The sequence below is a fragment of the Gordionus sp. m RMFG-2023 genome, chromosome 1 (assembly GCF_954871325.1).
Source record: "Gordionus sp. m RMFG-2023 chromosome 1, tfGorSpeb1-WG-v2, whole genome shotgun sequence".
In the NCBI taxonomy this organism is placed as follows: domain Eukaryota; kingdom Metazoa; phylum Nematomorpha; class Gordioida; order Chordodea; family Parachordodidae; genus Gordionus; species Gordionus sp. m RMFG-2023.
In genome coordinates, this window is record NC_088775.1 from 67274800 (window position 1) to 67418978 (window position 144179).

The following is a 144179-nucleotide window of genomic DNA, read 5'->3' on the forward strand; positions in this document are numbered from 1 at the left end:
GGGAATAACGATAACTTATAAAAGATATTGTTAAATATTCCTTAATTAATTGAATTATAAATTATGTCGATTTCTTAATGTGATAAGAGAATAACGATATCTTACTTAATTTAAAAGATATTGTTAAATATTTATTAATTAATTGAATTGGAAATAATATCAATTTCTCAGTTATTTTCTCATTCGAGATTTAACAAGTGTCATTGTAAAGTTTTATTGTAAGTTTATCGGTTTAAAATTTAATTTGCTATTTTTCATTTTTTCAATGATTTTCTCATGGGGTAGACTTAACATGTGTCATTGTGAAAAATTGTGAAGTTTTATTGTAAGTTTGTCGGTTTAAAATTTAATTGGCCATTATATGTCAAGTGAAATAAGAAGCTAATAATAGAAGAAAATAAGATTTTTATATGGCTATTTATTGTGATAATTTTTGTTAAGTCAGACTATTATGTAAAAGAAATAAAAATAAAATATTAAAAATGGTATTTAACGTGTCTCATTTTGAATGTATTTAATTTTTTAAATCCTTATTTGGTGAGGGTATGATATATACAATGTGTGAATGTGTTTATTAATGAGTCTCATTTGGAACTTACTTAATTTTTCGATATGCAGATTTTGTGAGGGTATATTACATATGTGTGAAAGTGTTTAATGATTTATTTTGGTTTTTAAAAATTGAAAAAATTAATAAATTAAAATTGTACTTAAAAATATTTTTTTTTGTAATTATTTAATTTAATATAGAAAATTAAATTTTTTTTTTGAAATTAATTAATTTAGTATAGTAAATTAAAAACAAAAATTTTTTTAAAATTAAATATGTATAATAACGATTTGCCTCTAGCAGATTGTGGATTTTTACTTGCAATTGATTATTATACCAAAGAAACCCAAGAGAGTCGCAAATATTTTGAGAAGGATAAATAAAAAAATAATAACTAGAAAGTATTCAAAATATGTCATGCAAGAGCCAAAATTTTTCAATTCACGACAATACCTTCGATGCCATTCCTTTCAACACCTATTGGCTGAGTGTAATGTATCAGCTTATGTCCTAAATCATCAATATGTCATATTCAGTAGGAGAAAATTAGGCCAATGTGTTCAAACAATTATAACATGGATCTTGGAAATTCAGAATCAAGAAATACAATCATAAGACAATATGATATTGATTTCCAACAAATCATCAAAGAGATGAAGAAAAAAATAAAAATAATGAAACGACTGAATATGCCGAGGAGAAGGGTTAAAATAAAATGTTAACAACATTAGTGAAATGGAAGAAGGGGCCATGCTTCAATGAAAAATAATAACAACCATACCTAGTTTCTTAGGAATACAATGATTTAGATTCTAGATAGTTTAAATAAATATATATTTTTTGATTAATTTGACTGTATATGTCCTTGGCCCTTTAAGGGTAGACATGTTGTAATAATTGAAAAATAATATATATATTTTATAGAATGTCAATAATTTATAGTTTTTTTTAAAAAGAGATATTGTTTTAAAAGTGTAATCACTATTTGACTCTTGAGAAAAATTTAATTACGTTTTAATATTTTTGTAATAATTATTAAATATTTTGTTTGTATTTCTATATAAATTTTGAAATAAAGGAAATAAATTGGAAAAAATAATCTGTGTCAATTTTGATCAAACAACTTAATTAATTCACGCCATTTTTTAAATTTATTCTTAAAGATTCCTATTGGAGTGTGAATAAATTTTAAACAACAAATTTATTTACGCCATTTATTTCTAATTTTTAACTTATTCTCAAAGATTATTAATTAGAGAAAAATGAAAGTGAACAAGTCAAGGTAAAAATTATTATATTGGACATTGTTAATTTAAAGAATTCTCAAAATCTAACTTATAAATTGTTAAATAAAAATGTAAGGCAGTTTTTGTAAACTTATTAAAACCATTTTATAATTTATATATGCTAATCATTTATTTTAGTTTTTATCATAAATTAATGAAGTTCATATTATAAATGAAATTAAATTTATATATGTTTTTTAATTCTATGAAATCATTGCTATTTAAAAATTTATTCTCTTTAACTCTTTTATATGGAAGTTTAATAAATGTTCCTCAATTCATCATTTTATTATATAGATTTAAGATCAAAGATAAAATCATATTTGAGAAGCATTTTACTCTTGATACAATAGAAAATAAATCAGTATGCTCATATTGCAAATTAAAAATGTCTGGTAATCATTTGTCAGATTTAGAAAGACATCTGGAAAGAAATCACAACAATGAATATCTAAATTATTTGAATGAAAAAACAAAATATCAGGAAGTGTTATTTGAAAAAAATCCAAAATTAATATAGAAACTTTTTTTCCAAAAAAAATCTATATATAAAAATTTAACATTTAATGATTTGATGAGTTCTATCATAGAACTTGTTACGATAAATGGTCGTCATCTATCAATTATCGAAGATTAGGATTTCAAAGAATTATAAATCCACTTTATCTGGGCTCAATTTAGTTATTAACAAAGAAAATTTATTCTGAACTATTAATAGAACAGCCCAATCCATTAGAGACAGAAATCAAGAGAGGTAGAAGGAAAACTTTTAAAAATTGATGCATTCTATTATTAAACATGTCAATTCTTGGTGTAAATATTCAATTTATTTCAAAGTCCATTATAATTTTGAGAACTCTTGGAAAGATAAACTTATAATGTTTGGTGTATAATCTTAGCAATTGTTTAAAATAAATATCAGGGCTAACTTTGAAAATGCTAAAATTTATTTCGTAAATATATTTATTTTCGAAAAGCTATTTAATACTTTGATAGATTTAAATTTCAATATTAGCTCTAACTTGTAATTTCAGTTCATTCACTAAAGTGAATAAATATTTAAAATGTATTTACTCACAGAATTGAAATAAATGAGTCAAAGATATTATAGTTAGTTGATATACAAATAACTGATGCAGGATTCTATATTTAAATATATTTCGTAGTTAACATTTTAGAAAAAAAATAAATTAATCTTACAGTTATTTTAATCTTATATCGGCCTACTATTATAAATTATGTTAAAAAAACATTTCCGGATGCTATGAAGATTAAAGTTTAATCATAATAGTGGAATTTTTTATCATTTGAAGTGATTAATTTATTCATAATAAAATCTCGAGTTTAATCAAATCACAACATTGACGATTTGCAGGAAAATAACTCATCATTAATTTTAAATATATAAATAAAAGCGAATTTAGGAATTTTATTGTTGATATTACTGTTAGTGTAAAATATAAAACATATCTAAACTGAAATTTTAAGTTTACAAAACATTTTTTTGCTATTTACTTTAAAAAAACTCAAAAAAGTTTAAAAATAATGATTATGATTATTGTCACTTTTCTACAGTACACTTTCCCTGAAATAATAATTTAACATGTTTACAAAACATATTTTTACCTATTTACTTTAAAAAAACTCAAAAAAGTTTAAAAATAACGATTATGACAATTGTCACTTTTCTACAGTACACTTTAACTGAAATTTTAATTTAACATGTTTACAAAACATATTTTTACCTATTTACTGTAAAAAAAACTTTAAAAAGTTTAAAAATAACGATTATGGCAATTGTCACTTTTCTTCAGTACACTTTTATTGAAATATTAATTTAGCATGTTTACCAAACTTATTTTTACCTTTTTACTTTAAAAAAACTTAAAAAAGTTCAAAAATAACGAGTATAACAATTGTCACTTTTCTATAGTACACTTTAACTGAAATATTAATTTAACATGTTTACAAAACATATTTTTACCTATTTACTTTAAAAAAACTCAAAAAAGTTTAAAAACGATTATGACAATTGTCACTTTTCTAATAATTTAACATGTTTACAAAACCTATTTTTACCTATTTACTTTAAAAAAACTTAAAAAAGTTTAAAAATAACGATTATGACATTTGTCACTTTTCTACAGTACATATTCACTGAAATATTAATTTAACATGTTTACAAAACCTATTATTACCTATTTACTTTAAAAAAACTTAAAAATAACGATTATGACAATTGTCATTTCTACAGTACACTTTCACTAAAATATTAATTTAACATGTTTACAAAACATATTTTTACCTATTTACTTTAAAAAAACTTTAAAAAAGTTTAAAAATAACGATTATGACAATTGTCACTTTTCCATAGTGCATCCTAACTGAAATTTTAGTTTAACATATTTACAAAACGTATTTGTACCTATTTACTTTAAAAAAACTCAAAAAAGTTTTAAAATAACGATTATGACATTTGTCACTTTTACCTAAAAAAGTAACTATCAAAAGATATATAATAGATATAATTACATAAAATATAAATATATTTTAAAAAAATATCAATCAAAACAATATATTTAAAAAAATTTATTAAAAAAATCATATAACACAAAAAATAAAAAAAATTAGCGATCAAAATATATATCAAGAAAAAAAATATCAATCAAAAAACTATATTTAAAAAAATTTATTAAAAAAATCATATAACACAAAAAATAAAAAAAATTAGCGATCAAAATGTATATTAAAAAATATATATATATTAAAAAATATATCAATCAAAAAAATATATTGAAAAAAAAATATATATTTTAAAAAAATAGATATTAAAAAAAATAGATATTAAAAAAAATATATATTAAAAAAATATATATATTAAAAAAAAATATATATTAAAAAAAAATATCAATCAAAAAAATATATTGAAAAAATTTATGTAAAAAGAAAATATAACAAATTAAAATATAATATTAATCTTAAAAAATTATTAATAATAATGAAAAAATTATTAATAATATAATATTACAAAAATTAGACATTGCCTGGTTATTTCATAAATCCTGCCTACCACTACCTCACATTGCCGAAAATATTCCGGCAATGTAAACACGAATATTTCACATTGCCGCTAACATATATAAAAAATAAATTTTTGTTTATTATATAGGGTTATTGTAGCTTTTCGGATAAATTTAATGTATGTCTTGCATTTCTGAAATTATTTCTCTATATTTTATTCTAAATAAAAAAAAAATGCTATCTAAATAAAAGTGCCATTAAACACTAATGAAACTTATATGCAAATTATATATATATATAATATAAGATAAAAAAAATATAATAAACCTCCAGAGGAGTTAATTTCAAGCGTAGTTTTATATTATTTTGGCTACCAGTAACTCTAGAACGGGCAAGGCGTTTGTTTATTCGTCATTATTTTCTTAGCTTAACTTTAATAGATTCATCAAGTTTTGTAGCAATGTGAGGGATTAAGGTTGGGTTAGCCTAGACAGCAAAAATATAAATAAACATTATTATTGAAATAAAACGAAGATTTTTTGGAATAGATATAAAATCATATATAAAATTATTTATAATTAAAATAATGTACTATATATATTTTTTGTGCGTAATACAAAATAATCAGCAGGGATAATAGAGCAATGGCGGATCCGATAAAATGGTAAGCTTTTAAAAAAGTAGGATCCTTAAAAATTGTTATATTAATTTAGTTAAATTTTAAAAATGTACTTTGTATAATTTTCAATTAGACAAAATATTCATCAGAGATAAAATGGCATATTGTGCGGCCCGACAAAAGGATGCTTAAATAATATAAATTGTTTAAATTATAAAATAATATCATACTAAGTAACAGGGGCGGACTGGCGACGCTACGGCCTCGTGGGCATTTTTTTTATAGCGGCCTCATTTTTATGGGGGCTTCGCCCCCATATCCCTAATTTTGTTTAGCCCGGCCTTCGGCCGGGTTCCCTTAAATGGCTTCTGAATTATATGATTTTTATAACTTCTTATTTTTGAAAATAGGTACAAACGATGTACATTTAAAAAAAAAAAAGAATAATGACATGATACTCATATATATTTTATTTCATAAAATTGCACATCTAAAATCATATTTATTGCACATATATTTTATATTAGATATACAACAATAATGCACTATAAAATTAAATCATACATCACATGTTAATTATAAAATAATACATAATACTCAATATATAAAATCAATTAATTTCACATAAAAAATTATTGCAATTATACAATATTGCACAGAAAATAAAATTGCTACCGCCGATCATATTGTAAATAGATATAAATAAGATTTAAATAAAAGAATTAATATAAATTTTTAAGTTAATAAATCTCTCATTAACTTTGAACCTTTGCACAAATAAACAAGAATATCTTTTAGTTCAATCTGCGCTAAAAGTTCCCGTTCAACTGACATCATTAAAAATGCTTCTAATTTTTCTTGTCCTATATTTGGTCTCAGATTATTTTTTATAATTTTTAATTTACTAAATGTTCTCTCACTATTGACTTGCGTAAATGATAAAGTTAAAATGTATTCATATGCTAAAAATAAATTAGTGTAAGCACTTGTATGCATATTGTATCTTTTAATAATTTCGTACACACATATTAAACACTTGTTACATCTATTATCACATTTTGAGTTATTATCATTTTGTAATATTTCATCTTCTTCATATGAATCCTCACTTGTACATACGATATCATTGTCCGTTTCATTTAATTCTTCTACTAAATCTTTGAATACACTGGCAAATCAACACAATTCGTTACGTAATTTAACACTCGATATATTTGCCAATTGTGCCAGTTTTTCTAAGGCCTTTTCAGAAATATCTTTACTATTTATATCCTCAAAATGCCTTGGATGCAAATATTGCACATTTAAAATAAGCTCTTTATTCGCAGAAAACCGTTCCGACAAGCTGTTTATAATTTGATCAATTATAGGACTAAATACTTCGACCCTATGAAGGTCAAGCGATTCTTGAGGACGTTCATCTTGGCCTTCGTCACTATATATTCTCTTCACTCGTCCTATTCGATTTTTTGGCAGAGCAGTTTGTACCCAGATACTCTCTGGGAGCTTTAAATATGAAAGTGTTCCATTTAAATTATAAACCATTTTGTTGCTTTATTTTTAATTGAAGTAATAGTTATAGATGGCACAGAAGACTTGGCATCTTCTATCATTTTCCACGCTGATAAAATATCTAAATTCTTAGCTTGAAGATATAATGACAATGGCCCCATTATTTCAAAAATTTCTAAATATATTATAGAAGTACTTAGAGTCTTAAATTTACATAAATTATCAATCAAAGACTGTGCTTCTGGTGTGGGTTTTGCCTCAAATGATTTATTATCAATTATAAATTGTAAGGCACTTATCGTTATTGGAAGTAGGCTCTCTTTGCCATATATCCATCTAAGGGCTTTTTCATGTGGCCACCACCTTGTCTCTCCTATTTTTTGCAGTCTTCTCAACTTATTTTGGCCAGATGAGTTATTCTGTTTCACCCAAGCATCCATCCTTTTATATGATTCACCAAAGAAAGTTGCTAGTCTGTTCAACAATCCAAATAAATTTTTGCCTTCAACATTATGGCATGAATCACATATACATAGATTTAATATGTGACTATAACACCAAATATACAAACTACTTGGAGCCTCTTGTCTAATAAGAGCTAGCAACCCAACTAATTCACCCCGCATATTTGCCGCACCATCAAATGATTCTCCAATTATATTTCTCATTTGAATTCCATGTTTTAAAAAGCATTCACTCAAGATATCAAAAAATCCTTTTCCAGAAGAGTTTGTAACTTTTGTAAGTGCAAAGAGCCTTTCTGTTATTTTGCCATTATACATGTATCGTAGGCAAATAGTTGCTTGATCATAAACACTAATATCTTGAGTACTATCCATTTGCAAACTAAAACGTTTGTTACCAATCTCCTTTTTTATTAAATTCCTGACCTGATCAAGAATAACATCTATAACTTTGTTAACAGTTGTTTTCGACAACAAGGTTATGAGAGAACCTCTTCCCTTTGATTTTGATTTTTCAGAGAGTTTAAGCTTTTCTTTTCTACGTTTGCTCTTTAAAATAGCCTTCTCTAAATGATCTCTTAATATTTAATTCATTTTTTGATATAATACGAATCATTTCCAGGAAATTCCCATGATTCAAATTTTCATTTTCAAAGTGGTTAAGTGTTTGAGTAACATTTGATCCTCTATAGGGTAAGTTTTGTTTGCCTAAAAACTTTATTATTTCAAATATTTGTTTTATTATGTGGACATTGCTATAAATTTGTCGATTTTTTTCATTTAATATTTTAATACTAATTGAATTATCAAATGACTTATTTTTTGATGATCTGAGGTAGGCCTCGACAGCACTAATATGTACTTTTGTTTCATGTATTTTAATTACTGAATGCATATGACGAAAATTTGTTGAGCCTGTTGTAAAAGTGTTTTCACATACTGCAAATGCCAGGCAGATTGAGCAGTACACAGCTTTGGCTTTATTGCACATTAGTTCTATTGTAATCCATTTTCTAGGTATTTTTTCATTCATTACCATTCGATAATATAATTTATCATATTTACTATTTATTGGTTGTATAGGATGTTGCATTAAGAATGCAAGTTTTTGTGGTATAGTAGCTGTTAATTGCAGCTTAAAATTTTCATGTTTATGCATATCCAATTCTGATAATCCACTTTGTGAAATATCTAAAGGCAGTATTGATGTAGTTGCTTCTGACAAGTGTGAGGATAATAAAGATGGAATTGCTGTAATTGTAGATAATCTATTTTCAGGGTGTGTGAATAATTTATCTGCTGTAATGGTTGGTAATATAGTTATAGGTGGGTGTGGCAATGATTGAACTGATGCAATAATAAAAGAAGATGTTGCAGATAATGTAGTTGTTTCAGGTAGATGTGAATGGGAGGTAGTTGCTGATATTCCTAAAATAATAGATTTTTTAATATGAAGTACTAGTATTATAAATACTTGGTACTGATTTATCAAAGAAAGATAATTTAAGTTGTTTTGGATCAGCACTAGCTGCTTTGAGACAAGCAACATCTTTTTCTCTTAATTTTTCAGCTACACTCTTAAATTTCCTTTTGGCATTTCTATGCATGATAATATAAAAAATTTATTATTATTAATTTATAACTTAAGGCTAAAAAAAATATTACAAGATGTGAACTGGAAATTCAAATAATTTTATAAAAATAAAAAAACATTAATTACTATCTATGGGTTATGAAATATAAATAAGTTGTTTACTTTTGACTTTTTACATACATTTCAAAAAATAGCTAGATAAATATTAAATTAGATTTGATTGCAAATGATTAGTAAATTGTTGCAACCAAATATTAGGTGAGATTTTAACAATCTGTGTTCGTTGAGTTAAGCTTAGTTAGTAATAATATAATAAAATAACAATAAATTAATATTAAAAGAAACTTTAGAAAATCAAATTGATCAAAAATTTATTTATTAAAATTATTATTACCTGGGTTTTATTTGATATCTTTTCTTGAATTAAGAACAATACAATAACAAAAGTTTGCTATATTATTTCTACAATAAATTAATTAAAAATATAATATAATAAATTAATTAAAACTTAATTTACACTCTAATCGTAATCAAGCTCAAAAGGAAGCGATTCACTTCATTCGAAAAAAAACAAGGAAAAGCATGTGATAATGATGTATAGCGTCAAGCGACGATAGTAAATTACATGATAATTCTCAAGGAATGCGATATTAAAAATAAATGATAAGAGAAAATATTATGGACATAATAATATTATTTTTTTTCTAATCGGCCTCTTTTTTTATATTTTCCTCCGATCGGCCTCAAAATCGACATTTTCTCACAGCCTCGTGGGCAAAATGCCCAACGGGTCTTATGGCCAGTCCGCCCCTGCTAGGTAATGTTCATTCTTATTCGTATAAACCGAGATTAATCGGATATAACCTCATTATATACCACATTGGTTGTAGTTCTTGTTTTATCATTTGTTATAATCTTTAATTTATGAGGAGAACAAACTCGAGACATAGCCACATATAGCTGTCCATGTGAAAAAACAGGATGAGGTAAATAGATGAACTTTGTTCAACGTTTGTCCCTGAGCTTTATTAATTGTCATGACAAAAGCAGGTCTCACGGGAAATTGGCGGCGCTTAAAGGAAAATGGCAAGCCAGAACTGTAGGAATTAAACTTATTCTAGGAATGAGAACTTTAGTACTGAGAAAACTACCAGAAACAAATTCCGCCTCAATTATATTTGGTAACAAAGAAGTTATAATCAATTTAGTCCCATTATTCAAACCAGAAGCAGAATTTAAGTTACGCATTAATATTATAGGTACCCCGACTTTGGGTAAAAGTTTGTGAGGTGGTAATCCTGATATACTTCAAGAGTTTAAAAATTCAGTAAGATAAAACGTCGCTTCATCCTCGGTTATCGTTTCATCAGCACTTATGTATGTAATTAAATCCCCCGGAATTTTGTTAATCAATTTAATATTTATAGAATCGACATCTACGTTTTTATATGTCAGGATTGCATTTTGAGCAAATGATGTTCGGTTAAAGGACGTATTGTCTTTGTCTATATCGTAAACAAAAGCAATAAGATCCTCGATATCATTGGAAGCTATACAACAATCTTCAGGAATTTTTATTTTATTCCTGGAGCCATCAAATGTTTCATAGCCTTCACCAACTCTTAAAAGAAATTTTGAGTATTTATTATTAATAAGATAATCATTTGCTTCGTGAAATTGTAGAAGTCTCATATTAATACCTAACCTTAATGGCACTATATGCGACCATAAAGGATCGTTTTAAGGTTGAGTTAACAATGTCGCATCTTCCACCACGTTTAATAACAGGTAAAATCTGTCTAAAATCTCATAATTTTACCACCAAACGGTTTGTCTAATTTCATTATATCCTGAAATGACCTATGTACGGCCTCGAATATATGTTTATGAGTCATTGATATTTCGTCCCATATTATAATTACCGATTGTCTTATCAATTCATCTACTTGGTTTTGGTAAGGAATATTACATGAGGAACTTTCATGAATACTTAAGGGGATGTTGAAACGTGAATGTGCAGTACGGCCATTATGAAGAAGAGTTGTAGCAATGCCAGAAGATGCAACAGCTATTGCAATTTTACCTTGAGCTCTCAAGTTAAATAATATTGTTTTCCAGTACCACCAGGACCATCTATAAAAATTAAATTATGGGATGGAGTGGAGGGCAAGGACATAATTTTGGTATAGATAATATTTTGATCCCGATTAAATAAATTGTAGTTAGCCAAATATTTTTTATACATATCATCAGTATCGTAGGAAATTTCCTTCCGAATAAGGTGACACCTAATATTAGCTGTAGCAGATGGAGATTGAGTGGTTAATAAAGGGATAGGCATTCCCAAAAAATCCTTAAGAGATTTACCATTTTGAATCAAAATTTGATTGATGTGGCATAGCGCGAGATTTTCGTTGATAAGGTTATCCAGCTCTGATAATATTTTCTTGGCAAAATCTTCACAAAGATAAAATTTAAAAAAATTCCATAGACCTAGAGGATCTCTCGGCTCACAATGTAATAAAATAACAGAAAATAACTGGCGCAATTGATATGGCATCTTAAATGAAAGACCTTCCTCTAAACAATGGTTCCATTCCGCATTATATGATAACAGACCACGTCGAATACATGCATCTTTAAAAGTATTACTGAAAATTTCATTAAAAGAGCGTAGATCTTGAAAGCATGTTGGCCCAGCTACATAATTAAGTAATAGTCTTTGTTAAGGGAGCAAGCTATTAAGCCTAGCACTAGAGGAAGATAATGGCGTAATATACGAATAATAAGGAGTTGAATAAATAAATATTAAAAAAAAGAAAGTTGATTGACTTGTGATAAATAAAATAATTAATAAAAGGGATGATTTTGTAAAAAAACAAATATATAAGCGCGAAAAGAAACAAACGATTATTATTTTTTTTTATGTACGATATATATTTTATTGATTTTTTATTCAAGAAAAAATAAAGAAATATTGAAGGAAAAATAAAGAAATATAGAAAAGTAAAAAATATAAATAGTGTTGTTTTGATATTTTAAGAAATATAGAAGTAAAAATATAAATAGGGTTGTTTTGATAAATTAACAGTGCTGACCCCGACGCATTACGGGAAAAAGGTTATCTTAAAATTAGGAAAATAGTAAAAGGTTTAAAAAAAAGGAAACCTGAAATTATAAGAATAAGGAAACATAGTAAAAGGTTTAAAAAAGAAGGAAAACCTGAAATTATAAGAATAAGGAAACATAGTAAAAGGTTTAAAAAAGAAGGAAACCTGAAATTATAAGAATAAGGAAACATAGTAAAAGGTTTAAAAAAGAAGGAAACCTGAAATTATAAGAATAAGGAAACATAGTAAAAGTTTTAAAAAAGAAGGAAAACCGGAAATTATAAGAATAAGGAAACATAGTAAAAGGTTTTAAAAAAGAAGGAAAACCTGAATTTATAATAATAAGGAAACATAGTAAAAGGTTTAAAAAAAAAAGGAAAACTGGATTAATAAATTTTTGTACGGCATACAAGATATATGTATAGTTGCATCTATAGTTTGTTTACGATTCTCATAGTATTTTATTTATTAACGTTGCAAATTGTTAAACTCTTTATATTAAAAGTATTAGTTAACTTTTTGTAGAGAGAAAATGAAATCTTTTAAATTTAAGAAATGTTGGGAATTACAATATAATATTGTGGGAGCACTAGTCATATTAGTGATTTGGATGTGTAGTTTGATTTGGGGTAGAGGAGTCAAAAAGAGTCGTAGCGTGAGAATAAAGGGCCAGACATTAACAATAGAGGGGCATAATGGAGAGGAGGATGTTATGGGAAAGGTAACATGGTTGCCGGTTCAAGAATTAATTAATGGATGGACAGAGAGTGAAGTGGATAAATTAATAAGTAAGCCTGATGGGAGGGAAGTATATAGTGATAAAAGGTTGGGACCTTTTAGGGGACCTAGAGATGATTCTCAGGGGCGTAGAGGGGAAATAAGACACAGTTTTGATTCGAGAGTGAGGGGAAGAATGAATTGTTATAATTGTGGAAGACAAGGACATATGGTCAGAGATTTTAGGGAGGCAAAGTGTTTCGAATGTGGTATATTTGGTCATATAACCCCTTATTGTCCAGGAAAACAAGAGAAATTACGATGCGCGGGTTGCGGAAGATTTGGTCACAATAAGGAAGAATGTAATACGGGAAATTATAATACTCGGGGAGGTTTTCCCCAGAGAGTAATGGGACCAAATACTTCAACTGTGCGAACCATTGAGGATGCCAGAGTTGGGGGAAGAGGAGTATTTCCGGAGGGAGTTGAAGATCAAACCGTGGAATGTTTTCGATGTCGAGAAAGGGGACATGTGGCAAGGGATTGTGCTAATTTGTGACTATATGATGGTAAAAAAAATGATACACGGGGCCAAGAGAGTGGGTTATTGGAAACAAACAAAATGTATTCACTAAGACAAAGAAATATAATTGGGAATGTAAGGATGATATAAGACGAGGTAATACATGATCCTTGTCCTAGAGTAATAATAGACTTCAATGGAGGGTTCCTATGCTATTTGACACGGGAGCAGCTATTTTAGTAATGAGTTATGTGAGATATAGGAGTATTTGGCCCGATAGAATGATAGCAAATGAAGGCTGGAAATAGAGGCAATGACGGAAGGAGGGATAGAGGTTTTGGATTTATGGATTATTAATAGGAGAGTAGAAGCGGTATGGGGGTGAGATTGGATCACCCGAATTGGTCCATGGTATAGTTTTTTTTTTTGGGGGGGGGGAGTATTTGCATGGTGGGGAGTATTCGTTCCGATGGTGAGTGATGATACAGATGGGAGGAGGACATATGAGGACGTGGAAGTATTGCCCGGAATTGAGAACATGTTTAATTGGGAGCGGGAGGGAGTTGGGGAAATGAGGGGAGAAATTAGGGATGGAGGTCGGGGAGTAAGGTTTAGGAATGACGGAATCAGGAGAGATAATCATAGTGGAGAGGTAAGCGGAGAGTGGGGAAGGGAAATGGAAAGGAACAATTTTATAAGAGGGATTGGAGCGAATAAGTTTAAGGGGGAAATAAGGGCGCATAATCCTAAGGGGAAAATAGGGAATAATTATAAGGGGGAAATAGGGAATAATTACAAGGGGGAAGTAGTGGCGAATAATAGTGAAGAGGAGATGGGGGCAGAAATTTGTACAAAGGAAGGGGAAAAAAATAATTGTAAGGGGTGGGTGGGAAGAAATTACGAGGGAGAATTAGCGGTGGGGAGTTATGGGTATGCGAGTAAGGAAAAAGACAGGCAAGGGGAGGGGGAGATCCAGGAGATAACCGATAATGAAGCGAAGAAAGGGAAAGGGAAGTTGCAGGATAATAATGAAAATATAATAAAAAAAGAAATGACAAAGGAGCATCCGAGCCAAAAAACGGCATGTGGGTACTGGGAAGGAGAGTTGGAAGTAATCAGGATGCAGGGGGGAGTAAGAAAATTGGTGGATGATTATCAAGAAATTTTTGACGAAGAGTTGGGCTGTTTAAAAGATTACGAAGCAGATATCAAATTAAAAGAGGGATGTGTACCAAAGTTTTGTGCTTTGAGGCGAGTACCGTTTGAATGGAGGAAGGATGTCGAAATGGAATTGGATAAATGGGTACAGAAAGGCATCATATGTGCTGTGGAATATAGTGAATGGGCAACGCCGTTAGTGCCTGTGAAAAAAGCTAATGGTCAACTACGCCTGTGCGCTGATTTTCGAGTGACTCTAAATCCCTGGGTCGTAGAAGTTAAATATCCCTTACCGAGAATTGAAGAAATTTTAGTGAATTTGAAGGGAAGTATATATTTTTCAAAAGTTGATTTTTCCAACGCGTACTTGCAATTGCGGGTAAAATCAGAAGTAAGAAAGTTGTTAACCATTACTACTCCCAAGGGGTTATTTGCGCTTTGTAGATTACCTTTTGGATTAAGTGTATCCGCTCCGATATTTCACAGGACTATGGCTGCGGTTTTTCAAGGGATGGAAGGCGTATTCTATTATTTGGATGACGTATTGGTAATGGGGAGAACTCCGGAACAGCATGAGCAAAGATTGAAGGAGGTGTTCCGAAGTATTAAAGAAAAGAGTTTGCGGGCAAGTGCCGAAAAAAGCTTGTTAGGAGTGACGGAAGTCGTATATTTGGGGCATAAAATAACGGGAAAAGAGGTTAGACCGTTGGATAAAAATATGACGGGAATTGCGAATATGTTGAGGCCGAATAATAAAATTGAGGTTCAGGCTTTTTTGGGAATGGTAAATTACTACCACCGATTTGTAGAGGGCTCTAATAGCTGCGCCATTATATACTCTGCTAAAGAAGGGTGAAAAATTTGATTGGAAGGAGGAACAAGAGAATGCATTTGCAGAATTGAAAGCTAGAATTGGAAGGGAGCCCATTCTTATGTGCTTTAACAACGAGTTGGAGGTGGTGTTGGCGATAGATGTATCGATTAAAGGAGTAGGTGGCGCGTTATTGCATTATATAGATGGGATGGAAAAACCTTTTGTTTTTCTCGAGAATATTCAGAGCCGCGGAAACAAGGTATTCCGTGATTGAAAAGGAGGCATTGGCTGTTATATTTGTACTGACGAAATGCCGTGAGTACTTGATTGGGCATAGATACGTGATATATATAGACCACAAGCCGTTAATACACCTATTCAAAAAGGATAATAAAGAACTGATGCTGTCGCCCCGGTTACAGAGATGGCTCTTACTGGTGGGAAGTTTTGATGTACAATTGAAATATCGACGGGGAAAGGAAAACTGTTTACCAGATATTCTTTCTAGGTGTGGAGCTGGAGAAGAAGGATATGAAATGGCTCAAGAGGATATAGAGGAAGGAAAGGAGCAAGGACTAATTAGAGCAATGGTCAAAATAGCCAAGGGAGGACCGATAACGTGGGAAGAACTTAAAAGGGCAACTCTAAAGGATCGTGAATTTACTCGAATTAAGGCATGTATAAAGGGGCGAAAACCTTGGAGCGACGGAGATAAAGTTTTTAAATACATTGAAAAGGAATTAGCTATAGTGGATGACTGTGTGGTACGGGGAAGTCGGGGTATAGTACCGTTTAAATTGAGAGATTCGGTCTTGGCAATGATTCATGCAGGGCATCAGGGAGTTGAGAAAATGAAACAATGGGGCCGAGAATATGTATGGTGGCCAGGAATGAACAAAGAGATTGAGGACATAAGCCGAAGCTGTGAAATGTGTAACCTGTGGGCGAGTATGCCTCACAGAGACAAAAAAAGTGTATGGCCCAAGACTACACAACCGTGGGAAACGTATTCACATCGACTTCTTTGACTTTGAGGGGCAATTTAATTGTGGTAGATGCATACTCCAAATGGGTAGAGTACGAGGCAGTAAGAGGGTTAACTACGCAAATTGTAATAAAGACCTTAAAGAATTTATGGGCTCGTTTTGGGGTAGCGAGGACGATCGTGTCCGACGGCGGTCCCGCTTTTGTGAGTAGACAATTTGAAAAATTTTGCACGGAAACCGGGGTAAAACATGTCTTAGCATCTCCTTATCATCCAAGCTCAAGCGGACAAGCGGAAAGAATGGTAGCTCTGGTTAAAAGTTGGTTAAGAAAATCGAAATATGGCGGGGGGGGGAACTGTGGATCGCCGCGGCCTATTATAATAATAGTAAAAAAGGGGAGGAGTTGTCACCGGCGGAAAAATTTTTGGGCCGTAGAACTCGCATTCAATTAGATTTGCTAAAACAAGAGGTACCAGAGATGGATTCGGGGGATAACGCGTGTAAATTCGTGGTGGGGCAAACGGTTTGGGCTGGAATTTTTGGGGGTATCCTAAAATGGGAATCCGGTGTGGTCATATAGAACGTGGGGCACAAATTGCATAGGATAAAGTTCCCAGACGAGAGAGAAGGAATAAGACATGGGGATAAGTTAAAGAGAGGAATGAACCCCGGAAGACTTAGGTCAAGTCAAAAGACTTAGGTCAAGTCAAAAGACTTAGGTCCAGTCAGGAGGGAAAAGGGGGAGTCAGCATGTGTGAAGATAGAAAGTCGTATATAGAAGGAAAATAATAATAATTGAGAGAATAAGTGAGCTATAGAATGGGAGACGTAACAATTTTTGGAGGAATAAAAGAGCCTATAAGCATAATGGGAGACGTAACAATTTTTGGAGGAATAAAAGAGCCTATAGGAATCAGGTGGGAAGGAGGGAGAAATTAATAGAATTGGCAAAGAAAACAAATGTAAATTCTTTCTAATAGCCAAATTTTATCAAATGTAAATTCTTTATAATAGCCAAATTTTATCAAATGTAAATTTTTTTGTTGATAGTCAAAATTTTGTCGAAGGGAACAAATATAATTTATATAGTCCTAATTTTTTTGTCGAAAAGAACAAGTGTTATTTTATTTTGTGTGAAAATTAAAATGTCAAAAGAGTTGGAACGATATGTTGTGTGGGATCATATTATTGGAAAGGAAAATTGGAGATGTTAGAGATGGGAAAAAGACGTAGTCCCAAATTATTTGATGAAAAGATAATTAATTACTCGGCGTGCAAAGATAGGCTTAGGAGGCAGTGGGCCAAAAGAAAAAAAAAGGAGAGGAAATTTTTTTTAGAAGGAAATTGTTTTCATTAAAAGTTATAATTATTTTTGTGTAAATTAAATAAATTTGGTGATTACTTTGACTTATAAAAGAGGAATTCCGTACGAAGTATGTATTTTATAAAGATATAAAGTATAGAATATGTTTAGGTTGGTAATCAAAATGGATTCGAATCGTGCTCTGGGGTGGCATAGGAGATGGATCTGTGGAAACTATGAAGTAATACTCGGGATGCGGCCTCGTAGGACTGAGCGCCGGAGTAGGGGAGGTGGACGGGGAAGCGAACAAAGTATAATAAGACAAGCGATGGCAGAAAGACGATTATCGATGTCAAGAGCGTGGTCATATTCAATATAGCTGCCCCTAGAATTGGAGAAGGACGGAGGGGAATCGAACATGGCAACAAGTTCGCCCAAGGGTGGAGGAAGTACCTACGAGGCAGATAGCGGCTGTTTTGGACAGCGAACGGAGCTAGTGCAAGGGACATGCGATGATTCCCGACCGGTCGCAGAAATTATGGGAACGAGGAGAAATGAAGAAGAGGAGCAGCGTGAACATCGTCCAACAGCTAGCGTGGAATGGCCCATAGTTGATTTAACAGTTGAGGGCACAAACGAGAGGACGGAGGGAAACGGTATTACGAGAGGAGGATATCGCGGCAGCCGAGCGTATAGAAACTAGTCAAGGAGTGATGGGAACCGAAGAATGGAGGGATCTAGTGGCAGTTTTGGACGATGTTGATGAGCTTGGAGGCTGGTTGGATGTCATGGTAGAGGATTCGGAATGGGGCAACCTCTGGGAGGAGGGGACGGATGATCATCTTTGCTGAAGGGGGCGTGTTAAGGGAGTAAGCTATTAAGCCTAGCACTAGAGGAAGATAATGGCGTAATATACGAATAATAAGGAGTTGAATAAATAAATATTAAAAAAAAGAAAGTTGATTGACTTGTGATAAATAAAATAATAAATAAAAAGGATGATTTTGTAAAAAAAAAAATATATAAGCGCGAAAAGAAAAACAAACGATTATTATTTTTTTTTATGTACGATATATATTTTATTGATTTTTTATTGAAGAAAAAATAAAGAAATATTGAAGGAAAAATAAAGAAATATAGAAAAGTTTAAAATATAAATAGTGTTGTTTTGATATTTTAACAATAAAGAAATATAGAAGTAAAAATATAAATAGGGTTGTTTTGATAAATTAACAGTCTTAAATAAAAAAACCTCACCCTCTTTAGGAGAAACTGTGCGTATACGGCCAATAACCTTATTACCACCCCTTTGTCGTTTTATCCACTGTTTAGATAGAGGTTTCCACACATAATATCTTACAAAATCTGCATAAATATATTGTCTGGCATCTGTGTCAAGATCATTAATTTTAAACCATTCGGTTAAATTTGTACCTAGTTAAAATATTATTTAAATCAGTATTTGATTGAAAAAGGATCAAATGTTGATTAGGTAGATGAAGGTCTTAACGATAGACTGCAGGAGAATGTTCCTGCATTTTAAAATCCAGAGTACGCCATAGCGATTTTATGGCGGATATATATCGAGCATCAATGAACTGGGTAGTCATCGACATTATTAATGGAAAGAGATGCAGTAGTTCTGTCATGGCCTTTGTAACAATACTTATAAAGGTATTTTATGGACTGGATAGAAGAACAAATTTCTACATTTATATGTGCATTATATTTTTTGATAAATGTTTATTATAAGGAATAATCCAACGGTTGTTAAATATAAATCCGTTTAATTTTTTTGGAAGGTAACGCCATCATTTCGTCGCCGATATAAAGGAAAACCATACTTATCAATAGAAGAGGTATCCACAAATGATTTAGGATATTTTTTTGAGCATTTTCCATCAATCATGCAGGGACTATTAGGAAATGTTTTCTGGCCCATGTGTATTAAAATTGCTAATAATTTGAAACAGCTTAGGCTCAGTTATTTTGTTAGGAATCTCAGCACAAACTACCTCATCATATGTATCAGCCGTTGGTAGCATATGAGATTTATCTAGTATAAGGCACTTATGACAATGAGGCAAACCTCTTTTCTGGAATTCTATGACATCTATATAAGCGATTACTCTCCAAGAACATGATGATAGAGCAAATCCTTTTTTAGACATTTTAATTTTTGACGAAAAACGCGACAAACTAAATTTGGGCGGTCGCTTGGGGTCTGATGAGGAAATAATTCCCCATTATTTCTTCCCATTTAGGGTTGCAGGTGAAAGTAATGAATAATGATGGCTCACCAAAGCAGCGTACAATAGCCATTGCGTCCTGATAAAGCTGATGCATATGCCTTGGGCCACCGAAAAAAGAAGAAGGAAAAATTATTCTTCTGCCAAGATTGTCAGCAGTATCTCCCTCTAAAATAGCATCATGTATGCCTTGATAGAGTTCGGCTCGTAATTTGGATTGATTATTACGTATATAATTTAATCGAAGCGTTTCCTGTATGGCATAACTGTCAACGATAAATTTGTGAAAAAGACGTTTGGATCTTAAAATAACATTCTCTTCATCCTGCCTGACCATAAAGCGATAGGCATAGTACTCTCTGCAGGTAACATATTTATTAGTTGAGTTTCTATAATGAATGGATGGGTGGTATCCAATATCGCCTCTGGGAAATAGAAGAACAAATTGCAAGGGATCATATGAGGAATGGAGCTCGTTAATACGTCTTAAAGGACCAGATATAGTTTTTAAGATAATATCTCTATGGGCTATATGATCACTGCCATCACCAGGTAATAATACTGCTATTTCAGATGAGGTAGGTTTATTGCGATAACGTATGTCAAAACTTGGAGTAGATTTTAAGTTTAAGGATATGTTAGGAACGCCATTAGCGATCATAGAAGATACTCTCAAAAATTGAGAAGCAAAGGGGTTGTAAGTGTGAACAATATCCTGCAATTCCATTAAAGGACAACGATCTAAAAACGGAACCTGGTTATGTCTGTTTTCTATCTCATTTATACTATCATGTATATATAATTGGGCAAATTTAGGTGTTTCCCCTAATGTTGGTAGGAAAGAACCAATACGATGATGAACCTGTCCATTAATTTGAAAGGTATAATTGCCTGATCGCGAATTGAATAAATTATTATTTATATTCACTCATAGTGAAGTGAATGACAGTTCGGAATTATATGCTCTTATGTTTGTTAAAAAGTGGGATGATGAACAATGATCCCCGTTAAATAAACGTAATAAATTTGGTGGTAATTGGGAAATTTTAAATAAAATTATCTTCCCATTCAAGCAACATGTAGAAAACTGAATATTTCTACATGAGCTTTTTGATAATTTTTCTCCATTCCACATTTTAGCATTGCAGAAGGCGCATATTTCTGTCATGTTTCCGATATCTAATATAGGTGAGGTCATCAAATATATGTCGAAATATGCATGGTAGAGGTGCCATAGGGAATGTGGTAGTGGTTATAGAAATATCAGTTGAAGGTATCTGGGTGAATATAAAATAAACCTATATATATATAACATTAAAAACCTGCAGGGGAGTTAATATCAGGCGTAGGTCCTTATTATCCTGCATACCTGTAATTCTAAAACTGGTAAGGCGTTTGTTGAGATGCCATTTTTTTTACTAACATTTAACATTAAAAAATCCCAATATAGGTTCAAGCCTACAATATCTGGAAAAAATATCCAAGCATCCAAGATCATAATATTTAAAAAGATTTTCTCAAGCCCACCTCAATCCCTAATAATTTTGAAACCAAGCCCAGAGATATTAAATTTATAATTAATGAAGGGGAAATCTCTGATTTACCAATTAGTCTATGGGTTAACTCCGGGGTCCCTATTAAAATTAGGAGTATTCGGCTATATATGCAAAGAAAACATGTGAATTTATAATAAGGGAAACTGGGAAAGCCTGGGAAACCCCTTATTAAAGAATCATGACAAAATCAGGTCTGCCCTAATATTATTATAAGAATTAACAAATCTTACCTCGTATTATTGGATTTATAAAATGCTTTTATAAAAAAATACTATTTAAAAATAAATTAAGACTGTTGGTATTTTATTGAGTAAATGTATAAAATATTAATGATAATATGAATAATTTGTAATATTTTGTAAATAAATATATTTAATGTATTACTTTGATATCCAATAATTGCATGAATATTATATTATATTTTACTAACTTATTGTTTAGAAATTAGGACTTCGATTATTTGGGGATATTTATTTTGCTCATTAAACAGTCATCTCTTTATTTGTTTGGCAATGATAGATTAACCAAAATTTGTTCAGCTATTAAGTGGTTAAGATAGGGCCTGTTTTCTAAAATAAAAGCAAAATATAAAAATAAAAATGCATTGAACCTGCATAGGAGACAATATTAGGAATAACTCTCTAGGAATTGTGGAATTATCTTCAGATATTGGTAAAGCTAAAACAGTTTCTTTGTTTGGCAATGATAGATTAACCAAAATTTGTTCAACTATTAAGAGGTTAAGATAGGGCCTGTTTTATAAAATAAAAGAATATAAATATAATAAATAATAATGCACTGAACCTGCATAGGAGACAATATCAGGAATAACTAAAGCTAAAACAGTTTCTTTGTTTGGCAATAAGAGATTAACCAAAATTTGTTCAGCTATTAAGAGGTTAAGATAGGGCCTGTTTTCTAAAATAAAAGAATATAAATATAAAAAATAATAATGCACTGAACCTGCATAGGAGAAAAGTTTAGGATTATCTCTCTAGGAATTGTGGGATTATCTTCAGATATTGGTAAAGCTAAAACAGTTTCCTTGTTTGGCAATGATTGATTAACCAAAATTTGTTCAGCTATTAAGAGGTTAAGATAGGGCCTGTTTTCTAAAATAAAAGCAAAATATAAATATAAAAATAATAATGCACTGTACTTGCATAGGATACAATATTAGGATTAACTTTCTAGGAATTGTGGGATTATCTTCAGATATTGGTAAAGCTAAAACAGTTTCTTTTGGCAATGATAGATTAACCAAAATTTGTTCAGATATTAAGAGGTTAAGATAGGGCCTGTTTTCTAAAATAAAAGCAAAATATAAATATAAAAATAATAATGCACTGTACTTGCATAGGAGACAATATTACTCTAGGAATTGTGGGATTATCTTCAGATAATAGTTAAAACAGTTTTTTTGTTTGGCAATGATTGGTAGGATCATCTGTTTGTATAAAATAAATAAATAAAATCAACAAATAAAAAAAAAAAATACGTACCGATGACATGATGTAGCGATGACATGACGGCACGATGACGTAGTGAGGATATCGAAAAATTATAATATAGATTAAGATTATTTATTAAGTGGGTTTGAGCTTAACATTCGGCCAAATCATAATATTTTCAAAATATTTTTCAGGATAATGTTTTACACGTATTTATAGATGTATAAACCAAAAATGAATATTTTCCAATTAATATTACTACCAAATTTGATAAATCGAATATTTAGTAAGGGGTTGGTTTGCTCGGCATTCGGTCAAATCATAATATTTTCAAAAATTAATTTAGGATAATGCTTAGCACGTTGTTGTTTATGTATAAATCAAAAATGAAGAATTTTCCATGGATAACGCCAGCAATGCAGTATTTAGTCATTGGCCCGGTTTCAAATCGGTTATCTGTCAAATCACGATATTTTTAAAATATTTTTTGGGATAATGTTTTACACGAATTTATAGATAAATAAACCAAAAATGAACATTTCCCAATTAATATTACTACCAAATTTGGTCAATCGAATATTTAGTAAGTGGTCGGTTTTGAGCTAACATTCGGTCAAATCATAATATTTTCAATATTTTTTAGGAAAATATTTAACACCTAAATATACACGTATAAACCAAAAATGAAGAATTTTCCATGGATAACGCCAGCAAAGCAGTATTTCGGTTTCAAATCGGCTATCGGTCAAATCATGATATTTTTAAAATATTTATTGGGATAATGTTTTAAACGTATTTATAGATATCTAAACCAAAAATGAACATTTTCCAAATAATATTACTATCAAATTTGGTCAATCGAATATTTCGTAAGTAGTCGGTTTTGACCTCGCCATTCGGTCAAATCATAATATTTTCAAAAAATTATTTAGGATAATGATTAACACGTTGTTGTTCACGTATAAACAAACAATGAAAAATTTTCCATGGATAACGCCAGCAATGCAGTATTTAGTCATTGGCCCGGTTTCAAATCGGTTATCTGCCAAATCATAATATTTTTAAAATATTTTCGCGGATAATGATTTACACGTATTTATAGATAAATAAACCCAAAATGATCATTTTCCAAATAATATTACTACCAAATTTGGTCGATCGAATATTTAGTAAGTGGTCGGCTTTGAGCTCGCCATTCGGTCAAATCATAATATTTTCAATATTTTTTAGGAAAATATTTAACACCTAAATATACACGTATAGACCAAAAATGAAGAATTTTCCATGGATAACGCCAGCAATGCAGTATTTCGGTTTCAAATCGGCTATCGGTCAAATCATGATATTTTTAAAATATTTATTGGGATAATGTTTTAAACGTATTTATAGATATCTAAACCAAAAATGAACATTTTCCAAATAATATTACTATCAAATTTGGTCAATCGAATATTTCGTAAGTAGTCGGTTTTGACCTCGCCATTCGGTCAAATCATAATATTTTCAAAAAATTATTTAGGATAATGATTAACACGTTGTTGTTCACGTTTAAACCAACAATGAAAATTTTTCCATGGATAACGCCAGCAATGCAGTATTTAGTCATTGTCCCGGTTTCAAATTGGTTATCTGTCTAATCAAAATATTTTTAAAATATTTTCTCGGATAATGATTTACACGTATTTATAGATAATTAACCCCAAAATGATCATTTTCCAAATAATATTACTACCAAATTTGGTCGATCGAATATTTAGTAAGTGGTCGGCTTTGAGCTCGCCATTCGGTCAAATCATAAAAACTTATTTAAGATATTGCTTAACACGTTGTTGTTTACGTATAAACCGGAAATGAAGAATTTTCCATGGATAACGCCAGCAATGCAGTATTTAGTCATTGTCCCGGTTTCAAATTGGTTATCTGCCAAATCACAATATTTTTAAAATATTTTCTCGGATAATGATTTACATGTATTTATAGATAAATAAACCCAAAATGATCATTTTCCAAATAATATTACTACCAAATTTGATCGATCAAATATTTAGTAAGTGGTCGGTTTTTAGCTCGCCATTCGGTCAAATCATAATATTTTCAAAAATAACACGTTGTTGTTTACGTATAAACCAACAATGAAAATTTTTCCATGGATAACGCCAGCAATGCAGTATTTAGTCATTGTCCCGGTTTCAAATTGGTTATCTGTCAAATCAAAATATTTTTAAAATATTTTCTCGGATAATGATTTACACGTATTTATAGATAATTAACCCCAAAATGATCATTTTCCAAATAATATTACTACCAAATTTGATCGATCAAATATTTAGTAAGTGGTCGGTTTTGAGCTTGCCATTCGGTCAAATCATAATATTTTCAAATAATTATTTAGGATAAAACACGTTGTTGTTTACGTCTAAACCGGAAATGAAGAATTTTCCATGGATAACGCCAGCAATGCAGTATTTAGTCATTGTCCCGGTTTCAAATTGGTTCTGCCAAATCACAATATTTTTAAAATATTTTCTCGGATAATGATTTACATGTATTTATAGATAAATAAACCCAAAATGATAATTTTCCAAATAATATTACTACCAAATTTGATCGATCAAATATTTAGTAAGTGGTCGGTTTTTAGCTCGCCATTCGGTCAAATCATAATATTTTTAAAAACTTATTTAAGATATTGCTTAACACGTTGTTGTTCACGTATAAACAAACAATGAAAAATTTTCCATGGACAACGCCAGCAATGCAGTATTTAGTCATTGTCCCGGTTTTAAATTGGTTATCTGCCAAATCACAATATTTTTAAAATATTTTCTCGGATAATGATTTACATGTATTTATAGATAAATAAACCCAAAATGATCATTTTCCAAATAATATTACTACCAAATTTGATCGATCAAATATTTAGTAAGTGGTCGGTTTCTAGCTCGCCATTCGGTCAAATCATAATATTTTCAAAAATAACACGTTGTTGTTTACGTATAAACCAACAATGAAAATTTTTCCATGGATAACGCCAGCAATGCAGTATTTAGTCATTGTCCCGGTTTCAAATTGGTTATCTGTCAAATCAAAATATTTTTAAAATATTTTTTCGGATAATGATTTACACGTATTTATAGATAATTAACCCCAAAATGATCATTTTCCAAATAATATTACTACCAAATTTGGTCGATCGAATATTTAGTAAGTGGTCGGTTTTGAGCTTGCCATTCGGTCAAATCATAATATTTTCAAATAATTATTTAGGATAAAACACGTTGTTGTTTACGTCTAAACCGGAAATGAAGAATTTTCCATGGATAACGCCAGCAATGCAGTATTTAGTCATTGTCCCGGTTTCAAATTGGTTCTGCCAAATCACAATATTTTTAAAATATTTTCTCGGATAATGATTTACATGTATTTATAGATAAATAAACCCAAAATGATCATTTTCCCAGAGTTGTTAAACGCTATTTTTAAAAGTAGCGCGCTACCGTAATAGCTATTTGTCAAAAAAAGTAGCGCGCTACCGCTTTCGCTATTTGTCAAAAAAAGTAGCGCGCTATTAGCTACTTTTTTTCAAAAGTAGCTTTAGCTACTTTTAAGCTACTTTTATAAAAAAAAATTTAGAAACAAATGAAACAAATTTTTTTTATTTTTTTTTTGCTTATAATGTAAATGTATAATAAATAATATATATAAATCAACATTTATAAATATAAAAATATAGTTAGTTTAGATTATAAAAAAATAAGCAATATAAATAAATATTTATTTTAATTTGTTGCATTTTAATAATAATATTATTTCAATATTATCATCCCCAAGTCTAGAGCGACGATCAGAAAGTATAAGCTTTGCTTTACTAAATAATCTCTCGACACTAGCACTTGAGGGCAAGGGGGTATTAAATTTCATATATAAATTTTTAATAGAAAAATTATCAAAAATATTCATCTCAATATTTTTTGATTGAAAAAAAAGATCAATTGGATTTTCTATTAAATCATCTTTAATTTCAAAAAAATTATTTGAGGATGTCTTCGTGGTAGATACTCGGCAATCTCTGTTTGTTGGAGTAAGATTATTCAGCTTCGCCATTAGCCTATCTTATTTATAATTTGATATAAATTATGATAATCATAATATTACTAAAATATGTGTGTATTTAGTTAATAAAAATTCTATAAATAATGTGAAATATTAAAATACTAAATATTTTATAGATTAAATAATAACCATTCCATTCTGATAAAAATCATAACTTAAAATAAATATTATAAATAAATTTGTGATATAACCTAAATGCCTTCAGGTAGTTAGACCCATTATCAGTAACCATCTTGCAAACTTTATTATGGATCCTAAAAGACTTGTGGATGTCAATAATTTTATTTGCAAGTACGTCATATGTCTGGCATCCTATAATCCTTTTAAGGGCTAAGGCTACAGATCTTCTTTTTAAAGTCCTAGGGTCTAACCAATGGCCTGTGATTCCCAAATAAGCTCTAAAAATATTTAATCAGATCAATTTATAAATATAAATAAGTTTTTACCTTCTGTTATGTGTCCAACTATCTGCCGTGGTACATACATAAGATATATATGATAACTCTACTATTAGAGCATCTTTCATCACTTTGAAGTTGTCGGCTATTTTATTCATAAGTGTCTGGCGACATAAAACTGTTGTGCCAGGAGATAAAGTTTTAATCATCAGAGTAAATGATGGATTATCAACCAAAGACACTGGCTGAACTGTGTCAATAATAAAATCAACAATAACTTTATCAACCAATTTTTGTGAAATATTGCCATGTTTATTATCAGTTAATTTGGTTTGGATAGTATGTCTTTTTGAATGAAGATTCTCCTATACCAAATTTTTTTATATGTTTCTCTATTTCCTTATAGCAATTGGCGTGAACAGTCTAATAAAATAAATAATATTATAATGTAAAAATAACAATTTACCTTTAGGTGTTTCTTCAGGTTATAGCTACTCGATTGATTTGATGATATATTTTTTCTACATTTTAAGCACATGAATTTGAATCCAGATTTTGTTTAATATTTATTTAAAAAAATTTTTCAAATTTAGGGAATGGAAAAACTTTATTAGATCCATTAAGTACATTTTCTTCCATTGAATCTTCCATATCTGAATCACTTTCAAGGATTTGGATATCCATGGACGATGCCATTTTAGATTATTAACACAGATAGAAAATATAAATTAAAAATTGAAAATATATTTAAATTTCAAAATTAAATAATAAATTATAAAAATTATAATTAATTATGATATTATATTTAAATTTTCATGTTTATACTTACATTCATTATATTTTTTAAAAGTAGCGAAGTAGCGCGCTAAAAAATTAAATAATTTAAAAAAAGTAGCGGCTATTAGCTATAGCTACCAAAAAAGATAGCGCGCTAAGTAGCGCGCTACTTTAACAACTCTGCATTTTCCAAATAATATTACTACCAAATTTGGTCGATCGAATATTTAGTAAGTGGTCGGTTTTGAGCTCGCCATTCGGTCAAATCATAATATTTTTAAAAAATTATTTAAGATATTACTTAACACGTTGTTTACGTACAAACCAAAAATGAATAATTTTCCATGGATAAATGCAGTATTTAGTCATTAGCCCGGTTTCAAATCGGTTATCTGCCAAATCACAATATTTTTAAAATATTTTCTCGGATAATGATTTACATGTATTTATAGATAAATAAACCCAAAATGATCATTTTCCAAATAATATTACTACCAAATTTGATCGATCGAATATTTAGTAAGTGGTCGGTTTTGAGCTCGCCATTCGGTCAAATCATAATATTTTTAAAAACTTATTTAAGATATTGCTTAACACGTTGTTGTTTACGTATAAACCGGAAATGAAGAATTTTCCATGGATAACGCCAGCAATGCTGTATTTAGTCATTAGCCCGGTTTCAAATTGGTTATCTGCCAAATCACAATATTTTTAAAATATTTTCTCGGATAATGATTTACATGTATTTATAGATAAATAAACCCAAAATGATCATTTTCCAAATAATATTAATACCAAATTTGGTCGATCGAATATTTAGTAAGTGGTCGGTTTTGAGCTTGCCATTCGGTCAAATCATAATATTTTCAAATAATTATTTAGGATAAAACACGTTGTTGTTCACGTATAAACCAAAAATAAGAATCTTCCATGGATAACGCCAGCAATGCAATATTTAGTCATATACCCGGTTTCAAGTCGGTTATCTGTCAAATCACGATATTTTTAAAATAATTTTTGGGATAATGATTTACACGTATTTATAGATAAATAAACCCAAAATGTTGATTTTCCAAATAATATTACTACCAAATTTGGTCGATCGATTATTTAGTAAGTGGTCGGTTTTGAGCTCGGCATTCGGTCAAATCACAATATTTTCAAATAATTATTTAGGATAAAACACGTTGTTGTTTACGTATAAACCAAAAATGAAGAATTTTCCATGGATAACGCCAGCAATGCTGTATTTAGTCATTAGCCCGGTTTCAAATTGGTTATCTGCCAAATCACAATATTTTTAAAATATTTTCTCGGATAATGATTTACATGTATTTATAGATAAATAAACCCAAAATGATCATTTTCCAAATAATATTAATACCAAATTTGGTCGATCGAATATTTAGTAAGTGGTCGGTTTTGAGCTTGCCATTCGGTCAAATCATAATATTTTCAAATAATTATTTAGGATAAAACACGTTGTTGTTCACGTATAAACCAAAAATAAGAATCTTCCATGGATAACGCCAGCAATGCAATATTTAGTCATATACCCGGTTTCAAGTCGGTTATCTGTCAAATCATGATATTTTTAAAATAATTTTTGGGATAATGATTTACACGTATTTATAGATAAATAAACCCAAAATGTTGATTTTCCAAATAATATTACTACCAAATTTGGTCGATCGATTATTTAGTAAGTGGTCGGTTTTGAGCTCGGCATTCGGTCAAATCACAATATTTTCAAATAATTATTTAGGATAAAACACGTTGTTGTTTACGTATAAACCAAAAATGAAGAATTTTCCATGGATAACGCCAGCAATGCTGTATTTAGTCATTAGCCCGGTTTCAAATTGGTTATCTGCCAAATCACAATATTTTTAAAATATTTTCTCGGATAATGATTTACATGTATTTATAGATAAATAAACCCAAAATGATCATTTTCCAAATAATATTAATACCAAATTTGGTCGATCGAATATTTAGTAAGTGGTCGGTTTTGAGCTTGCCATTCGGTCAAATCATAATATTTTCAAATAATTATTTAGGATAAAACACGTTGTTGTTCACGTATAAACCAAAAATAAGAATCTTCCATGGATAACGCCAGCAATGCAATATTTAGTCATATACCCGGTTTCAAGTCGGTTATCTGTCAAATCATGATATTTTTAAAATAATTTTTGGGATAATGATTTACACGTATTTATAGATAAATAAACCCAAAATGTTGATTTTCCAAATAATATTACTACCAAATTTGGTCGATCGATTAATTAGTAAGTGGTCGGTTTTGAGCTCGGCATTCGGTCAAATCACAATATTTTCAAATAATTATTTAGGATAAAACACGTTGTTGTTTACGTATAAACCAAAAATGAAGAATTTTCCATGGATAACGCCAGCAATGCTGTATTTAGTCATTAGCCCGGTTTCAAATCGGTTATCTGCCAAATCACAATATTTTTAAAATATTTTCTCGGATAATGATTTACATGTATTTATAGATAAATAAACCCAAAATGATCATTTTCCAAATAATATTACTACCAAATTTGGTCGATCGAATATTTAGTAAGTGGTCGGTTTTGAGCTCGTCATTCGGTCAAATCATAATATTTTTAAAAACTTATTTAAGATATTGCTTAACACGTTGTTGTTTACGTATAAACCGGAAATGAAGAATTTTCCATGGATAACGCCAGCAATGCAGTATTTAGTCATTGTCCCGGTTTCAAATTGGTTATCTGCCAAATCACAATATTTTTAAAATATTTTCTCGGATAATGATTTACATGTATTTATAGATAAATAAACCCAAAATGATCATTTTCCAAATAATATTACTACCAAATTTGGTCGATCGAATATTTAGTAAGTGGTCGGTTTTGAGCTCGCCATTCGGTCATATCATAATATTTTTAAAAAATTATTTAAGATATTGCTTAACACGTTGTTGTTTACGTATAAACCAAAAATAAAGAATTTTCCATGGATAACGCCAGCAATGCAGTATTTAGACATTGGCCCAGTTTCAAATCGGTTATCTGTCAAATCACGATATTTTTAAAATACTTTTTGGGATAATGATTTACACATATTTATAGATAAATAAACCAAAAATGATCATTTTCCAAATAATATTAATACCAAATTTGGTCGATCGATTTTTTAGTAAGTGGTCGGTTTTGAGCTCGGCATTCGGTCAAATCACAATATTTTCAAAATATTTTTTAGGATAATGTTTAACACCTTAATATACACGTATAAACCAAAAATGAAGAGAATTTGATCAATAACGCCAGCAATATGTTCCTTACAAATTTTCTACTATTTTTCGATTCTAAACATACTCATTAATTAAATGCCAAAGAAACCTTAAAAATTTTTTTTAGGTTTTTCACATGTATATACACCCAAATATAAACAAAGCGCTATCAAATAATTATTCTAGTTTCCTAAGAATATATTTTCATATTTATGCATTTAGCGCCCTCTTATGGATATATATTTGTTATATTTTGCAATTGAAAAATAAAATTTAAGTTGTAATGTTAATATATTTTTTTCCAATAATATTACGTAAAAATAAAATTATAAATTATTTTATATTTAATCTCAATTTTTTAACATTAAAAAAAATGTTTATGAAAATTATTTTTAAAAAATATTATATAATCAAATTTTGATTGATTATTATTAATTGCTTTTTACCAATGCATTTTAGCAATGCAGTTTATCAATGCATTATTTACTCATACCGTAATTTTATTGTCTGTCTAGTCTACCAATAACAATCTCGATTTGGAGAGTGCAAAAACATGAATTCTAGGTGTATATCAATTAAAACTTTATTCTATATCACAGATGGACATACCAAATATTAAAATGTTGCAACCCATTTAATCTACAGAGACATGCTTATTATCGAGAGAATCTAAGAAAGATTCTACCCTGGATGACCCAAAAAAATTTACCATTCAATTTAAATATGTTAACATGCTCTTTATGGCGACAAAAATTAGCAAACATTCCTTATACTCCAAATGACAATGTAGATATTGATTCTCCCCTTCATATAATTAATCAAGAGGCTATTGATAACATTAATATATCCCTACAATCAAATGGGGAATCTCTCATTAAAAGAAAACGCTTATGTGAAAAGAAATATTCGAAGAAAAAAATATCTAGAGTAAAAAAAATTTTAACGACTATGATGAAAAATTCGATGAAATTGTAGATACCTTAAAAATTAAAAAAATTATATGAAAGATATTTATTATTGGAAATTTTTTACATTAAGTGTCTAATGGGCATATGCCTACTCTGCTCCTCAGTTAATTAGTATATTTAATAGATAATCAAATTTTTTTAGTATAGTGGAAATATCTGGTTATTGATAAGTTAGCAGCAAAATTTTAACCATAATCCGTAATTTTATAAAGCGCCATCTATTTTTTATCCATTTTTGGAGTCAATAGAGTCACCAAGGTTTTGATATTGTATATATATTTAGCAAAGGTTTCTAATAAAAGGCAATAAAAAAAATTCGAAAACAAACTCACTATTTTGCTTAAAAATACAGGTTAAGTAATTTAGGTAAACCGGATGTTAAAAGCCTATAATAGCGCCAATATTTATTATTCTTTGTTAGCCCATTAGAGAATTTCATAACCTACAAAATGATATATTATTTTTTTACTATAAATAGTTTTTAAGATATAAGCATTTTAAAAATTTTACAGATTCCAAAGTGGCTCTTTTTATACCTTTCAGCCCCTATATCTCGAGAACCAGGTGTGCTAGCGAGCTAATATAAACTGCTTTATCACTCTTTTACCTATCTAAATAATTCCAGAAATTTTTAACAATTTTAAAAGGGGTCGGCCGAATCGTGATCGATTTGACGTGGAATGATTGGCCCATTAATAATTTAAGCTGAGTTTTAATTCATATCAACCACTAACTTCATTTTTATTTTAAATTCACGTTGTTAAATTTTCTGTCGAAATTAATATTCAATCAAAAAGTAAATAATAATGATATTATTATTCTTATAATATATTTTAAGAATATTATGTCCATAGTACTTACTTCTTCAGATGAAGATAACCCTTCCTTGACCCCAATTTGATATATTTTAAACCAATAAAGAAAATTAATGGTACCAAGTCTACACTTTGTAAATGTAAATTAGATCCCAACGCAAATATTTCAACCTCAATATCCAGCAGTTCAAACTTTAAAAAGCATAGGTAAAAAGATGAATTAATATATCATTATTTTAAGCATTACTTTAATAATATTATAATATTCTTTCATAAAATTTTGAAAAGCTTAATCAGGGAATTAAAATATAAGTAGGCTGTGCCGATATTAAATATCGGATCGGCACCGATATTTAGCGTTTTCCAAAATATGGATTAGGCCGATACCTGAAAAACCCCCGATCCTTTTACTTTTCTTTCTTTTGTATTTTATGTTATGTATATTTATTTTACGTTATTATAATATTTTCTAAATAATTTTTTTTAAACAATGCGAATGCACAACACTTTCTAAAAATTTTTTTAAAATAGAAAGGAACACCCAAAGTTTTATTTATTTTAAATATTTTTAAATAATAAGGCCAATTTTATTATTTATACTTAAATATGGTATCTGAATTATGAAAATATTTTACAAAAAACAAAGAAAATTTTGCAAAATGCGTTATCTGCGGAAGCATATGAGTCTGCTTTCAGTACGGTAGGGGATATAGATAGTCCATATCGTAGAAGCTTATTGCCAGAAAATCTAGAGGCTCTCATATTTATTAAAAATATCTAATATCTAATATATAATAATTTTATATATTAAATATTACAAATTTATAATTCATACCAACATAAAATGGATATATTATCAAATATATGTTTTTTTAATTATAGTTTTAATTGTAGAAATAAAGAAATTAAATGCATAATTTGAATTTTTGCATAAAAAATATTGATTTCTTAATTACATTTGGTTCAAAGGGGGATGGTGAAAAATCAATATAAATATCGGATCGGTATTAGTATCAGATCGGTTTTGAAGATATCGGATCGGATCGGTGAAAATATGTGGATCGGCACAGCCCTAAATATAAGCAATTAAATTATACAGTATTGGGCTGGGAACCAACATTAAAAACCCAAGATTAACAAAATATTGGTTTTGGTTCAAAGTATTATATTGAGTTTTTTAAACAATATCTTCTATTTCTTGTTTTAGTATTGCTATTGGTTTGACTATAATTGTTAATAAATTTAAAGAATAATTTTAAAACTTTGTTTAAATAATTATATATGGAATAGTGGCGTTGCCAGGTAAAATTTTACAGAGAATTTCATTATAGATTTTATTTATTTTAAAATACTATTAAGAATTAAAAAATAAATAAACCTAATTTTATAATACAATAAAATATATTTTTCTTTTTGTTGATACTTTTTAAGAAAAAACATAAAGTAAAGAGTAACGTTTTGCGTTATCGTTACTCAAAAAAAAGAAACGCGTTACCGTTACTCGTTACTCGTTACCTCAGGAAGAATGTAACGAATGGCGTTACTTTTTTAACGTTACTTCACAGCACTAGTTTTCATCGATTTATCTATAAATATTTTTTTTGAACTTAATTTTTGTTTAAAATTTTATTAAAATCGGAGCAACCCATTGGTTTTTAGTTATTGTTCTGGGCAAAAGATTCCCAACATTTTTAAAATATTTTTATAATTTATTTTCTAAAAATATTAAGACACGCCTTATTTTAAATTTGTTATTTACAAGTTTTTAACCAATCATTAATTAAGTTAAAACCGCTATATAGTAAAGATCTTTTTCATGTTTCTACCCCTGATATCTCTAAAAGTATAACATTATATATTTAGCAAAGGTGTCTAAATAACAAGCAATAAAAAAAATTTGAAAACAAACTCCCATTTTTGCTTAAAAACACAGGTAAAGCAAAATAGGTAAACCGGAAGTTAACGGCTCAAATTGGCGCCAATTTTTATTGTTTTTAATAGCACTTTAGAGATTTTTTTTACCTACAATTTGATATATTATATATTATTTTACTATAAATAGTTTTTGAGATATAAGCATTTTAAAAATTTTACAGATTCCAAAGTGGCTCGTTTTTGCGCCTTTGAGCCCCTATATCTCGGGAACCAGGTGTGCTAGCGAACTAAAATAATAAGCTCTCTCATTTTCTTAACTATTTAAATAATTCCAGAAATTTTTAACAATTTTAAAAGGGGTCGGCCGAATCGTGATCGATTTGACGTGGAATGACCCATAAGTTATTATTAGAAATACAAATCATCCATGATGTGTATTTCTTCTTCAGGTTTAATGTGTGCTTACCTGCTCTATGTCTTATTTCGAGGTCGTAAGCTCCCATCGCAATGTTCCAGTTGAGTTTTCTCTTAAACCTTTGGAAAAAATGTGGATCATAAGCTTGTGATCAGTGATAATTAAGAGTTTAGTTCCGATTAGATACTCCTGGAATAGCAAAAATGATTGCTAACGCCTCGCGTTCGATGTTTGTGTAGTTTCTTTTAGATATTAATAAGGATCCTAAGGAAAACGCTATCAGCGTTTCTTTGCCATCTCCTTTTATATGATAGCCCCCAAACCACGCTTAAATACATCAGCGGCTATACTTATGGGTAAGTCTGGATTGAAAAAGTAGGAGGTTAACTGATTAAAGTTATTAATTTGTAGCATTTTTTATATTCTGTATCTCAAGTCCATTTATCTTTATTGACTATTTTATATAGTGGATGAAATTATTCAAAAATCTTTGGTAGTAGCTAGCCATGCCTAAGAGTTGAAAATTCTTCCGAATTCTTTGATTCGGGCATGTCTATGATTGCTTTGATTTTGTCGTCGTTCGGATGTATGCCATCTTTGTCTATGTCATATCCCAAAAATCGTATTTTCTCTTGCAAGAATAAACTTTTGTCAAAATTAGGTGTTTCCATATTTAATGATCCTTTCAAATACTTTCTTTATATTCTCCATGTGTATCCCATCGTTATCACTGTGATTAATAAATCGTCTATATAGAATATTACATCCATTAGATCTTCAAAAACTTGTTCTATTTTTTGTTGAGATATAGCTGAAGACGTTATAAGTCCGAATGGAAGTCTTGTGAACTTGTAGTATCCCTTGTGCATTGATATTGTAAGTAAATCTCTAGACTCCTTATGAATAGGAATTTGAAAGAACGCTTGTTTAAAATCTATTTTGCTGAAATTCTTGCCTCTCGCTAATTTGGCAATTAAATCGTCAATTCTGGGTATAGGGTATTTAAAATCTTCAAGAGATGGGTTAACAGTGTCTTTGAAATCAGCGCATAGACTTAAACTCCCATTGTTTTTAAACTGGTGTAAGTGGACTCGCCCATTTGACGTTCTTCGCTGGCTTGATGATCTTGTTTTTTAGCCAGGTATCTAATTCTTTAGTTAACATGTCTATTCTAGAGCATGGTATCCTTCTCGATAGTATAATCTTTGGCTTGTATGGCTTTAATAGTAATCTAACTTGAGTCTTCATGACAGGTTTATTAGTTAACTTTGATGATAAATTAGATATCAACTTCGCCAATTCGTCTTTATAATCTACATCTATCATGTCTATGAATGTTTCAAGTATATTTTTAAATTGTTTTAACCAGGATCTTCCTAACAAAGGCATCTTATTACTGTTTAAGATTAATGCATCCAAAATTTGAGAATCCCCTTCGTATTCTACATTCACTCCTGCTGTAACTATCACTTGTATAATCTTGCCATAGTAACCTGATAACTGTATGTTGGACTTCATAATGTTTTTCATGCCTGTTTTCTCAATCATATATTCTGGTAGAATTGTAAATCTCGTACCAATCTACATGTTTTGATGTTGTGACGCTGTTAATTTTGATGTTCACCATGTAATCATCTTTGTAATTTTGTACCCAGTTTTCTAAGTTATTTATGTCTTGTCGTTAGATATGATTCTGCCACCATGTTACAAAGTGACGAACAGCACTATAAAAAATTGATGTATGATAAAAGTTTATTACTGAAAAATATATATAATAAATTTCAAAGTATATATATATATATATATAACAAAAATGATTAGTTAATTTGAATACATTAATATAAAATTATTTACAAAATAAATATAACCAAAACGAAAAAATTCTTTTAGCTCGAAGGTTGTAAAACAAATTTATTAGATTTTTTCTTTATTTAAGAATTTAATTTAAATCAATAGATACGATATGCAATTATTGTTATAACAAATGTTGTTGGTGTTGGAATTAAATTCTTATTAAAGATTTACGTTTAATTTTTATTTTAAGGACTGTGAGAGAAATAATAACCTCAAGGATCTTGTATAAGAGATTTGATATAAGATTAAGATTAAAATCGGGCATAAGATGCACAGGTTTTGATATTTAGTATAATATATTAGGTTGTTGATTAACCAAAATCTTCAGAATGCTAAACGGCATCCATAATAAGAAAAAAAAGACCGCACTCGATCTCAATTAGAGATTGGAATTTTGTTTTAGATAATTAGTAAGATTTAAGATCAAATATGTGTAACATCTAGCAATAGCCGAAAGAAAAATTGAGCGAAAGTTTAAAATTCTAAGAAGAAAATGGTAGAGAAGTCTTTTTTAAATTGTCTTAATGAGGTTACCAATCATAGGCGTAGCCAGGATTTTCCTAGGGGAAGGGGGAATTAACAAATTACTGGGGGCTTCGCCCCCAGACCCCCTTTTGGCAGGCCTCGACCCACTTTTGGCCGGTTTTCGGCCGGGTTACCTTAGTCTATATTAGGCCTATTCAAAAATAATCGAAAAATTACGAATAAGAATAATAAATTATTTGTTTTATCTGAATACGAATAATCATTTATTCGATTCGAATAAAACGAATTATTCGTAATATTTAATAAATTGTTTAATAAATCTAACATTTGTCATAGGAAGAATGGGAGGATCTTATAAAAATTAAATCTATACTTTGCCTTTATATGAAACAACAAATATGGTATGTGGGGTGAATTATCCTACTTATAATTTGGTTATACCTTATTATAATTTAATTCTTGAACATCTAAAAAATGAAAAACCTGGTTTCCATAAATCCTTTAACAATAGTTTCAAAGAAGCAGTGATAAATTGTTGGGCTATTATAATTTAACTGCCGATGATGCAATAATAACCATAATATTAGATCCCAGGCTTAAAGTAGAATATTTTAAATCAATATCTGTTGATTATGATATTGATATATCCAAGTTAATGGACAAATTTAAAGAGATTTACAAAGATATACAGGTATTTAATTTACCCCCATTTAAATATGATTTTATTTTATAAGCTCATAATTATAACTGTCAAACAAATAAGGATAAAATTCAACAAAACAGGCTATACATTGTTTTTAAACAAAATAATATTCAACTGTGTGAAATAGATTTTTATCTGAGTGAACCAAGAGCAAAGAGTGATACTGACCCGTTAATGTGGTGGAAGGCAAATGCATATCGGATCCCCATACTCTCGAAAATGGCAAGGGATTATCTATCTATACAAGGAACATCAACTGCTTGTGAAAGGCTTTTCTCAGATGGAACTAATTTATTGTCAAAAAACCGCATGTCCTATAAGGAAGAAAATATAAGAAAAACTCTTTCCTTAAAAATTGGCTTAAATTATAAATTAAATTAATAATATATATTTTAATTTTGTTTATAACTTGATTATATATTATTTATTATCAGATTATTGATTACATTTTATTATAATTTTTTCTGTTTAAAATCAAATTTGTAATAAAAAAATTTGTCAATATATTTGAATATGATTTATTTTATTAAAAAAATTAATTCATCGAATACAAATAGTAGATTTTATTATTCGTACGAATTCAAATTAGAGAACTGCAAAGTAATTTTTTCGCAACCCGAGCCCGACCCGAGCCCGAATTAAAAAAAAATTTTTGTCCGAGCCCGACCCGAGCCCGAGCACACATTTTTTAGTCCAACCCGACCCGACCCGAGCCCGACCCGAATAAAATTTTGCAATTTAAGTTTTAATATTATAATAACCAAAAAAAAATTTATGTGTATTTATTCAGTTCAGCCACCTTAAATAAAAGTTTATTTGACGGCCATAATCTATTCAAGATATATATTAAGTTGCATTTTATTAAATTTGTAAAAAATATTATAAAATGATTAATATACAAGCGAATTTAAAAATTATAACTATTATATAATACAATAAGCATCATTTATGCGAATATAGATATGATATAAAAGTTAATAAATATATAAAAAATATAATGAACATATTATATTATATTGACCTCATCAATATCATTATCAAAATTATCACAAAGTGAATAATTATGATATATAAATAAAGAGGCGTCCAGTTAATCTGGCTTTAAACGAGTCCTTCTATCCTCAAAGGCCCTACCTGGAAAACGCCCTTTCACTGCTAGCCGACGAAGCAGGGATAGCCAGGAATTTAAGAGCTAAAATACTTAAATTTGGAAACTCATAATGGTTTGTTTTCCACCATTTTAAAATATTATCGTCATCAATACATAATTTCGGATCTAGGTATTTTTTTAGCTCGTCAACTTCGGCGCTAGCATCAGAATACGCATTGTCAGCCTCCCATAGAGAGAAGTCCAAAAACGTATCTACCACCTCTGTAGTTTCTTAAGAAAAAAATATTCATTAATAATGTTAAGATATATATTTATTTTATTATTTTTTAATAAATAATTTTATTAATAATTTAACCATATTTTCATAAATTTGTTACCAGCACATCGACCCTTTTTCATATATGAGTTTAATATAGAAAATAATTTATTGCGGATACCATCAGCAGTATCTACTGAATTTCTAGAAATTGTCGTAGGATTTGGAATGATGCTTTTAACATCAATATTTCCATATATTGAACCAATTTTGGCAAAATATTGGCAACAATCAACAAAGCCTTCCCCATGAATTGTATCAAATGATCTCAAATCACGTCCACAAAACATAGTAAGCACCTTTGTGCACTCTTTTTTCAATTTTGTACAACTTTTGAGTTTTTTCGGATCAGTACCAAAAAGACTATCAATTGTTAATTGTGTCTTTTTACTCTCTGCTGTTGTACTTGTATTTGTATATACACATTTATGTCTTTTAAGTTGATTTGTTCTTAAAATAATTTAATAAGTTCATATACCTGTTGTTATTGAATTATATACATAAATAAATTTGCATATAATAGAAATGACATAATTAAGCTTTTCTTTATTTTCATCATATATAAATGAAAATTTCTTCCATACATCGGATTTTCCATTAAGATTCTTCCTTACTTCATACTTTATTGTCTTAATCTTTTCACCAATTCTTTTTAATTTTGCATCCATTAAGATAATTTTTTTAATATGGCTGTGTTAAAAAAATATTTAAAATGACTTTAATCAATTAGATTGAAATAAACAGAGTTGGGCAGTACTGCTAATACTTGTATCTAAGATACATGATACAAGATCCCTTTATATCTTGTACTCAGTATATTTTGACATTTTTAATAAGATACTAATATCTGTGTCTAAGATCCTTAATTCTGAAAAGAATCTTGTATCTTTTTCATTTTCTTGACAAAAGATACAGATACAGATTCTTTTTAATATTCATGTTTTAAATTTTACATATCACAGTATACATCTTATTTTCTTTGAGAATCTTGTATTAAATTTCCTAATTTTTTTCTGCCATATTTTAAAATATTGACAACCAAAATTATCTGGAAAATTTATAACTAATATTAAGGTAGATAGATATAATACCAAAACGAAATAAGTAAAGATTATATTTTATATATAAATGTAACTTACCAATTTTATATAATATTTTTTAATTTCTAGGATGGGATGATTAACATTTATGGCAGTGAAATTTTAATTATAGAAATAAGTTCCCCTGAATCAAATCCCAATCTTAAATTTTATATGGAAATTTTTTAAAACAAATGTTATAAAAGACAATGTATAGGCTAGATAAATAATAAATAATGAATAAAACTTATCTTTAGTACATAAAATATGTCTTATCTTGTAATTCACGGGAAACACACAATTTAGTGATAAAATAGTTTGGTATCCGGTTGTTAGGTTTATAAAATAATAATTAATAATGACATGACATGTTAATATGATTGACATTTTAATCCTTAAATGTGATAAATATTAAATAATATGATTTTATAATTAATATTATAAATTATACTGACTATTTAAGATATTAATATTATTATTTATTTTCGGGTCGGGTCGGGTCGGGTCGGGCTACGGACAGCCCGTGCAGTTCTCTATATACATTAATATAAAAGCATGGTAATAATTTATTCCAAACAAGTATAAGAAATTTATTTATAAAAAGTAAGTAGTCATATAGTTGATATTCCTCTATTATATAAAATTAGTTACAAAAAACTAGGTAAAATTCTACTTTTACAGACATATTTGATAGTTAGAGAATATATTACAGTTAATATTTTAACAAATTTAACTAATCAATGCTCTTGATAATAAATATAGCAACAATTAGCATTTAATTATATAACGCCATCTATTTATTTAAATAAAAAATTATATTAAAAATTAATCTTCATATTATTCATCCCACAATATCTTTAAAAGATATTTTCTGATGTCCTTATCAATATTTTATAGTTATATATTTCGCTATATTGGTAAAAATTACTTGATTGTCATGTGATAATTGATAAAATAAGATATACTGTAAATCTACGACATATAATATTCCACTGTTTGTATTGTGCTTTAATTTTTTTTATTTAACTTATGATTTAATTTTATCAATAGTTATATAATTATATTTTACTTTTATTAAGATAAATAAATTAAAATTACTCACTTTATAAAAAATTATATTTGATATATTATATTATTTATTCTAAGGATCTATTATTAATAATTAAAATACATTACCTTTTGTCTTAAGACTTATCTTTGGCTTACATTCCATTTATTAAAAAACATTTTTGGTTCACTTTATATATATAAATGCTTTTTTCCAAAAATGTATAAATTATGATGAATAGTTTTATAAAAAATTATCAACTTTTACATTCTTTCTTTCAAATTATTTTTTAAGATATATGCATACATTTTTGAGGGTCAGGGAGTGGGGGGAGGACTAAGGGGGATATTTTTTATTAGCTTAAAATGATAATCACAAAAAGTGATAAATTTCTGAAGTGGGGGGGGGGGGAGTTTCCCCTTGCCTCCCCTCTCTGGCTACGCCTATGTTACCAATATTAGATTTAAGGAAAAAGAAAACTAAGAGTAAAGCCAATTACCTTAGAGCTTGTAGATAAGATGCCCAGAGAGAATAAAGAAATAGTATATTTTTTGAATGATGCTGATAATGAGATAATAAAGATTTTTGAAAAAAAATGATTTTGATTTAGAAAAGAAATAAATTATAAGATTAATCGTTTAGAGCAGTTAATAGAAAAAAAATAAACAATAAATTAATAAGAACCTTGAAAGTAGATATTAGAGAAAACCCATATGAAGATAAAATATCCAACCACATGAAGAAATAGTTCATTTTTTAAATAATGCTGAATCAAGATTTCTCAAAGAAACAGAAAAGTAGTTTTTGATTTTTAATTAATCTATGATGAGTTACAAGAATTTTAAAATTGTATTATGAAATTTTAAGAATTTGAAAAGTTTTAAAAAAGAAGAATTGTAAATATAAATTTTGGTTTTTATTGAATAATAAAAACTTAGATTGTAAAATGTCAGACAATAATAATATGGGTTTTCTTAAAAAGCGAAAGCAATGATAATATGATTTTTATTGAGATTAGATAATTATATAAATTGCGGTTATCTTGGAATAACTTGGGCGCCCAATAGTTCATAAAGATTTATGAAATAAATGGTAATGGCACTAGGAAAAGGAGATTTTTAGTATAAATTTAGAATTAAGAGATTTTTGGGTACAAAGTTATCAAGAGAATTTTTAAATATAAATTTAGCAATAGATATGGTTTACAAAAGATGATGATCACTAGCTAAAGAGCAATTACAGGCTTCAATGAAGATATGGGCATAACTACATTGAGAGTTAAGGAATTGTGGAATTTGATCATAATAAAAATTCATTTTGGCATATTTAGCCTATGTAATTATAAATTTAGTTTGATTTAAGAGGAAGAAAATGATAAAATATTTTGAGATTACGAGAGAAAATATGCTTTAATAGATTATTTTAGGTAGAATTTGATGAGGTGACCAAATAACTAGTCGGTAAGATGAGTGTCTACATGGCCGGGGTGGGTAGAAGACAAATGTCTCCAAAATATATTGGCATTTTGGGGGATAGGTATAAGTTTTTAGGGTTGATATTTTTTTGAGGGGGTATACATTAATTTTTTGGAGGTTTGTATTTATTTCTGGGGGGTAGTTTTTGACTTAAATTACATTCTTTTTAAATTCAATAATTGATATTTTTATGATGTTTTTTTAAAATAATATAATACTTTATTTAAAAACAAATTTTCATAAATTTTTCTTTTACAATAAAAATATATATTAAAAAACAAATAAGCATATATTAAGAATGAATTAAAAAATATATAAGTATAAAAAGGAACTGAGAAAAAAAAATATTTAAAAAAAAGAGTACAAATTACCCTAGAGAAGAGTGAATGCTTAAAAAATTGGACCAGCAGATTTCCAGGGAAATCTGCTGACGAAGGTAAAATCTTTCATAAGGCTCCCTGAGATCTGCCTCATTTTTTTCCTAAGGTTTTAATGAAATTGAGAGCATCACTTCCGAACATGCCTAGGATATTGGTAACGATTGGAATAAACACGGTGTTGGTGAGGCAAGCATATTTGTTTTTTTTAGGATTTCGGCCTTTTCGATGGCAGAAAATGAGAGGTTGGACTTGGCTACTAAATAACACAGGTATAGTCCTAAGCAAGTGGGAGATCATTTCCAGAGAATGATAGATATGCTATCAGGGCGTATGGCGTTTTCGTTTGAGAGGCCCACTGGTTCGAAGGTGGATGGAATATTAACTTTTTTAAGAGCAGCTAGGAGAATATTGTTAATAGATTTATGACGCGGTTGACGTCCATGGGAGAACTTGCAGTGCAAGGGATGGTAAGCTTTCGATTTGATGAAATGGCCGCAGTCGATGCAAATGGAGGGAACCACAGCATTACAGCCAAGGCGGAGGGCAATGGAAATTCGTAGCTGTTCGCCAGTCAAGAGGAGGCCAAGATTGGAACTAGGGATGGCTTCCAGCCATTCGTAGCCTGAGCTTGCATATAATACTAAATTATTGGGATTTTCCTCAAAGGGCCTGTTGGAAATAAGGTAATCAACGGAACGGGAGATCAGAAGAGCATCCCATTCTTTTTGAATGCTGGAAGCGGGACGACAAAGGGTGGGCAGTTGCTGTCCCAAAAGGTGAAGGCCTGCGAAAGGTCAGTATCTAAAGGAGTGGATCCATTATCGATGATAGATTGAGCAGCAAGACGAGATGAGATAAAGGCTGAGAGGGAAAGTTGTAGGGATCAAATACCAATACCACCAGACTTGCTGGGAAGGGTGGCCTGAAGCCAGGATGAATTGGAAAATTTTAGGTTTAATATATTTTTAAGGAGACCCTTAATTTGGGTTTCATGGGAAACGAGCAAGTTGCGGGATTTAATGATCGAAGAGGATCTCAGGGCGTAAAGGATTTTAGGTTTATTGAAGTAGTTTTTTATTAAAAAAAAAGATTGTTGAGCTGGGAGGTAATTAAATAATGTGTTTAATTTGGATACAGAGTTGTTAACGCTCCTTTTTAAAAGTAGCTAGCTCCCGCTCCTACCTTCTCAAAAGGAGCTAGCTCTAGCTCCCGCTACTACATTTTTAAAAGGAGCTAGCTCCCGCTCCAAGTAAGGGAGCGCCACTCCATAACCACTCCTTTGATTTTCATTTTTTTAGAAGGTACGAGAAACAAAATCATATTTTTTATCAAAAGGTTTTATTTATATTAAATGATCTATCAAAATATTTATAATCTTTTATTAGCCTTTAAAAGTAATAAATTTTCTAAATTAGAATCTAAAAAAAATCCATGCTTCTCCCCTATGACCTGTTTTGCAAGACTAAATAAGCGCTCCACAGGAGCACTAGAGGGAAGCTGAGTATTGTATTTTATAAATATATTTTTTATTTCAGGTATAAAAAAAGATGTTGAACAAGTAATGAGAAAATTAAAATAATTATTAAAATATATTTTAAAAAGCATCATATCTAACAACCCTGGCTCAACTATAATGAATTGCCCAAAAATAATTCATTTTAAAAAAAATTATTCCAAAATAAAAAAATCTAGTTATCATTTTGTATTTAAAAGAAAGATTTTTACTTTTAAATGCTTTTTTAGATTGAAGCTGCTCGCTTGAAAATGAAGCACTTTTACTTAACCACAAAAGGCATTTTGCCCTTAAATTTGTTTGATCATTTGGATCAACATCTTTTAGAAGTTTAAAATATTTTTTGTATGATGGAAATAAAAATTCAATTTCTTCTTCTATGATCTCTCCATAATATCTAAAACTATTTTTTATTATATATTTATAAAATGAATATTAATAAGACTTACAAGATTTTCCAATTTTCAATATAACAATGAAAAACTTGATATTTAATATTTAAACTGATTAGATGAAAAACCAATATAAAAGCTCAACAGTTATTAATGGATAAATTTAAATAAAATAAAATTTCATTTTTATTGAATTTTAATTTACAAACATTATTAATAATTTAATTTATACCTTAAATTTAAAGGAGCGGTGGAGCGGCGCTCCTCCACTCCAGCCCTAAAAGGAACTAGCTCACGCTCCCGTTCCTCATTTTTAAAAGGTGTTTTTGAAAAAATGTAGCGGCGCTCCTTAACAACTCTGGGATAAATTGATCGTTAATTTATTCTGAAAATATCAATTAAAAAGAGATATGTCTATTAACAAATAAAAAACTATATATTTTTTCTTTTTAAATTTTAAGTCTTTTTATTAATTTTTTACCATAATATTTTACAAAAATATTAATATTATATTTATTTGTTAATTTTCTAAAAGTATATAGAGGTTAACATATATAATTAATTTTAATAATAAATTTCAGTAAGAATATAATAAATCATTTAAAATTTTAGCAAAATACTTTTAATATTATTATTAAAAATAAGATTTTCGATAGGTAAACAAATTTTTACTATATTCTTTATTTAATAATTAACAAACATCAAAGTTATTGAAGACCCAGCCCAGATTATATTTTCTTATCATTCAATGAATCCCAATGGAGTGACCTACAGCTTTTCAATTGCCGATTGATTATTAGCAAGACTTAGAGATTTAATTGTTTTTTCTAGCCTACATAAACTTGAAAGGAAGTAAATAAAATTTTGATGTGAGATTATAAACGGTAACTTATTATAAGATTCTTTTTAATAATATCACTACGTAGTTTGCGAATATCGCAGCCGAAGGTCAATAAATATTTTAGGGGATGTAGATTACGTAAGGGGGGGGGGCTTGCCTCCATCATATTATCTTTAGACGCTGGTTAGGATAAAGGAGCAGCACAATCGATATAGTCAGACTATTAAAAAACGAAAGAGCAAATTTTGAAAGCCATCGTTATAAACACAGGGTTTAAAGGGTATACCGTCAACATCTACAAGCCATTCGTTTACAAGCAATATATAGAAATAAAGCTCTATTCTTACAAGAGTTGTTAGATACAAGCAAGATAGGCTAGGATAAATCGTTAAGAATTTCAAGCTGATATTAGAATAAACAATAGCTGGAAAAGAGACTAATCGATAGTCGTTATAAGCGGTTGTTAAAAGCTACAAATACAAGATAAATACGCGTATTCAGAATTTAAAAGACATAAAAGAGATGATCAAAACAAGCCATCGGAATAATTGTTAAAGGATAAAGACGAGCATTTAAGAGTAGGAGCCTAAATAGGAAAGGACTAATTATTGTTTGAATAAAGGGTTTGGGCTAATTTAAGAGGGTGTTGTGATAATTATAAATATTTTTTTTATAAAATTTGAATATTTATTGTTTTATTATATATGCAAATTACTATAATAATTTGAAATTATTTTTATTCATAGACGATCAGGAGATATTTATTTTTATATTTGATTATGTAAATCAGAGGATAATCAAAAGATATATAAGATTATTTTTCGCTTAATGAGCAAGAAATTTTAACTTTTTAAATAAATACTATTTCAAATTTATTTTTTTACTTTTTGGATTTATAATTTTAACTCTTCAAATTTTTTATAATTCATATATTATATTTAATTATGTTCTATTTTAGAGCCTCGATCGAGATTTTAACTTAAGGAATGGCTCAATCTTTAAAAAATATACTCTTGCCTCAATCAACGAATTTTTTAGACTGTTAGGATTTAGAACCGATATAACAACACTACAGGCAAGAAACAAAATTTTTAAAAATTAGGAATTCGAAATTTTCAAATAGGAGTTGTTAAGATTAATCAATTTATTTTGAAAGATTAATAACACTGTGTGACAAGAAAAATGGGAGAAAAAAATAAAAACAAGTTTTGGTGCAGAATTTGACGCTGAGTTTGAATCCGTTTTCCAAATTTTCCCTACACGTCAAGTTTTAAAAATATTACCGTATAAAGACAACTTTTCGAAATCTCAAAAATGGTAAAATTTAGGTCTTTATACGGATATATTTTAAAAAGTATCGAATAAAAATCCCTGAAAATTGGTGATAGTGTTAAACTTATATTTCTTTATAAATTTACTAATTTTTATAATTTTTTATAGATTGGGTTTTGAGAAAAATGGTAAAGAATTTTGTTTTGGGGGTCTTAAGTTTTCAATTTAAATTACTATCAAAATTATTAACTTTAGAAGATAAATTTTATATAATTTTGCTTCAAATATGCTCCATGAAAATTCAACCAAAATCTATAAATTAAAAAAGTCGGTACAGATATTTTCGAACTTTTTAATTTGTACACTTTTTTTGAATTTTCTCTGCATAAAGCATTTTTAAAGCAAAATTAAGGTAATATTTATCTTTTTTAGTTGTATTTAGTAATATTTTATGCATTTATGATCAATTTATACCAAAATCAGATGTCTATACCCACTTTTTTAATTTGTACTCTTTTTGAATTGAGCATTTTTGAAGCAAAATTCATTTAAAATGCAATAATTGGTAATTTTTTCATATTTTTTATTAATATTTATCTTTTTTAGATGTATTTAATAATATTTGTTTTTTTTAATCAATTTATATCAAAATATATGATTTTCCAATGGCCTTGAACCCGTTAGTATGGGCAATAAATAATAATGCCAAATAACGAGTAGGAAGAAAGGAGAAGAATTTTTTTTTCGCGCTTAATTTTTCATAAACATTTAATTTCTTTCATTAATTTTTTTTTAAATAAATATATTAATGTAAGCTATATTAAAAAAGATTTTATAAATAAAGGAAAATTTAAAAAATATAGATTGTTTAAAAATTGAGTAAGGATTTTATAAAAAAAAATGTATAATAATAATAAGGAAGGTTTGCTGCAAAAATTAAGATATTTTTTTAGTTGTAGGGATCATTAGAACCGAAGTTATAAACCTTCAAAAAGTGCTAAAAATGACCTTTTTGGCCACTTTAACCTAAAATAAATAAAAAGAGTGCTAGAAAAAAAACTGACAGTGGATTTAGAATATGCATAAAAAACTGTCTTAAAACTTGTTTATTTTATTTTCTTCCAAAAAATCAAGTCGAAATTTGTCACACAGTGTAATAAATTATGATATTTCTTTATCAAGTTCTTCGGTGTGCCTTTGCCAACCATTTTTTATTGATTGATATTTTTAAAAATTAAATCATTAATAACATGTTTATAATAATATTTAATAGTGATCTGCATCGGGCCTAATTTTTCAAGCCCGGCCCGGCCCGAAATTTTTTTAAAAAGATTTGCGGGCCCGAACCCGAATTTTTTTTAAAAAATTTACCGGCCCGACATTTATTTAATTTTTATAATTACTCAAAATAAAAGACATATGTTATATGGCGTTTAGTTTCAATAAATAAAATCAAAATTTTTTATTTTACATAAAAAATTCAATATAAAATTGATAAATTTAGATATATTTAAAAAAAATTCCAAGGTCCGATCCCCGGCTCAAATTTTTTTAAAAAATTAAACCCGGCCCAGCCCGAACCCAATTATTTTAAATAAAATTAGGGAGCTGGGCATAACTTTGTAGATCTCTAATTTAAATATCATGTGGGTGAATATTTACAAATAACATTTATTTAAAAATATATCATTAAAAAAATCCAAAGCTAGTAAGATTAAAAATAGACAAATTTATTATAACTATAGAAAGCATCATACAGTACCGCCTAATGGCTGGCTTTGAAAACGAGAGTAAAATATCGACTAAATTTTAATTAAAATAATTTATTTTAGAAATTCCTTATAATATAAACAATGGCTTGGCTCCGACAATATATCAATGAAAATATTCCTATTTAAAAAATTCTTATTATAACGCAGTATTGCCGAGTGTAAAAGGGACTATCATCTTATGAATTTGATCATGGTAGATAATCGAGCGAGTTTGAGGTTATGTTCAAAGTCAAAATTTTATTTTTAAAAAATTAATTTATTATTAAAATTTACGAAATCGAGTTTAGACGCATGATGTGTAAATGGGAGAATCAATTTTTTTTTGAAATTTGTCAAGATTAATATTTATAGATATTAGAACATTCGATATCAGAATGGATTCCAGATTCATATATCAAAATATGGAAAAAGAATCGTCGTGGTAAATGAAATCTTTTCAAAAATACAACCCAATGAAAACGGAAATAAAAGATTTATAGAATTTTTTTAAATTCATACCTTAATTTATTTAGATATCGATGTTATTAAATTTGAAACATTATTTTTATAATATAAATAAGAATTTAATCTTATTAGTGATAAAAAATTCGATTTTATATACATCATATTTTTGAAAATATATAAAAAAAATTGTAGTCCCCCTCCCCCAATTTTTAAGTGATACACCACTGATTAAGATGATAAGAAAATTGTGAGAAAAATAAATAAAAAATGATTTCGATTACGGAGATTATATATATTGAATTACTGAACAAAAGATATTACATTTTTCATAAGCCTTTTCTAAACAATAATATGTTACCCTTTTCTTTCTAAAAAATATCTCAAGAGGAGTATCAAATGAAAGTTAGTAATACGATTTTTTATTAATATTAAATACTTTAGGTTCTTGGGTCTAGAAGATAAGGGGAGGGGGGGATTAAAAATTTCTTAGAAAATTATCTCAACAAGGACATCAAATGAAAGCTAATTAAAAATTTTGAGTGTATTAATACTAATTAATAGTGTTGTTAAATAGTCGAGTTATTGCGACTTCGACGTTCTGAACTTGAGTCGTGAACTCAAGTCGCGACTCGAGTTATGAACTTGAGTCGTTAACTCATGTCGCAACTCGAATTATGAACTTGAGTCGTTAACTCAAGTCGCGACTCGAGTTATGAATTTGAGTCGTGAACTCAGGTTAACTTTATGAAACTCGATTACTTATATTAGTGTTGTTAATTGTTGGTTGTTTAATACCCAGACCTGGCACTTGGCTCTAAAATCGACTAAATCAGCTATGACATGAACCCCGAGCACAGACACATATATTTTAATATTTCGTATTGAACTTATTAAAGTATATAAATATATGGTTATTAGAGGTATCAATCGATAGATAATTTAAAAAACCTTAAGTATATACTTTAGTCGACTAGAAGACGAATAGTTGGGTCATTTTTTCGACTCATACTCAAACATCGGGTCGTTTTTTACGACTTCAACCCAAAGTTGTAGTCATTTTATTCGATCCGATCTAAAATATTGTTCGTTTTTTAAAGGACTATCTAAGGTTTGGGTTGCTTTTTTCATCTGACCCAATATCCAGATCATTTTTTCGATCAAAAGGCTTTTAGGGTTGACTCCAATAAATATAATAACAACATTTAGTAGATATTAAAATTATATGAATACATTTTAATTTTGTCATTTGCGGAGGTTAATTGCGAGAGAACATTTAGTAAATTAAAAAATAGGATGAGCTAATATAGACCAAAAAAAATTAGAAGCGTTTTTAATTATGTCAGTTGAATGAGAAGTATTAGCGCAGGTTGAACTATTGTTTAATTATTCAATTAAATAATCTACAAATTCGTCAGCGGATTTTGTCAGTGTTTCGAGGGTAGTTCGATCCACTGCTATCCATTGTTTGAATGTTTTATAATCTGTAGAATTCTCGTCAAATAATATATTAAGCCCTCTTTTAATTTTGGGGGAAAATTTATTGTTGAATTTCAATTTTGGTAGATTATTTTATGCTAAATAAAATATTTAAAATTATTTTGTCAATTAATTTTAATTTCGAGATAAAATTTAACTAAAGTTTTAAACAGCTCATTATCCCAGCCACCTCTCAAATTTTTTTTATAAAGATAAAAAAAGTAAGGGCCTATCATTTAGACATAATTTTTAAATTAACAATATTTCATAACTATTCATTAAATTAAAATATAATGATATTAATGTTCAATTTTAGCCATATAAAGAGTGATAACTCCTAAACCCATGTTCATCCCATCTAGGATTTTGTACAAATATAAAGCAGTGAGATATCTATCTACAGAAAAAAAATTTGAAAAAAAAATACCTTTTTATTTCTATGGCCATTTTCGGTTTTACACATCCAGTTTTCGATATTAATAAAATGCCCATCATATTTATTTTTATGTCATTTTAAAGAACTTTTATTAAGCTACAAAATAAAATTTAAATTATTTTTCTAACATAATTATTTCTAGAGATATTTGAAAATAAATGACGTGCATTTTGTCAAAAATGTACCATTTTTCCGCGCTTTAAACGGCCATATCTTAGCTGGTAAACAGTGTTGGAAGGTAAAATTTCATTTTTTTTTAGTTATAGTATATACTACCAGTATACAAAATTTAAGAATAATTGAAGGGGGTCGGGTTGACACCTTGGTTGATTTGATATGGAATTCACCATATATTTACAATATGATCGGTGCCTGATTTCATAAGTGCAGCAATTTTATTTTCTGTGCAATATTGAATAATTTCAATAATTTTATCTGTAATTGATTTTATATATGTTGTATTCCATATCAAATCAACTGAAGATTCAACCCGACCCCCTTCGATTTTTTTTAAAATTTGTATGATGGTAGTATATACACTAGTAAAAATATAAAATTTTAATTCTCAACTCAGCTTACTTCATGAGATATAGCCATCTTTAGAAACGCAGAAATTCCAAAATACACTATATTTAATTTTAAATATCTCAAAAAGTAATTAAGCTAAAGACACGATTTAAATTTTATTAAATAGCTCTTTATTATGATATAAAATTTATTATTGAAAAAAAGTCTATTACCAAAAACCGGAAATAGAAAACCGGAAATGGCTATAAAATAAAAATTGCTCTTTTTTTTCTTTTAATTTTTTTTACAGATAGACATTATACTTCTTAATATTTGTACAAAATCCTAGATTGGGACGAGTACTGGGTCAATAGTTATTACACTTTAAATATAAGTAGTATGGCTTAAATATATTATACCAAATATGGAATAATTATTTTTTTTTAAAGTGGACAATATATGTGAATAATAGCATTAAAACTAAAATCCTAAAAAATCTTATTATTTTGCATTTTTTTAAATGTTAAAAAACTCAAAACATTTACCAAATTGTATTGTATTATTTTAAATATAATGCAAAACGCCTTAATTTGGAGGCATTATAAGGAATAAATAATAAGATTTTGTAACAAGTAATAAAGTAACAACTATGATAATAAAAAGTGAGCTCAATAATCTCTTCACCCCAACCTAAAGATTATATTCGTCCCAAATTTCTTCTTAAATTCGAGATTTTTTGACCTAGCAACTCTGTGAGTGAATGATGTGGTAAATTAGATAAGTTAGCGAACCAGCATAACTTTCCATTTCATCCCTTAAAAGATTATAAACATTACATTGCACAAAGTCTATGCAATCCACCCCAGCCTTGCTGTTGCTTAAGGAAATGCCAAATGTGTCCCGGCACTTTGGAACTTAAAGAAAGACTACATTTATTGTTTGATAATAATGCCATAGATTATATAACATTTAAACAATGGTTGGTAGCTGACCGTACTACACTCGAAACTTTAACAAAGTCCGCCAACGAATTTGTGGAGTATTTGATTGATAAATTAAATATTTTAATTCCTCTTGCACTTATTTTTTCGGAACAATCTTCATTTTTTAAGTCATCAACGAATTTGAAGGATGGGGAATATCTAATAATATCCGATTTTGCAGAGAACTACGCTTTTGTAGTTCAAGATCACGCTCAAGGTTTCCATTGGACTAATAATCAAGCAATACTTTATCCATTTATGATTTATTACCACGAAGGCGATATCATCTAACATATAAGTTACGTGATTATATCAGATTGTCTCAAACACAATACATGTTCATTTCATTTATTTCAAATAAAATTAATTCTATTCTTGAAAGAAAGATTTGATAAGATTTCAATAATATTTTATTTTTCTGATGGAGCTGTTACCAAGTATAAAAACAAAAAAAACTTTGTAAACCTCTACAACCATTATAATGATTTTGGGATCAAGGCAGAATGACATTTTTTTGCAACTGCACATGGCAAAACTCTTTGCGATAGCTTAGGGGGAATTACTAAGAGGTTGGCGGCTAGAGTAAGCCTGCAACGTCCTCATGAAAATCATATAATAACTCCTATTGACTTATATAATTATGTGAGAATCAATATCACGGGAAATGGCCAAGCGAATTCCCGGGACACAAAAATATCATTCATTTATTCCAGTGGATGGAAAAATGAAAGTCAAATTTTATTCTAATTCATTAGATTATTTAATCTATGATATTATTTAATTAATATGTTTATTCGAATTTTTAATTTCCATTAATTAGCTAAATAAAGTTATAAATATTTTTACAATTATTTTCCTTCTAAAATAAAATAGCTAAACTTATGTGCTAAATATGACACAATGTCTACTAGTGATCTGCATAGGGCCTAATTTATCTAACACGGCCAGAAAGATTTATAAAAAAATATATCCGGCCCGATCCCAAACGAATTTACTTTTTATTTGTTTCGTAAATTACTATACATTTAGTATAATATAGGACTACTTATATTTAAAGTGTAACAACTTTTGGCCCAGTACTCGTCCCAATTTAGGATTTTGTACAAATATTAAGAAGTATAATGTTAATCTGTAAAAAAATTTAAAAGAAAAAAAAAGAGCAATTTTTATTTATAGCCATTTCCGGTTTTTGGTAATAGACTTTTTTTCAATAAAATAAATTTTATATCATAATAAAGAGAGTATTAATAAAATTAAAATCATGTCTTTAGCTTAATTACTTTTTGAGATATTTAAAATTAAATAGTGTATTTTGGAATTTCCGCCTTTCTAAAGATGGCCACATCTCATGAAGTAAAGCGATTTGAAAAGTAAAATTTTACATTTTTATTAGTTAGTGTATATACTACCAACATGCAAATTTTTAAAAAAATCGAAGGGGGTCGGGTTGAGAATCGACTTTTTTTGGTTGATTTAATATGGAATACAACATATTGATATTGAGTTTGTATTCTTTTATATTTCTCCTGTACTTTGTTTTGAAGAAATCAATAAATTACTAAAATTCTTAAACAAAGTCAGGACACTTTTTCAGGAGAAAAATAGTCTGGGGTTCATAAATATTATTTTTTTAAATAATATATATTATAATCGATTATGTCTAACCACTATTCTTGAAGATTATAATTTTCCATATTTAAATCAGTAATGAGTTCAGGCAATAATAAATAAGATAATTTCCATACATAACGTTTTTTTCAAACGGTTTCTGGGTAATGTTAGGAATCCTTTATTTCCAAACGAAGGATATTAATTTTTGGAATTTCAATTAAGTTCATGTTAAAATTTCCGTTAAATAGAGTTTAAAATTCCTGAACCCGAATTAAACCCTAATTTGGCAATCTAGCAGATATTTTTCTCTTAATATTGTACAAAAGTTAAAAATAAAATGTTAAGATCTAAACATGCCCATTAAGAGAAATATGATGCTCAAAAATTTTATACGAGTAACCATATTTATTTTTTACCCCCCTCCCATGTGAAACTTATATACACCATATTTAGGTTGAACTAGACTTATTTGATACCAATCCATCATATCAATATTTGGTGCCGATAATAATCCTAACCTACGTAGTAATTGCCATAGAAAGGTGGCGCTTGGTTTGCTAATTATTCAATAGTTCTAATTAGCTATCGATTGATGCCTCTAATAATCATATATTTATATACCTTAATAAGGTCAAGAAAAAACAACTTAAAATATATTGGTTGTGCTTGTGGTTTGTGCTCATTGCTAGTTTAGTCGATTTTTAGACTTAAGCCACGGATCTGGGTTTTACACAATTAACCAATTATAATCAATTGAGTTTCATAAAACTATTTATTGAGTTCACGACTCAAGTTCATAACTCGAGTCGTAAAAATGAGTTGACTAATCGACTCAAAACTCGACTTGAGTTTCAAGTCGATTTTTTTGACTAAAAACTCAACTTGAGTCGTAGTTAAGCCGACTCGGCTGAGTCGTTTAACAACAATTAACCTTTTCGGTTTCAGGTATAGGGGTAATAAAAGCAGTTAAAAGATCTTTTTATTGTCTTACTCATGCCAATATATTATATTAGAAACTCACCCTTCGAGCTCTGAACATTTACAACAGATTCGCTTTTATTTGATCATCTATCAAAATATTTTGTTAGAAAAATAAGCCTTTCCTCCACCCATGGCCTAGATTATAGATAAGATAGTCAAAAAATATTTTTATTTCCTTGCATTTCATATATTAAAATAGTATGTTATAAAAAAATTAACCAAGCCTACCCCCCCCCTCAGTCCTTAATTGGCCAAATCTTAAATAATGAATAAAAAAAAATAAACCAAGCATATAAATGTGAGCATTGAGTATCTAAAATTTTCAAAAATAAATTCTGAGAAAATCAAAATTTTTACTGAGAAATCGTTTCAGATTATTTCTAAAATTATGAAAATTAAATTCTGACCAATTAAGGAAAAGAATCCTGAGCGTTAAGTTTTTATTCTGAGTAAATAATATCGGTTGAAATAATTTATGTAAAATCAAATTTTATTCTCAATTCTAAATTAAATGCTTAGCTAATTTTTATAATAAAAGATTATTGTATCTTAGATATTCTTAATTTTTAATAAATTACTTGTATATATATCTAAGATAAGATGCATTTTGAAAATCTGTACCTGCATCTAGATACTTTTTTCAAGGACGTACCCAACTCTATTTGAGTAGTACTCAAAAAAAATTGAGGTGAGCAGCTTTTACTCAAAAAATCACAGGCGACATCTTTATTAGCACCCCTAAAAAGCCATACAAATCATGTTATTGAAGATGATTTATTAATATTAAAGTTTCCTCATAATATCAAAATTAATTTCAGTAAAATGATAAATATAAAATAAATAATTTCAATGTTTTCTCTTTTATGTGATTTAATTTAATTTAAAGAATTAAAATTTAAAAAAAAGAAACTTAGAATATTAATATATTATAAAATACATGTATTATAAAAAATTTGCATCAAAAAATTATTTTATAAACATAAATACTTAGAAGAATACTAGTTAAAATTTAAAAACAAAAGATTTGTCTATACATCAAACTCCAATAATTGTTTTAGATACATTAAAATGAATGTATGTATAAATTATCATACAATATAAATAATCGTAAAGATGACATTGTAAATTGGTATGGAATCCTAAACCCAATGACTATGGATAGTGATGCAAAATAGCTCCATTTGAGGCAATTTTTTAAAAATGGGTAACTCAATATTTTAGCCAGAAAAATATTGCGTATGCCTGAAGATTTTGTTCATCAAAAATGTTCGAACATTTATCTCAAAATCTCGAGGCGGCAATATTTTTTTTAGGCTAAAATATTGAGTGGCCATTTTTAAAAATCGGCACAACTGGAGAGATTTTGCATCATTAACTGGGTATATATAAATTAAAGAATTTGGCCAAAAGAGCTAATATAAAAAATAGTGTAGATTATAATATAAAATAAAAAAATGTAAATTAAGCCATCCTTTCCATTTTCTTGAGCAAATGACCAGCAACGACTAGTCTCTGAATCTCGGATGTGCCTTCGTAAATTTCCGTAATTCGTGCGTCCCTATAATGCCTTTCCGCTGTCCCATCGCGCACGTAACCTGCACCTCCAAGAACTTGTATGGCTGCGTGTGTTGCGAAAGTTGCAGCCTCGGAAGCCATAAGTTTTGCAGCAGCTGCGTTAAGACTCAGAGCGGAAGCATCACCAGAGTCATAAGTGTGGGCGGCTTTCCAAGTCAGCAAACGTGCCGCGTCTAAACGGCAGTGTGAGTCAGCTAATTTTATCTTTCGTATTTTGGTATAAAATTTTATTTAGTTGACTCTTAACCTTTAATATTTTAATTATTATAACAGAATAATTGAATTTTTTAAAAAATAATAAACTACAAAATGATCTATTTATATTTAAAGAAGGATAAATAATTCGGTTTAAAACCCAAATTGAATACTACCCTGGCCCATTTGGTAAGGTGAGTCATTATTGTCCAATGAATCAAGAAGTTTGAAGTTATTAGGATATACTGATCATTCTAAATCAGGTCACACTCACAATATAAAATTAATAATTAAGAGGATATAATTAAAATTATAATAGTTAATAAGTATTTGTTTATTGCAGTTTGTTTCGCATATTTTTTTACCATTTTCGGGACGTAAAACATTTTAGTTTCTGGAACCGAAACCGGTTCTAACAAGAGTTCAGACTAAGCAAGAAAGTCGATTATAATTAGTTTAATTAATTTTATTTTACAAAATTTTAATTGCTAAAACTTTGTAGAGGTCATAAAATAGGAATGAAATATTTATAAATCCAACTTTATCTTCGTCCTTGAATGCATGCTTCTCACACCTATCATTTTATAAAAAATCATTCATATTTTTTAAATTCTCCATTTTTTTTTATATAATAGTTTATTTTTTTTATAGGTTCTTTTACTTCTTCAGCTATATTTTTAAAATAATTTTTATATTAGTATATATAAATTATTAAATAAATAAAGTTTTAAATTTAAAAAAAATATATTCAATGTATTTTATAATAATAAATAGGTAACAATGAATGAAATTCCTATGGATAGTGAAAATTCATTAGATGAGAGTTCAGAAGAGGAAAATAATCTAATAATATAAAAATGAAAAAGAGTATCATCAATAGTAAGTGAATTTGATATAAATGCAAAAAACAACAAAAATGTCATTCCTAAGGAAGAAATAGGGCGGGATCTTCTAATGCAACCAAAATACATTATAAAAAGGGGGTGTAAGATGTTAGTAAGTCAATTTTTAATAAAAGTTAAATATGAAAGTTTACGGATAAATAATTGTTTCAAATACATTCATAATCAATTAACGATTATATTTGTTGTAAATATAAATTGCAGTAGATCATTTTAAAATCGGCGTTAAAAAACGCGGGGAATAAAATAAAAAATATTATTAGGTTTATAAACTATAAAGTAAGAAAAAAGTGTGCATATTTCGATTTACTAGGCTATTTATATGTCCATATAATACTGAGCTAAAACAAAAATAACGTGAATTAAATCATTTTCTCGAGAATTATATTTGATTTGAAAATCATAAAATATCCCATTGAAAAATCTAAAATAATGAACTTTAATTCAAAAAATTGGAAATAATATTCTAATAAATAATAAAAAAAATTTTACAAGACAAATGTAAACTATTAAGTCAGCCGAAATATGAATAACTAAATACAATAAATCTGCATAGGGGGAATTACAATCCGCCCGAAAATATATTGAGTAGATTTTAAATATTTTTCAAGCAGAATGAGTTGAACGGGCTTATATACTAAAAATTATTGTTTTCTTTCATAATATTGCACATTTTTTATTTTATAAGTTTGAGTAAACCTATATTAAATAAAATAAATAAAGAGCCAACCAATCAAATAATTATAAACATATATAGTGAGATAAATGGTAAAATTTAAAATGTTTTTCAATATAATATAAAAATCATTGTACTGATATATAATATATTCCGATATTCAAAAAAAACCAATCGATACCGATATTTACGTTATTTCATTTAATATATCTCAAATCCATATAATAAAAAATAAATATTTTCTGTGCAAAATACAATTACTAACTCTAAAACTATCGCAAAAAAAATACTTAAATTTTTGTTTCTCATGATATTTGGTGAACTCACATCTTAAATATTTTTCTTGTTACAAATAATATAACAAAAAAAATATACCACCTCTCTAACTATTCTTTATTTAATAATTAGATTTTTTATAAAATATTATAGATAAATTGAACTTTTGTTCCATTTATTCATTTTATTAGGAAATTGTAAGATAAAAAAATATATATATACAATCATAAAGTAACCAAAAAAATAATATTGGATCAGATTAATTTTTTGGAAATATCGGTCTAACACAAATTTATATTAACTATTAAACATCGGCCCCGATGCAGTATTAAATGGCACCCTAATAATTAAGATTTCATTTAGCCCACTAGACTAAACAGGTCATTAATAAAAACCTGTATGGCTTGCAGTTTGGCTATAGGCACCCCAAACGCCTTCCTTTTGAGCGAGTAATCCAAGGCTAAGTCAAGGGCGGCTTGTCCTATGCCTAAAGCCTGGGCAGCTATTCCTATTCGACCTGCATCTAAAGATTTCATGGCGATTTTAAATCCATCCCCGGGTCGGCTCAGTATATTAGATAAGGGTAAAATATAGTCCTCGAATATAACGTTACTCGTTGCCGAGGCTCTTATACCAAGCTTGTCTTCTTTCTTACCTAATATTTAGGGCGGAAGAAATATGTTAGTAGTTTCATTCAGATCAAATATCACTAAAAAAGTCTGACTTAAATTTTTATTATTTTCAAAATAAGAGATCTGATGTGTATGTCCAAGTTGATCATACAGGGTAAATTATTAGCTTAAAAAGGATAAACTAAAGCTAACCGAAGGCTAACCCATTGGGAGTTTGGACGTTACTGTCATCGGTAGATTTTTTATTAGTTTCGAAGAGAAGAGCCGAAATACGTTTACTTTTGGGTATCTCCTTTGTTTTGACGTCTATCGTCAAATCGCGTAAGAAGACTATACCAGCGGTGGCGTTGGGTCCGTTAGTTACCCATGCCTTTTGTTAATTTTTTTATCGGAAGAAGAAATGTCTTGCATGACAGCGATTTTTAAGATGGCATTTCAAAATATAAGTAAATAAAGATCGAACTTTATAATAATTATAAATGAATGATGATAAATGAGTTAGTACTATAGAGAAATGGATGATCGATATATCGGGATAAAACAATGGTCCGGAAACAAGAATTTTAACGGGCCGAGTGGATCTGGTAAGCAGAAAATGATTCCCCTGAAAAAAATCTTTAGAAATTAATTCATGGAAAAAAATCTCAAGTTCCTCGAATGTATATACCCTAAAAAAAAGTGGAAAATAATTCCCCGGAAAAAAATTTCATTTTAATAATTTTTTTTTCTTCAAATAAAAATAACCCCGCCACCAATAAAAAAATAAATGTCATAATTATTACTTTTAAACTTTATTTTGAAGAAAATATATAAAACATCTTTTTTGTATATTATGATTTCAATGAAAATGGGGGAGGGGGGGGGGGGCGTCTGCAGAATTTTTGACAGGGGTTCTCTTTCAAAAGAAGTGTAATGGAAATCTTGATCAAAAAATAATTTTAATCATAATTATTAAAATTTTTATTATTTTAATCTTAAAAAATTCTGAGCAAAAATCTATTTTTAAAGATAGATAAGATCAAATTTTACCTCAAATTCCAAATATTTTTTGTTAAATTCTTTTGTATAACTAAATCTTTTTAAATTTCTATACATAAAAAAACCTTAAGTTGAAATCACAATTTATATTAAAAATTAATCTTTTAAGATTTTTAAAAAATTTCTGAAGATTTTTTTTCAAACTCGATACCAGGCGCGCGTAACCAATGGGTTTTCATAAATACCATTTTAAGCTGAAACTGCATTGGGTGGGTTTTTGGTTTAAAAATACCCGCCCGCCCATATTTTCAAAAAAATATATACCCGCCCGCCCCGCCCATTTGTCTAAAATTCCTTACCCGCTTGCCCGTCCATTAGTCTAAAAATTTTTACCCGCCCGCCCATTATTTATAAAAAATTTTAACCCAAGTCCGCTTATAAAATTTAATTATGGCTATTCTTTCAATTTTTTAAGCATCTAATAAAAATATTTCAGCATTACACCTCTACAAAAAGTTTATAATTTAGGAAATAAATTTAAGCATAAAAAAAATATTCATTTAAATATGGACAATTTATTTGATCAAATAGAATATTTATTAGGGATGTACCGATATTTTTATCGGATCAGAGGGCCGATATTTCACCCATTTTAAAATATCGATTATCGGCCAATATTATAAAATTTTCCGATCCAATATAAAATGGCCTCTTTAACAAAAATAAAATGTAAAATTTTTAAAAATGTTAATCTAAAATCATTTATTTTTATTAGTGCTGTGAAGTAACGTCAAAAAAGTAAACGACGTTACTAACGCCATTTGTTACCTTCTTCTAGAGATAACAAGTAAAGGTAACGCATTTCTTTTTTTGAGTAACGGTAACGCAAATACTTTATATTTTTCCTTAAAAAATATCAACAAAAAGAAAAATAGATTTTATTGTATTATAAAATTGCTTTTATTTATTTTTTAATTATTAATATAAATAATTTAATCCGAGTTTTAATTCGTATCAACCACTGCACTGCCTTCATTTTTATTTTAAATTATCGTTGTTAAATTTTCTGTCGAAAATAATATTCAATCAAAATTCAAAGTAAATGTTAATAATGATATTATTATTCTTATAATTTATTTTAAGAATATTATGTCCATATTACTTACTTCTTCAGATGAAGATGATTTAACCCTCCCCTGGCCCCAATTTGAAATATATTTTAAACCAATAAAGAAAATTGATGGTACTAAGTCTACAATTTGGAAATGTAAATTATATCCCAACACAAATATTTCAACCTTAATGTCCAGCAGTTCAAAACTTAAAAAAGCATTTGAAGGTAAAAAGATAAATTAATATATCATTATTTTAAATATTACTTTAATAATAGAATAATATTTTGAAAAGCTTAATCATGGAATTAAAATATAAGTTAGGGCTATGTCGATATTAAATATCGGATCGGCACCAATATTTAGAATTTTCCGAAAATATCAGATCGGGCCGATACCTGTAAAAACAAATCCGATCTTTTTACTTTTCTTTTTTTTGTTATTTTATATTATATTATGTATATTTATTTTACATTATTATAATATTTTCTAAAAAAATGCTATCTTTTTATTCAATATATAGTTATCAAAAATAAAATAAAATAAAAATATTATATAAAAACCGTGGTGGGACTACAAGTTCCCAAAAATCAAGCGTAATTATATTTTAAAATTATGATTTGTAGGTTTTGTTTTAAGAAATAAAATTCTTTAGGTTCTGATGTAAGGGCTCTTATCTTATCCCCTATATTTTTTAAAAACTTTAAAGTTCCACTTGGCATATGTCCAAGGGAAGAGATAACAATCGGTGTAAAAATATAATTTGTGAATTTGGAATATTTCATTGTTTTTTTTTCTCGGCTATATCAACCGGATTAGAATTTAAATTTTTTGGGAAAGAAGATACGCATGTGAAGTCCCAAATTAAGGATTTCCCTAAAGACCAAGGCACGGAAGTTAAGCCATCAGGTCTTAAGCCATCATCTAACGATAAATTTGTAGGCTCCAGGATGTTTGGTATTCGGGCCCTGGTAAGAGAACGGCTAATAGCTAAATTAATTGCTGCATGCCTTGCATGCCTGCCTTGACTATATATACAATTTAGACCATGTCTCCCTTTGGAGTCAACTAATGTTTTACATTTGATGCATGTATGTGGTTGAACAATGTTACATCCAAGTCGATGGCCTATGGCAACTCTTAATTGTTCATCTGATAAGAGGTTACATAGGTTACGACTTGGTAATGCTTCCAACCATTCATAACCACTAGTACAGTCAGCATTCTGTAATAGTTGAATATACTCCAAAGGGGGGTTTGATGAGATTATTTTAAAAAAATTTTTAATTAAAGGTTCGAAAATAGATTGGTGTGTTAAGATCGTGGGTAAGACAGCTTCAGGTGGAGCCTAAATAAATTTTTTTTAACAATGCAGCACAACATCCTTTAAAATTTATTCTTTTTTAAAATAGATTTATAGTATTTTAAAAGTTTTTTTTATTAAAATAGAAAGGAACACCTAAAGTTTTAATTATTTTAAATCTTTTTAAATAATAACGCCAATTTTATTAATTATACTTTAAATAAAAGAATATTTTTAAATATGGTATCTGAATTGTGGAAAATTTTTACAAATGACAAAGAAAATTTTGTAAAATGCGTTATCTGTGGAATCATCTGAGTTTACCTTCAGTACGGCAGAGGATATAGATACTCCATATCGTAGAATCTTATAGCCAGAACTAGAGGCTCTTGTATCTATTTTAAAAAATCTAATATACTATAATTTTATATATTATGTACAATTTTATAATTCATACCAACATAAAATGGATATATTATCAAATATGTTTTTTAAATTAGTCTTAATTGTAGAAATAAAAAAAAATTAAATGCATAATGATTTTTTGCATAAAAAATATTGATTTCTTAATTACATTTGGTTCAATATAAATATCGGATCGGTATCAGTATCGCATCAGTTTTGGAGCAATATCGGATCGGATCGGTGAAAATATGTGGATCGGCACAGCTCTAAATATAAGCAATTAAATTATACTACAGTATTAGGTTGGAAACCAACATTAAAAACCCAAAATTATCAAAATATTGGTGTTGGTTCAAAGTATTATATTGAGTTTTTATATCTTTTATTTCTTGTTTTAGTATTGCTATTGGTTTGACTATAATTGTTAATAAATTTAAAGAATAAAAAATAATGATTTAAAAAAACTTTTAAATAAATATGAAAGAGTGGCGTAGCCAGGATTTATCCAATAACAAAATTTTACAGAGAATTTCATTATAGATTTTATTTATTAATATATATAACATCCCATTATTTAACGAGCTGTGTTGAGCACTAAGCGCTCGTTTGTCTGATCAAAATTTTGAAATCAATTGTTGCTAAAAATAAATAAAAATTGTTACATAAAGATGTTATCTTATAATATATTATTTTGTATAAATTTATTTATATTATAATTAAATATATGAATATTTTTTTATAAAACGGTCTTATATATTCATTTTTTATAGTTTTATTTTATTATATATTGTCGGAAAAAAATAAATATTATTTTTGTATATTTAATTTTTTTAAGTAACGAGTAACCAGTTACTTTTTTGAAAAGTCAGTAACGCGTGTTCCTTTTTTGAAAAGGTAACGAGTAACTGTAACGCGTTCCTTTTTTCTAACGAGTAACGGTAACGCGTTTCTTTTTTGTAGTAACGTTTACAGCACTAATTTTTATAAATAAAATCGAAATCCATTTATGTATATTTTTTTAATAATAATAATTAATTAATAAACATTCTGACATATTATTATTTTTTGCACATTCTGTTTATAAAAGTGTACGATAATCTCTTCAGAATCTGTTGAAGCTGGTGATATTGACAGTTACCATCGCTGCAGACTGACCTCTGATAAATTAGAAATTTTAGTATTTCTAAAAAGAAATCTTCGATTCATTAATGTTAAATATTATTTATAATATTTATTTCAAATTTCATATAAATTTGTTTATTACTTATTATGTATATATACTTATAACAATAAAAATATTTTATATACTTTTAGAATTGTAATTGAATTGAATATAAACTATAACTGATCATTATAATATATTTAAATGACATAAGTTATGGTATAGTTAAATTATAGATGTTATACTAATAAAAAGTATATTAAAAATTAAAACCATTGATATCTTAACAAAATACAAAATTAGATATGATATCGAATCGGTAATCGGCCGATATAAATTTAATATTGGAAATATCTAATAGGATCGGCCACCAAAAAGTGGTATCGGTACACCCCTAATATTTATGAAATAAATATAAATTGATATTATATGTAATAATAATGCAAAAATAATAATAAATCGACATTATCTGGATTCAAACACGTTCTTCTTTGTTCTAAAAACCTTCCAGCAATGCTAAATCCTCATTCAGATGAAGCACTAGTTGCAGGAATTGCTAATATTTTTCTTGCTAATCTTGATAGCTTTGGCAAATCTCTTGTCGTTTCCACCAAAGTAGGATATCCGTTTAAAGTATATTTACTTCCTCAAGTGAGATCCTGATGTCCCGTATGCAATATATATGTAAAACTCTTTTTTGAAGTGAGTACGAAATGATTAATCTGTCATTCTAAAATAAAATACCGTGCTATTTTTGCAATAGTTTCATGATATTCGGAATAGTAACAGAACAAAATACTATAGTTTTATAAACCAGACCTCGAGTTAATATTAGAAACAGATGCATCTAACCAAGGATTTGGAGCTGTACTCATGCAAAAATATGATAATGTTAAATGAATTTCCAATAGCTTAAACCTCAAGAACTTTACAAGACGCTGAAAAGAATTATTCTACAATAGACAAAGAAGCTCATAACTATTTGTATGGACGAAAATTTAAAATTTGAACAGACCACAAACCTTTAATAAAGATATATGGTAATAACAGATATTTAAGCTCATTAACAAACTAACGATTATTACGTTGGGCTTATAAATTATCTGCATATGATTATAATATATTGTACAAGAATAGCGTTAATAATATAATTGCAGATGCTTTATCGCGAAACCCAATAGAGAAAAATGATGATAGAATAACAAGTAAAAATAAAACAGTGAAATATATAAGAAATCTTACTTATGACACATTAACTCTATCAAGAAAAGAACTTAGAGATGAAACCGCAAAAGATCCAATTTTAAGAAGAGTAAAAATATTAATAAATAGTACAAATATACAAAATCAAGCACCAGAATTACAAGCTTTTAGAACAAGAATAGATGAAATAGAAAATGATGACGGTATTTTATTTTGGAATGGCAGATTAATCATTCCGTACTCACTTCAAAAAAAAGAGTTTTACATATATTGCATAAGGGACATCCTGGTATTACATCAATGAAATCCATTACGAGACATTATATATGGTGGGAACAATTAGATAAAGATGTCGAAAAACTAGTAAAGTGTTCTTCACTTAAAAAAACGATTGGTACAATAAAAAAGGAAATATTGTTATTGATCATTTAATTATGATTTTTCTTTAGTTTGTTTTTGAACAAAAATTTTAAATTTCGTTAACCCTTCATTCTGCCCATTGCTTAAATTTCTTAATCCGCCCGCCTGCCCATTCTCGAAAATTTTTTTGCCCGCCCACTAAGATGGGCGGGCGTGGGCGGGTGGGCCAAAGCCTTGCCCAATGCAGACCTCTACCTCACCCCCCTCCCCTGTCAAATTTTTGCAATATCAATCAGAGTTTATCTTTGCTGCTAGTTGCATTAATAAATTATTTTCCTACAGCTCACTACTTTGTAGAAATTTACAAAAACCAAATTTAGATTTGGTTCAGGTTATTGATTTGGCGGAAAATGTATAAGAATAGTTAAATAAGAATGAATAAAGATGAAGAATTCATAATATTCATCTAGACGTAGAATCGAAAGCGAAATCTTATGATATAACACTAATTAAACCTCGTCTAGCACCTAGGCAATTATTGAGATATAATATAAATGTTGACGCAACTGAAGAATATTATAAAATACCCATTTTAATCGCATTCTTAGATATTTTTATCGCAAATTAAAGTACGGGTTTAAGATAAAAAACAAGTCTTTAGCAATCTTCAAATTTTATTACCTAAAGACCCTTCTTCGTTTTCTGACGCCACTATTGGTAAAATTAAATAATTAGCAAAATTTTATTCCTATAATATTGATGAAATCAATTTAAATTTATGCGCTCAATCGATGTAAGGAAACCTTGGCTCAATTTCCAAATATTTTGAAGTTGTTTTATATTCTTGCATTTGCCTATTACAACATGTACGAATGAAAAGACCTTTCCAACTTGAGAAGGTAAAAATTTATTTACGAAATACTACTTCCGAATCTCGGCTAAATGGGTTAACTCTGTTAAATATCCACATATATTTGGTTCCAACGACAAGCGAAATTCATATGAATTTGCAAATTTCCCACGAAAATTAAAAATCACATTATAATTATAGTATTTAATAAAATTTTTGTATAATATTGTATTTGATAAGAAGTTATAAAAACTTGTTTTTAAATATTTTCTATTCAATATTTTATACACACTACAATTAGTATTTTCAATAAAAAAAAATGTATCCTATTTATATCGTATGAGAATTTAAGCTGAGGCTAGTTTTTAAAGCCAATTTTATAAAAAAAAATGCCACTAAACTTTATATCAATTTTATATTTTAAATTTTTTTTATTAAATATAAATATAATATACCTAAACCTTTATTTTTTCTTTAAATATCCATAAGCGCACATTAGTAAATAAAAGCTAAAAATATTAATAAAATTATTATTGAATTATGAATAATTTAATAGAAGAGCTCAAAGATATGACCCGGCCAAAGTCCACGGAAAAGCTGGCAGAAGGCCAGCTATGAAGGTTTGGAGGGGGGGGGGAGGGGGGGAAGGAAAGTTCCCTCAAAATATTTCTCCTCCTATAGGAAAATCCTGGATACGCCACTCATCAATACAATTTAAAATTTTGCAAACCATTAAGAAAGCGAAGCTTTTATCATAAAACACATTTTCGCGGAACTTTATTAAAGCGAATTGATTTTATAGATAACTTTTTGCCGCCATATTCGCTTGCTATTCAGCAAAGACCATATCGAGAATTTTTTATAGCAGAACTTTTACCGAGATCTCTTTAGAGCTAATACATAACAGCTAAACTTTTATCGCCAATATATAATAGCAAAAATCTTATAGAGAAGGCGAAACCCAAATCACAAAAACCATTTTGCGAACTTTATATAGTGAATTTATTGATGCGAAGTTAATATCAAGGGAAAAGCGCGAAAGCAATACCGCGATAATTAATAGTGACTACTTTCTTAAAATAAATTGAAAAAATTATTTTATTCTTCCATATATTTTTCTGAACAATTTATCTTAAAAACTGGATATCCGTTTTCTGAGTAATTTTGTTTTATAAATGAGCATTAAGAAATAATTCAGGGCATTCGTATTTTTTCTGAGCTTTGAGTTATTTCAAAGTTTAAGGAGAGCTTCAGTTTTAATTCTGAGAGATTAAATAGGTTAATTTTAAAATATGAAAGTACGTATAGCCAACCATTTTTGAAGGCAATTGTAAAATCCTCAATTAAAATCTCCCAATTGAATATTTTAAAAAAACTTCCTGGAAATGATAAATAATTCCATATTTTTTTATTTCTAAAAACTTATAAAAATGAATAAGCTTCTAAAATTCTTTCCAAAAATATCTAAAAGGGGGAAAATGTTTAAGGGCCAACAAAATTTTATTTAACTTAAAACCTCGAAACTTCGAGGTGTGCATTTAAAAAATAAATATCAGATTTCAATTTAATCAAAGTAGAGACCTGACGGTCAGTGCCAAAATATGGCATGATTTTAAAAGGGCCGACCTTAAAAAATGAAAAATCCGAGCCAGACCATTACAATTAAATGTCAACTTATGATAATATTTTGATTAATATCACAGAAACTAGGTATCTAGCAGATAATTTAGGTTAGGGGTATGATATACTTAAGCATTAATTTAATTTATAAAAATTTTTTGCTTAAAATTCACCAAAACTGGGTTAGGAATAAGACCATAAAGTTACACACCATATGATTAGGGTTAATAGATAATATTTTAAAAATTACGTTAAGTTTAGACATTAACTACTTTATAATTTATAATTGGTTAACAATTTATTTTGGGAAATCTTTTTCAATAGTATATTTTCTATGAATTTTTTTAAATATTTTATTTCTGGAATATATATTTATAGGGAATTTTTTTCCTAATTTATTAATTTAAAAAATATATATTTTTTTAAGGATCTATAAAAGGGGGAAATTTTTTCCGGGTTGCGAGAATTTTTTTCCGGGGAATTACTTTTCTGGGATTTTTTTCCGGAGAATTACTTTTTGGGAAATTTTTTTCCTAAAGATATTTTTCCCGGGGTATTATTTCCTTAAATTCGTTGTAATGATGTGGTTGATAAACAAATTTAATTTTTTGTCTGAAATTGGACTTAACAGTTGCGAGATAAGAAATAAATTGCTTTTACACATATAAAAATGTTTATCGGAAAGAAATTAACTTTGCAAATGTTAGAAATCGTGAAAAAAGTTTAAGATTATAATACTTCGTTCTTATAAAATTCACTAATCACCTCAAAGTATAAACCAGAGACCTGCAGGCCCGGCCCTAAGCCCAGGTACCAGGGCTGGGCCGTATTTTAAATTTTTAAAATATACCCGGGCCGTATTTTTTTTAAAAATTTATACAACATGAATTATTATATTCGTCAATTAGATATGGTTATAATTATTATATATAGTTATGATTAATATAATGTTTGGTGAAAGTTAACACTAGCTAACACTCATAAGTTTTCCTGCCATGGAATAAATACGCAAAGGATTAAATACATTATTATATAATATATAATATATGTTATATTTTTTATTAATTAAAATATCATTTTTATTTTTTTTATAAATACATAGTATATTCTCAAAATATTATTTACACAAATTTTTCATAGTATAAATTTGTAATATACTAAATATCTGTTTAGAATATAAAAAAAATAGTGTTGTTAAACGGCTCGTTTTAAGCCGATTTTAAAAACGGCTAACTCAGTGTTTTGTCCAGAAAAATTTTATGCAAGCCTGAAAATTTTGCTCATAGAAGGAGCAAAGGTCTATACATATAGTATCGAAATTTCGAGGCTTAGTCAATATTTTTCTGGTGAAATGAGTTAGCCGTTTTTAAAAATCGGCTCAAAACGAGCCGTTTAACAACATTAGCTAATATACTTGTTTATTAAATGATAATACTCGCCGAAAAATATGATAAGATACAAATAAATTTTTTGTATATACCAGGTCGAATATAATTTTAAAAAATTCAGAGCAGGGCCTAAAAAAAATTTTTTTTTTAAATACAGGCCAGGCCCTCGAAAATTTTTTTTTAAATATCCGGGCCGGGCCTAAAATTTTTAAACCTGGGCAGGGCCGGGCAGAAAATTTTTTAATCTGGGCCGGGCCGTACAAATGGTACCTCTGCAGGTCTCTGGTATAAACTATAAGCATTATTTATTCTGATGATTAGACCGCTCCTAAACGCTAGATATTCCATCCCCAAAAGGTGTTGATCATTTGTTGAATCGATACGAAGAATTCATAAATTAAATTAAAACTCTGCTACAAGTAAATCACATATGTACTATATCATGTGACCATAACTTTAGATAATTTATAAAACTTTTACTATTCTATAAAGCATAAATACTAATAATATACTATTATTAAATTTATAACCTTAGTGCCGTTCAGAAGGTACCCGTTCTTTTCGGTGTTCAATTTAGCTGTAGTGGAAGCGGCGGCTGAATCACTTCCGTTATCTGGTTCACTCAAGCAGAAGCATCCGACGGCTTGGCCCGTGAGCAAAGGCGAACCCGGATAAAGAAAACGGACTTTTAAATCGGCCGCGCCGTGCTTATTCAGCGGTTCTACGAAGAGCGAGTTGTGAACGCTCATTATGACGCCAGTCGAGGCGCATCCTCGACTAATTTCTTCAACAGCCAAGGCATAGGCCCAATAATCGAGGCCAGCGCCACCCTGCTCGGTCGGGAGAGTCATTCCCATTAAACCTAACTGGCCCATCTTTCGAACCTAATAGTGAGAGTAAATTTTAAAAAAAAATACATAATATAAAAAGATAAGGGAGAATATATGGATTTTTTAAAATATTTTATTGAACTTCAAATCGTAAAACTCGAAAAGTGAATATGAGAAATATAAAAATAAATTGATTAAAAAATTTTGTTGCCAAAAGTATTGGCTGGGCGAGAAAGGGTTAGAAGGAAAAATAGAGACACATTTAAAAAATATAACTATTCTAGAGATCTGCAAAAGTAGGCCCGGCCCGTACCCGACCCGAAGCCCGTTCGTCGGGTTCGGACCGAGTCGGGCCTAATATTTTTAAAAAAATTCTGGCTGGGTCGGGTGAGCCTTGGAAATTTTTTTAAATATATCTTAATCAGAGTTGTTAAAGGATCGAATCAAAAGATCGCCGATCCTGGATTCGATCCTAAATTTGTCAATTTTCTTGGATTTAAGATCCTGACCTTAAATTGAGGATATGGATCGAGATCATTTTTTTAAATATTCTATCACGATCCTTTTAAAAATATTTTCTTGCTTAAAAAGCAATAAATAAAATAAAAATTTTGAAAATTAAAATATTATTTTTAAAAAAATATCTATCTACATCATATTTTATCAACCACCCTTCCACGAGATTTTATATTTCAACTATTTACCAAATTTTTTGTACGAACAAGTTATATTTATTTATTATTATCAGAGACCTGCAGGCCCGGCCATAAGCCCAGCCCGGGCCGTATTTTAAATTTTTTTAATATATTAAACATATCCGGGCCGGGCCTAAAAATTTTTTTTTTAAATATATCCGGGCCGGGCCTAAGATTGTTAAACCCGGGCCGGGCCTAAGATTGTTAAACCCGGGCCGGGCCTTAATATTTTTTATAAAAATTTTTACATTATGAGTTAATGGTTATAAGATTATATTATATTATAGTTATGATTAATATAATATTGGGTGATGGTTAACACTACCTAACACCCACAGATCGATCAATTATTAATTTCCTGCAAATTTATTCAAAGTATTAATATATTTTTTTATAATTCATATCTAAATTTTTACAACATATTTTACCAAAACAATCAAATAAAGGAATATCTTAAATAAGCCCCAATATTCAAGTATTAATAATATATTTTTTTATAATTCATATCTAAATTTTTAGAATATTTACCAAAACAATCAAATAAAGGAATGGCACAAAATACTAATGATATAATTAAAATTAAAAATAATATTTATTCTTTTAGAAATACAAATAATAATTTAAAATCTGAAATATGGGCTAAATTTAACATCATCGTAGATGAAAATAAAAAAAACATTGGCTACGTACAATGTAAGAATTGTTCAAGTATATTATCTTATAATTATAAACATGGTACATCACATTTAAAAAGACATAAATGTGATGGTAAATCCATGAAAATTAATAAATTTTTTTTACACCTGAAAAACCAACCTATAAATGTAATATAAAATATTTAAAAGAAAAATTTATAGATCATTCCTTAACACTTTGCGCAAAAGATATTAGACCTTTCGAAATGATAGCTGGGAATGGGTTTCTTGAATTCAGCCAGGCTCTAGTCGATGTTGGGGCAAAGTATGGTAAAATAGACTCATTGATTTCACATCCCACCACTCTATCACGCCACCTTAAAGAAAAATGTAATAAAATAAGAAACATTTTGGTTGATCACCACTCTATCACGTCACCTTAAAGAAAAATGTAATAAAATAAGAAACATTTTGGTTGATACTATTGCCCCAGTAATCAAGAATCGATTTATGGCTGCTTCCACTGATATATGGTGCGATGACCATAAAAAGAACTCGTTTATAACAGTTAACATGCACTATATATCAGATGACTGGAAGTTAGTCAAGAGAAACCTATTTACCGCTAAATTTAAAGAAGTGTCAAAGACAGCAAAGTAGTTAAGGATGAACTATTAAAAAATTTTCATAATTTTAATTTCAACACTAACGATTTTATTAATATAATATTCGCTACAGACCAAGGTAAAAATATTATAAAAGCATTGGAGTTAAATGAACGATTAAATTGTTCTTGTCATATATTAAATACATTAAGAAATTCATTTAACTTCAAATATTTGGAAAGTAATGCCCCATTATAAATCAACAATAGATAATACTAAAATATTAGTGGGGCATTTAAAACAAAGTAATAAATGCCAGCATTTGAAAGCCCTTTATCAAGATATAGAAGTCCGTTGGAACTCTAAATACAATATGCTCAATTCTGTTTATTCTCAAAATGAAGAAATTATAAAAGTTCTTCAAGAACATGAGGGATCGGAAAAGTATTATATTATAGACTTTCCGATCCTTCAGGATCTAGTCAAAATTCTTGAGAATTTTAACAGAGCTATTGTTGAGTTACAGTCGGACTCTTGTACTCTTTTTAAAGTGGTAATATGGTATTATGAACTTCGAAGTTCATAATACCTTTCAAAGCAAAAAAGGAGAAATAAAATTGATTTTACTTAATATAACGCATTATTTAATTGAAAAATTTGTTTTACACAAGTATCATATTATTTCTCTTTTTCTCTGCCCCAAATTCAAGCAATTACGTATGTTGTCAGGGACAGATCGCAAGATGACGGAAAACTATATAAAAGATTATATTAAATTACAAGAGGCTCAGGAAGTAAATGAAATACCATCGACCAGTCAAATTACGACTGTTGTTAAACAAACTGAATCGTTTTATGACAAATGGGGCGATGGTAATTCTGGTAATATGTCAATACCCGATGATGAATATTATAATTACATAAAAAATAGATAAAACATTTAAGGTGGATAATTTGTTAGAGTGGTGGGCGGCTCATCAAAGCGAATTTCCAATTTTAGCAAAATTGGCAAAACGGGTATTGGCAATTCCTGCTTTAAGTACAAGCTGTGAGCGGAATTTTCCCACTACTGGGAGAATTCTTGAAGAAAGAAGAAGTAATCTTCAACCTGAAAAGGTAGATATGCTTCTCTATCTTCATGATAATTTGTGAATTTTTAATATTTTTCTTGAGTATACGGTTTCGTCAATCATGCTGGTTTTTTACTTTATAAGCTGTCAAATATTTATTGCATTATATTTTACCTTGAGTCATGAAAGTTTTTAATCCAACATTTTTCATTATTTTTTTTACAATATTATATAATACAATTATCTTCTTTTGTTAAAAATTTATATAATAAAATAAATTATATTAATATTGTGCATTTAGATTATATTTTCAAAATACTATTTATTATACATGCATTTTTTTAAATAGCGATTTATTTTTATTTTATAAATTAAATAGTAAATTAAATACAATATATCATATTCTCAAAATATTTTCCATTTTTATAAATTAAATATTAGTTTTATTTTTTTTAAATGCAATATAAAATATAGTATATGCTCAAAATATTATTACCATTTTTATGAATATTAGTTTTATTTTTATAAATGCAATATAAAATATAGTATATGCTCAAAATATCCATTTTTATAAATAACAGTTTTATAATTTTTATAAATTCAATATAATATTCTCAAAATATTAGCTTTTTTCATGTATTTTTTAAATAATAAGCGATATTACTCGCTGAAAAATATGGTAAAATACCTCATAGGTTAATTTTTGTATATACCAGGTCGAATATAATTTTAAAAAATTCCGAGCCGGGCCTGAAATTTGTTTTTAAAAAATATCCGGGCCGGGCCTTAAATTTTTAAATCCGGGCCGGGCCGGGCCGTAAAAAAATTTTTTTTTAAATATCCGGGCCGGGCCTAAAAAATTTAAAACCGGGCTGGGCCGTGCAAATGGTGCCTCTGCAGGTCTCTGTTAATTATATTAAAATATAAATAAATTCTAGGTTTTAATAATGTCCTTTATAGATTTAGAAGATACTTCTATTGATGTGACAGCAGATATAAGTGAGAATGAGAATCTTTTACCATTTCATAATCTACGTAAGTATTTTACTTTATGTGAAACGGATGGAAGTAACCATACAATGATCTATGCAAAATGCTCTTTATGCAAAATATCTTCTTCAAAGATTAGCACTTCACACCTAAAGAGGCATTTAGAAGTTATTAATTCTTTTAAAAATACAATTTTTATTATTTTTGAAGATCATAACAATATGCATATAATAAGAATTATTTACAATAATTAATAAAATATTTATTGATGTGTTAATTTTAATTATAATAATCAGGAATTTTAATATTATTATTAATATTAGCCCATTCTTAGCAATGATATGAAAGGGAGACTAGTATTTTTAATGGGAATTGAAATTAATTATCAGTATTTAAAACCCTTCAACCACATATAAATAATATACTAAACTTAATATATTTAACAAAATTTGTGCAACCCTTTATTCATAAGTTTTTAAATGCTAAAAAAGCCCCATTTTATTCATATCATAGGAAAATATTTTCTCAAAATCTTTTGCCCATATTATCTTGGGCAGCTTATAATGATAGGCAATTTTAACTTGAATTTTTAAGATAACCTATATGACCCTTTTAACCACATGTAAATAATATAAATTTGTGTTGAACCATTAATTCATAAGTTCTTAAATACCTAAAAAGCCTCAGTATTATGAATATGATAGGAAAATATTTTCTCACAGCTTTTAATATGATAGAAGAAAATATTGTAAACTTGAATTTTTAAGATAACCTATATGACCCTTTTAACCACTTATAAATAATAATACCTTAATATAATATGTTTAATAAAATTTGTTTGAACCCTTTATTCATTAGTTCTTAAATGCCAAAAAAGCCTCAGTATATTCATATCATAGGAAAATATATTCTCAAAACCTTTTGCCCCTATCATGAGAAGCTTTTAATAATGGTAGAAAATATTGCAAACTTGGATTTTTAAGATAACCTATATGACCTTTTAACCACATATAAATAATATACTTTATCATATATAACAAAATTTGTTTTAAACCCTTTATCAATTTTTTTTGTTTATACAGGTTTTACATTCAGTTTGTACATTGTTTTTTTTACCTTATATTTTTAAAAAATTTCCATCTAAAATTTTAAAAATATGATTTGATTCAGGGGAAGTTATTTGCATCCAACTCTGTTACATAATATATTTTTCTTTTATAAAGAGAAAGCACGGTGAATTCAAAAATGAGATTGCCAAACACAATGAATTCTCTACACAAACAAATAAAACTCTACAAAAGCAAAGTGTTCCTGGTTGCAGATCCAAGCAAACCAAATTAAATTTTTATTATCTTAACATGCCATCAATATCGCAAAAACAGCAGACAAAGTTATAATGGAGTTTTTTATTGACACCTTTCAATCACTTTCATGTTGATGAACTTTCATTCCAGAAAATGATTAAAACATTTTCTCCAACGACAAAAGTTATATGTCGTCAAACTCTGGGCAATAAAATATCTACTGCCTTTACAGATATGACAACAAATCTTATAAGAGATTTGTCTGAAGTCTCCTATGTATGCACCACTGCTGATTGTTGGAGTGGTCATAGAAGGTATATTATATTTATATGAATTTTATAATATTTTATTTTAGGGCTTTTATTGGAGTTACTGTCCATTGGCTGGACCCATTAAACCTCAAGAGAAGATCAGTAGCTTTGGCACTGAGGAGTATAATTGGAAAGCAAACATATGATGTTTTGGCTAAGGAAATTATGGATATCCACAAGACTTATAAAATTCATAATAAGGTGGTGAAGATGGTGACCGATAATGGAACCAACTTTGTAAAAGCATTCAAGAATATTTATATTTAATAAAAAAAATTATTTAAAATAAATTTTTATTTTTTCTAGAGTATTTGGAGAAAATAAGAATATAGGGGATATGGAATTAATAAATTTGGATGGCATATTATCTGTTGATGACTCAAATAATCCTACTATCCTCCAACCAAAACATCGTTGTTGTTTCCATAATCTGAACCTTATTGCAACCAAAGACGCTGAGAAAGCAGAAAATGATTATAAGCGAATATCAAGAACAACATTTCCTAAATGTTTTATATTAATTAACAAACAAAATATGTCTCCCAAAATGGCTGATACTCTATTGCAGAAATTGGGAAGATATCTAATATCTCCCAGCAAGACCAAGAACTCCTATTTTCAGTCAATGAAATTAATGGACAAGATGCTCTCTGAAAAGTTTTCAGAAGTATAAGAAGTTTGTGATCAAATTGGATTTACAATGTTTAGGCAAGAAGAATGTTTCTTTGTCAAAGAATATGCTTCAATAATACAATTATATTTTTATAATAACTAAAATTTAAATATTAAAGGTTATGGAACCCTTGGCTACATCATTAAAGATCTTGAAACGAGAGGATAACATGGAGCAGGGATATCTAACCCCAGTTCTAACCATATTTATAGATAAATTAAAAAAATTTAGCTGCCTGCGATATTGTCAGCCCCTTGTAGAGTGTGTTCTTAGAGGAATTGATAAAAGGTAATAATTTTTTATGCAATTTTTTTATATTAATAGATATCAGATATCTGCAAAATTTATTAAAAAATTGCCATGATCTAGCAAATTTAGTAAAATATTATTAACAGGCCTGGTCTGGTAAAATTTTAATGGGCCATCATAGGCATTAAAAATTATTAAATTTAATCAATATTATACAGATGATTGGTCAGGCCTGACTCTAAAATTTGAAAGGGCTAACTTTTGCAGATACCTGATTTATATGAATGAACACAAATTTAATAATAAATTAATTATCATTTATTAATATAGATTTCCTTCACTATATGATGACAGTAATATATTGGCATCAATAATTCACCCAAAGTTTAAGCTCAATTGGCCTTTTATTAATCTGCCACAAAATTTGTTGCTAAAAGAAAGGTAAATTGCCCATTTAGAAAATATACTGGATCAACCACATGCAGATCCTTCAAATGAATGATGGATGAAATCGATACCTTTTTGGGGAAAAATTCGTCATAAAATGCTTTTTCCATTAATAATTTTTTTTATTCTAATGATGATTCTGTGAATATTTTTATTAATTATATTAATTTTAAAAAAAAAACATTTATTGAATATAAAACACCTTTACCATAAAGCGCTCCTGTGGAGTGCTTGTCTAGTAAAGCTAAACATGTACTTAATGAAAAACGTGGTTGTTTAAATGATGATAATTTAGAAAAAAATTTATTATTAAAGGCTAATTTTAATTATATATAAATATATTCTAATTGTTATACTTATATTACATTATTCAATTACAATAAATTTATACCATATTTAATTAATTTTTATATTAGTTAATTTTGCATCGATCAGAAATTTGAATAAGAAAAGGATCGTGATCGCGATTCTTTTATTTAAAAAAAATCGATCCTGTTTTTTTTCAAAAGATCGTGATGGAGATTCGATCATTTTAAAAGGATCGATTAACATGCTTTATCTTAATTTATCAATTTTATATTGAATTTTTTATGTAAAATAAAAATATTTGATTTTATTCATAGAAACTAGATGCCATATAACATATATCTTTTATTTTGAGTAATTGTAAAAATGAATTTCTATATTTAAATAAATTCGGGCCGGGTCGGGCCGGTAAATTATTTTTAAAAAAATTTCATGTTCGGGCAGGGCTGGCAAAATTTTGTAAAAAAAATTTCAGGCCGGGCCGGGTTTGAAAAATTAGGCCCGATGCAGATCACTAATTCTACAACTTATAAATGAATAAAGAAATTGTTGAAGGCTCTATTTAATATTTTGGTGTTATTTTTAGTTAAACATAAATTACATTTAGCCTTCGCTATTTATTTATTACTAGAAGATAGCCTGTCAAAAATGACGGGAACTGAGTAGTTGTTACCTCTTATTTGAAAATAATATCCAATTATTATTCTTTTAATCCCTCCTCCCCCCCCCCTTCATGCCAGGTTTAATCCATTTAAACTAAGTGTAAATACTATGGTTTGGTAAAATTAAATTTAAAGCTTTTACTTTATACCAATATTATTTGTTAAATATTACTTATCATTTATACCTAATATTTAATATTAAAAAAATTCCCAGGCAAAGTACAAAGCCATAATAATTTTGAAAAATTCTTCCAAGCCCAGTGAATATAATAATTTTGGTAGTTGAGAACTGAAATAAAATGTTTAAATAATCATAATGTTAAAAATACAATCAAAATCAAATTTTCATGGGCCTAGGTTTTTTGATCAGGCCGAGCCCATGTCTGCATAAAAAAATTTTTAGGCCAATGTCTGACTCATAGTTAATAATAAAAAAAATTCTCAAGCATTCTAGCTCATAATATTTTTGATAATTTTCCCCAAGCCCAGAATATAATTTATAAAAATATTTTTCAAACCCAGCCCAACCTATAAAAATTTTATAAAAAAAATTTTCCCAAGCCTGGCCAACCCATAAATTTTCAAAATTTTTTCCCAACCCGGGAGATAGGTAAATCTCTAAAAACCATATCTATTTTTAATTCTATTTTAACCCATCACCCCTACTTCAGACAAAGGCCAACCCATTAAGACTGAGAATGAATACTATTTTTATAAAAATATATTTAAATTAGCTTTTACCTGAGGGCCATATAAATATTCTGTGTTAATATTACACCTATGCCTAATATTAAAAAAATTTACAAGCCAGGTCCACGTACTTGGGAAAATTTTCTCAAAAAAACCATAATAATTTTGATAGTTGAGAACTGAAATAAAATATATAAAAAGTCACAATGCATTTAAAAATACAATCAGAATATGAAAGTTGCATGGGCCTTGGTATTTGATCAGGCCTGGCCATGTCTCCAATAGAAATTTTCAGGCCAATTTCTAACCCATATTTAAAATTAAAAAATTTTCAGGAATCTAAGACTATATTAATTTTAAAAAATGTTTCCCAACCTACTTCCAAGTCCATATTAATTGTGAAAAATATTTCCCAAACCCAGGAAAACCCAGAATAATTTATTTTTTCCTTGGATCCAGAAAAATAGGTGTGATGTAGGGGTTTATAAGAATTATATCTGTCTAATATGTATATATTTTTTTGCCATTTATATTATTGGGAAATTTTTTCAAAATTAGGATCAAATGAAGGGGAAATATCTGATTTACCTATCATTCTACTGGTTAGCTCCTGCCTGGTATTTATATGAAAATCATGAATACATATTAAAGTACTATACTAAAAATATGTTCATTCTAATTTAAATTTTAAACAAACCACCACCCTTCCAAATGATTTATTACTTAGTTACAAAATATAAATTTAAATTTAAGACATTGTTATTAAATTACAATAGAAAAAATAAAAAGATATTCTATGTTAACAAATAATAGGAGGTTTACTTTAATCATAGTCAAATTATATATAAGTTAAACAAAAAAGTTATACATTTAATCAAAAATGTTATAATAAATTATGAAAAATATACATTCTACAATTAAATTATGAAGTTATGAGAAAATAAACAAAACTATGGAATGCATGTAGAAAGGCCAATTTCAGAAAAGATAAGAGAGATGCAAATATTTACTTATGCATAAAAATTACCTAATTAAGAAATATAAAGTTGTATAAAATTCAATGTGGAATGGATCCTTCTTAAGGGTTTTAACATAAAACTCTCATCTGCAAGAATAAATTTTTAGATTATAAAATACAGATGAATAAAAATTTATTTTAAAAGACTTTTTAATTGTACACATAAATTAAAATTACTAAATATATACTTTATTAACATATTTTATAAAAATAATGGAAAATTTTAGAATAACCCTAAATAAATATAAATAATAACACCTCATAAGATAGGAAAATTTCTGATTCATCCCTCATCAAATAAAAGAGAAAATTCTGATTCCCCATATAATGGTTTAAATGTTAAATTATACACAAATTCAAGAATTAAAAAAGTATTTAAATAAATCTCGTACTCTTTGAATCGTATCTATTTGATTTATTTTGTCAGATTAAGAAAAAAAAATATTTTACCAGATTAAGAAAAAAAACATTTGCCGGGATTCGAACCCAAGTCCAATAATAAGCGAAGTTCTTGCTCGATTGGGCCACAGGCACTTTCCAAAATTAACTATTTTTTGAATATATATTATATGAAAAGTGTGACATGAGAGCGTAACTCTATTTTTATGACAAGGCTTTTATATATATTATAGATTATATAGATACTGGTGATTCTAAAAAATTTACCATGTAAGGTGGCTAATTACATTTAGCCCATTTCCTTGTAAAAATATATAATATAAAATATAATAGCGTAATTTAAAAAAAATAATATGAACCGGTGGAGCCTATATTTTCGTCCATTATCAATCGAATGAGATATTGATTTTTTTAGCTAACTATAGTCAAAAATTTAATATTTAAATTATTAAATCAAAATTTAATTTATATATAGAAAAAATATTTGTATTTGTATGAAATTCAAAAGGTTGTTATAAATATTAAATCCTTTTTATTTTTTAATATTTAAAATATAAATACAAAAAGGTATTTGTATTTAAATTTATTATTTTATTAAATATAAATATTAATGTTACTGACTATGCTAAGGATCCACAATAGAACTAGATAGATATAGAGCAGTAAACCATGCTTAAATGCAATATGGGTGAAACGGAGAGGTTCAACAAGTATTATATGCGACAATAATATATCTTATGCTAAAGAGCAAATGATATAATCGGTGATACCATCCACCGTCCTATATGGATCAGAGGTGGGTGCTGGAAAAAAAGAGAAGCAAAGTTTGGTTACTATGGAAATGAGAATGTCCAGGTGGGAGGCTGGTGTGGACCACAAAGATCACATTCGTAATACTATAATATTGAGGAGCTTGAAGGTAGTCTCGATAGGACAAGAATGTATGAACAGACTGAGATGGAACATGTGACGAGAAGACCAGGTGGCTATGTAATAAAAATACCAGATGACTATATTGAAAAAATGATGGAGAATACCTATATTAAAAGAAAAAGGGAACGGTAGCACGTGATAAAAATTTATATATATAATTTGAAAACGAATAAATAAGCAAACCAGTAACCACCAGAAATAGTGAAAATAGCTACTAAGAAAAAAAAATATGGGTCAATTAAAAAAATATATAATTTTATAAAACCCAAAAGAAATAAAAAAGATCCGATATTAATTTCTAAACAAATTTGTTTAAAATAACTGGAACGGAACCTGGACAGTACTGAACCGTTATACATAATGGTACACCCTGCTTGTCATATTTAATGGTAATTCGCCAAATATTAATACTACCCCAAATTTTTGCTTTATATGTTTTTTATTAAATATACATTTTTTTGTCCATTATTTGGCTTTTTTTAAATATTAATATAATGTATTTTATTATTTATTGACCTTACCTTTGCAAAGTAAATAAGATATGGATAACATTTAATGTTAATATCGGATTGGGTTTGTTTTAATTCATAACAGAAAACATGGAATCAGAATTAGAAAACAAGTAAATCGGTGCAGCTCTAATAAATGTTAGGGCTGTGCCGATCCACAAATTTTTCACCGATTAGATGCGATTCAATGGTGCTATTAAACCGATCCATTAGCCAATATTTATATTAATGCTTATTCACGATCTATTTTTGAACTAATGTCATAAAAATATCAATATTTTATAATGTTTTGTTTTTTAGTCTATAAAAGTTAATCCTCTCATTTAAAATAGAGGAAATGTTTATAGCTGAATGTAGTATTGCTAGACATGTGCGCCGACAGCATTTTCGGCGGCGGCGTTTCTTTTTTTAAATGATCGGCGGCGGCGAATCAATTTAGACGCCGCCACAAAAATCGGCGGCGGCGTCAAATATTTTTCTAACTTAAATTTTTTTAATTAAATTTATAAATTCATTGGAAACACTTTTAAAATAAAATTTATACTTTATTATGTTTATAACTATAATTTAATGATCTCATTAAGTTATAATTATCATGAATAAATATTATTTTATTAAGATTTAAAGGACATAATAATAATCTTTTAGAGTTCAGAGTGAGCCCAATAGAAAATGCACGCTCGCTAAGTGTGCTCGTAGCTGGAACGCACAGGACCATTCTAGCTAATATTGAAAGTTTGGGATCCAATGCTCTTATCTTCCAAAAATCTAAGGCATTTTATCACCAAATTATAAGGCGAAAATAATGAATAACACTCTTTTTCTAAACTAGTTAAATAGTCTTGTTGTTCCAGGTTATTGTTTTGAATAGATGAATGTTTCGTAGCCAATGACTTAAGATAATCGAGTTTTGAAGCAACTTCCGTCGTTTCAGATTCGTTTAATTCGTCCGTGTAAGGCCTTAGAGAGGATATCGTGTTGACATAAAAATTCAACCGGAGTAATATTTTTTTCCTTTAAATATTCATTTACTATGTTTATAGATTGAAAACGAGGATCCAAAAGTGCTCCTAACACCTAATTAAAAAAATTAAAAGAAAGACAAATAATATATAAAAAATAATTTATGTATTTTAAAATACTACTTGAAGATCGGTTATTGGAAATCTATGATCAAATTTAGTAAGCATATTTTGTTTAAGGGATGCTATGGGAAGACTATCATATTCTTTTACAATTAAATGATTTTTAATTTCACTACGAAATAATAAGGCTAAATTTATAGTAATAAAAATTCAATAGTTATTTTGAAGGTTTTAAGAAAATTTAAAAGATCATGCACCAAGTCCCAATCGGAGTTAAATAATTTGAGGTACGGTTTCTGCATTCTATTTAATAGAACATTAATAGGATTTTTGTTATTGCCAGTCACACTTTCCAGCATTATTAAAATACTATGCCAACGTGTAGGCACATTTAATTTTAAGGTTTTATGTTTTTTCTCATATGATTTTTGATTTTCACTATCATCATCAAACCACAAACGATCTTCATAAAAAGGATCATTATCATCCAAATCTAAAATATCTGATGTATATGATATCGATTCAAAACATTTTCTATTTTCTTATTTTCAAAATCCGCTGTTTTGAATCTTAAGGCAACTCTAACCGCTCTCATTTTTTAATGAGATTTTCTATTTTATTAACTTTTTTTATTACATCGACTGTCACTAGATTATGTAATCCATGCCCCAAACATAAATGATGGTCGTATTCTCCTAGACGAACACTTTTCTTTACATTGGGTCCTGCATCCGTATGATTTTAAAAATAACCTTTAGAAAATCTTGCATTCCAGTATTATTTATAGAAGAGAATGGCATTAAATCCTTGCAACACATGAGAATATAATTCCTTACCAGAATCCATTTTTTATCTTTTATAGGGTCAATTGTATCTTTTACAATGGGTTTGAAAAATAACTTTAAATTTTGTTTAAATATTTCTTCTTTACATGATAAATCATGTTTGTCAAGTAAATGTTTTATTATATTTGATGTGCTAATATTTTTTGAAAAAGATTTGATTGAGTAACTAATTAAAAAATTTGCAAATATTTTTAAAATAATCAAAAATTTTACTCTGAAAATGAATAATTATTTTCTTCCTCACCATCTTTATCAAGTGTCATTTGCAAGCATATATTACAAAAGATTTTATCTGTAGCAACACTGGTTCTCTTATTGTGTCAGTTTTTAATATTAAGGATCCAGAATGTTTCCATGCAAAAGAAGGCTTTGCTAGGAAGGATCCACTATATTTTGTTACAGGATATTGCAATGCTGCATCCATTATAATTGTTTTAGTCCTGGTATTTTTATATATGTTATAATGGCAACAAAATAAAAATCATTAATTAAAATTTACTATTATGATAAAAAATAAATTTTATATAACGAGTTGTAAATTGTTTGAAGCATCAAAAATTAAAAGAATAAAATATAGAATTACCTTTTCAAATTTAATGCCCTAATCTTATTTTATCTAGCACGTTAGTCACAAACCTGCCCAAAGTGAACGAATATGGATTGTTACCATAAATAATATATAAAATAAATTAAAAATAAAAAATATGTATCACGCCGCCACGCCGCCGAATTTTTACATCGGCGGCGGCGTGTTGAGCGCCGACACTTTTTTTGGCGCGCGGCGTCGGCGTGGTCAAAATCACCGGCGGTGCACATGTCTAAGTATTGTTAAACGGCTCGATTTAGCAGATTTTTAAAAACACCTAAATAAGCCTCGGAATTTGGCCAATAAATATCCAAATGTCATATGTGAGTAAAATCAAAAAACTTTAGTAATCTTTATTAATAATAGTTTATTATCTTTTAAAATAATTCAATCTTTTTAACCTTTACAAATAAATTGAATTATAATTCCTTTTATTAATATATTATTATGTAATTATATATGGTCCCTATCCGATATTTAATATGTAGATATTGAAAATTTCTAAAAAAATTGTCAATCAACTCAACATCGTGTGAAATTCATTTATTGGAAGAGATTGGAGAAGATCTTTGTGAAGAACTAAACTCCCATAATAAAATAAATAACAAATTGCCTGGGTAGAGACAGACATACTTTCCAGTTTTATATATTTTAATAGACCAATGCTAATCAAAATAAATGACTGAGCGATTTTTTCTGGTGTAAAATTAAACCTAAAAATGGATTTTAAAAAATTGCTCAACTTTTAATCTTTTAAATACCATTGACTTAACGTTTACTGTTCAGCTATATAATTCTCCATATCACGCTAATACCGCAAAACTTTTTCTGAGAAAGATATTAAAGCATGTTGATTACCACGAAAACAAAATAACGAATGCAATGTTAACTTATAACTCTAAGGGCACCAAAATAATAAAATTAAACTTAAAATTTATCATTGTTATTACGTTTTGTAAAAAAATTATCTCCGAGGCCCCATTATCTATCGGTGCATGTTTTATGAGATGAGACTAGGGATGTAAATTTCCCGGGAAACTATATTTCGGGGAAATTTGGGGAAAAACGGGAAATAATGGGAAAATAGGGAAATAACGGGAAAAAACGGGAAACTATCTTTTTTATAATACTTTACAGGTCAATATTGATTTTTTTTTATTATAAACATTAATAAATTATTTTCAACTAATTTGCAATTACTTTACATGTTTTATTTGAAATATTATATATAGACTAAATAATATTTAAACAATTAATTTTGAATAGTTAATTATCTTCGTTTGAAGATGACAGATCAGAGCTTGAAATTCTGGAATCCAGCAATTTGTCATTTTCAGAAATTTCCTTTCCCATAAAATGTAGATTGGCTCTTATATAAACTAATTTTTTTATTCTATTTCTAGATTTAGAATGAATATTTCCAAAGGAGGACCATATTCTTTCGGATGCTGCACTTGTTGGTGGTACTGATAAAATTCGTATGGCTAGGGTCGATATGTATTGATTGCAACATAGACCTAATAAAATATTGAATAACACAATTTTAAGATTAGAAAAAGAGTTAAGTTATTGTTTACAGAAATATAAAAGTATTTAACCTTTCCACCAACTCACTGGATCTGTAAATGAAGCGCCTTGCCAAAGACTTGCTATATTAAAAAAATCTTCCCTTGCACGATATTTGGATAGGTTTCCTATTACTCTTGCAATATCTAAATCTAGATATCCAGAAAATCGGTTAATAATATCCAACCCTTTGTAACTTCATTGTCTCTTAAATTAAATCCGCAAAACCTTGGGTCAAATATATGAGCAGCATAATGAATGTCCCGACAACAAAAATTTTTTCGGCTTTTGATAAACTGCTCTATTTCTAAAATCTAGCTCTGCGACAATATATTTGATATTGTTTTATAAGCGTTAAATGTCTCCCTGATATGAATAAACGCTTGAGGGACATCAGATAATTAACATAACTTAAAATTTCATATATTATTTATAAATTTCATTGGTATTTATTTATAATATAAATATACTTTTCAGACTAGCTATTTAATTTTAACAAGTATCTTCTAAAATTTTGCAAATGTAAATATGGAAATTGACATAATTCAAAAACAAAACACAATTATAATTTATGATATGAACCACGAGGAAAAAATGATTTTATAAAATCTAATAAAAATCGTATTTATTTTATCATAAGATCATTTTCAAAATTGGGAAACTGTTAATATTATAAAAATCATGTTGATTTAGGCAAAAAAACCTATTATAAAAATTGGGGATTCTATACCCGGGAAAATTCCCGGGAAATATGGGAAATTTCCCCTGTCTTACATCCCTAGATGAGACTTGATCTTGGGGCCTTTCAAATTTAATTTATTTGAGCCTGGCCCAAACTTTTTATATATAATTCGGCCCGAGCCCGGCCGAATTATTTATTTTAGGAGTGAACTTGACATGCCCAAAATTTTTAATTGAAAAATATAATTAAGCGCAACTATTAAATATAGTAAGTATTTGATTGTTTTATCCTAATCCTCTAGAAAACAAAATATTTCATGGCTCAGAATATTTTAAATATATATTGAGTCAAAAAATATAAAGCCCGAACCCGAGCCTTTAAAAATAATTGTTTTTAGGCCAGAGCCCGACTTTAGGATCATTTTCTGGGCTGCATTTAGTTTGTCTAAAGGTCGATAAATATAAAAATACAAACTAGCCAAATTGCATTCCCATAACGCAATTACTGTAATTCATTTGCAATAAGGCATTCAAAATATGGCGTTCATGGTAATTTATTAGTGATGCTTTCACGGTATTATTTTGGAGATAGTAAATTCGAGATAATATATTTGTGAATAGACATTCGCTATATTTTCGCGACAATGCATTAGGGATAATGCTTTCATGGTAATATTTTCGCGATAATACATTCGCTGTAATGTATTTGCGAATAATGCAGTCGCAATATTGCGTTTCACAATAAAAATTTTGCGATATTGAAATTTAACCATATTGGTTGACACATCCGTGAGCATCACTAACAGGGTTGCCATGTCTCCCCCCATTAGCGGGAGACTCCCGCAATTTTTTAATTTACACGCAGACAACTCACTTTCGCAAAACTACCGCAATTAGAAATCTCCCGCAAAAATCTACCGCAATTTTTTAATTACTCCGCACAATTTTGTTTAGCATTTTAACGTTTTTAATATATAAATAATTGAGACAAATAGATTATTTTTAAATAAATTTTAAATAAAACATGTCTAGTTTGTAAATTTCTTTCTATCCTGTTTTATTTTTATCCAATAATAAATCAATATCATTCATTTCATTCATATTTTATCATTTTCAGTGTGTTTGTGTATATTATAGGGCTTGGCGCTTAATTATCACGTTCAGGTTAAATTAAATAATAAAATAATATTATACTTATTTCAATGATACTGATAATTATTTTATTTATTATAGTTCAATCATATTATTAATAATACAGATGCAACTACAGTAGCGGAAATTGTATACACCTATCGTAGTTCAACATTCAAAAAGCTATCTATCACAATGTGGGTCTAATCTTTTCCCCATAATATTTAACGACTCCGATATATATATGCAAACTTTACTTGTGGTAGAACAAAAATAAGCAAGGCTATCACAAATGTTTTAGGACCTGAATCCAAGAGGTCAATTCTAGACGATTTAAAAGGTCGACATCCATATGCAATTTTAACAGATGCATCTAATAAAGGAAATATTAAAACATTTCCTTTGATCCTTCTCTATTTCAACAAGAATAAGGGCATTTCAATAAAACTGTTAAAAAAATTTTCCTCGGATAGTTAAAAATCCAACGATATAGCTAACCACATAAAATATAATACTTCAGGGTTATCAATGAGTTGCATGTCAGCTAACTACGCTGATAATGCCTATATTAATTTTGGCAAAAACCAAAGTATATTTTCCGAATTGAGGCAGCACAGTAATGACTAAATACCAATTGGTTGCATATGCCATATACTACATAATTCTTGCAAGAAGGCAATGAATGTATTATCTATGGATGTCGAAATAATTGTGATAAAATAAACTAATTTAGTTCATCAACTAAAAGAGTTAATGAATTAAAAGAGTTGGTGGAGTGGTCTGACTTGGAATGGTGTGAGTTGTTGCGACATGCCCCTATCAGGTGGTTATCATTAATACCTCCTATCAATAGAATTTAAAATTTTACGAACTTTTAAAAAAATACTTCTTAAATTTAAGATTATAAAAGCTGTCCTAAAATTTTGGAAAAATTTTTTCGAGGATGAAATGGCAGAAGTATATTTATGAACACATGTAGTAAATCTATTACATGCTATTAATATTCATTTGCAATCAGAATAATCTTTATTAATGAAGATTCACAAAATTATGCTGCAGCTGTGTTCATCTTTACAGTTAAAAATTGATAATTTTTATGGCGCTATTGCTAAAATATTATAATAAAATATTCAAATAATACTCTAATTAATGTATTTTTAAATGAAGCAAATATTTTTATTAAGACAATTTTAGAATATTTGCAATCAAAATTTGATTTTAATTACTTTATTTATAAATATATAAGTATTATGACTTTGGAACAGAAACCATCAATTGATGGTTTTTGTAATTTAATTAATATATTGAAAATACCGATAAACATTGATGTCTTGGAGGATTTTGTATTTCTCCCTATTTTTTTGATTCGCCAGAATACTTATTGTCAAATATGAAACGTTAGAACTAAAATATGAAACTAAATCTTTATTAAATATTTAAATATAAAGTGAAAACATAATCAAAATAAAATTATTAAAAATTATGTTCGCAAAATAATAATTATTATATTACAAGTAAAATATCCTGATTATATATACTTTTCTATACTATTCATTTACATCGTCTTTACTCAATAATAATTCGTTTCGTTTTTCTGTTTAACAGTCGATTTGAATATTACTTCTTTTTTTTCGATTTTATTTCAAAATAAATTTACATATTACAACACTTATAATATGGTCTAAAAGCAGAGGAGAATTGGGTGGAATTTTTCGTAATAACTATAAATCCCCATACTTGGAAAAAATATGTGGGTATGTTTTCTCCTTATCTCATTTTAATGCCTCATCGGAGCGCATTTTTAGCTTGATGAGGACTGCCTGGAGAAAGGAGAGAAATCGGATTGCTCTAACAACATTAGAGGCCGAGCGAATGGTTAAATAAAATTATAATATGTCATGCCAGCAATTTTATAAATATCTCAATAACGATGGTTTACGTTTAGTTCCATTATTTAAATATTAACCCTGTATTGCATGTACTATGTTAGAATAATTTTTTTTTGGCAAACTAGATTTTTTATTTCTCTCGATACTATTGATAATCTCATGGCTCACTTTTTTTAAAAAAAATTCTAAATTTCTTAGAAGATGAACGGTATGTGGATTAAAATACACATTATGCAATTAAGGATACAAATTTCTATTTTTCCACAATAATTTTTATTATACTCTAAACTATAAATATATATAATTTTATATAAATACAACAAATATTAAATGTTTGAACATTTTAATTTTCATGAAAATCTATAAAACAATTATTTGTGGGCGTAAAACATAAATATACACCACATTTTTTGCAAGATACTTTTGTAATAAATATGCATCCTGGCATTTTACATCTACCCTTTTTATCATTATATTTGGGCCAGTGAGCTGTGAGGTCTTTCCTAACCTCTTCATTTGGTAAAGATTGGGCTGGTCCTTTTTTACATTTTTCCCAATAACCAGTTTGAACTGATTTTCGTTTTGGAATATTGTTTGAAGTGATTTGCCATATTTGCAAAGGACTTCCGCCACCGAAATTTTAAAATTGTACAAACTTAATCGATCCTTGCCTGCTATTGATATACTATTATAATCCCGTTTGTATAGCAACCAAAAATTTATAACTAACATGTCGAATACATGAAATAAAATTCGATGGTACCTTTTTCTTGATTTGGTATGAATTCTATATAATGAAAGTAAAGAATCCATAAGATCTACACCTCCCATTGATTTATTATAAACTTTAACAATGTTTGGACATTTTATCATTATTTTATCCTTTTTTTTCTATCATATCTTTCGCAATCGATAAGAGGATGTGCACCTACAAAAGTGCTCAATAAGGTCACAGCACGATTGTCGTGCCACTTTACTGAATTTAACTCAACTCCGTTTATTATTGTTTTTTTTTTGAAACAAAAAATCCTCGCCCTTTTTTTTCCAACTCCTTATCTGTTGGGAAGTTGATATTTGGTAGTCGATTACCTCTGACCGTGGCCGCGCAAAATATCCCTTTTTGAGCGAGTATGACTTGCAAGTTTGGTGAACAAAACCAGTTATCAAAAAATAATTTATAATTAATTTGCTGCGGTATATAAGAAATTAAACGTAGCACAGCATTGCCACTTGCTCCAACATCAGGCAATCCTTCCGCTGGTAGTATTTTCCCAGAGTATACTTCAAAATTATGGAGAAGGCCATCATCTCCGCATAGTAGAAAGACTTTATAGCCCCATTTTTTATCATTTATATGAATGAATGATTTGATTTGTTCCCAGCGATTTAGGGTCATGACATCTGCCACCTTGGCCTGTCTTGTTCTATAAAAAAATAGCCATTTTTAAAAATAGGGTTTAATAAAATGCGAAATTAAAAATATATAATAGATCACGTGGGCCATATTAACATTCGAATCGAAAATATGGATTGTGGCTTCATATACACACCATGCAATTGATTTAAAATTTATTTATAAAATATTTATTATATAATTTGTGGTATGTGGATTGAGATACACAATATGCAATACAGGGTTAAAAAATATAATTAATATTATAACTATTTAATTTTCCATTTTTTTTATATTTTATAAAATCTTATTTATTTATACATTCGCATAAAATAAATATAATTTTTACATTGTAAAATTAAAATCGTTTGTTTTTATAAAAATTTATCTTGTTTGGATAGTTGGTTAATATTAATATATTTTAATATATCAAGAAGATGTTACAAAATAGGTAACGATTTTATTTTGAAAAATAGTTACTTATTTTATTTTGAAAAATAGTTATCGAATTTGTATTTAATAAAGTATTATAAAAAATAACAGGCGGAAAACTAAGTCAATTCAAAATCCCGGCCGAAGGCCCGCAAAAACTTTTTTTAGCAATATATTCCTACCGCAATTTTCATATTTCTCCCGCAAAATACCAAATTTCTCCCGCAATTTGAAAATTTTGACCTGGCAACCCTGATCACTAACTTTTTAAATGAGAGGCTCGTTTAATAAAATAAAGCGAGATCCATATCTTTAAATAAATAATGTAATATATTATTATAATTAACTTCATATTCATAAATTTCAAATAAATTAAATACAAAATGTATTTTTTTTCAAATCATATCCAAAAAAATTTATCCTAATTAACACATGTTTTAGCAAAAAAAAATAGTAATTTTATGATGGTAGAGTATCATCTAATTTTCATCAGAATTTGGAAATCAAGCATTATCAAATTTCCAACTGGATTATAAAGAAAAATGCCGATTAGTTCAGGTTCATTTCTGGCTAATATACTTTTGGTTTCCTTTCAGTTATAGGATTCATAATATATTTATATAATTATTTTTTTCTATAAACCCACCTTGAGCTAATTGAAATCCTTTTAAAAAAATCTTTAATTTAAGGATTTTCTATGTGAAATTGTAAATCTTTGTTGGTAATATCTTATTTAAAAAACCTATTATACTGGATTGTTCTTTTTATTTTAAGTTCCAGGGTTTATGATGGAATAAAATAGGATTGTAGGATGTGTCCTTGGGGTCATTTCATGTCAAATCAATCACTTTTCGGCCGACCCCTTTCGATATCGATAGAAAATTGTAGGCTGGTTATATATGTTCCTATTAGATTATAAACAAAATATTAGCGCATTAGCAACTATATTAGCGGAGATATTCGGGGTTAAAGGTCCAAAAAACGTCTATTTTTGCATTTTACTGATGTTAAATAATTAGTTTTTAATTTAAAACTAAATATGATCAAATATTGAATCTAATATCAATAGCTAAGTTAATAATTGATGATTATGGTGAAAACATCAAAATTAATTTTTGATAAAATATGGGTCATCTTATGGTCAGTTGAAAACTTGAAATTAATATTTAGAAATGTATATGATCTCTGATTTTTAATTTTTTTAAGAAATATTATCCGACTATTTTTTTAATAATTTCTTCGAGCATGGCTGAATATTTATTTAAAAATATATTGCGATTTATATACTTTAGAAAAAATAGATGGCGCTATATATAATAATTTTAATATGTTAAAATTCATTTTTTTTATTGATTAAAAATATTTTAATGTATACATATCATACTAAATCGATTAAAATGTGCATTATATATATTTATTTGTAATTCAGACCATAAATTTTTAAAATCTTCACTTTACATAATTAAGATAGTTTATAAATTAATTAAATCTTACTTCATCTAAAGGAATACAAAGCCTGGCTAGCTTGTGAGATTTCTTCAGGAGATAATATATATGTTCGACTAGTGGGAGTAAAAGGATTGACCAGTGAGAGAATATGAGATTTAGGCAACACTAAAATATCATCTTTCAGGTGAAATTTAAATGAGGCTGAAGGTGTAAAAATCGGATTTTTACTTCTTCATTTGTATCATTTTTATCGATTTTATATCCTAACCACCATTTATCTTCATATACACATGTTATATATCCATTAATATTTTAAAATATAATTTTCTCATTTAAAAACGAAACTTGTTTTATATTATATTTTTTGGAATTAGAATATATTTTGGTTTTTAGTCTATTTAGATCAATGGGAATAACCCCGTGAATTTTTTGGGTACCATGAATGAGCAGTGCAGAATCAAATCTTTTACGAAGGGCTAATTCCTCTTCGATATATTCTTGATTGGATACATATTCAAATTGAATTCCATTAATATTCTCTTTAGCATAATTATATAATTCTAATAGGGTTAGGATTTGATTTTTATTTGGCCTTTGAAGACTAGCTCTAGCAACTAATCTTTTGACAGTTCCTCCGATACCGTCACATGCATTTTTGCCGTGAGCAGTGGCAAAGAAATGCCATTTGGCAGGAATATTAAAATCGTATTTATGAAAGCATATGTTCAGAAAATTTTTGCAATTCTTGTATTGAGACGCGGCTTAATCTGAAAAATATATTATTTTTTCTGGTTTAGAATTAAATTTGGCTATTAAGAATTTAATAAATTTTTTTTGATAAAGGTGGACTGCACTAGTATTATGGCTTAATGATTCGGACAAAATAACAAAATTTATATTTTTTAATTCTTCTCCAGATTTATAATATGCTACAAATGGATGTATAGTGGCCTGCATGTTGTTCCAATGAAATCCCTGAACTTCATCTAGTAAATTGAAGGAATAATTCTCTGAATAATCTTGAATTGTTAAAAATTCCCCATCTTTTAAATTTTCTTTGGAATTCTTCAAAAATAAACTTTGTGTTTAGCTATAAATGAGTGACGCAGTAAAATTTGAACTTTTTCTAATATTCGATGAAATCATCAATGGACTTTATAATAGTTTCAAGATTTGCTCTATCCACCGTGATCCATTGTTTAAACGTGACATATTCTATACGATTTCTCTGAAACAACTGGTATAATTGGCCCTTAAGAGATTCTATACCAGGACATTGATCACATTTGTTAAATAACATTTTGGCTGAGATGGATTATAAATAATTTGCGCCAAAAGATAGTTATAAGAATTTATACAGTAATCTTCTCCAGCTGTAATTTCAGCTATTACATTTGTCATTAATTTCACATTCTGATGAATGGCGCACACAAACAGTGTGTGTGCCACTAGCTCCAACTAAAATACAGTTTTTTGGTCTAAGTTCGGCAAATTTAGAGAATCCAATTGATATATTTGGGTATTCTTCCTTAAACATCTTGAATATTTCTTTAATATAAGTCTTTGGACTGATTCTTTCTCGCCTTTAGCAGATACACAATCTTTTATTCCAGTCATGAGTAGGCTTATTTCATCAGAACTATAATTTTGTTATTTTTATTGCTTAAAAAAATTTTTCAAAATCTTTGAAATTTTCTTTATCACTGGTTATTTTAATAATGTAAGATAATGAGAATTTCATAACATTCTTGGTCTTGATGGGTATGACTTTGTCGGGGGGGGGGGGGGGGGGTAAAGGGTTGGGGGTAGGCCTGGTAATTAATGTGATTTTCGATTTTTCCCTTAATAATTTTCTTGCAATCCTTTAATCCTGCTTTTTTGTTCTTGTGCTAGTCCGATTTTATAATTATTTTTAATTTATATTGAAATATTAAAAAAATTATTAAAATTATTAAAATTTTTTATCCTGCGAATATCTCATGGGAATAAGGTTTACAAAGTTATATAATCAAATTTAATGATATATTATACTTTAAAATATTTTTAATCAATAAAAAAAAATGAATTTTAACATATTAAAACAATTATAAATAGCGCCATCTATTTTTTTAAAGTATAAAAATCGCAATATTTTTTTAAATAAATATCCAGCCATACTAATTGTTAAAGAAATTATTAAAAAAATAGTAAACGGATAATATTTCATAAAAAAATTAAAAATCGGAGATCATATACATTTCGAAATATTAATTTCAAATTTTGAACTGACCATAAGATGACCCATATTTTAAAAAAAATTAATTTTGATGTTTTCGCCATAATTATCATTTATTAACTTAGCTATTGATATTAGATTCAATATATGATCATATTTAGTTTTAAATTAAAAACTAATTATTTAACATCAGTAAAAAGAAAAAAAAGGCGTTTTTTGGACCTTTAACCCCGATTATCTCCGCTAATATAGTTGTTAATGCGCTAAAATTTTCTTTATAATCTAGTGGGAACAAATATAACCAGTCTACAACTTTTTATAGAAATTGAAAAAGGTCGGCCGAAAATCTTGATTTTTTTGCTCATTTCACATGGAATGACCCCTTGGCAAGATATACCCCAAAGTCAAATTAATGGTTATTTTGATCCAAATCTTTATTGTTTTGAAGAATTATATATATCATTATTTTGTTTATATCGTTTAGGAGTAGATTGATTAAGTTGGTTTTATTAAGGCCAGATATAATACAACCATTTGTATGTTACTAACTTTATCAAAGCAAAATATGTGACAATAATTATATGATACATAGGCACCAAATCACAGGGCCGTAGCCACATGGGGAAGGAAAGGGGGGCACAAGGGGTCCAGGCCCTCCTAAAAAAAATTTTGGCCCCCAAGCCGCCTGGCCCCCAGAAAAAATCTTTGGTTTCCAAAAATGGTCCCCATAAATTTTTCCAGCCCCCCAAATTTTAAAAATAATAAATTATTTTTATATTTTAAAATAAATTTTAAATATTTATTCAAAAACATTTCTATTTTGTAAATTTGTTTCTATCCTGTTTTATTTTATCCAATAATAAAGGATCAATCATTCATATTTTAACATTTTCATGTGTGTTTGTGTATGACATTATATATGAGCTTAATCACGTTTCAATTGTACTTATTTCAATGATAATTATTTTATTTATTATGGTTCAATTACAATATTAATATTATAATATATAGGACTGTGCCGATTCACATATTTTTCACCGATCCGATCCGATATTGCTTCAAATCCGATCTGACCCCGATCCGATATTTATACTGATTTTTAATCACCCTCGTTTGCAAATGTAATTAAGAAATAAATATTTTTTAGGCAAAAAATCGAATTATGAATTTAATTTAATTTTTTTATTTCTACAATTAGGACTATAATAAAAAAAATATATATTTAATAATATATCCATTTTATTTTGGTATGAATTATAAAATTGTAATATTTAATATATAAAATTATAATATATTCAATTTTTTTTAATAAATATGAGAGCCTCCAGATTTTTTGGGACTTCTACGATATGAACTATCTATATCTCCTGCCGTACTGAAGGCAGACTCAGATGATTCCGCAGATAACGCATTTTGCAAAATTATCTTTGTCTTTTGTAAAACATTTCCATAATTCAGATACCATATTTTTAAAAATCTTTTATTTAAAGTATAAATAAAAAAATTGGCGTTATTTAAAAAGATTTAAAATAAATAAAACTTTGGGTGTTCCTTTCTATTTTTATAACAAAAACTTTTAAAATACTATAAATCTATTTTAAAAAAGAAATAAAATTTAAAAAAATTATTTAGAAAATATTATAATAATGTAAAATAAAATAACAAAAAAAGTAAAAAGATCAAATCGGATCGGTTTTATGATAGGTATCGGCCCGATCCGATATTTTCGGAAAACGCTAAATATCGGTAACGATCCGATCCGATATTTAATATCGGCACAGCCCTAAATATAACCGGTTATTTAAAACAGCGGTAAATATTTTGGAATTTGGGTAAGCCAACAAATTAACCGTAATAAGGTTACATTTAATCACAGGTGACCGAAAAGTAGGCTTTTACCTTCGACAAAGAATATCAATTGAAATGTGTCGATGCATATCCATACATGGGTCATTAAGCCCCGCCGACCATATCTAAATATAATATTTTAAATTATTTTTTTAATTTCTCCTTTTAATTATATATTTTTATATAGAATATAGAAATAGTATGTCAGTTATAATTTTAATATTCTTTAAATAGTATTTTTCATCGTAGTTTTGTTTTATTTTTATAACTGTGCATTTGCATCAAGTTTTTTAAAAATAAAAGTGATAGTATCTTTACTATCTTAAATCAATATTTGATTTGATGCTATTTCTTAGTATACAGGAGCTACCTTTTGGTGGGATTGGTTCAACAAAAATTATGGATGCTGCAAACGATGAAAACATAATTTATTCTTATGGACTATTTATAATAATGTTTCATACACCATCTCCATAAAGATCCTGGATTAAATAAAATTATGAAATACCCAAATTTGCCCAATATACATCAACCCAGATTCAAAAAATAATATCTATTATGGAAAATGGTGCTTGAAATATCTCAGTATAACAAAAGTAACTCAAGGCTGATGAGGCAAAATATGCATAAGATTTTGAAAACCTGAGCATAATTAGTCGCTATATTTCTGGAGAAATTCAAGAAAATTTAATAGGAATTATTAATTTACACTTTCTACTGAAAGCATCTGATTGCATTTTAAAGCAACTTAATGAGTTAAATATTAATTCAACGAATATAATAAGCCAGGTATATGATGGTGCAAACGTCATTTAATAAAAATCCTTTGATATGCTACAACCACAAGTAGCATCTTGTGGTTCAAAAAATTAGTATAATGTTATCATTTCGAATTTTTTTTAATTTATCTAATATATTGTATAATTTTTAAGACATTTAGGAGTATCCTGTAAATATACTCGTCATATCTTAAGAGACTTTTAGACCAGAGATGGACTGGTCATTTAAAAACATCTTGCATCATTTATGAGAATTTTCAGGCTATTGGCGAAGTATTATTTTACTTTTCTAATAGAACTCTTAATTCAAAGGTTTCCACTCATGATTCAGGCCTCTGGTCTTTTATCTCAATGCGTTAATATAAATTACATTATATTAGTCATTATAATTTGATATAATAACAATAGATCCACCAAATAAGTATCTACAGTCAGTAGGTACTAATCTAGTGGATGCTAAAAATTGTATTGATTCCACTATCAATATATTAAAAAATAAAAGAAACAATAATTCTTATGATTTGATTAGAATTAAGACTGAAAAACTTTTAGCAAAATTTAATCTTCCCCACAAATCATCAAGGGTATGTAAAACGCCTATAAATTTTCAAGATTTTTTAGTCAGACCATATAATTTGATTGTAAAGACTCCAATTGGAGTTCTTTAAAAAGGAATTATTATGAAATTACTGATTACTTTGTGTTGATCGTTTTTTAGATAGATTTACACAAGATGCCTATAATCTTCTATAATGTTTTAATACCCTGATTATTTTTTATCGAATAAAATGGCCCAATTAGAATCATTATTAAACTTAAATATGGAAACGTTACATAATGAAATGAAAATAGCTAAAGGATTATTAGCTGCAGAAGTTAAAGAAATATAATTTTGAAAATATCCTAAATATTATGAATAAAAAAAATATCATGCACTTAAAGAATTGTATAAATGCTACTCAGCAGCCATCATCATTAAAGCACAAATGGCTTCTGTGTGGCCTCTTTCTCCACAATAAAGAGAGTTCTATCGAGCACTAGAGTCAATGTCAACGTAAGCAAAATTAGTATTGATGGCTTAAAATAACATAAAATTTATCCTTTAATTCATTTATGCTAAAATTTAAAAATAAAAATCGTCGTATTATATTATCTTATTATTTTGTATATATTATAGTATTATCTTGTATTGATATTATATTAATATTTTTAATAAAAATAGCAAAAAAATTTTTATAAATGCTTGATTATTTATTTTTTAAAAATAGTGCCCCCTCCTTAAGTAAGCAGCTGGACCCCCTAGCTGAAAATTCCTGGCTATAGCCCTGCCCATGAGGACAGCATGGCCTGTACCCCCATTAAAATATTCACAAGATAGAAATATATTCACCCATTATTATTTTAAACATCAAATTTACCACAAAAAATTTATAGCCCATAAAGAAATCTTTATAAGTTACCATCTGTGATGTGGTATATTTAATCAAAACAATACCATTTTTGAGTATTTTACTGGACTAACTTGCCAAGATATAATGTTTTAATATCAGAATTATTTTCTTTATCAAATCAAAAATAATTTCATTATTTTTTATTCAAACACATATATATATCAAGAGAGCAAATAGTAAATATGCTTAATATAAATCATTATTGATTTTAGAGGATATATTTATATAAACTTCAAAAGAAGATATCTGATAACCCTACTCAATGTGCCATTAATTTGATATGGGATGAAAGCATATAGACTTGTTATGAGTACAACTGAACATTTTTTCATCAAAATTTAAGAGAGCCTTACATAAAAATTATGACTATGTTGTTAATATTGTAATGATGTAGAAGAAAAAAATTATAAATATACATTATATCTTAATATAACATTGGTTTTCTAAACTATTTTCTTTTAATGCTAATATTATAATAAAAAATTGATGAATAAATTTGTAATTTACTTGTTCATGCGGAAACTCGTTCAATTGGTCTAATTTGTCAGCAATTGGAGACAATTCATTTTGCGCAAAATCTCTACACATTTTTTGAATCATAGCATGAGTTTCTGGCAATGATATCATTGAGTGCTGAGTCCTAAGGTGTATTTTTATTTTAAACAGATTCTTCATTTTTTGCAAAATATTCATTTTTTGAATACAGACGCATAAATGCGAAATTATAATAATATCGAATAAATCCTGATTATAAATTTCCAGCCTGAAGCTTAGTTCAGTGTTTAAAACCAATAAAATTAACTCATTAAACATAGATATACATTAAATTAAAATTAGCCCTTCTCCTGCCCTTGAAGCAATTTAATATTTTTAAAGAGGGGGTAAATCTCTGTATATTTTTCGGGATATATAAAGGAAAAAATAATATTGCTTTATATTTTATTTTATTCTTTTGTTTGTAAAAATTAATTAATAATATAGATATATTAGAGTTTTTTTTAGAAAATTATTATTATAATTATTACGCGTATATTTTGTTTTTGATAAAAAATTTCGTAAATCCAAGAAGGTATTATTAGATTGACTTTAGGAAATTATAGTAAAATATATAACTAAATAATTAGGCAAAGGTCTTATATAATAATAAATATATTTGCAGTTCATGGATGGATTGGCCTATTCCATTTTTAATCAGACATGGACGTTTAACATTTATATAATGGTCTTCGGACTATTATGTAACAAGTACATAGGCTTTCCATATTTCTTTTTCACCGAATTGTTCTTAACATCCAATTATATGGAATAGAAAATACCCAACATAGCAATATTTCTTGATGTGATAAGGCGATGCGCTTTTTCACGTCAATAAATCAGCGGTTATAGCAGCAATTTCCTTCACTTGCTTATAAGCTCTAAAGCTTAACAGGTTTATGGCTTTAATCAGGGGTGTCTAACTAGATGCTTGGATGGGAGGGCAACAAATTTAAGAACGGGCAGGCGGGCGGGGGGTTAAGAAATAAATAGGGGCCGGCGGGTTAAATTTTTTTTAAAATCATTTAAGTAAATATTAATAAAAAATTGTTCTTATTAATTTTTTTAAATATTAAAAATTAAAATGTCCTTTATTGGTATTTTTGGGATTATATTTACTTTTAGAATTATTACACTCGAACCGAAAGACGAATTATACTCGAACCAAAGAAAAAATTATACTCGAACCGAAAGAAACAAAATCTTTTATTTTTCAAACACTAAAATCTAACAATGAATCAATAATAAATATATTCAATACATAAAAATCAATATTATTTTCTTTAAATTAATAACAATAGTAATAATGTATATATACCTATAACAGGTATCATAAAAACTTTTTCCTTAAAATTAATTAACTTTTTTGTATATTTAAAACTACTTTGATGGAAACGAAAAGAAAGAGATTTGGTAAAGTTATCAAGATTAGCAAGAAAATATTGGCAATTCCTGCAACTAGTGCTTCTTCTGAACGAGGATTTAGCATTGCTGGAAGGTTTTTAGAACAAAGAAAAACGTGTTTGAATCCAGTAAATGTCGATTCTTATTTATTTTGCATTATAATTACATATATATCAGTTTTATATTTATATTTTTTTCATAAATATTTTATTTGATCAAATAAATTATCCATAATTTAAATTGAATATTTTTTTTATGCTTAATATAGTAATTACCTAAATTATAAAACTTTTTGTAGATATATAATGCTGAATTTTTATTTATTAGATGCATAAAAAATTGAAAGAATGGCCATATTGAATTTTATAATAGCAGGCTGGGGTTAAAAAATTTTATAAATAGGGTGGGAAAAAATTTTAGACTAATGGGAGGGCGGGCGGCTAAAAAATGATTGATGGGCGAGCGGGTATCTTTTTATGAAAACTATGGGCGGGCTGAGCGGGCGGGTTAAATTTTTTTAAAACATTGGGTGGGCAAGCTTTTGGTTCAAAAACTCACCCAATGCAGACTTCTATGCGGAAGTACCTCCATTTAAAAATTAGCAAATTCTTCAAATTTTTAAATTAACAACCTATTTTTTTATAATGGAACCTAATTTTAAATAATTAGATTAGCACTCGTTTAAACAAACACATCAACATTTAAATAGCATTCTTTTAAAAACTTAGGGTTTGTTATATTTAAATAGCATATTCTAGTTTGCATTAAATCATTTTATTGTTAAAATATCCTTCTATGACTTAATCAAAAGCAATATGGTAAAAAATAAAAATATATTATGAAGAAAATTTGTAATCAATTAGATGATATAAACCAGTTAAGGGACATCACTAGCTTTATTAAAATAAGGCTTCCAAAAGGTGCTATTTTTTGTACTAGCTAAAGACACACTAATTCTAAGCATCAAAATAAAATAAAACTTAATTAATAGAATACGTTAAGATTTTAAATTAAATATACATTAATTTCTGTACTACTTTTATTCAGAATAGAAGGCCGGACTCGACCACGTGATTCCGTATTAATATATTAAATAATAAGGGTCTTATTACATTTTAATAAATTTTGGTCGGTATTTAGCAAATTAGATTGGTATTTAAAATATTTCATACATTCACTTGGTAGTAAGCATCATTAACCTATTAATTACACATTTTTGGTACTCCCCTTATAAATTTTAAAAATAATAACAAATAGTTAATGCTGTACTACCAACTATCAAAATATTGTGAATATGTTTTTTTCTTATTCTAACTTGGTGGTTCCATCCTTGGGGGGGGGGGGGGTGATATATAGAAGGCCGGACTCGACCACGTGATTCCGTATTAATATATTAAATAATAAGGGTCTTATTACATTTTAATAAATTTTGGTCGGTATTTAGCAAATTAGATTGGTATTTAAAATATTTCCATACATTCACTTGGTAGTAAGCATCATTAACCTATTAATTACACATTTTTGGTACTCCCCTTATAAATTTTAAAAATAATAACAAATAGTTAATGCTGTACTACCAACTATCAAAATATTGTGAATGTAAAATAATTATTTTTTAGAATATAAATTCAATTAAAAACCCTTACATTTATGTAGGCATTAGTATATTGTTGGCATTAATATAGGTTAAATGATAGAAACTCCAACCTTTTAAACTACATTTAAAATAGCAGAAAGTGATCCATAAATTGTTTTATTTGGAAAATAATGTCCATGATTGTGGGCATTTGATCGAAATGAGCATATCATTCTATTATAATAATTATAATTAAGTATTAATTATTACAGCAATACATTCTGTCCTATTTCATTTAAAAATTTAATAGATGACCCTCCAATAAATTTATCCTACCCCTAGTTACCCCCCTTAAATGCCTACCCCCTATTCCACTTATAAAAAATGATGAAAAATGTTACCTACCCACCTCTCATATAGACGCTGCTTCCAGCTCACTAGAGATTATTCACAATGCCTATACATCCTTAATACTGCGCTTAATCCGCTCCTCCTTTCTTTTCTCTTAAAAAAATTCACAGAGATATTAAAATTACTCTTTAAATCATTCCTGGAAAATATATTTAATCACTTTTAGCTCAGATGCCTTGAAAAATGTGGTGCATCAAATTAATATCTTCATATCCTCTACTTTTTCTCTTTCATATTAAACAAACAATTAATATCAGTGTTGTAGTCCTATAATGTGTATCACTCCTTGCTATAATAATTTGAAGTGTATATTACATCACCCCTCTTAAGGCGGGGGGGGGACACGCTATAAAAAAGTGGGGGCACCCTAAACTGGTGAAAAAATAGAGACAAGAATTTGAGGCAAAAAATTTTTTGAAAAATTTTTATTTATTTTTTTATTAGTTCATATCTAAGCATTTCATATAAAATACATAATATCTACATTATAAAAAATAGATATTTAAAAAGCAGGGGCGTCGCTAGCCTTACAATCTCAGGGGACTAAAAAAAAATTCATGAGGGCTTCGCCCCTTATGCTTTCCGATTTGCGGACCTTCGGCCCGCTTTTCCCCGGTTTTGGCCGGGTTTTAAATTTATTATACTTTTTTTAAATCTGAACAATTATTCTGAATTTTAATTTTCTCATTTATTATCTTAGGTAAAGGGCATATAAATAATTAAAACAATACTAGATATTTCTAAAAATAGAATTTTTTAATATAAAATCTATTTATTACAGTATAAAATATTTTCGATTGCTGATATAAAAAAAATTTGCGTCTAAAGAAATACAAGTGATAAAAAAGATTAACATACATATGCCTCAATTTATAATAGTTTTAAAAACCACATAATGCAATAATATAATTCTTAGCAACTTACATTGACAAAAGGTTATCAAACTAATATAACTCTCTGTTATCATTTTACACATTTATAGAATGAACTAATAAGGAAAAATTTATAGGCCTAAACCAAATCAACAATTCTTGAAGAAGAAAGTAAATCCAAATCATAAAACTACTAAGTGGTTAAAGTTTCCTTTTAGATGACATGATGGTTAGATAAGTAATCGAGAAAATTATTGTGAGATATTAAATTTCTAAAATATTATATCATCCATTTTAAACGATATATAATATATAAACGACTACACAGTTGACAAATTATTGTTTATCCAAAATATGCAATCATATGTTCTCAGCCGTTGTAGTAATAAACTTAAAATACATAGTAACACAAATAATATACACTGGTTAATTTTCAGTAATAACCATGACACTCACGATGTAAACTAGTATCAAAATTTATTATGTTGGATAAATTGATAAAATAAAAACACTAAAAATCTTTGGAAGAAATAATTGTGCAAATATATTGAAGCCTTGAGTTATTTACACGGCAAGGATGCCATATTAGAAATGAAACATTTTGGAACTATAAAATAAGGACCAGAATGATATGATGAAACAATTAAGATTTATATATTGTCGCACCACCTCTAGTTGGTATATTATATCTTAAAATAATAGTAGTTTGTAAAAATATCAAAAATATACTTGTATTAAAAATTTAACTCAACACTGTTTTTTAAAAAAGAAAAAAATAGCATTCCTAACGTAAAAAAGAAAAGATATCAAATTTATCACATCTATGGTAAGATGAATAATAAAATGTTTAATTTTTAAAATATTTATAACTAAATAGATTGCAGAAAATTGTTACTATATTTATTATCAATTATAATATTAGCTGTAATATATTATAACTGTCAAATACGTCTATAAAAGTAGCATTTTATCTAATATAAAATGCTACAATTGTATATAATAGAGGATTATAAATTATATGTCTACTTACTTACTTTTTATAATACTTATTTGGACCTTGAAAATATTTTTAGGAATAGGTATGATAATAAAATTTAAAAATAAATATACAGTTGATTAGTCATTTTGAACTCTGCTAATTACAATATTAAATTTTTTAGTTTTGAATTAATAAATGATTATATTTATTTAAATAGGGTTATAAAATATTTAAATAATAATAGTCAATTAAGCTTCAAATGTTAATGCTAAATTAATATTTAGTGAGTGATATTGATATTCTATTTTTAACACAGAATTTGATTGCAAGCTGACATAGTGAAAATATAATTTATTTGTATTAATCTAATTTAATATTTAAAATAGTATTCATTTAATAAATATTTAGATAGTCTTACAATTTTTAAATAATAAAATTAAATCTATATTTTACTTAATAGAATTATAAAAGAAATCTTTCAGGGGGCAATCAAAAAAATTTATTTTTAGTTCAAGGGGTTAAGATTCCATTAAAAAAATTATTTTTGCTTCCGGGGGCTATTCAAATTTTCCAGGGGACTCGAGCCCTGCGCTCCCCCTCCCCCCTAGCGACGCCACTTTTAAAAAGTAATATAAAAATTGAAATAAATTGCATAATGTAATTTTTTAGGCATTTTATAATTACTAGTAGATAGCCCGTCAAAAATGACGGAGAATGAGGATTTTATTCGTTTTTTTAAGAAAGATGTTACCTTTTATTTAAAATCATATCCAATTTATATAATTTTTAAACCCCCCCCCTCCCCATTTAGGTCAAGTCCAAGCAATGTCATTGAGTCCAACCCATTAGGACTAAGAGTGGAAACTATTATTTGAGTCAAAATATATTTAAATGAGCTTGTACCCAATACCAAAATTCTTTGTAAATATATTACTGGTTACATAAGACTAACATTTAATATTAAAAAATTTCAAGCCAGGTCCAAGCTCATAATATTTGGAAAAAATTTCCACGCGTTCAAGACTTTATAATTTATAAAAAAATTTCTAAAGCCTAGCTCAACCCATAATAATTTTGAAAATTTTTTCCTAGCCCGGCCCATAATAATTTGTATAAGATATTCCCAAGTCAGGTGCAAGCAAATATTAATCTTGAAGAATATTTTTCAAGCCCAGTCCATCCCATATTAAGTTTCAAAACTATTTCCCAAACCCGGAGATAGTTAAATTTCTAAATAATTTATCAACACATGAAGGGGAAATCTCGGATTTACCAATTAGTGGGTTAACTCCTTTTATAAAAAAATTTGATAAGGGCTATCTATATCTTTTGCTAAGTACAAAAAAATGCTATCTATTTAAATTACAAAAATGTCATTCAATACTAATGAAACTTATATGCAATTTATTTATACATTTTTTAAGAAATTTGTTTTTCTTGCCATATAAATTTAGGTAATTTTTTTAAAAAATGATGAGGATTAATTATTACTCTGTGTGTCTGGTAAAATTAAGAGCAAATCCTTTATGACATTTTAATTTTTGATGGAAAAGCGACAAAATAAATCTGGGCAGTCGTCTGCAGAAGAAAAAATTAATGTATAATATCATCCCATTTAGGGTTGTAGGTGAAAGTAATGAATAATGACGGATTACCAAAGCAGTGTACAACTCCCATTGCGTCCTGATAAAGCTGCTGAGGCCTTGGGCTACTGGTAAAAGAAGAACGCGAAATGATATTTCTGCCAAAGTGTCAATCTTGGTATCCCCCTCTAAAATAGAATCATGAACGACATTGTCAACTCAACCATAAAACGGTCGTAAGTATTGTTATAAAGGCCATGACAAAACTACCGCATATTTTCCCATTAATAATGTTAATGAAATTGGCCGCACTACACATTCACCTTTGAACATCTCTCTAAATATTCATGAAAGTTCCTCAGGGAATCGGATAAAGTATTATTTATAATAACTCCTAATGAGGTGAATGATAGTGGAATTAAATGCTTATATTTGTTAAAAATTAGGCAGAGGTGGCATAGGGATTGTGGTAGTGGTGATAGAAATATCATTTGTAGGCAACTGGGTGTATAAAAACTTGGAGTAGATTTTAAGTTTAAGGATATGTTAGGAACGCCATTAGCGATCATATAAGATACACTCAAAAATTGAGAAGCAATGTAGGTGTGAACAATATCCTGCAATTCCATTAAAAGACAACGATATAAAAACGGAACCTGGTTATGTCTGTTTTCTATCTCATTTATACTATCATGTATATATAATTGGGCAAATTTAGGTGTTTTCCCTAATGTTGGTAGGAGTGAACCAATGCGATGATGAACCTGTCCATTAATTTGAAAGGTATAATTACCTGATCGCGAATTGGATAAATTATTATTTATATTCACTCCTAGTGAAGTGAATGACAGTGCGGAATTATAAGCTCTTATGTTCGTTAAAAAGTGGGGTGATGAAAAATGATTCCCTGTAAATAAACGTAATAAATTTGGTGGTAATTGGGAAATTTTAGATAAAAATACCTTCCCATTCAAACAACATGTAGAAAACTGAATATTTATACATGAGCTTTTTGATAATTTTTCTCCATTCCACATTTTAACATTGCAGAAGGCGCATATTTCTGTCATATTTCCGATATCTAATATAGGTGAGTGGTGGTCATCAAATATATGTCGAAATATACATGGTAGAGATGCCATAGGGAATGTGGTAGTGGTTATAGAAATATCAGTTGACGGTATCTGGGTGATTATAAAATAAACCTATATATATAAAACATTAAAAACCTGTAAGGGAGTTAATATCAGGCGTAGGTCCTTATTATCCTGCATACCTGTAATTCTAGAACGGGTAAGGCGTTTGTTGAGTCGCCATTTTTTCTTTGCTTATCTTTAATAGAAATATCATGTTTTGTAGCTATGTGAGGAATTAAATTTGGGTTAACCTAAAAAAAATAAGGAAATCAGGCATAAATATAAAACAATATTATTGAAATAAAACGAACATTACAATACTGTACTGAATCTGTAAAGGGGTCAATATATGCATATCTCTAGTAGTTGGGAGGCTATCATCAAAAAATAAAATTTGTCTAGTTGGGGACTTGTCAAGACTATCTTGTTTTTCTGAACATTTATTTTGTGTTTGTTGATTACTAATGGTAGATATATCAATATTTAAACAATTATAAGGAGGAAATAAAGAACGGTTTGTTATCTAAAATAAAAACTGAAGAATAATTTAAAAAATATAAATGCATTGAACCTGAAGAGGAGTCAATATAAAATTCAACTCCCTAGAAATAGTGGGGACATTATCAGAAGCTAAAATAGATGTATTCTATAATATAAAAGAGTATAAAAAAATTAATATATAAGGCTAACTTTATTTTGAGTTGTTAGTTGATTTTGTAGGGCCTCGCTATCCCTAGTACGTTTCTTTTTTTGATTGATCAGCCATATTTTTCATTTATTAATGACGGATAAATCACCACCTGTACAATCATTAACTGGGGTTAGGACAAGGCTTGTTATCTAAAATAGAAACAAAAGAATAAATAAATAAAATAAATGCATTGAACTTGATGAGGAGTCAATATACAATCCGTACAATCATTAAATGAAGGTAAGACAGGGCTTGTTATCTTAAATAAAAACAAAGAATAATATAAAGAATATAAATGCAATGAACCTGAAGAGGAGTCAATATTAGGTTCAACTCCCTAGAAATAGTTGGGACATTATCAGAAGCTAAAATAGATGTATTCTATAATATAAAAGAGTATAAAAAAAAAATATATATAAGGCTAACTTTATTTTGAGTTGTTAGTAGATTTTGTAGGGTTTCGCTATCCCTAGTGCGTTTCTTTTTTTGATTGATCCATCTTTTTCTTTTATTAATGACGGATAAATCACCACCTGTACAATCATTAACTGAGGCTAGGACATGGCTTGTTACCTAAAATAAAAACAAAAGAATAAATAAAAAAAATAAATGCATTGAACCTGTTGAGGAGTCAATATACCACCTGTACAATCATTAAGTGAGGTTGGGACATGGCTTGTTATCTAAAATAAAAACAAAAGAATTAATAAAAAATATATTAATGTATTAAACCTGAAGAGGAGTCAATATTAGGTTAACCTCTCTAGAAATAGTGGGAATATCATCCATCATAAGCTAAGTATTCTAATATGAAAAGTATAAGCCTTTTTAGTATATATAGATGAATAACTTTATTTTGCATTTGGTAGATTTTATTGGGCTTCATGTCTAAAAATATTTTCTATAAAAAAAATAAAATAAAATCAATAAAAAAATAAAAATAAGTACGTACCGATGACATGACGTAGCGATGATATGACGTCACAATGACGTAGTGAGGACATCGGAAAATTATAATATAGATAATAATAATTATAAGACATAAGTCGGAATCAGTAGCAACACTATAGGAAGGTGGGGGGGGGGGGGCTCGAGCCCCTAAAAAATTGACTAGCATCCTCAACGAAATTTTTTCAATGGCTCCCTAATAGCCCTATGAACGAAAAAATTTTTTGAAAGTCTCCTGAACATTTTTTTAAGAATTTTATTATATATTATATAAAAATTTGATATTATTTTTAACTGATTAATATGACTATATAAATTTTTATTAATGAGCGCTATTTAATTATTAGATTAAATACATATAAATTATATATTTACAATGTTAACAATTGCAATCGAATTCTTTGTTAAAACTGGTATATCAATATCACACATAATTACATTATAGTGTATACTATTTATATGTATTTTATATTTTAGAATTATGCGTTCTATTTTATATTATAACTATAGTTTTTAAAATATGATAAAATAGATATTAAATATTACATATTATATAACAATTAAATAAATTTTAAATACGTAATTACAATGACTAAATGTCAATCAAGTATTATGAGTTAAAGCTTAACTCATTTTTATTTTTTTAATTATTTTATAACCATAATTAAATTAAATATAATCATTTATTCAGTGTCGTCATGAATAGCCCACTAAAGCAAAATTTTTTTTTGATGGCTCCTTAATATCTCCTTGAACTAAAAATAAATTTTTTGATTGCCCCCTGGACTATTTCTTTTATAATTCTATTACGTAATATATAGATTTAATTTTATTATTTAAAAATTAATAAGACTATCTAAATTATTATTGAAAGAATACTAATTTAATTATTAGATTAATACATATAAATTATATTTTCACTATGTCAGCTTGCAATCAAATTCTGTCTTAAAAATAGAATATCAGTATCACTCACTAAATATTAATTTAGCATTAACAGTTGAAGCTTAATTGACTTTAATTATTTAAATTATTATATAATCCTAATTAAATAAATATAGTCATTTATTAAGTGAAAATTAACAAATTTAATATTGTAATTAGCCGAGTTCAAAATCACTAATCAACTATATTATTCATTTTTAAATTTAATTACCATGCTTTCAAGGTAATTATAAGTATAAGAGATTTCTTTATAAAAAGTAAGTAGACATATAGTTTATAATCCCACATTATTTATAATTGGTTATGAAATATTAGGTAAAATGCCACTTTTACAGACGTATTTAGTTATATAATATATTACAGTTAATATTTTATAAATTTTACTAATAAATGCTTTTGATAATAAATATAAGTATCAATTTGCATTCAATTCTTTAACGCCATCAATTTATTTAAAATAATTATAGAAATTAAACATCTTATTATTCATCCCACAATGGATGTAAATTAAATATTTTTTCTTCTCTTTTTTTACTTGCTTTTAGGAAAGCTATTTTTTTCTTATTTGAAAAACAGTTTTTATTTAAATTTTTAATACGTGTATATTTTTGATACTATTACAAACTACTCTATTTTAAGATATAATTTACCAACTAGAAATGGTGTGACAATAATATATAGATCTTAATTGCTTTCATCATATCACTCTAGTTCTTATTTTATTGTTACAAAATGTTTTATCTCTAATATGGCATCCTTGCCAAGTATATAACTCAAGGCTTCAATATATTTGACTGGATTTGTATCCCAACAAAGATCATCTTTCTTTTCTTATTCCAACTTGGTGGTTCCGTCCTTGGGGAGAAGAGGCCAGATTTGACCTCGTGATACCGTTATAATATATGTTAAATAATAAGGGTTTTATTACATTTTAATAATTTTGGTAGGTATTTAGAAAATTAGGTTGGTATTTAGAAAATTTCTATACGTTAACTTGACACTATCTATCATTAACCCATATAGTCTTATGATTTGAATTTCGTTTATACCTCTTTAAGAATTATTGATATGGTTAGGTCCACAAAATTTCCCTTATTAGTCAACGTTATATTAGTTTAATGACCTTTTGTCAATGTAGGTAGAATTATATCGCCCTGTGTGATTTTTAAATACCATTATCAATTGAGGTTAACCTTTTTTATCAATTGTTATTCTTTAGACAAAAATTTTTTTTATATTCGCAATCGAAAATTTAATATTGTAATTTTGAATTAAAAAATATTATATTTAGAAATACCTTGCATTGTTCTACTTTTATTATTTGTATGCATAATAAATGACAAAAGATGAAATTCAGAATAATTGTTCAAAGTTTACAAATTTCAATTAAAAATGTATAATATTTTAATATAAAACCCAGCCGATAGCAGGGTAAAAGCGAGCCGAAGGCCTCCCATATTGGGAGTATGGGGGGAGGCGAAGTCCACATAAATTTTTTTAGTTGAGCCCCCTGAGATTGGGGTGCCCCCCCCCTTTGTTGATTATATTTTAGACAAAAGAAGAGAAGGCGATGAAAGTGTTAACAATTATATTTAATTAAAACATCTTTTACTCATTTATTTTATATTCATTAGATGATGAAGAAATAAGAAATTAATTTTAGATGAATGCCTTAAATAATCGAATGGAAACAATATTGTTACTGATGATATTTTAGAAAAAGGAAAATGAGGCAATGAAAGAGTTGGAGTTTAACAATGTAGATTTAAAATATAGTTTTTCAATTTCAAACTAAGCTTAAGATAATAAAAGAAGATTAATTGTAGTTCTGAGAAATGCAAATATTGGAAGTAAAAGAGTTTAGAGAAAGAAAATAGGCAAATTAATTAATATATAAGATATTTTATTTGTAAAACAATAGAAGCTATATATGAGGTTCTACCTGAAGATATCTCTGATGATATTAAATTTTCTAATGTAATTTTAAAATTAAATATAGGCATGGAATCTAATGAGCAGGGGCGCCGCTAGCCTTTACAATTTCAGGGGGCTCAAGGCCGGGTTCTATATTAGTATACTATACATTTTTAAAATTTGTTAACTCTGAACAATTATTCTTTAATATTTTGTCATTTATTATATTATGCATACAAAATAAACTAGCATATAAATAATTAAAACAATACAAGACATTTCTAAAAATAATATTTTTTAATACAAAATCTATTTATTACAGTAAAAAATATTTTCGATTGCTGATATAAAAAAATTTGCGTCTAAAGAATTACAAGTGATAAAAAAGGTTAATTTATTCATACATATGCCTCTATTGATAATAATTTTTTAAAACCACATAATACAATAATATAAATCTTAGCAACTTACATTGACAAAAGGTTACGAAACTAATATAACTTCTGTTACCATTTTAGACAATGTTTTATAGAATGGACTAATAAGGATTTATAGGCCTAAACCAAATTAACAATTATTGAAGAAGAGATAAACGACCAATCTAAATTATATGGTGGTTAGAACTTCCTCTTAGGATGACATGATGGAAGCTAGATATGTAATCAAGGAAATTGTTGTGAGTTATTAAATTTCTAATAGATTATTTTCCATTTTTAATGACATATAAACGACTACACAGTTGACTATTATTGTTTATCTAAAATATGCAATCATATGCTTTCAGCAGCTGTATTAATAATCTTAAATTACATAAAGATAAACACAAATAATAGATGCTGGTTAATTTGCAGTCATAGCGATGACACTCACGATGTAATAATATCAGAATTTATTAGGTTAAATAAATTGATAAAATGAAAACACTAAAAATCTTTGGAAAAAATAATTATGCAAATATATTGAAGCCTTGAGTTATTTATATGGCAAGGATACCATATTAGAAATTTTAAAATTTTAAAATAAGGACCAGAATGATATGATGATTAAGATTTTATAATATTGTAGCGCCACCTCTATTTGGTATATTGTATCTTAAAACAAAGTAGTTTGTAATAATATCAAAAATATACTTGTATTAAAAATTTAACTCAAAACTATTTTTCGAAAAAGAAAAAAATAGCTAAAAACAAGTAAAAAAAAGAGAAGAAAAGATATCTAATTTATTACATCCATTGTAGGATGAATAATAAAATGTTTAATTTAAAATTATTTTTAACTAAATAGATGGCTTGAATGCAAATTTTTACAATATTTATTATCAAAAGCATTTATTAGTAAAATTTATTATAATTTAACTGTAATATATTATATAACTGTTAAATACGTCTATAAAAGTGGCATTTTATCTAATATTTTATAATCAACTGTATATAATAGAGGATTATAAATTATATGTCTATTTACTTACTTTTTATAAAGAAATCTCTTATACTTATTTGGACCTTGAAAATATTTTTAGGAATAGGTATGATAATTTAATTTAAAAATAAATATACAGTTGATTAGTCATTTTGAACTCGGCTAATTACAATATTAAATTTGTTAGTTTTCAATTAATATTTGATTATATTTATTTAATTAAGGTTATATAATAATTTAAATAATAATAGTCAATTAAGCTTCAACTGTTAATGCTAAATTAATATTTAGTGGGTGATATTGATATTCTATTTTTAACACAAAATTTGATTGCAAGCTGACATAGTGGAAATATAATTTATGTGTATTAATCTAACCTAATATTTAAAATATTATTCATTTAATAAAAATTTAGACAGTCTTATTAATTTTTAAATAATAAAATTAAATCTATATAAAATAGAATTATAAAAGAAATCGTTCAGGGGTCAATCAAAAGAATTTATTTTTAGTTCATGGGGTTAAGATTCCATTTAAAAAATTTTTTTTTGCTTCAGGGGGTTATTCAAATTTTTCAGGGGGCTCGAGCCCCTGTGCACCCCGTAGCGGCGCCACTGCTATTGAGGATGTTACGGCATGCCTTATTGTTGGTAGCAACAATCCATATAGTTTATTGAATAATGAACAGGGTTGCCATGTCTTGCCCCATCAGCGGGAGACTCCCGTAATTTTTTAGTTTACACGCAGACATCTCTCTCCCGCAAAACTACCGCAATTAAAAATCTCCCGCAAATTTTTTAATTTTTCCCGTATTTTTTTTTTAAAATGTATTTTAACAATTTTAATTTATAAATAATAATTTTGAGAGACAATAATTGATTATTTTTATATTTTTAAAATAAATTTAGAATATTTATTCGAAAATAGTTTGTAACTTTCTATCCTGTTTTATTTTTATCCAATAATAAATCAACATTTCATTCATATAAGTCAGTACAGGGGAGTATATCAACATCGATTGCATTACAAAAATATTCTCCAAAAATAATAAATAATACAGATGCAACTACAGTTGCGGAAATCGTATACACCTATAATGTAGTTCAACATTCACAGAGCTATATCATCACAATGAGGGTCGAATCTTTTTCCCATGATATTTAACGACTCCAATATAAGTGAAAACCTTACTTGTGATAGAACAAGAGCAAGGCTATCACAAACAGATGCATCTAATAAGGGAAATATTAAAACATTTCCCTTGATCCTTCGCTATTTCAACAATAATAACAACATTTCAATAAAACTGTTAAAATTGTTTTCTTTGGATAGTGAAAATCCAACGATGTAGCTAACCACATAATGGTAAATATAGCTGATTCAGGGTTATCAATGATTTGAATGTCAGCTGCGCTGATAATGCCTCTGTAAATTTTGGCAAAAATCAAAGTGTATTTACAGAATTGAGGCAGCACAATAATGACTTATTAATACCAATTGGCTGTATATGCCATATACTACATATTTCTTGCAAGAAGGCAATGAATGTACTATCGGTGGATGTCGAAATAATTGTGATGAAATGTTTTAACGAATTTAGTTCATCAATTAAAGAGTTAATGAATTAAAAGAGTTGGTGGAGTGGTCTGACTTGGGATGGTGTGAGTTGCTGCGATACTTTCCTATCTGGTGGTTGTCATTAGTACCTGCCATCGATAGAATTTTAAAATTTTACAAACCCTTAAAAAAATACTTATTAAATAAAGATTTTAAAAGCTCTCCTAAAATTTTGAAAAATTTTTTCGAGTATGAAATGGCAGAAGCATATTTAGGATTAGTTTCACATGTGGGAAATCTACTTCATTCAGTTAATATTTAGTTGCAATCAGAATATTCTTTATTAATATAGATTTACAAAATCATTCTACAGCTCTGTTCATATCTACAGTTAAAAATTGATAATAAATTTTATGGCGCTATTGCTAAAAATATTTTAAAATGTTCAAATAATACTCTAATTAAAACATTTTTAAATGAAGCAGATATTTTTATTGAGACAATTTTAGAATATTTACAATCAAAATTTGATTTTAATTATTTACAAATATATAAATATTATGACCTTGGAACATTTGTAATTTAATAAATATATTAAAAATACCGAAAGACATAGATGTATTGTTTGAGGAGATTGTAATTCTCTCTATTTTTTATGATTCGCAAAAATACTTAAATTAGATGGTCTAAAAGCAGAGAAGAAATGGCTAGAACTTTTTCGTAATAACAATAAATACTCATGCTTAGAAAAAAGAGGCGAGTATGTCTCTTTACCTCATTCATGCCTCATCCAAGCGCATTTTTAGCCTGATGAGGATTGCCTGGAAAAAGGAGAGAAATCGGATTTCTTTAACAACATTAGAGGCCGAGCTAATGGTAATGGTTAAACAAATTTATAATATGTCATGCCAGGAATTTTATAAATATCTTAATAACGACGGTAAACGTTTAGTTTCATTATTTATATCTAAAATAAAATATAATTAACTTTATAACTCTTTAATTTTCCATATTTTTTTTATATTTTATAAATTTTATTTATATATTTGCATAAAATAAATATATTTTTTACATTGTAAATCAAAAACAGAGAGCATTACAATATTTTCAAACAAGACATCAATGTCTATCGATATTTTTAAAATATTTGAACATTTTAATATAGTTTTAGCAATGGCGCCATAAAATTTATTGTCAATTTTAAATGAACACATCTGTAGCGTAATTTTGTGAATCTTTGTTAAGATTCTTCTGATTGCAACTGTACATTAACATCATGTAGTAAATTTCCTACATGTGAAATCATTCCTAAATATATCTCTGACATTCATTATTAAAAAAATTTTTCAAAATGTTAGGACAGCTTTTATAATTTTTATTTAAGAAATATTTTTTTAAAGATTTATAAAATTTTAAAATTCTATCGATGGCGGGTATTATAACATATCGCAACCATCATTGTGCTGACTCAATTCTGTAAATACACTCTGGTTTTTCCCAAATTCATTGAGGCATTATCAGATCAGAAAGCTGGCATGCAATTTATTGATAATCCCGAATCTGCTATATTTACCTTTATATGGTTAGCTATGTCTTTGGAATTTTCACTATTTGAGGGGAAAAAATTTAATAGTTTTATTGAAACGACCTTAATTTTGTTGAAATATCGGAGGATCAAGGGAAATATTCTAATATTTCCCTTATTAGATGCATCTGTTAGAATTGCATATGTATGCCCATATTTAAAATCGTCAAGAATTGACCTCCTGGATTCAGGTTCTAATACATTGATGATATTCCTGCTCGTTTTTGTTCTACAGGTAAAGTTTTCATTTATCTTGGAGTCATTAAATATTATGGGGAAACGATTCTACCCATATTGTAATGATAAGTAGCTCTGTGAATGATGTACTACAAGATAAGTGATTACAATTGCCGCAACTGTAGTTGCATCTCTATTATTTCTCATTTTTGGAGAATATTTTTGTTTTGCAATGGATGTTGATACACCCCCCTGCACTGATTTTAATAATGTGATTGAACTTTAAAAATAAAATAATTATCATTAAAATGAGTACAATATTACCTTATTATATATTTAAACGTGATACGTGATAATTAAGCGCCTATCCCTATAATGTTATATACACACATACACGGTAGATTAGATTTCAAATTGCGGTCGTTTTGCGGGACATTCGCCTAAAATATATTTTTTACATTGTAAAATTAAAATGTTTGTTTTTTTTATAAAATTTTATCTTGTTTACATTATTTTATATTTAAAAAATATATTTGGTTTTTTTAAATAAATTAATATATTTTAATAAATCAAGATGTTATTTTATTTTGAAAAATAGTTACCAACTTTGTATTTATATACTGTGTTGTGATGATTGATGAAACATATTGACGATTAAATTAAAACCCATTCATATAAAATTATAATCTTTGTAAAAATAATTAAAATATATTGAAATTTCTTCTTTTATTATTCATTTTGTTATTTTAGCAAATATTATAATTTTATATGAATGGGTTTGAATTTAATCGTCAATATGTTTCATTAAATCATCACAACACAATTATAAAAAATAATAGGCGGATAATTAAGTCAATTCGAAATTCCGGCTGAAAAAAATTCTTTTTAGCAATTTTTATATTTCTACCGCAATTTTCTTATTTCTCCCCCAAAATACCAAATTTATCCCGCAATTTGAAAATTTTGACCTGGCAACCCTGATCTCAACCAAATTAAAGTCATTTTTTTGAAAAATATTTGTGCAATTAAATAATTTATTAATATATCATTGCAAAAAAATTGACTCTCATATTGAATCCGTATCAGCTTCAGATAAAATGTATGTTCAGGCCATTTTGATATTTCTCCAAGCGCACTCAAAATAAGTTCATCTAAATCCAAATATTTTGTAAAAGTTTTATATCAGAGTCTCCATTTTATCGAGCATGTTTTTGCAGTTTCCTTCTTTTTGTAACACAAGGAGTCTTAAAAATAAATTTATTGAGCAAATTCAGTCTCATTGAACATCAGAAATCTTCAGACACTCTATAAATTTTGCATAATCATAGAATATTTTGATGATAAAATTTTCTTCTATTTATCAGTGTTTAAGGTTTGAAAAATAGTGATAATGATACTTTAAATTTTCTTGAGATAAAATATGTATACAATTTCTTTATTTCATATGTATATATCACATGACAATTATTATAAATTTATATGATTGATTTGTATATGATATTTATAACATTAATAACATTAATAATATATAAAATATATCTCATTTATAACATATCCCCACACATATGATCTTACAACTCCTCAATCAACCGATTTGTAGGTTTCCTAGCTATTTGTGATTTCCGCGTTTCTAGTTTTCCGTTATCTTCCAAATTTTCTAAAATCTCAACTATATCCGACTCTCTATTTTTTATATTTTATTCCTCTCTCTGACTCCATATTTTCTCCATTTTGTTCCTCTCTCTCTGACTCCATATTTTCTTTATTTTCTTCCAATGGCCCAGACTTCTCCATTTCTTTAGCTACCTCCCTTTTCGAAGTTGATCCGCATGCTTTCGTACCATTCTATCCTTGCTTTCTACTAAATAAGAATATCTACCAGTTCTGGATTTTATAACTCCTTCTCTCCAACCTGAATTTATTTCATTATGCACCCATACCGGTTGTGCAATCTCTAATTCCCTCATTTGACTATGTTCATCATGCGCTGCTTTTTGTCGTATATTTGATCGTTCCATTTTATCCCTAACATTTAGATGTAACCAATTTAATCCCGTTTTTAAATTTCGCCCCAATAATAACTTTGCCGGTGAACGTCCAGTTGATTGATGTTCACTATATGCTATCAAAACTTTTCCCATGGCTTCGTCGGGCTCCCTGATGTCTTTCCTAGTTGCAAAATATCGACTCTTGAGGGTTCGTATTGTTCTTTCCGCTAAACCGTTCGTTTTTGGATGTATCAATTTAATATTTTTCGAAACAAAATTTTCGAAATTCTTTCAATAATCCTTATCATTATGTCTAACATTCATTTTATTCCATCAAAATTATAATTTTCATAATTATGTTTATCATCATTTTATTCTATCTGAAATTATGATTCTCATAATTATGTCTATTAGAGATCTGCAAAGTTAGCCGGCCCGAGCCCGGCCTAAGCCCTTCTATTTAAAATAATAGGGTTCGGGCTGGTGCAACGTTCTAAATGAATTCCGTTTTAAATAAATTCCAATTTAGTGATATTGACATTTATGAATGTTAAGATTTAATATTATTTTTTAGTGATATTGACATTTATGACTGACGCGCATATATAAAATATAATATTTTTAGTGATACTGACATTTATGATTGAAGTGTAAAGATCAAATATTATATTTTCTATTGCTATAGATATTTAAGTGAATCCCTGTTTTAAATAGATTTTAATTTAGTGATATTGACATTTATGACTGATATGTTAAGATCAAATATAATATTTTAGTGATATTGACATTTATGACTGACGTGTAAAGATTAAATATAATATTTTTGATAATACTGACATTTATGACTCATATGTAAAGATTAAATATAATATTTTTATTAATACAGACATTTATGATTGACGTGTAAAGATATAAATAAGATATACGATATAAATAAGACATTCAATATAAATAAGACATGCGTTATAAAGATATGCAATATAAATAAGACATGCGTTATAAAGATATGCAATATAAACAAGACGTACGATAAACAAGACATGCGATATAAATAAGACATACAATATAAATAAGACATGCGTTATAAAGATGTGCGATGTAAATAAGACATGCGATATAAAGATATGGGATATAAATAAGATATACGGTATAAATAAGATATACGATATAAATAAGACATGCGTTATAAAGATGTGCGATGTAAATAAGACATGCATTATAAAGATATGCGATATAAATAAGATATACGGTATAAATAAGATATACGATATAAATAAGATATACGATATAAATAAGATTAATTAAAATTTATTATGCGGTCAAAATGTTCGCGATAATTTTTTAAATATATATTCAAATTAAATTTTTTAATGTAACTTAATTTTTTAATTGGTGTGTAATATGCCCATTTATAAATGGTATGGATAATTATATTTGTTTGAAGCATAGTTGCCAATGCAACTATCTCCACCTCTGTTCCATAAGTTGCATTTTGAGCCATGCATGTTCTCTCCAAATATTTGTCAACGGGTTCTCCCAAAAACCCCTCCATCTGCTCAACAATGTCCTTGCTTCTCATAAAGAGAATGCATTGCTGTCTCAGAAAATCGTACTGGCATTCGTCATCACAAACTTCTTTGCTTATACATCTACAATAATGATTAACAATAATTTATTTTAAATATGTATACCTGAAGAGACAATTTCCATCACCAATAATCCGCTCGGTAGAAAAATTATCTCCCATTACACCATTATCATATTTTGGATATCTTTTCTTGATCGCAAAATGAAAACGTTCAGAATGATAAATTTTCCATATTCTGTTGGTGGGAAGAAATAGATTTGCATCATTTTTCTTAGAAATTACAATCTCTACTGTCAATTCATTATCTAAAAAATATGCATAATTAAATAATAACACATATTAATACCTTTCTCAATTAACAGTCCTACTTTGTCAATTACAGCTGAAATATTAGGATTAGAAGGCATAACTAATAATTTAAAAAACAAATTATATCGATTTATAAAAATATTACTATTTTCTCGATGGCTACCAAGCTCTACCATCTTCGTTTCATCATTTAATATCTTTATCCTCTTAAAATCTGCATCATCTAAAAAATACATATAATAATAAATATTTTATATTTTTGGTCTTCACAATTCTTATTCTCTTCCCCAATAATCGTGTTGAGTAATTTTGAGACTAAATATTTAAAAAAATTAATGTGAGTTTTATAAATAATACTGTTCAAGTGATTTTCTTGAGCATTTAACTCCTCATTATAACTCACTACCTCACAGTTTTTATCATCTAAAAAATATGTATATTACTAAGTAATTAAGACAATTATATACCTTTTCTTGCAAAGTAATGTTTTATATTACATATATTTGCTATGCTCTTTAAAATGCTACCGCTAGCATTCATGAGCTCAACATTGCCTAAATATTAAAAATAATTTAATAATAATGATAAATTTCACTTTTAAGAATCCTAACTATTGTATAAGGACCCATCCAAGGTCTGGTCATTTTACCACCTTTCCTATCAGCCCGACGGCTGTTCCAAATAAGCACTTGATCATTGACTAAATAATGGTTATTTCTACCAGCATTACGACTTCTATAATCCCTCTGCTGTTTAAGCTGAGCAAGATCTATATTGCCAGCACCTATCTCATGAATATCATTCATCCTGGAAACTGTATCTTGAAAACAAGATTCCAAATCTGCTTCAGGTACATTGTCAGGATCAATATCCTCTTCCTCGTCAATCTTAAATAGAGACATAATATATAGTATATGATTATAAAATGAGATTTATCATACCTCATAAGCTTGTTTTGCTTTTCTACCATACATCAGCTCATATGGCGTATACTTCGAAGATTCGTGTAGAGAAGTGTTATAGGCAAATATTGTGCCAGGCAAGGCATCTGTCCAAATTAATTGATCATCCTTAATACACTTTAGTAGTGATTTTGGATTGTCCTATTCACTCTTTCAACCATGCCATTTGCTTGAGGGTGATAAGCACTTGTCACTCTCTGCATGGTCCCTATGAGTTTATGAAAATTATTGCTTATTTCATTTACGAACTCACGTCCTTGATCATTAGTTTGAATCTATATATAATATTAATATTTTATTACCAAATTTATTATACTTTTGCCCTACCATGTGTGCATAGTAACGAGTAAAGGAATCGCGATATTGATTTTGCTGTTTTATCTTTTAAAGGCATGGCTACAATATATTTGCTGAAATAATCAACTGCTACAGCAATATTTATATCCATCCTCACTTTCAGGCAAAGCAGTTAAATCAACACCTATTTGTGCCCATACCTTTTGTAAAATAAAAGATTGTTGTTATATTATATACTCCATTAGGAGGTTAGGTGTCATGTAATAAAGTAAAGCTGCTTACCATTATTTATGATTGCAGCTGAAAAAAAACATAATAATAAAGAATGAGGTAAATTATAAATTAGCTAAAAAATGAAATTATGATATATATATCAATTTTTACCTGAGATTGAAGGGGACTATATTAATTTTATTTATTATATTTTCAGATTATAAGTTTTAATTAGTAGATTATATGCAAATTATACTATTATTTTGGAATGTTATATTAACCTTAAAGAAACTAAAAATGAATATATGATATATTTCTTGTAAAAAAATTCAATAAAATTTAAATGGTTCAATATATGAAACCAACATAACTAATAAAAACAAGTGCCACATACATATAAGCTATAATAGACAGATCATTAATAAGGCTACAATGAAAAATATAAAATATATAAACAAAAATTAGAAACAATTATAATGACCAAACTATAAAAATTTTCAAATTAAAAATTTGTTATGTAATCAACTTTAATACCTTTGTTGGAATAGGAATTGAATGCTACTCATTGTTAGTTTTGTCAAATCTTGTGTTGCTACGCTGGCAAATATCACAACATTTTACAAAATTAACCACATCCAATTTCATATTTGGCCACCAGAAGCTAAAAATATAATACACGATATAATAAATAGATTTATTATGCAGAAATATTTTACCAACTAGTCAAGTTGCTGTGAGTCTTGGTGATACCAAAATAATCAGCTAAAGATTTTGCCTCATTAGTATCACATCCACCCCACTATAACTTTTTAAAGAAGTTAATCTCTTCTTTTACAATCTAAAATTGTTTCACTATTATAAAAATAGTGAAACAATTTATTATTGTGTTTTATATTTAAAAATATATTATTGATCATATAATATTATAATTTTTATATATTTTACCTACCAGCCAATTTGCTGTAAGTCTTGGTGATACCAAAATGGGCAGCAAGAGATATTGCTGACACATTAGTATCACATCCACTGTGAACCATTTGAATAAGTTGAATTCTTCGGTCAAGGTCCAAAACAACTTCACCATTATGAGAATGGTGATGCATTTTACCCTTACAAAATTTATATCTCGAGGCCTGAACTCGCAGATTGCGTCTTAAGCCTTTATTGGAAGACATAGATGATGGATATTTTTGGTAAAGGATATAATCCTGTATCTCATCGAATTCTATTAAAATGAATAGAAATATACTAAACAAAATTTATTTACTTGATTTATCGTCTTTCGTCATTTGATTGGGGAAACAAAGGATAATTTTGGTATCAAAAACAACAGTTGAAATGAATAAAAAAATAATATATATAATAAATGGCCCAAAAACATATCCAAAAATTTAATTTATAGTATTCAATGAAAATAAAGAATATTTCAGTGTATTTAGGCAATCATTTTGTTTGCAAACTGAAATTTATCTTATAGATAAAATTTGCAATATTTTTTAAGTTAGCAAAGATTTAAATAGCTTAATTGAAATAAAAAATTAGTAGGTATACTCAAAATAAATAAATATTCTATTAAAATTGCTAAAATTTATTATTAGAAAAATTTACAATCATTTACTTTGCAAAGTTGAGTATTGGTAGAATAATAGGTTTTTATGCCATTTAATATACTTTATCTAAAATTAATTAAATTAAGATATTAGAAGGATATATTATTTATTACTTTGCAAAATTTGTAGCCCAGCAATATTTACAATTGATCTGATATAGTAGATATACTCGAAATAAATAAATATTCTATTAAAATTGCTAAAATTTATTATTAGAAAAATTTACAATCATTTACTTTGCAAAGTTGAATATTGGTAGAATAATAGGTTTTTATGCCATTTATATACTTTATCTAAAATTGATTAAATTAAGATATTAGAAGGATATATTATTTACTACTTTGCAAAATTTGTAGCCCAGCAATATTTACAATTGATCTTGATATAGTAGGTATACTCAAAATAAATAAATATTCTATTAAAATTGCTAAAATTTATTATTAGAAAAATTTACAATCATTTACTTTGCAAAGTTGAGTATTGGTAGAATAATAGGTTTTTATGCTATTTAATATACTTTATCTAAAATTAATTAAATTAAGATATTAGAAGGATATATTATTTACTACTTTGCAAAATTTGTAAGCCAGAAATATTAACAATTGATCTTGATAGATTCTTCATATATTTGATTTAAACGTACTCCCACTTCAATCAAATATGTCAATATCACTAAAAAAAATAAGGTTAAATCTTAACATGTCAGTCATAAATGCCAATATCACTAAATTAGAATCTATTTAAATCGGGAGTTCATCTAAAACGTTACAATTATAAAAATTAATTTCTATATTTAAAAAAATTCGGGCCTGGCCGGGCCGGTAAATTTTTTTAAAATAAATTTCAGGCCGGGCCGGCAGAACTTTTCAAAAAATTTTTGGGTTCGGGCCGGGCTGGAAAAATTAGGGCCAATGCAGATCACTAATGTCTATCATCAATTTCATTCCTTAAGAAATTATGATTCTCATAATTATGTCTATCATCAATTTCATTCCATCAGAAATTATGATTCTCATAATTATGTCTATCACTAATTTCATTCCCTCAGAAATTATGATTCTCATAATTACGTCTATCATCAATTTCATTCCATCAGAAATTATGATTCCCATAATTATGTCTATCATCAATTTCATTCCTTTATATTTCTCATAATTCTAAAATAATTATGTCTAATGTCAATCTATTGCCCTATGCTTCTAGGTCGTACAGGTTACTTTTTGTCCTTCAATCTCTACCTCAACACCATTTCTTTCTAAATTTTTCTTTGCTACTCTCTTCCCCCATTTAATTGGACCATCAAACATAAGTATCCACACTAAGCTTCCAATTTTAAATTTATTATTATTTAGACTTTCTTTCTGCTCTATTTTTTCTTTTAAAAAATCTAATTCAGTCCTTGTTTTCCTACCTAAAAAACAGTAGGTGACTTTCCTTTGGCTGTCTTAGAGTTGTTGTAAGCTAATAATAATAACCACCATTTTCCTTCTCCATATTTTTCTTTCTTTAACCAGCTTTTAACAATAGCTACCATCATCTCGGCTTGCCCATTACTTCTCGGGTAATGTGGTGGCGACAATAAGTGTTAATATTATCACAAAATTTGTCAAAATCTCTACTTTTAAACGCTGGGCCTCCATCCGATACCAAAGTTTCCATTAATTTATATTTACCTACAAAATCTTTTATTTTAGTTAAAGCTACCTTTGTCGTTAAACCTGAAACCTGTTGGCAATCTATCCATTTCGAACCAGCATTTACAATGATAAAATATTTTCTTTTTTCATATTCTAAAAAATTTACATATATTCTTTCACATGGAATGTTCGTCTCTGGCCATTTATTTTCTTTATTTCTTGCTTGAACATTAGCCCACATGTTACAAGTATCACAGCTCTTAGCCACTCTTTCTATATCACTATTCATTTTTGGCCACCCTAGCTTTATTCTTCATTCTTTCTATGCCTTAATGTCCAGAATGTATCGCTCATATCTTTTCTTAAAGAATCTGGTATCACTAATCGATATTCTCTCATTAGACAATTGTCTTTTATACTTTCGCTCTTAATGTTTTTAAAGGTTTGTCTTCATTTTTCCATTCTACCTCTCCCTTTAAACAAGTTTTAATTCTTTTTAATTCTTCATCTTTTTTGATCTAATCTACTATTTCAAAAGTTATAAGTTTTTCGCTTGTATCTATTTTTAAAGTTCTTATAACATTATCTTCTTCTTTACTATATTCTAAACTATTTATTATTGACTCTATATCTTTGTCTCATAGGCGTAGCCAAGGAAAGGCAAGGGGAAATTTCCCCCTCCTTCAGATTGATCACTTTTTGTGAATATCATTTTAAGCTAATAAAAAATATCCCCCTTAGTCCTCCCCCCACTCCCTGACCCTCAAAAATGTATGCATATATCTTAAACAATAATTTGAAAGAAAGAATGTAAAAGTTGATATTTTTTTTATAAAACTATTCATCAAAATTTATACATTTTTGGAAAAAAGCATTTATATATATAAAGTGAACCAAAAATGTTTTTCAAGAAACTTAATATAAGCCAAAGATAAGTCTTAAGACAAAAGTGAAATGTATTATAATTATTAATAATAGATCCATAAAATTACTAAATAATATAATATATCAAATATTTTTATAAAGTGAGTAATTTTAATTTATTTATCTTAATAAAAGTAAAATGTAATTATAAAACTATTGATAAAATTAAATAAAAAATTAAATAAAAAAATTAAAGCACAATACAAATAGTTGAATATTATATGTCGAAGATTTACAGTATATCTAATTTTATCAAATATCATATGACAATCAAGTAATTTTTATCAATATAGCGAATTATAGATTTTACAGAAAACTATATAATATTGATAAGGACATCAGAAAATTTATTTTAAAGACATTGTGGGATGAATAATATGAATATTAATTTTTAATATCATTTTTTATTTAAATAAATAGATGGCGTTAAATAATTAAATGCTAATTGTTGCTATATATATTATCAAGAGCATTGATTAGTAAATTAAAATATTAACTGTAATATATTCTCTAACTGTCAAATATGTCTGTAAAAGTGGAATTTTACTTAGTTTTTGTAACTAGTTTTATATAATAGAGGAATATCAACTATATGACTACTTACATTTTATAAATAATTTCTTATACCATTTGGAATAAATTATACCATGCTTTTATATTAATGTATATACAAGTAATTCATCATATTTTATATAAACTAATGAAAATATATTCCATATTTGTTCCAGGTTTTGTTTTTTTATTAAAATTAACCTGCTATCTTGTAAAAGTATTTTATAACTATACTAGTAGATAGCCCGTCAAAAATGACGGGGAATGAGAATTTTTTTCTTACTTTTATGCTAGATGTTACCTGTTATTTGAAAATAATATCCAATTTTTATTCTTTTTACCTCCTGCCCCCTTCAGGCCGGGTTCAATCCATTGAAACTAAGTGTAAATACTATTGTTTGAGTAAGAATAAATTTAAAGCTTTTACTTGATAATACCAATATGTTAAATTTACTGATCATTTATACCTAATATTTAATATTTAAAAAAATTCTCAGGTAAGGTACAAAGCCATAATAATTTTGAAAAATTCATCCAAGCGCAATGAAAGATCATAATAATTTTGGTAGTTGAGAACTGAAATAAAACATTTAAATAATCATAATGAATTTAAAAATACAATAAAAATCAGATTTTCATGGGCCCTGGTCTTTTGATCAGGCCGAGCCCAGACCTGCAAAATAACTTGTTTTAGGCCAATGTCAGACCTATAGTTAATAATAAAAAAATATTCAAACGTCCAAGCTCATAATAATTTTCCCCAAGCCCAGCCCAATATAATTTATAAAAATATTTTCCAAGCCCAGTCCAACTTATAATAATTTTATAAAAAAATTTTTCAAGCCTGGCCAACCCATAGTAATTTTAAAAAAAAATTTCCAAACCTGGAGATAGGTAAATCTCTAAAAACAATATCTATTTTTTATTCTAACTTAACCCAGCTCACCCCCATACCAAGGCAAACCCATTTAGACTAAGAGTGAATACTATTTTTTTGAATAAAAATTTAAATTAGCTTTTACCTGAGGGCCATATAAATTGTGTTAAATATTACACCTATGCCTAATATTAAAAAAATTCCCAAGCCAGATCCACGCACTTATAAAATTTTCTTAAACCAGCCAAAGACCATAATAATTTTGGTAGTTGAGAACTGAAATAAAATATATAAAAAGTCACAATGCATTTAAAAATACAATCAGAATATGAAAGTTGCATGGGCCTTGGTTTGTGATCAGGCCTTGCCATGTCTTCAAAAATTTTCAGGCCAATTTCTAGCCCATATTTAAAATTAAAAAATTTTTTGAAAAATGTTTAGCAAGCTATGATAAGTCAAAATTAATTGTGAAGAATATTTACCATGCCAAGGAAAACTCAGAATAATTAATTTTTTCTTTGGATCCTGAAAAATAGTAAGGGGTTTATAAGAATTAAATCTGTCTAATATTTGTATATAATAATTGGGAAAATTTTTCAAAATTATCATCAAATGAAGGGGAAATATCTGATTTACCTATCATTATATGAAATTCATGAATACATATTAAAGTACCATGCTGAAAATATGTTCATCCTAATTTAAATCTTAAACAAACCAGAAAAAATAAAAAGATATTTTAAGTTATCAAATAATAGGTTAACTAAAAATCATAGTCAAATTATATATAAGTAAAACAAAAATGTTATACATTTCATCAAAAATGTTATAATAAGTTAATACATTCTACAATTATGAAGTTATGAAAAAGTATACAACACTATATTATAATAGATTGAATTATTTAATGTTAGTTGAAGTATTAGTAAGTGGACAATTTTTACAAAATTATTTATTTCTTTATTTTTTTCTTCAAAATATTATACTAATAATCTCTGCAATTTCTCTTGGAATATCTATCAATTTTCTCTTAAACAATACAATAAATATATTACAATAACACAGATCGTAACATTAAAAGGTGCTGGAAAATAAGGATCTACTATATGTCAAACAATATATATGGTTAAAAGAAAATATTGATGCAAAATGTTATTAATTTGTGAAAATTTTAAGGATTTTTTAAAAACATTTTGGACGCAGCTTAAAATAAAATTTTAGTTAATCATTATTCACTACTTAAAATTATAAAAATAAAATTTGGTATCTATTCTATCTCCATTGGAATAATAATAAAAATGATTATTTTAGAAAGGAACTATTAAATATACACATGAGTTTCATATAAAACCTACACTTATCATAAAAAATTATTTAAATGCTTTTAAAACCTTCATAAATACTCTTTTAACTTCTCCCTTAACAATCAATCTTAATTGTTATGTATACCTAATAAATTAAGATCCTGGATTTTGATCCTTGCCTCTAAATAGCCAATGGATACCACCACAGAGTTTGTGACACAATCAGGTTGACCTCATTTGAATTAAATCTATGATAGGAGGTCTTTGTTTAAAATAGTATTTATGAAGGTCTTAAAAGCATTTAAATAATTTTATGATATAGAATAATATCTCATAAAATTATAAAAATAAAATTTGGTATCTAATCTATCTCCAGTTTTAGAATAATAAAAATGATTATTTTAGAAAGGAACTATTAAATATACACATGAGTTTCATATAAAACTATCTAAATAACTTTTCTTTAAATCCAAAAATTTATTGAATAATTAACTAAAATTTTATTTTAAGCTGCATCCAAAATGTTTTAAAAAATCCTTAAAATTTTCACAAATTAATAACAACACTTTGGACACATTTAAGTTTTAACAAAATTAAAATATTCAAAATGTTTATCAAAGTACACTTAACAAAATTGTTTTACCCCTAAATTCCTAGACATACTATGACATTAAAACTCTCCTTTATTCTACCCAGTTTGATTAAATATCTTTGAAGCCAATTTTATCTGTAGGTTAACTATATAATCTATAAAAAATTTAACCTTCATTAACGTTTTCTATAACCTTATGAAGATGGTAAAATGTGTTATAAAATTGAATGAATGTTAAGGTTGCTACATGATTATTATTGGACCTATTACCCTATAATCATTTTTATTGGACAAATTTTTTTTAAAAGAACACTATTGGCTAAATTTGATTGACGTTTTTTGAGGATTATTATTTGTTAATGTTTTGCCATGGCTCGTAGTTTGCCGTATTGGCGAGGAAGATGGCTTAGCGATGGTGAAGAAGTTCTCTTTTCTTTGCTCAATGTGGTTTCATTTTTGAGGATGATGTTGTAATTTCCTTGCTCGTAGTTTGCCATAAATAACCTGAAAAAAAACGTGTAAATTGAAATTATAAAATAGAATTTAGAAGATGGTTTAGCGATGGTGAAGAAGTTCTCTTTTCTTTGCTCAATGTGGTTTCGTTTTTGAAGATGATGTTGTAATTTCCTTGCATGAACCTGAAATAAAACGTGTAAATTGAAATTATAAAATAGAATTTACTGTTGTTGGTGAGGAAGATGGTTTAGCAATGGTGAAGAAGTTCTCTTTTCTTAGCTTAATGTGGTTTCGTTTTTGAAGATGATGTTGTAATTTCCTTGCTCGTAGTTTGCCGTAAATAACCTGAAATAAAACGTGTAAATTGAAATTATAAAATAGAATTTACTGTTGTTGGTGAGGAAGATGGTTTAGCGATGGTGGAGAACTTTTCTTTGCTCAATGTGGTTTCGTTTTTGAAGATGATGTTGTAATTTCCTTTCTCGTAGTATGCCGTAAATAACCTGAAAAAAACGTGTAAATTGAAATTATAAAATAGAATTTACTGTTGTTGGTGAGGAAGATGGTTTAGCGATGGTGAAGAAGTTCTCTTTTCTTTGCTCAATGTGGTTTCGTTTTTGAAGATGATGTTGTAATTTCCTTGCTCGTAGTTTGCCGTAATGAAAAAAAACGTGTAAATTAAAATTAAAAAATAGAATTTACTGTTGTTGGTGAGGAAGATGGTTTAGCGATAGTGAAGAAGTTCTCTTTTCTTAGCTCAATGTGGTTTCGTTTTTGAAGATGATGTTGTAATTTCCTTGCTTGGTTGTAGTGGGCCAAATTGAATTATATAATCAATCATATTTTTAGTCATTCTACATTTAAAAAAATGAAAGGGATCATTAGGATTCTTTTCCTTATATAATGAAATAATATCTTCTTCATTTTTATATTGAGATAAAGGAGTTAATTAGCTTTGTTTGGCAACTGTATAATTTAAAATGTATAGATAATTTAAACTGATTACTTTATTTGTATAAATTGACTCTAATTGGATAACAATATGATTATCTTTACCCTTTAAAGACATTATCAAATATTATTTAAATTATTGTTGATAAATTTCTAGATATTTCTTCTGGGTTATCAAAAATAAAACTATTGGGTATATTTTCCATTTGCTATATTTTGAAGAGAAATTTAATTAACATTCTACAGACAAACTATTAAAACTTATAAATTTTAAAATATTACGTTTCATTCACATTTAAAAAAAAATTATAGTTAAAAATTATAAAACCTGGGCTTCATTATCTAACAATGATATAATTTCTGGATAGGGGGCATCTAAATGAGATTGCTATTAATTATAAATATAGAAAATAATCTTGATTTATTAGAATAATCATATTTAAAATATATATAACCTGGACTTTATCATCTAACAATGGTATAATTTCTGGATAGGGGGCATCTAAATGGGATTGCTATCAATTATAAATATAGAAAATGATCTTGATTTATTAAAATAATCATATTTAAAACATATATAACCTGGGCTTTATCAACAATGGTATAATTTCTGGATAAGGGGAATCTAAATGAGATTGCTATAAATTATAAATATAGAAAATGATCTTGATTTATAAAAGAATCATATTTAAAAATTATAAAACCTGGGCTTCATCATCTAACAATGGTACAATTTCTGGATAGGGGGCATCTAAATGAGATTGCTATTAATTATAAATATAGAAAATGATCTTGATTTATAAAAGAATCATATTTAAAAATTATAAAACCTGAGTTTCATCATCTAACAATGGTATAATTTATGGATAGGGGGCATCTAAATGGGATTGCTATTAATTATAAATATAGAAAATGATCTTGATTTATTAAAATAATCATATTTAAAATATATATAACCTGGGCTTTATCATCTAACAATGGTATAATTTCTGGATAGGGGGCATCTAAATGAGATTGCTATAAATTATAAATATAGAAATTTGATTTATAAAAGAATCAAATTTAAAAATTATAAAACCTGGGCTTCATCATCTAACAATGGTATAATTTCTGGATAGGGGGCATCTAAATGAGATTGCTATTAATTATAAATATAGAAAATGATCTTGATTTATAAAATAATCATATTTAAAAATTATAAAACCTGGGATGATTTTTTTTATAATGATATGGTAATAGAGTGATGTGGTATTGTTTTTGGAAGTGATTTGTGAATGAATGATTTATTTTTCACGTTGATTACCATTGATCAAATTTGCTATAATCATTTTGATTGGACAAATAATATTTATAAGAAAACTATTGGCTAAATTTGATTGACATTTTTTGAGGATTATATATAGATATAGAATAAGGTAACCCGGCCGAAGGCCCTAAAAAAACGGGCCAAAGGCCCGCCCATAGGGAGTCTGGGGGCAAAGCCCCCAGTAATTCCCCCCCCCCCCCATTTCCTTAGGAAAATCTTGGCTACGCCTATGCTTTGTTTTCAAAGTCTTTATTAAACAATCTCGATAATATGTCTGGTAAACAATTTTGTTTACCTTCTCTGTTCTTATTTCAAAATCGAAACTACCTATCAATAACAACCATTTTTATAGCCTGGGTGACATCATTAATTATTTATTTTCTTTCCTAAATAAATAAACTATGGTGATCCGTATATAATACAAACCTTCTTCCAATCAGATATTCTTTGCATTTGGATAACCCAAACTTAACTACAAGAGCCTCTTTCTCAATTGTTTGAAAAAAATTTTCAGCGCTACTAAACAGTCTCTATAAGAATAAAATAGGTTTCTCAACATTATCTGTCATTTGTAAAAAAGCTCCTCCTATACTTTCATTAGATGCATCTACTGCTAATAATATAATATCTAAATTCTGGCTAAAACAATTCAAAATCGGTTTACCTACCATTCTAATTTTCAATTTTTTGAAACTTTCCTTCTGTGCTTCTCCCCAATCAAACCTTTTATTCTTCTTCAATAAATCAACGGTGTGGCAATTTATGCTTCGTAGATCCTAAAAATGCCTGTACTTCAGTTTTATTATTTGGTGCTCTCATGTCCATTATCTTATCTATATTCTTAGTAATTGTAGTAATTTCACTTCCTTTTATGATATGTCCTATGTAACATGCCAGAATCACTCATGTATTTCACTCCTTTTGGCCTATTTTCATGAGTAAATTCAATACTTATTCTTCTATTATAATGTATTTACATACCTGAGTAAGTTTTTACCAGTGTATTTTTAATAATGATATATTTAAAAAAATGTTTTATAATTTAATTTCATATTTTTTCTAACTTGTCAATCAAAAAACATAAATTTTATATAAAATTAAAATATTCAAATTAGAATCAACATTTATTTCAGAAATGGATAATGAAGATAGTTAATTGAATATTTAAATTTTATATAACTTTTTAGATTATGAAGAAATAAAAAACTTCATATTATACAAAAAATACCCAAATTTACTATGCGCAATGATAAATTATATAACCATACACACAATGATGAAGTTATTATGAACACTACGAAAAAAAAGAACTTATTAAAACAGTTCACAGTGGTTGTGATAATAATATTAAAGCAATTTCACTTGCTGGCCATTTTGGTATTAACAAGACCCATAAAAAATTGGCTTATAAGTAAAATGTCTTCATTGTCATAATTAATATTATATTATAGCTTCTGGTGGCCAAATATGAAAGATGATGTAGTCAAATTTATTCATTCTTGTGACACTTGTCAAAGGTGTAATATATGATTTGATAAAACTACCAATGAGTTACAATCCATTCCTGTTAGAGCAAAGGTAGTAAAATTTATTTTATTAAAATCATTGATTTTTTAAATTTTTTATAGGTTTAGTCATTTTAAATGTATATAATTTTTTTAAATATATTTTTTATTTATCTTATTAATGGTATGACACTATTATATATATATGTGACACTTGTTTTTATAAGTTATGTTATTTTCACATTTTGAACCATTTAAATTTTAAGTTAGTTTATATCTTCTATCCTCATTAGAAGTACCATATAAAGTGGTAGGAAAGCAAATTTATTAAATTATCCATTGAATCATTTTACATGAAATATATGATATATCCATTTTAGTGTATATAGTAAAGCCTCTACAATTTCAGGTTATAATTTATATTATTTTTTTTTACTTGACCTTAATCCCCATCTCTAATCTTTCAACCACACTAAAATTAATGGCCATGACTAAAATACGAATTGCCAGGTTAATTGCGAATTGCCATACTAAACTACGAATTGCCTATATAATGTTAAATTATCATAAAATGCTGTAAAATAGGATGATTAAACTACGAATTGCCGTATTTAATGTTAAAATAAAGTGACTAAACTACGAATTGCCGTATTTAATGTTAAAATTAAGTGACTAAACTATAAATTGCCGTATTTAATGTTAAAATAAAGTGACTAAACTACGAATTGCCGTATTTAATGTTAAAATACTAAACTAAGAATTGCCGTATACAGGCGCGTACGCAGGAATTTGGTCTGGGTGGGGGGGGGATAATAAATTTTTTAAAGAAATATTAATGTTTTTTAAAAATATCAAGCATAAATTTATTAGGACTAATAACTATTCCTAATACACAATTTTAAATTAATGTGAATTATAAAAATCTTATATGTAAAAAATCACTTAAATGACCCAAAATTGAAATTTGAATTTTTTGAGCCTTTACACAAAAAGTTTCTTAGGAATAATTGTATTTTGTATGTTATATATTTATAATGTAAAATCCAATATTCGTTGGGATTGAGCTAATTTTTCAATTATCTCATCCTTGCTTGTCGTCAAATGCCTATGAATATTCAAAAGATCCAAACCTTTCAATCTACTTTCACATGTTGTACTTCTTGGTATGTTTTTCAGAAACCTGCAGGCCCGGCCCCTGGGCCGGACAGTATTTTAATTTTTTTAAATATACCCGGGCCATGCCCGAATTTTTTTTTAAAAAACACCCGGGCCGGACCTGAATTTTTTAAAAAAACACCCAAGCCGGGCCTGAATTTTAAAAAAAACACATAGGCCGGGCTGTATTTTTTAAACAGCCTATATTTGAAATCGTTATTAACTATAAAAATCAAAAAATATAATTTATTTTAAAAAAATCCGGGCCATGCCTGAAAATTTAAAAAAAAAAGCCGAGCCGGGCCTAAAAATTTTTTAAAAAAACCCCAGGCCGGGCCGTAAAAAATCTTTAAAAAAAATCCGGGCCGTGTCCTGCAAATGGTACTTCTGCAAGCCTCTGTTATTCTTCTTAAAAAAGAGTGTTCTCTCATTAGTTTACTAATGGGAAGAGTTTATAAACCCTTTTAATACATTGGGAATTTAATCTAAAATGTGTTTGAAATAATGCAGAGCATCCATAGCATTTTTTGGGACTATTTCAACTATAGTTAATCTTATAAACATAGTTATTCAGCTAGTAAGGCATCATAAGATACTTTAACATCTTCATAATAAAAATCTAACAAATTTTTATTTTTCTATCACCATCTGAAAAAGGTTAGGTAGGCCTTTGTGGAAGTAATATTTGCAGATGTAAGTGCTGCATGATGAATTAAAAATTCATTTATTTTTGCATCTAAGATATACTCTTCTACTGATCCTATATTAATGTTTTAACGATGAGCTTGCCTTGCTACAAGTCGAGGGAGACAAATATTAAACACGTATAGCTCTGCTTTTGACTCAACAATAAAATATAAAATATAAAATTCTTCATCAACATTAGCCCTAATTTCCTTGAGTTCTGATAAAATGCTCTCAGATATTCTCCTCTTCTTAATCAAATCAATGTCATGTTTTTGAAAAGTAATACTTAAAATAGTTGTATAATTAAATAATACATTCTAATGAGAAATAAAATTTGGAATAAGCATTGAATCCAATAATTTTCTTGCTTCTGAGGAGATATTTCTTTCAGGCCATTGTGATATTTCAGTAATAGCAAATAATAGGCTCTTCTAACTCCTTAATAGCTGATAGTGCTTGATGGAAGAGGCTCTATCTCGTTGGACAAGGTTGCAATTTCTTTTTCTTTGTTAGACCAGAAGTTTCAGAAATAATTATTATTTGACTAGAAATTTGAAAATAAAAGATAAATATTACGCCACTAAAAATTTGAAAATAATAAGTAAATATTACGCCGGAAAACTTGAAATCGAAATTAATTGATAAAATAATTTATGAATGTGATAATAAATGTAATAAAATATATATTTAATATGAGATATGAATAAATATTAACAATTATAAATTAATATTAACAATAATATTTTTGAAAAATATATCCGGCATCTGCATTTTTTGGCTTTGGGGGGGGGGGGGGATTTGTCCCCCTGCCTCTCACCCCCCCCCCCCCGCTGCGTACGCCAATGGAAAAGTTGCATTCTTTTACCATAAAAGGTATACAGTTGATTTAATTATTAAATAATATTCCTTTTTTAGATGATGAAGAAAATTTTCAAGAACCAGCAATTAAAAATGTAAAGCTTAATTCGGAAGAAAATCATATACATCGCGTATCTTATTCACATCATATATCGCGTATCTTATTTACATCATATCTTATTTATATCGCGTATCTTATTTACATCATATATCTTAATTATATCGCGTATCTTATTTATATCGCGTATCTTATTAATATCAGGATATTTTTTTAAAGCTGTTATATCTCATATTGATGTATTACGTTTTGACTTTTTTCAAGTTATAAATAAATAAATTTTTCAAAGCGAATAAAAAATTGTCATAAATGTCAAATAAGTGAGTAATTTTTATAATGATGTCAATATCACTATATTTATTATATTTAATCTTTGCACGTAGTCAAAAATGCCAATTTCCTTAACTAAGTGAGTAATTTTTATAAGGAGTAAAACATGTCAGTCTAAAATGTCAATATCAATAAATAAGTGAGTAATTTTTATAAGGAGTAAAATATGTCAGTCAAAAATGTCAATATCACTAAATAAGTGAGTAATTTTTATAAGGAGTAAAACATGTCAGTCAAAAATGTCATCATGTGAGTAATTTTTATAAGGAGTAAAACATGCCAGTCAAAAATGTCAATATCACTAAATTTATTATATTTAATTTTTACAAGTCAGTCAAAAATGTAAATATCACTAAATTTATTATATTTAATTTTTACAAGTCAGTCAAAAATGTCAATATCACTAAAAAATATATTATTAAATTTATGCACGTCAATCGTAAATGTCAATATCACTAAATAAATGAGTAATTTTTGTACGGAATAAAAATATATCTTACTGTGATAAGCCAAGGATTTAGTGAAATTCTTAATCTATGAAGCTATTATCTGGTTTTCGTATGGAGACTAACGGTGTCGCCCAGTCGCTATGCACTATTGATAGTCAGTGGCGTCACCAGGGGAGAGCGCGCAGGGGCTCGAGCCCCCTAAAATATTTGAATAGACCCCTGAAGTAAAAAAATTTTTTTAACGGCTCCTTAATATCTCCTAGAACTAAAAATAAATTTTTTGATTGCTCCCTGAACGATTTCTTTTATATTTCTATTCAGGGTTGCAATTTTCAAATGGTGGGAGAAATATTAAAATTGCGGCAGAAATATAAAAATTGCTAAAAAGTTCCGACCTTCGGCCGGGATTTCGAATGACTTAATTATCCGCCTATTATTTTTTATAATTAATTTATATAAATACAAAGTCGGTAACTATTTTTCAAAATAAAATAACATCTTGATTTATCAAAATATATTAATTTATAAAAAAAACCAACGATCTTTTTTAAATATAAAAGAATGTAAACAAGATAAAATTTTATAAAAAAAAACAATATTAATTTTACAAAAAAAAATATATTATTTGCGAATGTCCCGCAAAACTACCGCAATTGGAAATCTACCGTGTGTGTGTATAACATTATAGGGATAGGCGCTTAATTATCACGTTTAAATACATAATAAGGTACTCCAAAAATAAGAAATAATACAGTTGCAACTACAGTTTCGGCAATTGTAATCACTTATCTTGTAGTGCAACATTCACAGAGATACTTATCATCACAATGTTGGTAGAATCTTTTTCCCATAATATTTAACGACTCTAATATTAATGAAAACTATACTTGTAGAACAAAAATGAGCAAGGCTATCATCAATGTTTTAGGTCCTAAATCCAGGAGGTCAATTCTTGACGATTTGTAAGATTGGCATATATATGCAAATCTAACAGATGCATCTAATATGGGAAATACTAAAATATTTCCCTTGATCCTCCGCTATTTCAACAAAAATCAAGGTCGTTTCAATAAAACTATTAATTTTTTTTCCCTCAAATAGTGAAAAATTCAAAGACATAGCTAACCATAATGGTAAATATAGAAGATTCGAGATTATCAATAAATTGCATGTCAGCTTTCTGATCTGATAATGCCTCAGTGAATTTGGTAAAAACAGAGTGTATTTACAGAATCGAGTCAGCACAATGTTGGTTGCGATATGTTCCTAATACCCGCCATCGATAAAATTTTAAATTTTTATAAACCTTTAAAAAAATATTTCTTAAATAAAAATTATAAAAGCTGTCCTAATTTTGAAAATTTTTTTCAATAATGAATGGAAGAGGTATATTTAGGAATGATTTCACATGTAGGAAATCTACTACATGCTGTTAATGTGTAGTTGCAATCAGAAGAATCTTAACAAAGATTCACAAAATTATGCTACAGATGTGTTCATCTTTACAGTTAAAAATTGACAATAAATTTTATGGCGTCATTGCTAAAACTTAATTATATTTTATTTGAGATTTAAATAATATAACTAAATGTTTACCGTCGTTTTGAGATATTTCAAATTCCTAGCATGACATTTTATATATTTGTTTAACCATTAGCTCGGTCTCTAATGTTGTTAAAGCAATCCGATTTCTCTCCTTTTTCCAGGCAGTCCTCATCAGGCTAAAAATGCGCTCGGAAGAGGCATTAGAATGAGGGAGAAGACATACTCGCATGTTTTTTCCAAGCATGGGGATTTATCGTTATTACGAAAAAATTCTACCCAATTCTCCTTTGCTCTTAGACCATCTAACTTTAAGTATTTTGGCGAATCATAAAAAATAGAGAGAATTACAATCTTTTCAAACAAGACATCAATGTCTTTCGGCATTTTTAATTTTAATAAATTATAAAAAAATCAATTGTTGGTTTCTGTTCCAAGATCATAACAGTGGCGTCGCTGGGGGGAAGGGGGGGGGGCAGGGGCTTGAGCCCCCTGAAAAGTTTGAATAGCCCCCTGAAACATTTATTTAATGGCTCCTTAATATCCCCTTGAGCTAAAAATAAATGTTTTTAATTCTCTGAATAATTTATTTTATAATTCTATTGAGATATATATTTAATTTTATTAAAAAATTAATAAGACTATCTTAATTTTTATTAAATGAATACTATTTTAATTATTAGATTAGATTATTACATATAAATTATACTATGTCAGCTTGCAATCAAATTCTATGTTAAAAATATAACAATATCACTCACTAAATATTAATTTAGCATTAACAGTTGAAGCTTAATTGACCTTTATTATTTTAATTATTATATAACCCTAATTAAATAAATATAATCATTTATTAATTGAAAATTAATAATTTAATATTTTAGCCGAGTTCAAAATCACTAATCAACTATATTATTGATTTTTAAATTTAATTATCATGTCTCTTCCTAAAATTATTTTCAAGGTCCAAATCCAAATAAGTATAAGAGATTTATTTATAAAAATTTAGACATATAGTTTATAATCGTCTATTATATATAATTTTTTATAAAATATTAGGTAAAATGCCACTTTTACAGACGTATCTGGCAGTTATATAATATATTACAGTTAATATTTTTAAAATTTTACTAATAAATGCTTTTGATAATAAATATAAGTAACAATTTGCTTACAAATATTTAACGCCATCTATTTATTTACAATATAATTAAGCGTATTATTATTATTCAACCCACAAGATATCTTTTCTTCTCTTTTTTTACTTGTTTTTAGGAAGCTATTTTTTTCTTCTTCTGATTATAGACTTGAGTTAAATTTTTAATACGAATATATTTTTAATATTATTACAAACTACTATTATTTTAAGATATAATATACTAATTAGAGATGGTACGACAATAATATATAAAATCTTAATTGCTTTTATGATATCACTCTGGTTCTTATTTTGTAGTTACAAAATGATTCATTTCTAATATGGCATTTTTGCCGTGTAAATAACTCAAGGCTTCAATATATTTGCATAATTTCTTCTAAAGGTTTTTAGTGTTTTTGTTTTATCAATTTTTCTAACAGAATAAATTCTGATATGGGTTACCATCATGGCTAGAACTGAAAATTAACCAGCATCTATTATTTATGTGGCTATGTAATTTAAGATTATTACTACAGCTGCTGAAAGCATATGATCGCATATTTTAGATAAGCAATAATGGTCAACTGTGTAGTCGTTTATGTATCATTAAAAATGGAAGATAATCTTTTAGAAATTTAATATCATACAATAATTTTCTCGATTACTTATCTAGCTTCCATCATGTCATCTAAGAGGAAGCTATAACCACCATATAGTTTTATGATTTGGATTGGTCGTTTATATTCTCTTCTTCAATAATTGTTGATTTGGTAAGGTCTATAAATTTTTTCTTATTAGTCCATTCTATAAAACATTGTCTAAAATGGTAAGAGAGTTATATTAGTTTCATGACCTTTTGTCAATGTAAGTTGCTAAGATTATATTATATTATATAGTTTTCAAAAACCATTATCAATTGAGACATATATATAGAATTAATTAACCTTTTTTATCATTTTTAATTCTTTAGACACAAAATTTTTTTATATCAACAATCGAAAATATTTTATACTGTAATAAATAGATTTTGTATTAAAAAATATTATTTTTAAAAATGCCTTGTATTATTTTAATGATTTATATGCTAATTTATTTTGCATGCAAAATATAATATAATTTATTTTGCATGCAAAATATAATAAATGACATTCAGAATAATTATTTAGAGTTTAAATTTTTAAATAGTATAATATATTAATATAAAACCCGGCCGAAGGCCGGACAAATTGAAAAGTATGGGGGCGAAGCCCCCATAAAAATTTTTTAGTTGAGCCCCCTGAGATTGTAAAGGCTAGCGACGCCCCTGAATCATAATATTTATACATTTGTAAATAGAGTTATTAAAATCAAATTTTGATTGTAAATATTCTAAAATTGTCTTAATAAAAATATCTGCTTCATTTAAAAATGTATTAATTAGAGTATTATTTGAACATTTTAATATAATATTTTTAGCAATAGCGCCATAAAATTTATTATCAATTTTTAACTGTAGAAATGAACAGAACTGTAACATGATTTTGTAAATCTTTTTTAATAAAGAATATTAGATTGCAACTGAATATTAACTGCATGAAGTAGATTTCCTACATGTAAAGCTTATCCCAAATAAGCTACTGCCATTTCATCTTCAAAATAATTTTCCAAAATTTTATGACAGCTTTTAAAATTTTTATTAAAGAAATATTTAAGGGTTCGTAAAATTTTAAAATTCTATCTATGGCAGGTATTATGATAACCACCTGATAGGTACATATCGCAACAACTCACACCATTCCAAGTCAGACCACTTCATCAACTCTTTTAGTTGATGAACTAAATTCGTTAAAACATTTCATCACAATTATTTCCACATCCACAGATAGTACATACATTGCCTTCTTGCAAGAATTATGTAATATATGGCATATACAGCCAATTGGTATTAATTCATTATTGTGCTGCCTCAATTCTGTAACTTTGGTTTTGGTCAAAATTTACAGAGGCATTATAAGTGCAGAAAGCTGACATGCAAATCATTGATAACCCTGAATCAAATATATTTACCATTATTGGTTAGCTACATCGTTGGCAGAGTTGGGCAGTACCGCGAATACTTGTATCTAAGATACAAGATACAAGATCCTTTTGTATCTTGTACTCAGTATCTTATTGATATTTTTAATAAGATACTAGTATCTGTATCTAAGATCCTTTATTTTAAAAAGAAACTTGTATCTTTTTCATTTTCTTTAAAAAGATACAGATTATTTTTAATATTCATGTTTTAAACATTTAAATATCACACAAGGTAACTTTATTTTCTTCGTGAAATCTTGTATTATTTTCTTTATTTTTTCCTGCTATATTTTAAATATAATGATAACCAAAATTAGTTGGAAATTTTACAGATCACAAAGATAGATAGATTAAAAATAGCAACACCAAAACTAAATAAGTAAAGGTTATATTTTATATTTAATATTTTTTAATTTGTAGAATGTTTCACATTTATAGTAGTGAAGATGAAATTATGGAGATAGGTTCTCCTGAGTCAAATTTGAATCTTGAAATTCTAGATGGAAAATTTTATATAGTAATTCATGTGAAAAAGGACAGGGTGCAAGCCGAAAA

At 27.7% G+C, this 144179-nt stretch overlaps 2 protein-coding genes and 1 long non-coding RNA gene across 3 annotated transcripts; 1 reads left to right on the top strand and 2 right to left on the bottom strand.

The window, feature by feature from the left end:
* Positions 1 to 12766: 12766 nt before the first annotated feature.
* Positions 12767 to 13432, top strand: LOC135928916 (DNA-binding protein HEXBP-like). The gene has a single exon (XM_065465370.1). It carries the CDS (start codon positions 12767 to 12769, stop codon positions 13430 to 13432), a length of 666 nt encoding a protein of 221 aa, XP_065321442.1.
* Positions 13433 to 57668: 44236 nt separating this feature from the next.
* LOC135931003 (short-chain specific acyl-CoA dehydrogenase, mitochondrial-like) lies at positions 57669 to 101259 on the bottom strand. Its single transcript, XM_065467847.1, has 5 exons — positions 101055 to 101259; positions 71402 to 71755; positions 60683 to 60860; positions 60254 to 60513; positions 57669 to 58013 (listed from the first exon to the last, which is right to left on the bottom strand). The coding sequence occupies exons 1-5, from the start codon at positions 101238 to 101240 to the stop codon at positions 57696 to 57698; spliced, it is 1296 nt and encodes a 431-aa protein (XP_065323919.1). The 5' UTR covers positions 101241 to 101259; the 3' UTR covers positions 57669 to 57695.
* A 20882-nt stretch (positions 101260 to 122141) lies between these two features.
* On the bottom strand, positions 122142 to 122479 carry LOC135922786 (uncharacterized). Its single transcript, XR_010571031.1, has 4 exons — positions 122434 to 122479; positions 122309 to 122386; positions 122201 to 122263; positions 122142 to 122159 (listed from the first exon to the last, which is right to left on the bottom strand). It is a non-coding gene; the product is annotated as an uncharacterized LOC135922786 (long non-coding RNA).
* Between the last annotated feature and the right edge of the window lie 21700 nt (positions 122480 to 144179).

Coding starts and splice junctions, on each gene's coding strand:
- LOC135931003 (XM_065467847.1), bottom strand. CDS start 101,240: ATGAATATTTTGCAAAAAATGAAGAATCTGTTTAAAATAAAAATACAC. Junction 71,756..101,054: donor ACGAGTTTCCGCATGAACAA/GTAAATTACAAA, acceptor TCTCACTATTAG/GTTCGAAAGATGGGCCAGTT. Junction 60,861..71,401: donor ACCTTCTGAACGGCACTAAG/GTTATAAATTTA, acceptor AATTAACAAAAG/GCATGGGTAACTAACGGACC.
- LOC135928916 (XM_065465370.1), top strand. CDS start 12,767: ATGTGTAGTTTGATTTGGGGTAGAGGAGTCAAAAAGAGTCGTAGCGTG.